Source organism: Hippopotamus amphibius, chromosome 3, assembly GCF_030028045.1.
Source record: "Hippopotamus amphibius kiboko isolate mHipAmp2 chromosome 3, mHipAmp2.hap2, whole genome shotgun sequence".
In the NCBI taxonomy this organism is placed as follows: Eukaryota; Metazoa; Chordata; class Mammalia; order Artiodactyla; family Hippopotamidae; genus Hippopotamus; species Hippopotamus amphibius.
Window position 1 is genome coordinate 145,133,789 of NC_080188.1, and position 143,690 is coordinate 145,277,478.

Here is a 143,690-nt window from a genome sequence, read left to right on the forward strand (position 1 = left end):
CAGGGAGCAGTAATTTGCACTGTAAGAATGTCTTCACTTTGCAAATAAAGTCAACAGAGGTGGCTTAAAAAGTAATCTTCTCTAGCACCTTTAAAAATGCAACACAATTTACAATTTAAAATATTTTTCAAATTTAGAAATGATTATTGTAAACCCAAATCTGTCAGGTCAACTGATGTTTGTGTGTGTTTGTGTGTGGCTAGTATGGAGATGTTCCTGAACAGGCTTTTGGTTCATCTGATGAAGCAAGCTTCTAGGGGTCACAGACTTGGCCACATACATCTGGAGCTCAGATCATCTCCCTCAGAGCTGAGTATAGCTGTAAAATAGCCATAATATAACTATGTGCAGAGTTGGGAAGATATGTGTGTAGTGGGCTAAATAATGGCCTCCAAAGATATTAGACCATAATCCCTGGAATCTGTACATTTTAAATTATTTGGAAAAAGGATCTTTGCAGATGTGATTAAGTAAAAATTTTGAGCTGGGGAGACTATTTTGAATTTCTTGAGTGAGCTCTAACTATATTCACATGTGTCCTTATTAGAGGGAGGCAGGGGGAGATTTGACCACACACAGAGGAGAAGGTGGTGTGAAGATGGAGGAAAGAAGAAAAAAAAAAAAGATGGAGGAAAAAGAATTCAAAGATGCTGACCTTGAAGACTGGAGCGATGTGGCCACAAACCAAGGAATGCTGACTTGTGGATTCTCTCCTAGAGTCTCTGGGAGGAGGGTGGCCCTGCTGACACCTTGATTTTGACCCAGGGATACTGATTTCAGATGCCTAGTCTCCAGAACCCCGAGAGAATACATCTCTGTTGTCTTAAGCCACCAAGTTAGTGTAGTTTGTTACAGTAGCCATAGGAAACTTTATACAATATATAAATAAAAAAACAGCACAGTGCTGACATGGAAAGTGTTTAGGAATCCCACAGATCTTGGTTTGAATTATCTCCCCATCCACTTGCTATATGACTTTGGATAAATTATTTAATCTCATTCTAAACCTTAGTTTCTTCACCTGTAAAATGGGAATAACAGCCACTGTTTCACAGGATTATTGTGAGGATTAAATCAGACACTGTAATGTACTTAGGACAGAGCAGAATTTCCCAGCCTTGGCACTATTGGGGGCTGGGTAATTCTGTGCTGTGGGGCAGTGCTGGGCATTGTTGGGTGTTTAGTAGCAGCCCTGGCCTTCACACACTCAATGCCACAGTACCCCTCACCACAGTGGTCATACTCAGAAATGCCTCCGGACCTTGCCAGATGTTCCCTGGGGGGCAAAGTTGCCCTAGTTGAGAACCACTGGTATGGAGCCCAGCTCACAGGACGTGCTCAACAGACAGTAACTGTTATTACTTGCTGAATGAGTGGGTTGTTTAGGTGGGGAAGTGAAGCATGGTGCTTAAGAGGGTGGGTTCTGGGGGCTTCAGGCTGCCCGGGTTCTGATCCCGAGTCTACCACTTACCAGCTCTCCAACCTCAGGCACGTAACTTAACACCTCTACGCCTCTGTTTCTCATGTGTAAAAGAGGGAAAATAATATCTGTTTCATAGGACTACTGTAAGGATTAGCTGAGATGACCCAGACACAATATTTAGAATTAGAGTCATCATATTCTAAGCCTCAATAATAATAATAATAATTGCTATTGTTATTTACTGCTTCTCTGGAGGAGACGCTGGGAATCAGAACGTGAACACTGCTTGGGTATAGTCTTGCGCCAACCACCCAAGAATGAGACAGCCCTAACTTCAACCCAAACCTAATCCTAACTTGAATCCTAACCTTACCCTTCATGCTAATCCTACCCCTACCTCAGACTCAACCTGAACTCCAACTCTAACCCCAGTCTCCCTCTAATCTTAACCCTAACTGTAACCCTGCCCTAACGTTAACCCCAATTTAACCAGAAACCCAGTCACAACTCCAACCTTGCGTTAGTCAGGTTCTCCAGAGAAACAGAACTAATTGGATGTGTATATATAAAGAAAGATGCATTTTCAGGAATCAGCTTACCTGAGTATGGAGGCTGGAAACTCCAACATCTGCAGGGTGGGCCTGCAGGCTGCAGACCCAGGAACAGCTGATGTCGCAGCTCAAGTCCAAAGGCTGTCTATTGGCAGAGTTCACTTTTGCTCAGGGGAGGTCAGTCTTGTTCTATTCAGACTGTCAACTGATTAGACGAGGCCCACCCACACCACAAAGGGCAATCCGTTTTACTCAAAGTCACAGACTTAAATGTTAATCTCATGTAAAAACATGATTATAGACACATTCAGAGTAATGTGGTTTTTTGTTTTGTTTTAAAATAAATTTATGTATTTATTTATTTATTTTTGGCTGTGTTGAGTCTTTGTTGCTATGCGCAAGCTTTCTCTTGTTGCAGCGAGCTGGGGCTACTCTTTTTCACAGTGCGAGGGCTTCTCATTGTGGTGGCGTCTCTTGTTGCAGAGCACGGGCTCTAGGTGCATGAGCTTTGGTAGTTGTAGCATGGGGGGCTCAGTAGTTGTGGCTCGAGGGCTCTAGAGCACAGGCTCGATAGTTGTGGCGCACGGGCTTAGTTGCTCTGTGGCATGTGGGATCTTCCCAGACCAGGACTCGAATCCATGTTCCCTGCATTGGCAGGTGGATTCTTAACCTCTGTGCCACCAGGGAAGCCCCAGAGTAATGTTTGACCATACATATGGGCACCACAGCCCAGCCAAGTTGACACATAAAATTAACCATCACAAACCTCAACCCAAATCCCAGTCCTAATCCTAATTTTCCCCACAAAGAGTCCATTCTCCCTACCGAGCTGACTACCTCCGCAGATAGGCTGGTTGACAGGATGCGACGGGCTCATTTGGTGGGTGGAGTGAATGTGGGCACCATGGGCCTCACAAAGTCAGCCTGCCTTGGCACAGGGGGTTAACAGCTGAGGAGGCGGGGGGTGGAGGGGGGCAGAACCACAGCAGAAATGTTGTCAGACCCAGGCCAACCAGGCAGCATGAACATTGGTGGTATTTGCTGTGTAAAGTGGTGTAACTTCAGAATGCTATTTTACCATTTGGCCTTCGTGTTGAGTTTAAGTACAATTGTAGCAAATTGTGCTGATTTCTATTTCACAGGTTTAGATTTAATGGCTTTTGAATTCATCTTCTCAATCTATGTAATTTATCTACTCTGGCCTCAAATCCAGCAATTTTTATAAGAGGACTGTGGTGTTTTTTGTTTTTGTTTTTGTTTTTTCCTTTAAGGACTATAATTTTTGTAAGAGGATTTTATACCAGCTTCTGTTAACACTGGCTCACTGGGCATGGACCCAACAGAAGATTCAAAGGAAGAATGAAAGAGCATTAGTGAAATGCATAGGAACAAAACACTTTTTAGAGAGCTGAAGAAAAGCAATAGATGGCCCTGATTCAGTAGAATTCAACAAATGTTTTTTGGATACATACAAAGAACTGGGATTGGCACTGCAGGAAGTCAAATGAAAGAGAAATGGTTACCAGGCATGGAGATGGAGAAACTGGAGAGGAGGTGGCAGGACCAACACACAAATCTCTTCCCACTCCCTCATTTTGTGCTTCAGTGTTACAGTATCAGAAAGGCCTTCCTGTGCACTCTATGAAAAAAGGCAACCCTCCTGTATGAGTCTGAGTCCCACGGGAAATAGCAGGTCCATCCCACAAGGATTTTGAAGAGCATTAATGAAGAGTTGAGAGCAGGGAAAGGAAACTAACTAGCGATAGTGAGGCACCCAGGGACCAACATCATTGAGAAGCTGATCAGGCCTGAAATCCCAGGCCTGCAAAGGTAGGAGGAGGGAATGGAGTATCAGCATCTCATTAGAACTGGAGTGGCCCAAGAGGCACTGTTGTCTGGAGCTGCAGTGCTGGAGGGATGCAGCCCCTGCCAGGACCGAGGACGGGAGAAAGCTGAGAAGACACTCCCAGACTTCCTTCTCCTCCCACCAATGGTGTGTTGAATCTGGTTTATACTGCTTCATGAGGGTCCACTGTATGCATCTTTTTCCAACTCCAACATCAAGATGGCTGTTTAAAATCTCTCGAGGTGGAGTAATTGCACCACAGAAATGGCCAATGCTACAAAATCAGGACGCTTTTCCTTGGAGAGCTAGCTGATAAACATTTACTAGCTCTCCACTGCCCCCCCCCCCCGCCCCCAACTCTCTCATCTCCCCTTTCTTCTTTCTTTTCTTTTCTTTCTTTCTTTTTCTCTTTCTTTTTCTTCCTTCCTTTCTTTCTTTCTTCCTTCCTTCCTTTCTTTCTTTCTTCCTTCCTTCCTTTCTTTCTTTCTTCCTTCCTTCCTTTCTTTCTTCCTTCCTTCCTTCCTTTCCTTCCTTCCTTCCTTCCTTCCTTCCTTCCTTCCTTCCTTCCTTCCTTCTTTCTTTCTTTCTTTCTTTCTTTCTTTCTTTCTTTCTTTCTTCTTTCTTTCTTTCTTCTTTTTCTTTTTAAATATTTATTTATTTAATTTTGGCTGTGTTTGGTCTATCGTTGCTGCATGCGGGCTTTCTCCAGTTGCAGTAGGGGTTACTTTTTCTTGCAGTTCACAGGCTTCTCGTTGCAGTGGCTTCTCTTGTTGTGGAGCACAGGCTCTACGCACTCGGGCTTCAGTAGTTGTGGTTCATGGGCTCTAGAATACAGGCTCAGTAGTTGTGGCCCACAGGCTTAGTTGCTTCACAGCATGTGGGATCTTCCCAGCCCAGGGATTGAACCCATGTCCCCTGCATTGGCAGGCAGATTCTTAACCACTGCACCACCAGGGAATTCCGCTAATCATTTTTAAGTGTACAGTTCAGTGCATTAAGAATATTCATATTTTTGTGCAATTATCACCGGTATCCATCTCCACAACTTTTTCATCATCCCAAACTGAAGTTAAATAAGCTGAGTTAAACAATACCGCTTTATTCCTCGCTTCCCCAGCCCTGGTAATCACTGTTTTACTTTCTTTCTCTATGAATTTCACTACTCTAGGTACTTCATATAAGTAGATTCATACAATATTTGTTCTTTGGTGACTGGTTTATTTTACTCAGCATAATGTCTTCCAGGTTCATTCCTGTTGTAGCCTGTGTCAGAATTTTCTTTCTATTAAAGGCTGAATAATATTGTATTGTATGTACATACCACGTTTTATTTATCCATTTATCCGTTGATGGACATTTGGGTTGTTTCCACCTTTTGGCTATTGTGAATAATGCTACTATGAACACTAGTGTACAAATCGCTGAGTCCCTGCTTTCTTTTGTGTATATACTCAGAAGTGGGATTACTGGATCAAATGTAATTCTATGTTTAACATTTTGAGGAATGCTATATGGTTTTCCACAGTGGGTGCACTATTTTACATTTTCACCAGCAGTACACAAGGGTCCCAATTTCTCCATAGCCACCATTTGTTTTTCTGTTTTTTTTTTTTTCTTTTTCTTTTTTAAAATAGCCATCCTAATGGGTATGACCTCCATCCTCATTTTGAGTGTGCAATTCTTTTGCTTTTCTTTATAGTTTTATTAAATATACGTACCTCTAAATAATACATTGTTCAAATTTGCGAGTATTAAAACTCTATTTCAAGAAATCACACGTTCACTGCACATTTGTTGAGTTGCGGCACTGCGCTGGGTGCTGCGGAAACCACAACGACGGACCCTGGAGGCCCTGCCCCTCGGTGCTGGCAGCCTAGTGGGCGGCGTAATGCTTTTCCAACAGGAAATCACAGCTGGGACATTCACCCCCAGAGGGGCTCATGGGAGAGGACTCTTAGGGAGTTCAGCCTAGTTCAAGGAGGTGGGGAGGACTTCTAAGGAAATAACTTAGGAAGTTTGGTGATGTGAAGGGTAAGGAGAATCAAGAGAAGGATTTTGATTTGGGAAAAGAAAATCTGCCCCAAAGAAGGAGCAAGGAGAGAGAGACAGATTGAAGACACCAGGCCCAGGCGACGCCAAGTTCCAGAATAGGAACGTGGGGTGAGATGTAAACCACTGAATAGAGGCCCAAGCGGCAGAGACTCCTGCCTTTCTGCAGGGCACTTGGAGGGGTGGCCTCTGGAGATGTGATGCACAACCTGCTCTCAGGATTCGCAGGTGGGAGCCTGAGGCTCTTGTGCTCATCTGCCCTGCAGACTCGCTCCCAGAGGCCTTTGCAGGAGCTCCTGGAACCAGAAAAGGAGGATTGTGAATGAAGAAGCTCAGCTGCAGTGGGCTGAGGGAATGGAGGGGAAGGGAAGTGCCGGTGCCTGCAACCAGGAGTCTCTCACCACCACCAAACAAGACAGAGGAGCCGCTCCACCCACCCGTGCCATCTGCCGCGTGGTCACCCTTCTGCCTCGTTCTATTGATAGGCTCAGGGAGCGTGTTCCACTTCAGCACAAGTTGAGTCCAATAAAAATCTTCTGCAAATAGCGGGGGGCTGTAGGGCAGAAGGGACTCAAGCCTCAGTGCTTGGGCCCCCTTCCTTTGACCTACCTCCTCCCCTCCACGGCCAATGTGCTGTATCACGGTCAGGGGAGGGGGTGGGGCCAAGGTTGTGCTCCAGAACCTGTGGGCTGGAGCTAAAAGGGAAGGTCAAAAGCATCCTGCTGCTGAGCAGCCAGGGACACCTGGGACAGCCCAGAGCTCAGAGGGAAAACTGCACATGCAGGATAGCTCAGTGGAGGGAGACAAGTTCAAATCCTGACCCTTCCACTTACCTGCTGTGTGACCTGTGGGATGTTACTTAACTTTTCTGAGCTTGACGATATTGATCACAATACTGTAAAGTGGAGATTGCTATACTTATTTGAGCATCAGTTTGAGGACTGAAAAAGATAATGTATGTGAGCTCACTAGTAGAGTTCCTGGCGTATAGGAAGCACTTAACAAAAAATAATTATGTTCGTATAATGGAATGCCACTCAGTAATAAAAAGGAATGAACTACTGATACAAACAGCAGTGTGGATGGATCTCAAAGCAATTGTGCTGAGTGAAAGAAGCCAAACCAAAAAAGAATACATGCTTTAAGATTCCATTTATATAAAACTCCAGAAAATGCAAACTAATCTCTGGTGACAGAAAGATGAGTGGTTGCCTGTGGATGGAGGGAAGGGAGAGGAGGGATTACGAGGGATACCAAGGCAACTCTGGGGTATGCTCACAATCTTGATTGTGTTGAATGTTTCATGGGTGTGTACGTGTGTCAGAACTTATCAGATTGAATACTTTATGTATTGTGTGTCAGTAGTCCCTCAATAAATCTGTTAAAAGCAACAAAAATGTAATTAGGGTGATGATGGTATTGAGTTGTTTCCCATCCCTCCCCTCCCCATTCCTAGATGATCACTTTTCTCAAAAACAGGAGAAATTCTGCAAAGAGGGGCTGATGGGATATTCCCTTACATGCACGTGTCAATAGCACTCCTCCAGGGTCCTTGCACAGAAGCCCTTTGGAGGGAGAGGACTCCAGAGAAGGTTCTAGAGGCTGCTGCGATGCCATGCGCCCTCTCTTGCTGAGAACTACGGGCAAGGGGAGCTGAGGGGAAGGACAACCATACCTCCTGGGAGATGCCCGGTTCAGGGACAGGCTGCTGGCACTGCGGGGCGCCACTCCACCCCTTTGATGTGTCAGACCACAGCTACGGAAATTCTCCGGACTCCTTTACAGCTGTGTTTCGCTTTCTTTGTTTATGCTTTGACATATCTGTTGTGACCACGGCCACCCCACATTCTTAGTGGCAGCCACTGCAGTCATGATTCTAAGACAGGAGGGCATCAGAGAAGGTGGGAGGCAGAAGGGACTGAACTCAATTCAAGCTCATTTTTGCTCAGGGGAGAAGAGGCCCAGGAAGCGGGGAGACTCTCATGGTCAATGGCCAGCTCCTTCTGCTCCCTCCTCCAAGCAGAGGCTGAGCCGCCCAGTGTGGTGCTTTGTGCGGGGGACCCTGGTCCTCTTCCTTGAGGACACCTGCGTGAGCCCTTCTCTCCCTGGCCAGCCACCTTTCTCCCTTTGCTGCTCTCCTTGCCAGGCTGGAAGGGCAGCTGGCCCCTTGTCAGGCTCAAGGGCTTAGCTGGGGATGCAATGTCCCTGGAGGGCCATGTTCCTAATCACCAGAGGTTGCAGGATCCCGGGCACAGAGCTTCTGCCTTGGGCTCTAGGGCCGAGCATGCAGGCCTGAGAGTGGCCCACAGGCTAATTTCGTCCGGTCCACACAGGCATTGGTTTTTGTTCTAATTGCATGAGTTGCCAAAAGGAAACAGGGAGAGATTTTAAACAAAAATCCAGATTGCCAGCTTCTTTGACACATTGGGTGCTCTGGCGTCACCACGTCCACCTTGCTGAAGGACAGTAGTTGTCTGGGGCTGAGTCATAGCTGCTCCTCGATGAACAGGAATGCTGCTACTGCTGCTAATTGCTGACACTTGGGGAGCTCTGATGATGCGCCAGGCATACTCTACATGCAATTCAGTTATCACACCCATCAGGATGGACTTCCTCTACTTAGGGTCTTGGCCTGATGCATGCAGGCTTCCTTTTGCAAGCCCTGCTCCAGAGGAGGAGGAAGAGCTTGTAGGGAGGAGCCTGGGGTCCTAGTGCATGTTTCAGGCTGATACCCTGGGCTAATGGAAGGGCACATCTCCTCACCTCTGCTCCAGCCACTTTTTGGATTCATTTTCATCTCACTTCTGCCACGTGGCAGCTGCCGTCACACTTCCTCCTCTACCTCTTCCCACTGCCCACTGTCACTTCCAAACACCACCAGCCTTTTTGGTCTGGTTTTCAAGAGGGCAGAGGAGCACCTTGATGAGGGCAGGGCCCACCTGCCAGATATAACAGCACTGGAAGACTCGGCGAGGGGTGGGGGAGCTTGCTGGGTTTATTACTTCAGGGAGCCTTGGGAGGTAAAGTCTTGATGAGGTTTTATGTTGGAATGTAGCCTTGGTTTCAGCAAAGCATTTGATGAAATGCCTCAAGGTCTTGCAGCCAAGCTGAAGAAATGTGGGCCAGGTGATGGTGGATTAAGAGGATTTTTAAAAATTTTTTTATTGGAGTCTAGTTGATTTACACCTGTTAGTTTCAGGTGTACAGCAAAGTGAATCAGTTATACATATACACACATATCCACTCTTTTTAGATTCTTTTCCCATATAGGTCATTACAGAGTATTGAGTAGAGTTCCCTGTGCTATCAGTAGGTCCTTATTAATTATCTATTTTATATATAGTAGTGTGTATATGTCAGTCTCAATCTCCAGCTTATTCCTTCCCCGCTGGTAACCATAAGTTTGTTTTCTGGATTAAATGGATTTTTACCCAATGGAAAACTGCACCCACATAATCGTGATTATTGGGTTCGTGTCAGTGTGGGTCATTGATGAAGCTAATACCCACTAGAAAGAAAACAGAAAATGTGTTTGCCGTGTGTGTAGAGGTTGAAGCTCAACACGAGACTGAGAGCCTTGGTCCTGGAAACAAGCAGACGCAGGTTACATACTGGCTCTGCCACTTCTTAGCTATGTGACCACAGGCAGATTACTTACATCTCCCAGAAGTTTGGTTCCCTCATTTATAAAGCAGGGATCATAGCAATACCGTCTTGTGCAGTTGCTGTGAGGATGAAAAGGTACCAGGAGACTGCTCAGTAACTGTCACTCTGATGGAGATCAAGTTCACCACGGTGCATTGCTGTGGGGAAACTAAACATGAAGACCTAATTTTCCCCAGTTAAAGGGGTGTGTGCCCACCTTGCTGGGCAAACGCTAGACTCCGTTGTCCACAAAGGGAGATGGCAGGTGGGGGGTCAAAGGGAGATGGCAGGTGGGGGGTCACGGAGGCTTGCCCCCCTCCCCCTGCTGGGACATGGCTGAAGCCAAGATAATCACTGGGCGAGAAGAAGAAAAGGAGAGCAATTGTAAGGAAGGAAAGCAAAGTGGAGGCAGAGGAGGAAGAGAAAGGGGAGGGGGAGGGAAGGAGGGGGACACAGAGGGTCTCTTGGTCTTGCCCTTTTAGGGGAGAGTCTTACAATGTGGCAAGTGGGGACCTCGAGGGGGCTGGCAGTGTTCCAGAAGTGAGTGCTGGGACTGCAGAGGAAAGAGTGGGTGACTGCGATAAGGGAAGCTGCCTGGGGCTGCCCCTCAGGCTCACTGCAAAATAGAACTTTTTTTTTTAAGATTTTTTTTGTGATGTGGACCATTTTAAAGTCTTTATTGAATTTGTTACAATATTGCTCCTGTTTTATGTTTTGTGGTTTTGGCCAAGAGGCCTATGTGGGATCTCAGCTCCCTGACCAGGGATCGAACCCACATCCCCTGCACTGGACGGCGAAGTCTTAACCACAGGGACGCCAGGGAAGTCCCGAAAGTAGAACTTTAACACCAAACAATTTCCAAACTCCCCAGCTCGGAGGTGGCCACTGCTTGTGCCCATCCTGTGCTCTGGAGGTGGCTGCAGCTCCAGCTGGGCGGGCTGGAAGCCCATGTCTCTTCCAAGAGCCCAGAACTGTGTGCATGTTTGGTCTCATATATTAAGGGGGACAAGTGGAATATTTTGCCTGACGTGAGAAGTGTGATTTTTCTCCGACACTTCAATCTCCAAGTTCCTGGCACACAGCAGATGCTCAATAAATGCTGAGAAAGGAAAAGAATGAAACCTGAGTGGGAGTGGGCGCTGGCAGCTCAGACAGGCTTGGAAGCCTGTTCTGATGGTGGCAAGGATGAGAGGGGTTCCCCGTGTAGCCAGCCTCACCGCCTGAACACATCACACAGCCCTCTTACAGTTACCAAAGTAATATGTGCACACGGTTAAAAAAGAATCAACCGGCGCACAAGGTTTACAATGAAAACAGTAGATCCCTGCCCCTTCCTGTCCCACTCCCCAGAGGCGACACTATTAGTAAAGTGACCTCCCCTCAGAGATATTTATTGCAGCACTAGAAGTATCTATCTTCGCAATAGAAAAGGGTCGGAAACGATCTAATCGTCCATCAAATGGACAATGAATGCTATACCGCAGCAGAAAAACAATGAGAAACCTTTTTATGTACCAATTTTAAAGGATCTCAGGATATATATGAAGTGCAAAAAGTGTGATGCAGATGAGTTTGCATAGCATGCTACCAGATATGCAAAAAAGGGGAAAAAAGATATGTGTGCATTATCATTGTCATAGAGTGCTCAGGAAAGTCTTAGCACATTTGAGCAGAGAGCTGAGGGAGTGAGGAATAATGTGTGTGTGTGTGCATGTATTATATACACAGAATCATTTGTTAAGTTAGGAGAGAAACTGGTTATATTTGTTGCTTCCCAGGGAAGAGAAATTGTTGGCTAGGAAGTGGGTGGGAGGAATTCATTAATACTCTTTTATGTATTTTGCATGACTGACTTATCCAAAAACATTTCAGGACCTCTTTGTGGTGGATAGAATTTAGGGTGATCCCAATGGTCCCAGGCTCCTGGCATTCACATCTCCTGCCTCCCAAGGCAAGGTGATGGGATGTTACTGCCATGATTATGCTGTGTTATATAAGACTCCTTCTGAGCAGTCTGGAGCCAGAGGCTCTCCCTGTCAATGGTCATGTTGGAGAAGCCCCCATGGCAAGGAACCATGGGTAGCTTCTAGGGATTTCAGATGGCCTATAGGCCTGAGGCTGGCTGCCAGCTAACAGCCAGTAAAAAGCTGGGGCTTTCAGTCCTACAGCCACAAGGAAATTAGTCCTGCCAGTGACCTGAATGAGTTTGGAAGATGCTTCTTTCTCAGTCGAGCTTTCAAATGAGAACACAGTCCTGGCTGATGTCTTGATTTCAGCCTAGTGAGACTCTGTAGAAGATCCATGCCCATACATTTCTCACAGGGAAACTGTGAGATAATAAACGTGTTGTTTTAAACTGTTAAGCTGGGACTTCCCTGGTGGTGCAGTGGTTAAGAATCTGCCTGCTGCTATTTACAATAGCAAGGACGTGGAAGCAACCTAAATGCTCATCAACAGGTGAACGGATAAAGAAGATGTGGCACATATATACAATGGAATATTACTCAGCCATAAAAAAGAATGAAATTGAGTTATTTGTAATGAGGTGGATAGACCTAGAGTTTGTCATACAGAGAGAAGTCAGAAAGAGAAAAACAAATACCATATGCTAACTCATATATATGGAATCTAAAAAAAAAAATGGTACTGTTGAACTCAGTGACAGGGCAAGAATAAAGATGCAGATGCAGAGAACAGACTTGAGGACACAGGGTTGGGGTGGGGGGGTAATGCAGCAGCTGGGATGAAGTGAGAGAGTAGCTTTGACATATATACACTACCAAATGTAAAATAGTTAGCTTGTGGGAAGTTCCTGTATAACATAGGGAGACAAACTCGATGATGGGTGATGACTTAGTGGGCCAGGATAGGGAGGGTGGGAGGGAGTCGTGGGAGAGTGGGGATATGTGTATAAATACAGCTGATTCATTTTGGTGTACCTCAAAAATTGGTACAGTAGTGTAAAGCAATTATATTCCAATAAAGAGCTTAAATGAAAAATAAAAAGAATCTGCTGCCGGTGCAGGGGACATGAGTTTGATCCCTGGGCCGGGAAGATACCACATACCACGGAGCAACTAAGTTCATGCACCACAACTACTGAGCCTGTGCTCTAGAGCCCTCGTGCCGCAACTACTGAAGCCCGTGTGCCTAAAGCCCGTGCTCTGCAACAAAAGAAGCCACCCCAATGAGAAGCCCATGCGCCGCAATGAGAAGTAGCCCCCACTCACTGCAGCTAGACAAAGCCTGCGCACATCAATGAAGACCCAATGCAGCCAAATAAATAAACCTTAAAAAAGTTATTTAAAAAAGCATAAAGATGCAGAATATAGTAAAAGACATTTAAATTAAAAAGGAAAATTAAAAAAATTTTTAAAAACTGTTAAGTTTATGGTGATTTTTTATGCAGCAGTAGAAAACAAACATACTCTTTGAGCTGTTTCTTCTGGTATTTATCTTCACATTTCTAAGTAATGTGCTTATATTTCTTTCCTTGATTTACCAAATTTATAATTTACCTATTGATGTCCTGATATGGCAGACAAGGATTTGCTCTCTTCCCATTCCCTTCCCTCCTCTTACCCTCTCAGGATAATGGCTTCATTACTTTTAGTTAATATCAGTAGTCAGTGTTTAATTATTATAACTGTGTGAATATTGTTTGTGGTAAAGCAAGTAATATGCAGTGATTATATTTCCTATCTTCCTTTGTTTATCCTGGGATTAATAATTACCTCATTTAAAAATTCACCTATTGCTTTTTTTCCCAATGGTGATTTGACAAAGCAAGGTTGTTAAAGAAATTTAAAAGTATATTTTTAAACAGAAAAAAGCAAAATGTGCAACCCTAACTCAGGAAAGCCCTGTCTCCTGCTGCACTTGGCTATAGTTAGCAACTGAATATAGCTGCATTCTGCCAGCCTAACTCTTGTCATGGGGATCAACTGAGATTTATCCTGGGATGCAAGGATGGTTTAACATACACAAATTAATCAATGTGATACACCACTTTAACAAATTGAGCAATAAAAATCATATGAACATCTCAGTAGAAGCATAAAACACTTTTGGCAAAATCAACATCTATTTGTGATAAAAATTCTCAACAAAATGCGTATAGAGGGAGCATACTTCAACATAATAAAGCCCCTATAAGACAAGTCCACAGCTATCATCATACTCAATGATAAACAGCTGAAAGCATTTTCTCTAAGACACAGATGCCTGCTGTCACCACTTTTACTGTATTCAACATAGTATTGGAAGTCCTAGCCACAACAATCAGACAAGAAAAAGAAATTAAAAGGAATCCAAATTGGAAGGGATGAAGTAGAACTGTCACTATTTGTAGGTGGCATGATACTATATACAGAAAATCCTAAAGACACTGTCAAAAAACTAGAACTCCTCAATGAAGTTGGTAAAGTTGCAGGATACAAAATTAATATATGGAAATCTGTTGCATTTCTATACACTAGCAATGAACTATCAGAAAGAGAAATTAAGAAAACAATCCCATTTTCAATCATAAAGTATCATACTTTTAAATTTACCTTTAAAAAAATATATTTTGCAATCAAGAAGTGTGATGCCTCCTGCTGTATTCTTCTTGCTGAATAGCTCATTTTCTATTCTGGGTCTTCTGTGGTCTCATATGAATTTTAGCATTCATTTTTAAATTTCTGTAAAAAATGCCAGTGGGATTTTGATGGATATAGTGTTGCTTAATCACTTTGCAGAGTATGGACATTTTAACAACATGAAGTTTTTCAATCTATGAACACAGAATATTTTTCCATTTATTTCTGTCTCCTTACATTGCAGGGGAGGTTGAAGCCGTAATTCTAGGGAAAAAATCTGGCCTTTGAGGTGACAAAAATCTTACTTAAATCCCAGCTCTACCAACTAGTTTTGTCAGAGCTTGGGCAATTACTTCTCCTCTTGGCCTCAATTCTCTATTTGTAAAATGAGGATAATAATAACTAATAAGGATTCTGAGGAGTAACTTGAGATAATGCATGCAAAATAGTATAGTGCTTGGCATACAGTAGGCATTAGATCAATGACAAATATTATTATCATAACTCAACAGATGTTTTCATTGCTGTTTATCTCTGTATAAATACTTGCTACTCAAAGTATGACCCACAGACCAGCAGCATCCCACCTGGGGACTTGTTTGTAATGCAGCATCTCAGGTCCCACTCCTGAACTACTGAATCAGAGGCTACATTTTATGCTAAGTGTTTCGTATGCATATTAAACTTTGATAAGCGCTAGTCTAAATCATCTTAGATTACCAATGCGGTTCATGTCTGTATGTTTATCTTTTACCTTTAAAAAAAATTTCCATTTACCTTACTTCTTCCTTCCATCATGGAAATGTAAATGCTTAGGACAATATCATTGGGTAAAAATGTTCATTTTGATGAAGAAGCATTCACCATGGCTGTGAAGAAACTTGAACCAGTAGAATGAAATTGGATGGAAAAGGTATAAATTGAGTGTAAATTAGCTGTCTGTCCCTATTAAAATATACCTGCTTTACTGCCAAAAAAAAAAAAGAAAAAGTCACCTAGTTTTCTATGTACCTTGCTCCTTTGGTTCTGGCAACTGCCTAACAGTGTAATTTCTGACTGGTGAGACCTATCATTTAATGTATTGATCCCATTTTCCCCCGGTGGTCTCCCTCCTGGAGCAGCTCTCCCTCCTTCTCCAAGCCATAAGCTTGCTCTCCAGGCCTGCTTCACGTCTGTCATCCAGAGACGTGCATTCACTGCTCTGTTCAGTTCTAGCTCTGCTGTTTCCTCAGGACCATATCTTCTTTCTTGATCTACAGCCTAGTTTTGGTGGAGCACCTCCTCCAGAAGTTTCTTAAGACAGGGTACATGGGAGGTCAATTTGGTTGAGTCTGTTTACATCTGAAAAATGTCTTTTTTCTACACTCACACTGACTGAGTGTGGCTGAATATGGAATCCTGGTTGAAAATAACCTTTTCCCCCTGAGGATGCTGAAGGCATTGTTGCCTCATCTCCTGGCTTCCAGTGATGCTGCTGAGCAATGGGTGCCATTTCAATTCCTGCTTCTCTTATTGTGCTCTGTTTCAGCTTCAGATCCAAGCTTTTTGGATCTTCTTTTTATCTTTGGTCTTCTGACATTTCAAAATTGGTGTAGGTATTTTTCTCGCTTGTAATGATAAACTCTCAATTGGCCCTTTCAATATGGAAATTCATGCCCTTCTATTCCAGGAATATTTATATAAATATTTTAAAATTATTTGCTCCCACCTGTTTTCTTTCTTTCCTTCCCTTTTCTTCCTTCCTTTCTTCCTGTCTTTCTCTTTCTTTCTTTCTTTCTTTCTTTCTTTCTTTCTTTCTTTTCTTTCTTTCTTTCTCTCTCTCTTTCTTTCTTCTTTCTTTTTCTCTTTCTCTTTCTTTCTTTCTTCTTTCTTTTTCTCTTTTTCTCTTTTCTTTCTTTCTTCTTTCTTTCTTCTTTCTTTTTCTCTTTCTTTCTTTCTTTCTTTCTTTCTTTCTTTCTTTCTTTCTTTCTTTCTTTCTTTTCTTTCTTCCTTCCTTCCTTCCTTCCTTTCTTCCCTCCCTCCTTCCTTCCTTCCCTCCTTCTTTCCTTTCTTTTTCTTTTTGTTGTAATCTAATTACAATAAAGAATTTTAAAAGTCCTTCACCCAAACAAATCAACTGTTTGTTTTTACCCATGGTCTTTTTCATCTTCCACCTCTTTTCTTTATTGCCTCTTTGATTCTTTAAATTTTTTAAAAATCATACCTGTCCAGTTTTCCCTCTTTGTCTTTTTACTTTTCTTTTCTGGCAGGTTTCCCTTTATAGTTTTAATTTCAACTGTGATGTATATTTTTAATCTCCAAGAGTCCTTTCTTGTTTTCTGATTATTTCCTTTCCCATAAAGGGCAATGTCTGCCCTTGCCTCTCAGAATTTTCACTAGAATTCATTTTGAAATTGTCCTCTGGTCCTTGTCTTGTCTCTGTGATACTCTGATGCCTACTGCACCCCTGCCTTTGTTTTGATCTCCCTTTCATGTTTGAGTCTTTCCTCAAATATCAGTTAATCCTTGACTATCTGCTCATATTTCCAAGAGGCTCTATAAAGCTGATTGAAAGTTCTGAATGCTTGGGTGGGGTGTGAGGACAGGTGGGGCTTTCTGTCTTGGAAACTGCCAAATGTCAGTATTTACAGATCTTTTTCTCTGGGGTAGTTCAGCTACTCAAGAGGAGACTCCTCTAAGCACTTGGGGGCAGGATGCCTGTAGCAGGACCAGAAAATGGGACTCAGAAACCTACTGTGCAGTGTTTAGACTGCAGTCCCGAGACTTACCCCCACCCTCGCTTTGCCTGGTATCCCCAGATTCAGAGCTTTCCCTCTGCTTCACCAGAGAACAAGCCTTGGGCATCTTGCCTGGGTGGGGGTGGAGGGTGGGAGGCATGCGCACTCCCAGGTGTGCAGGGAAAAGGAGGGAATCTGGGGGGGGGGTCACACTCAGTGTAGACACCCACACACACCTCCTCTTCCCAGCCCCACTCTTGCCCACACCTTTCTGTACCTGTTACCTCCGCATCCTGAGCACCCCAGGTTTTCTGCCCGGCAAATGGTTTCGCTTCTCATCTGCAACCTCCTTTGCAGGCATTTCAGCTTATATCTTCCTCTGCTAATTTTCCTCTTCCATCGGCTTTCCATCTTTTAAACCTTATCAAAATCTCTTATCTATAATTGTCTCCTCTCAAAGTCTCCTAGTTTTTGCGTTTATACTTTCAAAAAATGCATTTGCTTTCATTTCAGTGGGGTTTTCTGAGAAAGACAGGATAAACACCTGTAGTCATGTTTGGGAGGAAACACATTTCTTGTTCTTCAGCCTGGGTACCAGGGCTTCTCTCCTGTCTCCTGATGGTTCTGAGCAGTGACCGAGCTCTCGGGGTTTAGGAGAGCTCCTGGCTCAGAACCAGAGCCCTCCCTTGCCCTCTGGATGGTGTCCTGCCTTTGGAGTCTGGGAAAGTTAGAACCTGTAAGAAATAAAATGCCACCTCTGCTTCCACCTTGGGGACATTGTGACATTGGTTAGCAGAAGTCAGAAGCCTTTCTCTGTCAGGGTCACTTCTAGGCAGCCTTTGGTCCCACGGCAATGACAAGGTTGCTTGCGAGTGTCCCAGCCTGAGCTTAGGCTGGCGGACGGAGCCGGAGAGCAGAAGCTGGCCCCGGAGCAGGTGACGTGAGGGACCCGGCAGCAGGCAGCAGCGAGGCTGGGGAGGCAGGGAGCTGGCGGCCTTCAAACGCCCAGCTGTCACAGGGAGGCGGAGGTCCCAGACAGCAGGCACTTGGCACTAGAGTCAGGCACAAATGGCAGCAGGCTGAGCCAGCAGGCTGGGCGGACAGGCAGTTGTCCCCGGGGAGGTCCAGCCTCTGGAAGCTGGGTTTCGTTGAGATTAGAGTTTAGGGGAAGATGGGATTCCTGTTCCCAGGGGGGGCTCAAGGCTTGGGAACTGAGGCAGATCGTGGTGATACAGGGGACAGTTCTTGAGGCTGAAGTGTAGGAGGAGGAGGAACAAGGGGACAAGGCAAGGGTCCCGGAATGTGAGCTGAAGTAACAGCAAGTCAGACAATCAGGCCTCCTGTGCCAGCCTTGGGAAAGGTCATTCCTAAGCACAGGTAGCCATGACCCTGGGGGTGACGTCAAGTGGACACGAGGCCATGGAAGCCAATAATTACAGAGGAGCCTTATACACCAGCAGGACCTGGACTCAAGTGAATTTGCTCCTTGCAGAGGAGCTTCCCCCGGGTGGGATCTGACTTTGACCTCTCACTAGCTCTGCAGCAGAGCAAACAGGAGGGAGACATACTGTCCTCTGCTGAGATTTGATATATTTGCTGGCAACTCTCCCAATCTTGATGGTCTGGACTAAGGGGAGAGAATGAGCTTCTGTTGAACAGGCACTTTACAGGCATTATCTCATTTAATCTTCCCATCCATCCTTGGAGATGGTCTTGTCACTCTGTTATGCAGATGAGGAACCAAGGGTCAGAGAGGTTGAGCCAGTTGACTGGCATCACACAGCTAGTAAGGGGCAGACCCAGGATTCAACCAGGGTCTACCAGAAGCCAACGACAACCTCCTCCGACTCCCTTTGCTGCCGCCCAAGAGGTGACTTGTATTCCTTCAAGGCATGCGTGGAGCTATTTCAGGACCTCCTATAGAAAGACCCAAAGCGCTGTAGAAATTGATCAAGGCCTGGAATCAGCTGGTGGGGTTACTTCTCCAGTAACGCAGCAACCCTGAAACGCTGGTGTGCCCGGGGCAGCTAAGCAGGAGCCCCAAGTCTGCTTCTCCCCAGCACAGAAGGGGGTGTGTGTGTATGGAGCGGGCAGCACCCTTTGGGGCCAATAACAGGATTTAATTTTGCAAGCCTGTCCTGATCTCTCCTAAGTCTGCCAAGTTAATTGGGTCTGGGACATCTGTGGGCTGTGAGGAAGCATCTATGTAATCTAAAAGCGGCTGGTCCTGCCAGTCTCATTGATGTGTCCAAAGTCCCAAACCCAGACCTCCTCCAGCTGCCGCTGGAGCATCAGAGCTCAGGCTCTGCATGAGATTTAGAGAGAGGGAAACAATATGGAGGTAGAGAGGCTGGGATCTAGAGGTAGAAATAGAAATGGATGTAGTTATATAGATGTAGATAAGATAAATGGACGGATAAATATAGATACATAGATATCACCAAAGACAGCCCAGGCAAAGGCCCACATTTGGTATAAAACAGGTACCACTTCTTGCATTTATTTAATCCTCATAGCAACTTATAAGCAGGAATTTTTATCCCCATTTTACAGATGAGACACCTGGGCTCCCAGAGGTTGAGTGACCACCTGGGTCTCAATGATGGAGAACTGGACCACATCTTGTTCCTGGGGCCTGAGTCCCATCAAGGTGAGCAGCCCAGGCTGGGGGCTGCTGGATTTGGTCCTTCCTTGTTCCTGGCAGACTCCACACTCCGGGACTGGAGTCCTGCTGGCCCCTGGAAGCTCTCCCTGCCCCGGCCTCCATCCCCTGTACCTGCTCTGACTTGTCTTGGAACCTTCCTAACACCAATAGGTAAGGTCTGACTCAAGTCCTTTATTTTTTAATGTTGTCAAACCAGTTCTTCAGGCCAGACACTTTGGTGGGCCTTGGGGAGAAAGTGAGGAACAAAATGAGATGGTCTGGGCCGGGGCGGGGCGGGTAGCTCATAGACGGCAAGGCAGAAAGATATTCAACAAAACATTGTAATGGTGGTCGGCACTATGGAGATCCTAAGGGCTGTGGAGTGTTTCACAGGGGATGCGGAGCAGGTCTGGGGGGGTCAGGGAGTGACATGTGAAGGTTCTGAGGCAGGAAGATGCCTGGGGCAACCTATGAGCGACGAGCACTGTGAATGAGAGGGAGAAGGGGCACAGAGAGTCTGACAGTGCGGGCACGGGCTTTCTAAACTGGCGGCTGCCTGTCAGCCCCCTGGGCAGGCTCAGTCAGGCCTCGGCTGGGGTGGGCCTGAGCCCCGCCCCTCCACATTCACTGCCCTCCCCTGCCCCCCCACCCCAACCAGGGAGGTCCTGTCCAGGTCCTGCCACCTGCCAGCTGCCCCAGTTATGGGGCCATGGCCAGCCGAGTTCCCAGATCTCACACTTTGTCTCCCCCTCTTTATATACCCTTTGCTGTTGCCACACAAGTCCTGGCCACACCCAAGACAACAGGACCCCGAGCTATAATTTATAATCCCGTTCAGCGGGGTTTGCTGCCCTTAGAACCTCAGAGCAAGAGAAAAGTGAAAGGATAATCCCCTTCAGCGATATTTTGATGCTGTGATGGGGACTCTGGCTTTGAGCTTTCCTGAGCTCGGGGGTGGCCCTGAGAACCTGGCCCTGGCCCAGCCCATTGCGTCTCCTGCCTGTGGGGGGCGAGTCGGCTCTGAAGCCTCCTCATGGGCACAAGCTGGGGGAGGAAGCCTCAAAGGGAAAGTCGAAGAGGGACGTCGTCCCCAGGCCCTGCTGGGCGCTTCAGTACATCCTGCAATCTAGAACCAGACCGACTCGGTTATTTCTTTTGATTAAACTTCTGTTTTCCCTCAGCCCACTGGATCCATCTTTCCGTTATTTAATTCCAACTGTCATAAAAAAAATCTATGGAACTGCACACGAACACAATATGAAGCTGTGAAGCAAGCAGCAGGCCTGGGAGGGTGGAACTGAGCAGAGAGGAATCCACCGGGCTTTCTCATCTTCATGTGCTCTGGTACATAGAGTCTGGTCACGTTTTGACTCAGAATGCAGGAACGGGAGACACAGTCCGTACAAGCTGGGGGCTTGGGGCGGGGGTGGGAGGAGGCACCTGTGCTGTCCTTGCTGATAGCAAAGTGTTGTCGTTTTCCTCAGTCACAGCTCCCCTCCTTACAGCTTTTCATGCGTCCAGGTCCTGGGCCTCCCCCCAGCCAGTCTTAGAGCCTGCAGGCCACCTACCAGCACCATGTGAAACAGGTCTCAGTCCCCCTAGTAATAGTCACATCTCTAGACTGAAATCACAGGCTCTGACCCAACTCCCAAGCCTCTAACCAAATTGTTCTTGCTCTCCCAGCTTCTGTCTTTGAGGTTTGTTTCTCTCTCGGACCTTGCCCCACCCCACAGTTCCACACTCACAGCTGATTCTCCAGCTTTGACTTCCTGAGCATTTTGTCCCTTCTGGGCCACCGTAGACCTCTTCCCTGGACCATTCTTCCAGCCCTCTTGGTTCACCAGGGTCCCACAGTTGGTTCAGGCATGTTTTGGTGTTGCTCATTCTGGTTATGGGGGACTCTGAAGGAGAGATGGCTGCCCTGCCCGACTCTTTGCCTTGGGGATCACCCTTCTGTGTTGGCAGAGCCTGACCCCTGCCCCATCCCCCCGCCATGCAGCTTCCCTAGGGGGTTGGGTAAGGAGAACTGCTTCATCCCAGGGCCCCAGGAGATGCTGAAGATGCCCTTTCAGACCAGCAGTTCCCATGAGAGGGCAGAACCCAAAGGAGAATTTCAAAATGATGAAAAAGTGGTATGTGCGGGAATGGAACCAGATTGACCAAGCCCCAGCCCTCCCCTGGATCAGGGACCTGGAAGCCCCGTGCAGGGCCAGGCACTAACCCTTGAGTTTTGGGATCAGGGGAAGCTCCTGGGTCCCTGTAGAGGCTCCCAAGCCATCAGGGTGTTGGGGCCCAGGCAGAAGACTTCAGGACAGTGGCTATTTGCCAGCATGTGTGAATGCATTTCAACGTTTTACCAACAGGTACAGCTGTACCAGTGCACACCAGCTGGTTAGCAGTTCTGTTTGGTTCCACTGAATGACACTCAGGTAGAAAAATAGGCCTTAATCATAGGGCTCCTTTGTGGAGGCAGCTGCTTTGTCTGAAGGCTCCATTGGAGCCACATTCCCTCAAGGCTTCCCCAGGGGGTGGGTAGGTTGCTGACCTCAGCTTTCTGGTCCTGCCCTCATTTGCTTTTTCTGAGAGTGGGAAGGGGAGTGTAAGGGAGAAGTACATAGTCGAAAAAAACAGGCTCAGACTATCCTGGTTTGACAGCTATGTCAGAAGCTGTGTGACCTTGGGAAACTTGCTTAACCCCTCTGAGCCTTGGTTTTCTCATCTGAAACATGAGGCTAATAACACCCCTCTCCCTAGGATGCCATAAGGTATGTTAAAAGTCAGTAAAGTACCTGGCATAGAGTGAGCTTAATACATGGTAACTAGTATTATTGTAATTGATTTGACTGATGGATCAAGCTGACCATTTTCCCCTTGCCAACCTGACTGTCTATTCAGCCCCAGCAACTCCTGGGAGCTTGCAACATGTCATGCATTGTGCTAGACCCTGGGCCTCAGAAATGAACACCACAAACTACATACTAAGTGCTACGTGGAGCTTAAATAAATGAACGAGGTACTGGCCGTTCACCACCTCCCTCCTGTTATACCAACCCCTCCACTACCTTGCATGGAGACACCCCGACCTATAATGGTCTCTGGTCCTGCATTCCCACAGAGAGGCCGAGAGGGAAGAGGATCTGTGTCACACAGGGCCAGTGCCCACGCAGAGGCAAGGCACAGAGGGGCCTTTGACTTTCCTCGAAAGTGATCAGTCTTTGGGGAGGGTGCTCTTCATGGTTGAGGCAGGTGGTGGTACAGCAGGGTTCCTGAGCACAGGCCAAGCACAGGCCTCTAGTGTTCAGGGGATGGTGGGGCCAGCCTGAGGAGAGGGGCGCGCAGGCTGTCTCCACACTGAGGACAAGATGCTTGTGGTTCTTTTGGGGCACAGCCAGCCATTCACTGCCTGGAACAGGGTCTGTTTCAAATTGGCTCTTACATTAGAGCTGATGTGTTTCTTTAAGAGTTTTTCAAATGTGTGCACTTAAATAGACCATCTAGTCTGTCTTCCCATCTACCTACCGACCTAGGGTTCAACTAGGGATCACAGCTCAAGTCCGGTCTCCCCGCTGAAACTCACAGGGTAAAAGATGCCAGAGCCGGAGGAATAGAAACCGTATTTCTGGCAGCGTTGCCCTTGTGAACCTGATGTTGTCAATAATAGTAGGGAAGAGAAGAGTCCTCATACCTTCGAAATGGAGGTAACTGCTTGGTTTTATAATATTGGTGGTTTGTAAAACAATGTTTGTACGCATTGCCTGAGGCTGATGCCACCAGTCGACCGCATCCTTTTAGAGATGCCCTCGTCATGACCTGCACGTCCACCTGTGTCCTCGGTGCGACGAACCTGCAGGAAGGGATGTGAGATGGCCCAGATGTATGCGGGGCCCATGTGCTTTTCGCATGAGGAGTGTGAAGAGGTGAGGCTGCATTTCCTACTTGTCAAGCGCTAAAGCTTAATTGGGCCAGAAATACTCCCTGGTTCCTCCTTCTGGAAGACAGATCTCAGCTGTCACTAAGCATCTGGTACCCGGAAGGGACTAGTGGAGTTTTGTGGGCTGGAGGCTTTGAGAAGATTTTTTCCTCTGTGCCAATTACATGCATGGCGTTTGGTTTTCTTTGTCCAAACCATCACATCTCAGCCTCTGGCCCTGGGGCTGACATTCTGAGCACGACTTAGTCCCCAGCACTGCTTACCGCCGTGATCCACGGGGAAGCCTGCAACTGAAGCCTGGTCCTGCAGGCATTAGAGCAAAGGGGGGCTCAGAGCTGCGGAGGCTTCCAGAGGCAGGTGAGGGGAGGTTTGAAGAGGGGATGATCTTGGATTTTGGAGGGAGGTGGGGGATGGGGGACCATGGAGCTGTGTGCGGTAAGGCCCGGAGTTATTTGTTGAGGACTCACTGTGTGCAGCAGTGATCAGGGCGGACCCCGTTCCTGCCTTCGGGGAGAGGAGACAGGTGACGAACAAACTCATAGATTTGATGGCATCTGGTGGTAAAGTGGGCTTTGAAGAAAAACAAAACACGGCAAAGGGAGAGAGAGGGAGTAGGGGGCTGGTTTGGAGGGGGCAGAAAGAGCAGCAGGCAGGAAGGGGGCTGCCAGATCAGCAAGGCGTTTGGAGGACAGGGGAGGGGGGTGGCTGGGGGGTGCAGTGCTGGGGGCGTGATGTAGGGTGGAGAGTCTTGATGGGCCTGGCTGGCAGTGTGGGGTCCTCATTGACGTTACCCATAGGGCCAGGAAGGGGGACTGCCAGGTGTCAGGGCTGAGCCCCCTACTCTGTGAAGGAACTGTTACCTTACTCCACCTAAACCCTCCAAGCCAGCCCAGAGGTGTCCGTACGTGAGAGCAACCAATGAGCCCACCACCATTTAATGGAGGAGGGAACTAAGCCTGGAGAAGGGAAGTGACTCACCCAAGGCCACTTGCCCAGAGAGCTGCCTCTGACCAGGGGGTAAGAGGAAAGGCCGTGTAGCCCTGCTCGTCTTCTGAGGAAGGTGGAGAGTGAGGGCAACAGCTGCCCCAGGGCCTTGGGACAGTTCTAGGGATGTATGGCTTGGCGTTGCCGGGGTGAGCTTCCCCCATCTGACCAGAGGGCCTTCCCCGATTCCCTGCCCTTTGCCCTTTGCCGTCCTCAATTCTTGCCCTTTCCTCTTCTCTTTAAAGCTCCTTCCTGCATTTCCCACCTGGGGCTGTGGTGTGGTGGGTCCAAGATGGGACTGGATTCCCTTAGCACCTTGTGTGGAGACTCCCAGATTCAGTGGCTTCCCTGAAGGAGGGCCTGCCCGCAAACGCCAGCCCCACCCTGAGCCAAGGAGGAGCCCGTCCCCGGCGAGTCTGCAGACCCTGTGTGAGTGGTGCAGAGTTCCAGGGCTGTGTGTATTCCAGGAGGGTGCAGGATCTGATTTCTTCTGTTTATTAACTCCCACGGGGGCCGTCGAGCAAAGGACCGGCTCCGGTAGAGATTGCCTGTGTCTTGAAGGGCCCGTGAGTGCTGTCACAGGCCAAGGGCAGGCCGTCACTGGCATTTTTATCTGCCCACCGGAGTGATCCTGCAGTCCACACGAACGTCTCAGAGCCTCTCCTTCAAGGCATTCATTAGCCTCCAATTACCGGGAGACAGAAGCTCACCCTGGAGGGAGAGCCGCATTCGCTCCAGCTCTGGAGTCCGTCCCTCATTTGTCTGCAAGTGGCGCGGGAAATCATGATGAGGCTTCAGTCCTTTCTTATCAAAACAGCAGAACGACTAAATGAGAAAATTAAAGTGCCTTTGGAGGTTCATTGATCTCTTGGGCCTGTCATTGAAGAGCCCCCCAGTGCGGGCCCAGCCGCGCCTCCAGCTTTATTTCCCTTCATCCCCGTGCGCAGAGAACCCTCGTGTGCAGCAGCTTGGGTCTTTCATTAGCAGCTCTGGAACTAATTAAAGCATCTCCATGGAATGGAGATGCCAAGGTTTCTCTAAGAATTAACCTTAGCAGGTTGCATAGCGGTTTCTGAGCCAAGTGGTGCTGTCACGGTGACCCCTCTGTCCCCACGAAGAGGACCCTGCTGGCCAGGGCAGGCCGCTGGGGTGTGAGTGGGGGAGAGAAGCCAGGATGTGGTTGCTATGTGAGCTTTTGTTCACATCCGAGGCAGCTCCCAGGCATCCCCACTACTGCCTGAGCTCTTGGGGAACAAAGCAATGAATAAAGTCGCAGCTGAGGAGGGCAGTCATCCCTGCTCGCAGAGGACATAAGGGAATGCGGAGCCCGACGGCAGAGCCTCACACCACATCTGCTCTGGGAGGACAGCTTGAAGTTGGCCAGCTCACTCAGTCCTTCTTTATCTCATCCCCAGAAATGTGCTCCCAGGACACCAGTCTCCCAGCGTGCAGGGAAGAGGGAGCAGGAGCCCGAGAGGCTGTCTCCATCGTGTGCGCAGGTGCAACTGACATTCTCTTTCCCAGCCACCCTGCCCCAAGCAACCCAACCTAGAAGAGGCTTTGGGGCAGCAACGGGGGCAGGGTCTCCCAACATAGTCAAAGGCATAGCAATGTGGATGGGAAAAAAGAAAAAGGCAGGGGACGTTGAAAAGACAGGCTGTGTGTGAGACTGACATCCTTCCTCCCCTGACTCTCACCAGCATTCCACCACCCACACACGTGTGCATACATGTGTGTGCACACACGTGCACACATACTCAGATGCAGGAGGAGTGCAAACAGAGAGGGAGACTGGAGGAGGATGGAAGGCTGAATGATGGGATAAACGCTCATTCCTTAACCATCACTCTAAAGCTCTAATAACAGAGCAAATTGTGGCCCCTTTATCAATGCTTTTGAAATGTGACTGTAGTTAGCAAACATCCAGAGTATTCTAGGCTGGCTGTTCTGCTTAGCACTGGGCAAGAGAGAGCTGCCCAGAGGCCATTTGCAGTCTCTTTGGGGGAGAATTGTCCATGGAGAACGATGTATGACCCAGCCCACGGTCAGTGCTGCACAAGTGATGAGTTATCCAAATAAGAACATGACTTTTGCATTGTGAAATAGCTTGTCTATTTGTATTTTAATATTTTGGCATTGATTTTTGAAATAGAAGTTTATTTTCCAACTGAATTCTGAAGAAATGTTTAGGTTTAGGTAGTTTTCTTGGGAAATGATCCAACCTGGGTCTGGGTTCTGGAACGTGCCCCTGCTTTTCCCGAGCTCAGGGCCCTCCTGTAACATGAGTTAGTGATGAAATTTTTTTCTGACCTTGCTGCGTAGCAGTTCTAGTGAGGAAGCCTTTCTTCACTATTGCCAGCTGCTTGTTTTGTCCCTAACCACCTCTTCTGCCCATCTCCTCATGCCTGAGACCCTGTGGCCAGTGGAAGATGGGTTCCCTTCCTCAAGGATGTCTGAATGTTGCCTTACCTCCTGGAGCCAACCCCAAGCTTGAATTACCTACACCTATTTGCAGTGACATTATCTTCAGCTTCTTGGGATCTACCTGCTTGACTGGGCTCTTACCTGTGCTCAGTCAGGTAAGAGAAAGGAGCTGGGCCTCCTTTCTCTGCCTGTGCTTTGACCCCTGGGCCTAGCCTGGTCCTCCTGGCTGGCACCTAACCCATCTTTCACCAGTCCCTCCTTCCCAGAGAATTAGGTGCTACCTGCCTCATGCCCGAGTCCCCAACCAGGGTCTGGTGATGGTGGTGATGGTGATGATGACAGTGGCAGCTACCACTGGACATACATGGCCTCTTTTTTGCTTTTTCTTACGAAAAAATTTAAAAAGAGAGAATAGTAAGGAACCTCCATGTATCCCTCACCCAACTTCAACAGTTATCAACTCACGGACAGTCTTGTCTTCTGTATTCTACTGACTTTGTTTGCTTGTTCATTTGTTTACTGGCATATTTTAAAACTAATCCTAGATGTCATGACATTTCAGCCATAAATAATTTTGAACTGACTTTATATATACATATAAAAATATGTCCATCATGTTATTATCATACCTAGCAGAGTTAACTGCTTTTCTACAATTATCTTTAACCAGTTGGTTTGTCCGAATCACATGAGTCACACACGGTCTGCATATTCATTCTTTAGACTCCTCCACGCCTCTGTCTGTAACAGCCCCCTTCCCTCCCTTCCGTGCTTTTGATTTGCTAGAGAACCTAGGCGATTTGTCGAGTGGAAAGCTCCATATTCTGGATTGGGATGAATGCTTCTTTATGATGTCATTTTACTTGTTCTCCTATATTCTCTATTTTCTGTAAGCTGTTATTTATATCTAGAAATTTGATTAGATTTAGGCAATGGCATATCAAGGATGTAGAACCATTAGGAACAGACATCCTGGAGGAAAGGGGTATTTCATCACTGACATTGTTTAGAATTGCTGGTGTCTGGTGGTAACAAAAAGCAGACTGACTTTTAGTTGGTTTTATTATAGGTTTAAAATTCTCTACAAAGTAACCTATTGCACACAGGTAGACCCTAGCCTCTCCTAACCCCTTCTTTGACAGGCCACTGCATTCCATTTTTTAGGCAAGAATATTTCAGAGGCAGTGCTATACGCTTAAAACTGTATCACAGCGTGAGGCACGGGGTCTGGTTTGCCTCTTTCTGCCATCAAGTGGGTTCAAAGTCGTGCCAGCCTGACAGTTGTAGCAGCTCAGATTCATTATTTCATAGGGATTGTGAAGTAGTGATTTTTCAATTCTATCATTTCTTCTGATTTATTATCTAATTATTACTGTCTATAAAGAAGTATTTCTCTCCTTTCCGTCAGTTATCTAAGTAAGGAGTTGGTGCCCTAGAGGCCTCAAATATTGACCAATGAGCTTTATTGCTTTTAGTATCATTTGGGCACACAGATATTTGTATGTGTGATGTCTCTGATCTTTTGCAGTTTTTAGTCTTTTCTGTTGCTCAGTTGTCCTGTCTTAGGCCTGTGGGTACATCTTTCACTTGGCTTCTTGACATGACCTCGCTGTTTGCTTATTTTCTTATACTCTATGCTTCTCTTAGGCATTTCCTGCGCCAGACCCAGAACTGTCTGTTTCTCCAAGGAGCCCTATTTACTTGGGAGGAAACGGTACTTAGAGAACCTCATCTGGTTATTAGGGGTGCTTACTGCAGCTGGGTTGCCGTTACCTCCAGGACTTTACACTACTCAGAGCTCAGGTTTTGTTTTGTTTTGTTTTGTTTAAAATTAAACTTTTCATTGAGGCATAACACATATAACAGAAAGGTGAACAAACCATAAACATATATGGCTTGATGACTTTCATCAAGTGAGACCACTTGTTTAATCAGTATGTGGATCAAGAAATGGATTATTAGCACCTGCAAGGCCTCTGTATGGCCCCTCCCTGGCACCACCATTTCACAAAGAAAACCACTCTCCTGATTTCTAACATCCTAAGTTTTGCTTGGTTTTGGAATTTGCATAATTGTGCTGTTTGTACTTTCATTTTTTAAAAAATAAATTTATTTATTTATTTATTGGCTGTGTTGGGTCTTTGTTGCTACATGTGGGCTTTCTCTAGTTGCAATGAGCGGGGGCTACTCTTTGTTGTGCTGCATGGGCTCCTCATTGCTGTGGCTTCTCTTGTTGTGGAGCACCGGCTCTAGGCACGTGGGCTTCAGTAGTTGTGGCACATGGGTTCAACACTTGTGGCACACAGGCTTAGTTGCTCCATGGCGTGTGGAATCTTCCTGGAGCAGAGATCGAACTTGTGTCCCCTGCATTGGCAGGTGGGTTCTTAACCACTGCACCACCTAGGAAGTCCTGTACTTTCATATTTTTTAAAGAGGAACTATCATATTTTCATACTAATATTTCCAATTCAAATGTAAGATTACAGGGTTTTCACTTTTAACTTGGTTGAATTTACACTTTCATTTCCTTTCTCTTTGCTGAAAAGCTTGGTTTTTAATGACTTTAACACAATTGTTTATTTGCCTTGTTCCAATACAAGTATAATAGTTTCAAAATAGCTATGTGCATATCGCTGCTGATAATAAAATGACCGAATGTAGTATGAGAGTTCTTTGTGGTTTGTTTTTGTTTTTGGAATATTTTCTACTAGGACTGTACTGTATAATCAAAATTCTACATTTTAAAGTTACTTGAAGCCATCATTTTGTGTGTGTATTGCTATGCCACCATCTTGATATACAACAAGGTGCCTTTCTTTCCTATTGTTTTTAATTTTTGACTTGCTTTTTTGATTTTTTTTTAAAAAAACTATGGGTTCAAAGTCAAAACTATATAACAAAACATATTCAGAGAAATCTAGATTTCACCCCTATCTCCTCCATCCTGTTCTCTCTCTGCATAGGTAACTTTTATTAACATAGATGATGTTTATTAGCATTTGGTTTATTCACTCATCAATTTTAAAAAATATAAGCAAATACGTATATATTCATATTATGCCTTCCCATTTTGTGGTAGATTCGTGAGGTAACAAATTCTTTGTTACTCTCTCCTCTGAGAAATGAAGTTTCTTCCCCCTCCCCTTGAACTTGGGTTGGTCCTTAACCAATAGAATGCAGAGGAGGTGACCATCTGCCAATTCTAGGCCTATGAGCACTGGCAGCTTTCATTTCCTCCTTCGTACAATCACCCTTGGGATTTAGGATTCAGCTGCCAAATATAGAAGCCCAAGTGCGACTTCCCTTGTGGTCCAGCGGTAAAGAATCCACCTTGCAATGCAGGGGACATAGTCCCTGGTCAGGGAACTAAGATTGCACATGCCAAGGCGCAACGAAGCCTGCGCACCACAACTACTGAGCTCGTGTGCCTCAACTAGAGAGAAGCCTGCATACCACAATGAAAGATCCTGCATGCCCCAACAAAGATCCCGTGTGCTGCAACTAAGACCTGAAGCAGCACCTCTCCCCCCACAAAAAAAAGCCCAAGCTAGCCATGGGGAGATAGAGAGGTTCTAGCCTCTCATCCATCCCACCAACACACTGGACATATGAATGAGTCATCTTGGACCAACCAGCCTAGCAGTCATCTGACTGCGGCAGCATGAGAACAACCCCCCCCGCCCCCCCCGCCGCCAAAAAAAACCTACAGAAGAATCTGAACTCACAGACTCATGAGAGATAATTTAATGTTTGTTGATGGGTTAAGCCAATACATTTTGGGATGGTTTTTTATGCAGTGGTAGATAACCAAAACATATATATATATATATTTTTTGCATATGTGTATGTATATTTATACAGAAGGAAGCCTCCTAGCTATGCCACTCTGCACCTTGATTTAACCACTTAATGAATGCTGGCAATCACTCTGTATCACATACTTTGATTCTTATCTTTCTGATGACCCAGGTTGTATATGGAGATCTGAGATTCAGAAAGGTTGAGTGGCTTGCCCAAAGCTGCACAGCAATTGTATTAGTTTGCTAGGGCTGCCATAACAAAATATCACAAACTGGGTAAGCTAGACAACAGCAATTTATTTTCTCACAGTTCCAGAGGCTGGAAGTCCAAGACCGAGGTGCCAGCAAGTGGTCAGCAAGTGTGCTTTCTCCCACGGTCTTTCCTCTGTGTGAGTACATCCCTGGTGTCTCTGTGTGTGTCCAAATTTCCTCTTCTTTTAAGGACACCAGTCATATTGGATTAGGGCTCACCCTAATGACCTCATTGTAACTTAATCACCTCTTTAAAGACCTGTCTCCAAAACAGTTACCTTCTGGGGAACTGGAGGTTAGGACTTCAACGTGTGAATTTGGGGGGGGACACAAAAATTTGTCCAAGAATTTGTGACCATCTTCAATCTGCCACATTGGGTTTAGACTTGTACATATGCGTAAGATCTCTTTGTGAGGCTATTGGAGATATTCAGTAATAAAATCGTAATCTCTCAAAGTAATATGATTATGATGGATAAGAATTCAAATAATAAATAGAGAACTGATTTGGAAAATATGAGAAGAGGGAATGAGAGACTCTCCCCACCAACACATGATAATAGTTCAAGAGAATGATTTTCAGGGAAAACTTAGCTGGGAGGTTAAGGAGGACAGTTCTTTTACTAAGAATATCTCTATGTTGTGATAATTGCCGTTTTCTTTAACACCTATTTACCTCTATCTTCTTAAATTGGAAAAAAGTGGGACATAAGTGTTTCCTCAAATATTAATGTCAGTTGTCTCTGGGTAGTGGAACTATGGGTAAATTCTTTCTTTTTAAAACTTTCCTGTACTTTTCCATGCTTTGTCTGAGTATTTCTTTCTTTTATAATGGAGAAAATAAACATCACAGAAATGTTTTGAGACAGACGGGGCCATTATCTTTCCCATTCTTTTGTCCTGATGAAGTCTGGTTAGAGACCAACAAATAGTACCTGAAAGGAAACAGAGGCCCACAGGGTCTCATGAAAACTGAAGGTGGAAGAAAAAAAAACAAAACAAAGGCAAAAAAAAAAAAAAAAGAAAACCTCAAGGGTGAAGAACGGCTGGGTGATGGGGAAAATATCAGTCCGGCACTGGTCAGGAAACTGGGGCCATGACATATTTCCATGGAGGGAGCGAGTCCAGCTCGTTGAGCGCAAAGGCTGTGCGTCTGGCCGTGCCAGGGAGGGTGTACAAAGCCCATGGCTTTGCAGTAGCTTGGTGTAGCCCCCAGCCAGGGCATGGTGTGTTCACTGAGCTGCCAGACATTACCGGCTTCCATTCTCACAGCCAGCGTGCCCTCCCACCCTCAGAGCGGCCTCAGTTTCTTCACGCTACCCTGACGACTGAATCCACTTCCTGTTTTCATAAAAATTCAAGATGCGGGCTTTTATTTGCTTGAAAGTTTTCTCCCTCCTTCCCTCCCTTTTATCCTCCATCCCTCCCTTCCCTCCCCTGCCCCCGTCTTCCTTCCTTCCCTCCTCCATTCCTTCCTTCCCTCCCTCCTCTATTCCTATTTTCCTCTCCCCCTTTCTTCTTTCCTTCTAGTGGGGAGGGAGGGAAAGGGGGGAAGGGACTGGGCACGGGGACAAAGCACAAACCCTTTCTCTTCAGGGAACTGGCCACCTTATCTTATGATCCCTCTGACCCAGTGCTCAGAAACCCCTTACGTCTTGGGGAGAGAGATTCCCTGTATTTAATCCAGAGCAGAGACTGGCTTGGCCTGTCCAGCAGAAGGGGCCTTTGTGACTTTCCGTGCGGGAACCGGGAGGGGCCCCGCGTGGTGATGAGGTGGCCTGTCTGGCTCAGGCCTGTGCAGCCAGAACATGAAAGGAGCAAAGGCAGGGATGCTGTGCTGGGAGGCCCCAGGCGCAGGTGTTTTCTTGCTTTCGAACTTCCCAGCTGGACCTCGCCCTGCCCTGAGGGGCTCCTGGAGCCCACTTTCTCCCTGCGGGAGGGCTGGGTTGGGAGGATAAGCAGAGCATGCTGATGGAGGTGAGGCCCTGCCAGAGTGGGAAGCCGGCCACGAGACGCTCCTGCCAGGGACACAGTGATGCCTTGCTCCTGAGGGGCGCTGCCTGGCCACCGAGCGCTCTTTAATTGAGCTGCCTGCCCAGAAGAAAACCTAGAAAGTCCTGTTTGAATGATAACAGTAGTGCACTCACCAGGAGTCCACAACTCGTGATGCCTTTGATGTAAAATTACTTTTTTTCTAAGAAACTTGGGAGCCTCCCCTGTTGTGCACAAAGCACACGTCACACACCAGCTGGCTCTTGGGTTTCTCGGGAGCCACGTCCCAGGTCGTGGGGCGCTGTCAGGGTCACACAGGTGTGCTGGAGGCACCATTGTCAGTTGACTCTGAGGAATGACAGCATATAGGAAAGGTGCTGGAGGAGTGGAGCGGGGCAAACCCATCCAGATCTTTTTAAAGGAACAAGACAGAGCTTAACATCTACACTTGGGTGAATATGATGTCAGTCCACAAGAAAACGCTACGAAAAATTGTTGTTAGTTAATTGTTTAAGTACTTAGGGGAAGAAAGCAGTCCTGACTAGGTTCCATTGATTGTTTATTAAAAATGAGCTTTCAGGGACTTCCCTGGTGGCACAGTGATTAAGAATCTGCCTGCCAATGCAGGGGATACAGGTTCGAGCCCTGGTCTGAGAAGATCCCACATGCCTCAGAGCAACTAAGCCTGTGCGCCACAACTACTGAGCTTGCATTCTAGAGCCCATGAGCCACAACTACTGAGCCTGTGTGCCACAACTACTGAAGCCCGAGGGTCTAGAGCCTGTGCTCCACAACAAGAGAAACCACCATAGTGGGAAGCCCACGCACTGCAATGAAGAGTAGCCCCTGCTCACCACAACTAGAGGAAGCACACGCGCAGCAACAAAGACCCAAAGCAGCCAATTAATTAATTAATTAATTAATTTTAAAAAGAGCTTTCAAAGATATTAAAGATATTAAGTTGTGTAAAGATATTAAAGCCGATTATAGCGTCTTCCTCTCCTAATACTGATACCAAAACCAAAGATTTTATCAGAAAGGAAAATCATAGGTCCATTTCACTCATGAATATAGATGCAAAAACATTAAGCAAAATATTGGCAAATAAAATACCAACATGGCATTAAAAAATAATACACCACATTTACTTGGGTATAGCCCAGCTGTTTAGGATGCCCTAGGAACAGAAAACTGCAAATATAACTTACCGTATTAACAGATTAAAAGAGAAAAACCATTTAACCATCTCAAGAGCTGCAGCAGATTTAGCTTTAATAAATTTGAACAGTTTCATGCTAAAACCTGTTTCTAAACTAAAGATAATTTTTTTGAAAACAAGTATCCAATAAAAATTAAACAAATGAAATCCTAATAAGGGAAATATAAGAAGCATTTCCTTTAAAATCAAGAATGAGACCAGGATCTCCACTGTCATAACTTCTATGGTATTGAAGGACCTGGACAAGAAAAAGAGACTAGAGACGTGAAGATTGGAAAGTGGGTAATAAAACTCAGTATTTGCTGGTGACATGATTGCTACATAGGAAAGCCAAAAGAATTGATATGTGATTACTGACATGCATCATACAAGAGTTTAGCAGAATTGCTGGATATAAGATTCAGGTACATTTCTGTATACCGGCAGCAAACTGTTAGGAATGTAATTACTATTGAAGATGGTAGGGAATATCAAGTGTCTAATAAGAGCATCATAGAATATCAAGAATCTACCAAAATATGTGCAGGACCTCTAGGGAGAATATTATAAAATTTTGTTAGAGATGTAAAGACCCAAACAAGTGGATATACCAAACTCAAGGATAGGAAGGTTTAAGATCGTGAAGATGCCAATTCTCCCCAACTTGATCTATAGATTCAGTGCACTTTCTATCAAAATCTGAACAATGTTTTTCATGAAACTTGATAAAATCACTAAAAAATTCATATGGAAGAAGTAAAAGGCCAAGAATAGCAGAATACTTCTGAAGAGGAAGAGCAGGAAGGTGGGAATGCCCCCCACACGTCAGGACTTATGAACCTACAATAATTAAGGCAATGGGGTATTAGTGTAGGGACAGCAAATTGACAGCAGAACAGAGAACCTCCTAAAAGACCTTATACATGTGTTTTAGTCAGCTCGGGCTGCCCAACAAAATACCATCGGTTGCACGGCTTAAACAACAGACATTTATTTCTCGCAATCCTGAAGGCTGGGAAGCCCTAGGTCAAGGTGCAGAGTCACTTCCTGATTTGTAGACAGCTGCCTTCTTGCTGGGTCCTCACATAGCAGAGAGTGAGTGAGCTCTGGTCTCCCTGGCTGGGTGAGTTCGAGTTCTTTTCATTACATCATTCTGCCATCTGCAATCATTTGTCACGTTCCACTGAGTCCACTTCCATATAGATATATATTTATTTATTGAAGTATACTTGATTTACAATGTTGTGTTAATTTCTGCTGTTCAGCAAAGTCACTAAGTCTACTTCTTAAATATCTCTTAGGGCTGTCCTTCCCAGCTTCTCCCAATTGCCTCCTCCTACTCAGGGCCTCATCATCTTTTACCTGGATTGTTGCATGATCCCTTACTGGGCTTCCTGGCCTCTCATTTCTACCTTTACAATCTATTCCCTGCATTGCCATCTGAACTTTTTTTTTTTTTTTAATTTATTTATTTGACTGTGCTGGGTCTTAGTTGCAGCGTGCAGGATCTTCATTGCCGCATGCAGGATATTTAGTTGTGGCACGTGGGATCTAGTTTCCTGACCAGGGATTGAACTCGGGCCCCTTACATTGGGAGCGTGAAGTCTTAACTGCTGGACCACCAGGGAAGTCCCACCATCTGAACTTTCAAAAAACGTGCATCTGGTTAAGGACCAGCTGCATCTCCAGAGCGGGGATGTGTTGTCCTCAAAGGGGACAGGAAAACATACTGGGAAAACATTACAGTTCACAGCAGAAGGAAAGAGTCCTAAGGGTATGGGAGAGGCCCCATACACATAAGTGTATGAAACATATAAGTTCAAGATATAAGTGTATTCAGGTAGCTGTTACTGGGATCACAATTTAAGGAGTATATGCATTAATAATTTTTTTAAAAACCTACCATTTATTGATCATGTGCTTTGTACCTGGTGTTTTGCCTAAACTATTTCATTGCATTCTCCCAATAATTCTTTGAGGCAGGCAATTCTGGTTCCATTTTATGGTTGAGCACACCAAGGCTCAAAGAAGTTATGGAGGGGCCTGAAGTCACACAGCTAGTGAATGGTAGAGTTAGGATTCCCTACTCCCTTCTCCACAGTTGACGCAAAGCCTCCTACTCACAAATAAGAGCATCCAGAAGAATGTGTTCATAGCATATAAGCCCACATCAGAGGAAGCAGGTCTTCTGGACCGGGAAAAGAGAGGCATTCCACTATAGAGAATAGTATGGAGGTTCCTGCCCTTAAAAAACTAAAAATAGACATCATACAATCCTGCAATCCCACTCCTGGGCATATATCCAGATAAAACACTAATTCCAAAAGATATATGCACTTCAGTATTCATAGCAGCACTATTTACAGTAGCCAAGACGTGGAAACAACCCAAGTGCCCGTCAACAAATGATTGATTTACGAAGATGTGTCTCTCACACAAACATACACGCGCGCGCACACACACACACACGGAATATTACTCAACCATAAGAAGGAATGGAATAACACTATTTGCAGCAACATGGATGGACCTAGAGACTATAATATTAAGTAATGTAAGTCAGACAGAGAAAGAAAAATATCACGATATCACTTGTATGTGGAATCTAAAAAAATGATACAAATGAACTTATATACAAAACAGAGATAGACTCACAGACATAGAAAACAAACTAATGGTTACCAAAGGGGAAAGGTGGGGGGGAGGGATAAATTAGGAATTTGGAGTTAGCACACACACTGCTATGTATAAAGCACATAAACAACCACAATAGTATAGCACATGGAACTATACTCAATATCTTGTAATAACTTATGATGAAAAAAAAAAAAAAAAGACAGAGACCATCAATAGTGACCTCCTGGACACTGGGAAACCTGTGTGGAGGTGGGAAGGCCAAGGAGCAGGCTCCTACGTTGCCTGAGAAGTTTGGAGAATGTCCTATGATTTTATAGCCCTTTCTTTCGCACTTTCCTCTTTGCTGTTTGTTTCTGAACCAGTCAATGCTAGGTAGCCTTTCTGCTGAGTGGAGGGAAGGTAAGAAAAGGGTGAAAGGACAAATAGGATCAAGATGGCAGAGTAGGAGGACGTGCGCTCACTCCCTCTTGCAAGAGCACCAGAATTACAACTAACGGCTGAACAAATCATTGACAGAAAGACACTGGAACTCACCAAAAAAGACACCCCACATCCAGAGACAAAGGAGAAGCTGCAATGAGACGGCAGGAGGGGTGCAATCGCGATAAAGTCAAATCCCATAAATGCTGGGTGGGTGACTCAAACTGGAGAACAGTTATACTGCAGAAGTCCACCCACTGAAGTGAGGGTTCTGAGCCCCACGTCAGGCTTCCCAACCTGGGAGTCCAGCAATGGGAGGAGGAATCCCCAGAGAATCAGACTTTGAAGGCCAGCGGGATTTGATTGCAGGACCTCCACAGGACTGGGGAAAACAGAGACTCCACTCTTGGAAGGCACACAAAAAAGTGTGCTCCCCAGGACCCAGGGGGAAGGAGCAGTGACCCCATAGGAGACTGAACCAGACCTACCTGCTGGTGTTGGGGGGTTGCCTGCTGAGGTGGGGGGCAGCTGTAGCTCACTGAGGAGACAGGGGCACTGGCAGCAGGGGTTCTGGGAAGTGCCCATCGGCGTGAGCCCTCCCAGAGTCCACCATTAGCCCCACCAAAGAGCCTGTGGGCTCCAGTGCTAGGCAGCCTCAGGCCAAACAACCAACAGGGTGGGAACACAGCCCCACCCATTAGCAGACAAGCAGATTAAAGTCTTACTGAGCTCCGCCCACCCAGCCCTACCCACCATCAGTCCCTCCCATCAGGAATCACGAGCCTCCTAGATAGCTTCCTCCACAAGAGGGCAGACAGCAGTATCGAGCAGTATCAGCAGTATTTCGTCTTGTGGATGTGAAAACCACAGCCACAGAAAGATAGAGAAAATGAAAAAGTGGAGGACTTTGTACCAGATGAAGGGACAAGATAAAACACCAGAAAAACAACTGAATGAAGAGGAGATTGGCGCCCTTATAGAAAAAGAACTCAGAATAATGATGGTGAAGATGATCCAGGACTTTGAAAAAAGACTGGATGCAAAGATTGAAAAGTTTACCAAAGACCTAGAAGAATTAAAGAGCAAACAAACAGAGATATGCAACACCAAAACTGAAATGAAAAATACACTAGAAGGAACCAATAGCAGATTAACTGAGGCAGAAGGGTGAATAAGTGACCTGGAAGACAAAATGGTGATCATCACTGATGCAGAAAAGAATAAAGAAAAAAGAATGAAAAGAACTGAAGACAGCCTAAGAGACCTCTGGGACAATGTTAAATGCACCAACATTCACATTATAGGGGTCCCAGAAGGAGAAGAGAGAGAGAAAGGATCCGAGAAAATATTGGAAGAGATTCTAGTTGAAAACTTCCCTAACATGGGAAAGGAAATAGCTACCCAAGTCCAGGAAGCACAGAGAGTCCCAGGCAGGATAAACCCAAGGAGAAACACACCAAGACATATAGTAGTCAAACTGACAAAAGCTAAAGACAGAGAAATGTTATTAAAAGCAACAAGGGAAAAACAACAAATAACATACAAGGGAACTCCCATAAGGTTAACAGCTGATTTCTCAGCAGAAACTCTGCAAGCCAGAAGGGAGTGGCATGATATATTTAAAGAGATGAAAGGGAAGAACCTACAACCAAGAATACTCTACCCAGCAAGGATCTCATTCAGATTCGACAGAGAAATCAAAAGCTTTACAGACAAGCAACAGCTAAGAGAATTCAGCACCACCAAACCAGCCCTACAACAAATGCTAAAGGAACTTCTCTAAGCGGGAAACATACGAGAAGAAAAGGACCTACAAAAACAAAAATAAAACAATTAAGAAAATGGTAATAGGAACATACATATCGATAATTACCTTGAATGTAAATGGACTAAATGCACGAACCAAAAGACACAGACTGGCTGAATGGATACAAAAACAAGACCCATATATATGCTGTCTCCAAGAGACCCACTTCAGACCTAGGGACACATACAGATGGAAAGTGAGGGGATGGAAAAAGATATTCCATGCAAATGAAAATCAAAAGAAAGCTGGAGTAGCAATACTCATATCAGATAAAATAGACTTTAAAATATACATGTTACAAGAGACAAGAAAGGACATTGCATAAAGATCAAGGGATCAATCCAAGAAGAGGAGATAACAATTATAAATATATGTGCACCCAATATAGGAGCACCTCAATACATAAGGCAAATGCTAACAACTATGAAGAGGAAATCAACAGTAACACAATAATAGTGGGGGACTTTAACACCCCACTTACACCAGTGGAGAGATCATCCACAAAGAAAATTAATAAGGAAACACAAGCTTTAAGTGACACAATAAATCAGCTTGATTTAATAGATATCTATAGCACATTACATCCAAAACCAGCAGATTACACGTTCTTCTCAAGTACACATGGAACATTCTCTAGGATAGATCACATTTTGGGTCATAAATCAAGCATTGGTAAAGTCAAGAAAATTGAAATCATATCAAGCATCTTTTCCGACCACAACGCTATGAGATTAGAAATCAATTACAGGGAAAAAAACTGTAAAAACCACAAACACACGGAGGCTAAACAATATGCTACTAAATAACGAAGAGTTCACTGAAGAAATCAAAGAGGAAATCAAAAAATACCTCAAGATAAATGACAGTGAAAACACAATGATCCAATACGTATGAGATGCAACAAAGGCAGTTCTAAGAAGGAAGTTTATAGCAATACAACCCTACCTCAAGAAACAAGAAAAATCCTAAATAAACTATCTAACCTTACGCCTAAAGAAACTAGAGAAAGAAGAGAAAACAAAACCCAAAGTCAGTAGACAAACTGGGACATTTGCAGAGACATGGATGGACCTAGAGACTGTCATACAGAGTGAAATGAGTCAGAAAGAGAAAAACAAATATCGTATATTAACACATATATGTGGACTATAGAAAAATGGTACAAATCAACCTGTTTGCAAGGCAGAAATAGAGACACAGATGTAGAGAACAAACATGTGGACACCAAGTGGGGAAAGCGGGGAGGGTTGGGGGGGGAATGAATTGGGAGATTGGGATACCAAATTGTACACTCTAAATATATGCTGTTTATTGTCTGTTAACTGCATCTCAATAAAAGTTCTTAAAAGAAAAAAGAAAGAAAGAAGAAAAAGAAAAAGGTGAAAGAAAAAAAGAATTAACTTAAGACAGGTTAACTAGGATAGCTGTCGTTAGAGGGGCAGAGTTACTGAAGTGGCCGTTGCTGGGCGTGGAGAGCTGGAGGGTTCCAGTCCCTGCTTTACAGGGACTCTGCGGTCTTAGCAGGGCATTCATCCACTCCCATGTCACCTGTGGGATGCAGGGTCCAGGTCAGATACTTGGCACTTCCCTGCATCGTCCGTGAGTCTGTAAGAAATGAGCATTAAGAACATTGCTATGAGAGTGTTTTTATACGAAATGAACAGTCTTTTCCTGTAAGAATGTTCTCGAAGCTTTATTTTCAAAAGCAAAGCATGTGGAAAAAGAGAATTTGACTCATATTTTTTAGTAAAAATATAAAATGCCTGGGGCTGGACTAGGAACAGAGAGTGACTGCAATTGCACACAGGGATCTTTTCGGTTGACGAAAATGTTCTAAAATTCAATTGTGGTGATGGCTGCACAATGGTAAATTTACTCAAAACCATTGAACGCTATGTAAATGATACTTCAATAAAGCAGTTAAAAATGATTACAAAATTCTGGAAAAATCGACACCAAATAACCCGGTTTCCTTATAGATACATCCCTCTGTGGCAGGTGTTCTGGGCCCGCAGTGAGAGCAGGCTGAGCTCGGGCGTTTGACAGAGCTGGTAAGTTACCCCGGGGAGGAGAGGTACATAAATACAAATCGCTCGAGCACATGAAAGTATGTGGTTAAATGGTACCAAAGAGGCAAAAATCAGCAGGAGGGCCTTTAGGAGGTTTTGACGGGATCCAAGTCAGATGAGAATCCCAGGCAGACTCTGTGAAGGGCAGGAGGCAGAAAAAGGAAGACACTGCAGGCCACACACAGGCCACAGAGAATCAGGAAAGGCACGGGAAGAGGACACATGCGTGGGTAAGATCGTTCCTCTTCCTAGGCACCTAGTGACCCACCTGGACCAGACAGGCCCAGAGTAGCCACGGGGAGGGCCACACAGTCATTTGGCCATAAGGAATGCCTGCAAGGCTGGGCTTCAAAACTGGGGAGGATGAGGTCACCAGCTAGTAAATGGCAAAACCAGGATTTGGACTTGAGAAGTGTGATTCTGGCCCTTGGCCCTCAACCACAACCCCATGCTGTCTGTCTTCCTAGACAGGAAACCAAAGCTCAGAGAGGCTGACTGAGCTGCCCAAGGTCACACAGCAGAACATGGTAGGGCTGGGATTCAAATTCAGGTCTTCTGGTGCCAAGGTTGAGGCCTATCCCACAAGCCTTATCTTTCCAGTGCAAAGGAAGGCATGAGGACTCAGCTTGTCCTGCGTTTTCCCTTGTAGGACTCTGACTGGCAGAGGGGGTCGTGGCACTGGGGGGCCCAGCGGGGAGGGTGGGGCGGGGTCGCACCCTTCCAGCTACAGTCAGGAGTCTGGGGAGCAGACCAGTAAACCCTTATTAACGTGGCTCTCTGTAAAAAGGAGCCTTGAATCTCCTGTAGATACACCTTTTGGGGTGCTTGTCATTCACCCCAGCAGGAAATGGCTTGAAAGGTGCCTGCTCAGCATCTAAAAAGGCTGCCAGCCCTGCATGACCAAGGAGAGAGTGCTAGGCTATTTTAACTGGGAAAAGCCTTCAGCTTACCTCCTTCAGGCTGTCCTTTCCTCTCTTTTGTGCTTGAAGAGTTCTCATTCCTTTGTTTAATGTGATAACACGCGTTGAATACATTCTAGAACCAACGTTCAGTCGTGGTTCAAGGTCCGTACTTAGCCCGGAGCTGGCGAGGGTTCTGAGCCAGGTGTAGCCACACAGCATGCTGCGCGCCACTCTCCTGAGGGATCTGGGGAAGTAACGGGGCCGTGTGGGAGGAAGGAAGGGCACACTACGTGCCCAGCCTCGGACACCCCCACAGGGATCCTGAGAGCAGTGTTATCACCCCCGCTGCATATGAGGGAACCTGGGCAGAGGGAGGGATCCAATGCCCTGAGCGGTTGGGATGCAGCGTGCCATCTTCTCCATCCCACTCCGGCCAGAATCCCTGCCATCCCCGGAGACGGCTGTGTCTGAGGACACGACCTGTCCTACAACAGGAGGGAATGCCTGTACCTCTGCAGGCACTTCTCCACTCCTGGGTGTCACCCACTGACAGGGCTCACTCTGGACCTCGCCTTTATTCCCACGGCTGCTCCTCTGCCTTAATCTTTACTTCCAACCAACGCTTCACTCTCTGACCACAGCCTCTACAGCAGGCCTTCTTAGCTAAGCCCTGCTGCAGCAAATCACATCGCCTGTACATTGGCCTGTGATCCAACCATCCATCGCCACTTGACCTGGTCCCCTGATCCCTCTTAATGACTGTGCAAATCTTCAGCGCTTTCTTCCGGTTCTCCCTCCTCCCATTGCCCCTCTATCACCAACTTTATTGAGCAAATGGCTCTGGGCTGGGTGCCCAGTGCACATGCCCCCTGGGGTTGTAATGATTTATGTGTGTAATTGTTTCCCCAACACAACTGTGCCCTTCCTTGGGTCAGGATTTGGCCCTTACTCATCTTCATGTCCCCGGTACCTGACACAGCACCTGGAACATCTGTGAGTAAAGCAGAGTGGCCAGTGGCAGAGGTGGGCTCAGGGAGATGCCCCCACACTGTACAGACCCCAGAGCAGCACAATGGCTGCTTCCTGGGCTCTGTATGCTGCTCAGCTGGCATTGAAATAAGAGGAAACCCACCCCTGCTCTCTGCTCTCTGCATTCTAAAATCCTGTGTCGGGAGAAGGAATTCAAAATCCAGGCCATTCAGTCCTTTGCAGTGAGGTTTCCATGGTGACTGTGGTCCATGCCTGGTGGGGGGCATTCTGTCTCACTGGAGCAGGCCTGAGTCCTACCTGTGTGTATAACAAGCCCGCCCCTTGTTCTCTCTCCACCAGGCAGGTGTTCGTGTATTCCCAATTCTCTTGGCTCCTACTTCACACAATGAATAGCAGTGAAGACCGTGAACTTGCCTGCAGAGCTGAGAGCCTGGGGAAGGGTGACGCTAACCCTGAAGGATGGGTCTGCACCCACACACCCTAGACTCCTGGGCCCTCCCCCAAGCGCATCCTTCCAAAGTCGCCTGACCTGGGTGGAGCCAGGGACCTCTCAGCCTTTTCTTCTGTGATGGGGTCTCTGGGAGATGTGTCCACGTAATTGTCACGTGTTTCTCACCTCTGTCTTTCCCCTCTGGGATACAAGTGAGATTTGTGGACAAGAATTGGCCCTTTGGGGTCTCAATGGTCTCACCTGAACAATGAAGGTGTCAGATGCCATGGCAGTAAGTTCCAATTATACTGCATTTCCATGTCTGCCAGCTCCCTCTCTTCCTCCCTTCCCATGCCACCCTCCTCCTCACTCCTCTTCACTCTCCCTCCTGCTCCCTCCCCAACATCCCTTCCCATCCCCCTTCCTTGTCCCACTGGCTCCTGGTGGCCTGGACCTTCCAGCTCTGCCCACTGACCTCCTGGTCTCTTGGGAAGGAGGTCCTGGGAGTCTCTTCATCTTTCTCTTGGGTGTTTGGATCCCAGTCCATCCTCAAATGGAGAGGGTAGGGGAGGAAAGTGAACAGATCGGGCTGTTACCTGGCCACGTTGCCCACCGAATTATAAAGAAGTCCCTCAAGGTGCCCGCCTCCCAACCGCAACTCAACCATGCCTCTTCCTCTTGCCTGTCTCCGTTATTTCCTGTCACAACCTGCCCTGCACGCTGGCTCGCATGCTGGTCGTTAACTCTGCAGGAGCCAGCTCAGCCGTCCTCTCTCAGGAATGTTTGTCTTGTGAGTCTGGTTGTTTTCAGTTCCTGCCTCATATGGGCTGAGAAGATTGAATGAGGTGATGTGTATTGGCTGCCAGCTCAGGGCTAAGGAATTGAGCCTGGCACTCAGCAGATGGGAGCTCTGACTATTTTGCATCCTCTGTACAGGTGGGTTTAAAGCTTTGGTGGAAGAGCAGGTCTCAGGCCAACCTGCCCACCGCAAGGGCCAGGGATCCCACCTCGTGAAGGCTGTTTTGGAGATGGAGGCCCATGGAGAAGTAATGGGCCACAGGGGCGGGGGGGGGGGGGGGGGGGGGGCAAGGGCAGGCACGGCCAGCACCACCGTGAGATGCGCTTGCCCTCCTCCTTCTCACCGTCTCTCTGTGTGACCTCTGACCACTGCATGTTCTTCCCCTGTAAAACAGTGGATGATACCTACTTCACCTTGTTGCCTGGACAGAGATTTAACAGGATGACGACAAGAAAGCACCTGGCATAACACCTACGTCCTACGTCCAGCTTTTAAGCTTCTTTTCTGGGAGGGAAGATTTCAGAGAAGACGTGAGCAAGAGAACACCCTCAGGTGCTCAGCCTCAGGGTACCCCCGGCCTGTGTGGAGACCCCGCAGAGGAGAGCGTCGCAAAGCAAAGGCCAGCGGCCCTGAGTGAGGACCAGGACAGCCACCAGCTTGGAAATTCACGGCCTCACTCTCACGTCATGACAGCTCAGCTGTCATCTTGTTCGGGTCTTGTCCACTCTGTGATGCTCGGCTGCTCCAGCCTCTCCCACGATTATAACCCATTTTACAGCTGAGGAAACTGAGGCACAGAGAAATTAGGTAACTTGCCCAAGGTTATGCAGCTAGTAATTGGCGTAGCTGGGATTCGACAAAGGCTGTCTGATTCCAGAATCGATGATCTTAACCACTACCATATTTTGCCTCTGCTAAAAAAAAAAAAAAATTCTAAACAGAAGCTCCCCTGTCCCTGCTTCATCCTCAAGTCAACTTTCCTTCTCTGTCTTTCTCTCCCCCTGAGCCTCTCGGCAGAGGCTGGCTGACCTTCCCCTCCTCTGCAGTTTGGGGACAACACGTGACTTTCCCGAATCAACTCCCTTGAAGGATATTCAGTCTGCAAACTGCCAAACTCGATGGCTTTGCTTAGTTCTCATCCTTCCCACAGAGGTGGCATCTTCTTTATGTCCCCCGGCATTGTGTAAAATAGCTTGTTGGACTCTGAGAAAATGCCCACATGCTTTCTGGAATATTCTTGCTGTTATTGTTGCCGAGAAAAACCTGGCCTCTGTTCACCGATGCTGAATAGAAATAGAGACAGAGCTTTGGAGGAGTAGAAAGGAATAGCTTTATTACTTTGCCAGGCAAAGGGGGAACACAGTGGCTAGTGACTCAAGAACTGTGCCCCCTCCCTGGGGAACAGGGAGAGGTCTTATATTCGGGGCTGGTGGTCAGGGTAGGCGATAAGAATCAAGGCAGTCAGTCTTGCATCCTTCTGATGGGCTGGTGGTGAGGTAAGAAGGAATCAGCATCATCAACCTTCAGGTCCAACTGGTCTGGGGTCTGCGTGATTGTGGGCAGCATCCCGTCGTTAATCATTAACTTCTCGCACCTGGAGGGGGTTTCAACTTCTGCAAAATAGCTCAAAGGTATTGTTGCTGGGGAAACAGGACCTGCCCCAAGGCTGCTCTTGCCTGTTTCTCCCAGGTCTCATGCATCCCCTCTCTTCATTAATTAACAACTGCTTGAATCTGCCCCCTGGACCTCAGGGAAGGTCATGGAGGCTGAATGAAGTCTGTTTTCCTATAAACAAAGAAATAGGGGACACAGAAAGGCTTTGTGCCCAGGAGCCCCAAAGGGCCTGCTCAGTATCACTATCCCATCCCAAGTGCACCCCACTCTCTTTGGCAGGACATTCTCTCTGGAGGACCATATCCTGGGAAGCCCTGCCTGCTCTGGCCCACAGAGACCAGCCAGGCGCAGAACAAATTTTGGTTCCCAGTACCCGTGTGGAAAGCTGCTGCTTTTCCTGTTTCCATGACATCAGAGTCATTACAGGCTAAACTCCTTCTCCTCTTCCTCCTCCTCCTCCTCTTTCTTCTTCTTTAGGATCTTGGGATATATTTACTCAGAACAGAGTGGTTTCTTTCTATCCTTGTCTCTTGCTTGAGTTTTTCCTTTTGTTTGTCAGTTTTGAAGTAATGAATTAGTTTATTAGCATCCTCAACTGAATACCAATTTGTTTCTCTTTTTTAAAAATTATTGTTACAGACTCACAGACAAATATATTTGACTTGTTTTAATCTCTTGAAGTTACTATCCTCACTGATCCACACTGTTGTATCTCTGGCCAGGGAGAGCCTCTTCAGCCTGACTCCTGCGTCCTTCGGCCCTGGCCCTCATTATCTGTGATCACTTTCTCGCTGTCTGTTGTGACAAGTTGCTCTAGGCTGCATCATTTTCAGGGGACTCTTCTGTCAGTGATGGTGGGAGACGCCTAACTGAGTTTTCAAAAGAGTTCCTTACAACATCGTTTTCCCCACTGCAGGGAGACAGGATAGGAAGGTGGGAGGTAAATCTCTTTTGTGTTTGAGGCTTACTCAGGAGATTCGAGCTGAATTCCTTTGGATTGGAGGAGGGGCCAGGGCTGGTGCTTGGAGGGGCCAATCCAGAGGAAGTGAGGAAGTTTCCCCAAGAAAGGTAAGGGGTTGTGTTTGGGGGTTTCTGAGGGTGGCAGGGAGCAAGCCCTGTTCCCCTTGGAGCCTGGGAGCTGCCAGACCTCTGCAGGGGTGGCCCGTGGATATAGGAAGCTGCTTACAGTGAGCTGTGGACTTGAGCTTCTCCACGGGAATCCCTGTTCCCAGACTTAGCTGGACAGAAACGAAAGTGCCCATGGACCATGCCAGCCTGGCAATGGGCATCTCAGATACCATCCTGCAGTGAAAGGCTGGAGTCCTTTCCTGGTTTTCTGTATGTGCTGCTCTCGAATCTTGCACAGCTCTTGGGAGGGGGAGGCTGATTGACACCACCTGGGTGAGGGGCTCAGAGCCACACTTAATTTAGCTTAGGAGAAGTCATGAGGGTAGTCATCTGTGGCCAGGTCTCCAATTTTGAGACACACTCTTTGACTCAGGACATTTTGTTTCCTAGTCCAAATTCTCTGGGGGAACAGGTGATGGTCCTTTCTCCAGATGTGGAAAAGAGGAAGGGGAGAACCACATTTTAAAAACCCTTCATCAATGCCAGCAATTTTGATTTCCTTCTGCGCCCCATCATCCCAAGAACTCCAGTCTCACCCTGCCTCCCTTTCCAGGCCCTCCTATCACCCCTCCCCCATCACACACGTTAGTGAATTCCAGCCACTTGGAACAACTTGCAGAGTGTGGAATATGCCATGTGCTCTCTTACCTCTGGACCTTGGCAATGCAGTTGTATCTGTTAGGACTAGGTACGCTGCAACAACAACAAAACCAATAAGTAGTTTGAATATGGTGTTTATTTCTCTTGCATGTGAAAGAAGCTAGGTGGGAGCTCTCCAGGGCTGGCCAAGCTGCTTCATAGTTATCAGGGACCCAGGCTCCTTTCAAATTTCTGCTCTACCATTCTTAGCAATTGGTTTTCATCCTCAAGTTTGCTTCATGGCACAAAAAGGCTATGGGAATTCCAGCCATCAGGTCCATGTTCTAGGCAGGTCCTAGGTGAGACAGAATTCCTTCCAAGAATCTATATAAACTTCCATTTATATCTCATTATTCATTACTAGCAACAAGGGAGTGTTTTAGCTGGGCACACCACAGGCGAGAATAAGACAATATTCTAATAGTAAGGAAGTGTTGGATGGATATTGGGCAGGAACTAGTAATCTCTGCCATTCAATGTCCTTTCTCTTTGTTGAGCTGCTCTATTGACCCTTTGTTCTCAGCTTAGAGACAGCTTCTTTAGGAGTCAGCCTTCTTCTAGGTGCTTCCATGACCCCAAACTCACCCATTATCACAACATATTGTGCTTGCTGGTTCACCTGGCAGTCCTTCCCCTTGAATGTTGAGCTCCGGGAAGACAGGGACTGAAGGTGCTCAAATAATGCTTATGGAGTGAATGCATGGAGGCTGGGGCAGTGTTCATTCTAGAATGTTTCACACTAATTCTCCCTATTCAGGATGCTGTTATAATCCTCAATTGATCTTGCTGTTTTTTCCACTTCTAAGTCATCACCACGACATGTACCCAAATTGCCTTTTTTTTTTTTTTGAAAGAAAAGTCATCTCTTCCCAAACCACTGGGGATAGCACATGATTTGCGCCTTCACAGCTTTGGAAAGCAACTGGCGTATCTAAAACAGCATTCAAGCCTGTCTAGATGGCGGTTTGGAGGGCAATAAAATGAAAAGTAATTTATAAGTGGCAAAGAATTTGAACCGAGCATAATTCCATTTTGTGCAGAAAGCCAAGCTGTTCTGCATAATTTGTCATCCAGCCAGGGCTCTCCGACTTGCTCAAGCCAAAGGCTCCTACCTCCTCCCCATCTCTGACTGGCTCCTTCTAATTTAATTCCAAGTGGCCAGGCTCCCAATATCCCCAGTGAAGATGTTTGTTATCTCACAGCTGAGCCAGCTGATCTATGCTCTTTGTAAATGTCTGCCCTGGGATGAAAAATCTTGGTTATACTATCCCAGAAACCTGCTCCCAGAAAAAGCCTATCGGTGGTTTTTGGTTATCTATCACGGCTTAACAACTACTCCAAAATATAGTGGCTTAAAATAACCATTTATTATTTCTCACGATTCTGTGGATTGGCTGAGCTCAGCCGGGCAGTGCTGCTCCACGTGTGTCGTTTAGGTTACTCACGTGGTGGCACTCAGCTGGGCGCCTACCTGTGTCTGGAAACATCCAAAACAGCATCCCATCCTCCAGAGCTTCTCTCCACAAGGTCCTGCATCATTTGATAACCTAACTCGTGCTTCCTTCAGCATGGTAGCTGGCTTCTAAGAGGAAGCTTTGTAAGAGGGCAAGCCACAATTTACAAGTGCTAATCAAGCCTCACGTGGCTAATATCTTAATCGGCCAAAGCAAGTCATGTGGCCAATCTGAGAGTCAATGAGACAAGAGGATATACAGGCCACAGATACTGGGAGGCATGGTTCCTTGGGCCACCCAGTCTACACAGGGGCCTCTGAGGAGAGTGGCGTAGGGGAGGAGCAGACTGGCCTGGGGTGAGCTGTGTTCCTCTTAGCAAATAACTTATTCTTTGAGGGGTCAGTGGGGGAGTGTCACAGGGAGACAGATTAGAGTTTTAATAGGAGCAGCCCAACAGGGAGACACCTGCTTTGTGAGATAGTGAGTTCCCCATCACAGGAGGTGTCCAAAGAGAGCCTGGTGAGGATGTATAGGGAATACCTGCCTGAGTTGGGAGCTGGATTAAGTAACCATAAGTTTCCTTTCAACTCTGAGTCTATTTAAAGCTCACATTGGCAGGCCAGGAAGAATGTTTGTCTCACAGGTAGCAAGTTGACATGTCAGGCCACTTAGGAGGCAGGTGTGGCACAGGGATTGTGATCTTCCAGGTGGAAAATATCTTGGTGGCTGTATATTTAGGGACTCAGTTTGGATTGGGAACATTCTCTGTGCTTTCATTGATTGACAGCTGTGTTGGGGATAAGAGGGTGGAACTTCCTGTCCCTGAGGAAGACAAACAGGAAGTCCCAACTGGGCCCTGGGCAGGAGGATCCAAACAAACTTCCACGAAGCACTGCAGCTGAAGTTGGCGAGGGGGCAGGCAGGGCTCTGCTGTGTAGAGGCCACTCACCTCCCTCCACTCAATCAGAGCTGCACTTTTGTGTCCTAGCCGACTGAGTTTTCTTGTATGATTTTTGTGTGAAGAAAGTGTTCTAAGAAAATAAAAGTTAAGAAATCACTCAGAGAGGTTTTATGCATAAGAAACATGACGTCAGCTTAAAGGCTGTGCTGTATGTGGGGACATGGAATGGGGGGTGTCACACACAGGGTCAGGGATGGGAAGCAGGCCCCACAGGACTTTGCCATGGGGGAGGGAGGGAGGCAGCTGAGGTGAGCAGGGTCCAGCACCGGCTCCAGGACCAAGGCTGAGGGTACAGTCTCGGAGTGCTTGGCCTAGTTACCCAGGGGTGGCCCTGTGTCTAACTAAAGGAGGTGTGAGGTCTCAGGTGACAGAGCCAGAGCCAGGGATGCTAGGATGACCACTCCCTGGGAGCACTGAAAGGGAGGCAGGGCACTGGTTTTGGACCACATCTGTCTGGACAATCTGTAGCTTCCCCTGAGCTCCCAGAAGCCCCTGCTACAGAGCACTTGGCCTTCCCTCAGGGTGGGGGTCTTGGCGGTGGGACTCAGGGGTGCCACTCTTCTCATAGCAGCTTGAGGCAAGGGGTTCTTAGGGGAGCAGGCCCCACAGACATGGCCTCTTTCCACCTCAAGTCAAAAACAGAGTGGGGCCAGCAAGGTGATCAAGGTTGAATATTTTGGCCTGAGCAGGTGCTTCCTGGAGTGAGGAGCAGCCTCACAGGTTACACTTGGAGGCTGTCTTCAGCTCCAGGACATTTCCCTCCATAATATTAGTTTTGTGATGCCGTCACAGATCACACAAGTTTAGCCACATGAAGCAACACACATTATTCTATCACAGTGTGCGTGGGTCAGGAGTCTGGGCGTGGCTTAGCCGGGTCCTTTGCTCCGGGGCTCCCTGGGCTGCAATCCAGGTGTCAGCTGGCCTCATCCTCCTGTGGAGGCTCGACAGGGGAAGAACTCACTTCCAAGTTCACTCAAGTTGTTGGCAAGGTTTATTTCTTTGTACTGATATGACTGAGGCTTCTGGCTTTTTGCTGACTTTGGACTGGAAAGTGCCTTCACGTCCTAGGCTGACAGCTCCTGCCATGTGGGCCTCCTCGATGTGGCCGCTGACCTCCCCCAGGCTGCAAGGAGAGCCTCTCACCTCAGGGAGGACCCAATCCCATTATGAGGGGTTTCACCTTAAGTCAGACCCACCCAGGACAATCTCCTTTTAAATTAACTCAAAATCAACTGATTTGAGACCTTAGTTCCATCTACAAAATCCCTTCACTTTTGCCTTATGCCATTGGCTAGAATAAGTCACAGTTCCCACCCAGGCTCAAAGGGTGTGAAGAGCAGTGGTGGGAGTTATGGAGGCCACCCTGGAGTGTGTCCCCCTCCTCCTCTTTTGGAAACCCCAGGCTCCAGTGCCCTAATCCCTCTCCTTTCTTGCTGGGACCCATCCTCTTCCCACCTCCGCTCCCCCCACATCCAACTCCAGACCTGCTCTTCTCAGCTGGTAATCAAAGACTCAACCTTCCATCTTACCCCAATGCAATTTTTCTCCCTGCTGTCCAAGGCATAAATGATCAGATCAAAGAAGTAAGTCCCTCAAAGAGGATTCAATGCATTTTCCTTGTCTGGGGCCTCTGCCATATCCCAAAGAAGTGACCAGGGGTGGACATTTTAAGGATCCATGACTAGTGAGTGGTAAAGATGGCTTATTGAGATGTGGGGATGGTCACTCTTAATTACTCTGCTTAGATGACCACCTAGTTTGCTACTTTATAGGATCATCTCTTATAGGGTTCTAGGGTCATGCCTCCCTCCTCCCACCAGCCCAGAGGACAACTGGCCTGATAAGTCACCTGGACTCTGTGTGCTTGTATTTTGCAAATAGGGTGACTAGAGCTACCTGGAACCAAGGGAACTGTCCCAGTCTCCTCTAGAAATTGTCAATAATGGCATACGTACCATTTATTGAGCACTTACTATGTGCCAGGCATTGTGCTAAGCTCTCTCTCTGCAGCCCTCAGGGTGACTTTATGAGGTGGGTACTGTTATTGGCCCCACTTTACAAGTGTGGAAACAGTCTCTGAGAGTCTGTTTCTTGCCCCAGGTTACCCAGTTGGTGGGTGACAGACATAGGATTGTCCCCACCTTGAATGTCCAACTCCAGAGCCCATACAACAGTACCTCTCATGGGCCCGAGCCTATGCACACTTCCCAGGACACAGCCCCCCGGGGCTCTCCGAGGCTCCCCCAGGACCCTGGGAGAGTGGGGGTGGGGATGGGGCACAGGCCTGCGGGGCCTCTTTGGGGGCCTTTACAGCACGGCAGCTCCGGCAGCCCCCCTAAAACGTCGGTCGTACCGATATAAGCGCTGGTGGTTATGGGTGAAATAAACCAACCTACGCCCAGGAACTAAGTGCCGAGAGAGACCAGTGTGTGGTGCCTGCCAGAACAACAGAGCTCCTTGTCCCCATGTGTCATCACAGGAAGCGTGAGACCAGGCAACTGTGCAAAAGTAGCCTGGGCCTGGGGAGGGGCCCCACGAAGGGGGAAAGAGGGGCCGGGGAGTGGGAGCCGGCCAGCCCAGCTGCTGGAGAGGGGCCGCCGGCCTAGGCCTCCCAGTTTAGGGCCAGGGGGAGTTCAGTTGACAGGCTTGGAACCAGGTCAGTAAGAGGACATTGGGTCTCTGCTGTGCCCTTGCTTCGGTGATTTGAGGGTGTCCAGGGCTGACAGCGCCTGCCCGCTAGGTTGGCTGGGCTTCGTGCTTGCGTTCCTCTGTTTTGTTTTCTAGTCTGTTACTCTCTTAGTTAAATGCCAGCACTGCGAGCGTAATGGCACACGATCCACCGTTGTGCCCCGGTTCAGATTACCTTTAAGGTGAAAGGCAAGCTCTCTCTGTCTCACCTTTCCTCTCCCAAACCCTCCTCTCTCTTCTTCCTTATTTTTCTTTTGATTCCTCCTGGCTTCTCTCATCCTCCAGCGAGTCATCCGTTCTAGGACTCCCACTGCTTCCGAAAAGACATCCGTGAATTGGGAGATGTCTGGGACAGCAGAATAATAAAAACTGCATGTGGAGATATATGAATTGATTGGTGCCTGAATGAGGAGGCGATTCAATTCACATTGATCGAACACCCAGGGTGTGCCAGCCTCTGTGCTTAGCCCGGGTGTGGGAGGGTATTGCAGGGAAGAGGAGCTGTGGTGGTGGCTGGGGGTGGGCCGGGGGGCGGGGAGGGCATTGGGCGTGGTAAAGGCTATAGAAGCCCAAGTGCAGGAGGGTGGGAAGGTCAGCATTCCTGCTGGACCAAGTGCTCTGGCTCTACCGCCCCCCCTCCCCCCACCCCTGGGCCCCTGGAGAGGAATAAGAGGCAGATTGATTTCTAGTTTCCAAGGCATCGTCACCATCTGTCCTTCTTAGCTCCCCTCCCCCATCTTTAGTCCCCACAATTTTCAGGGCATCTTCACCACCTGTCCTTCTTTGCACCCCTCTCCATTTTCGGTCCCCACTGTCATGCCCACTGCTGCCTGCCATCCCTTCTATTTGTGTCAGAAGCAGCCAAAGTCAAGCGCAGAATTTCCAGACTAGTTAGGGGACTGACACGTCTCAGAAAGTCCTGCTGCCTTCTACGTCTGTACCCAAGTAGAGGGAGAGAAACCCCAGGAAACCAGAGGAGGGAGAAATGGCCCAAGACCCAGAGGAGGAGGGGTGTATGTGAGAGGGAGGATGAGAGCTCTGGGAGATTCTCCCCTCTCTTGGAGACCCCCTTTTTCTGTGACCTTCAGGATCTTGACCTCCAGCCCGAGGTCAGAGGTCTGGTCTGGCCCCCACACCCTCAACCTTGGGGACAGGTGGGGGGGGCACAGCAGCAAGCCATGGGCTGGCCAGACAGACCACAGGACAGAAGATGTAAGGTGTTTTGAGGTCACCCCATTTTTTTCTGTCAGTCAACTTGATGCATTGCTCAGGTCTTCAGTTGTAATTACAGGGAAACACAAATCTAATCCCCACCAGGTTTTCTCAGGAGAGCTGATGTATAGATTGATTACAACTTAATAGGTTTATTAGAAGCTGAGTGGAAGCAGTGAGTAATCAGCTGAGTGAGGCCAGCCTGTTAAATTGGGAGAAAGAAAAGAAGAACAAAAGCCAAAAAGCAGAGGGAGGGAGGGAGGGAGAGGGTTGGGATGTGAGGAGAGAGACAGGCAGTGGAGAGAATCCAAGGAGATAGAGAGACAGGTCTGGGCTGGGGAGAGAGGAATTTAGTGAAAGTGGGAGACAGCTCTCAGGACCAAACTAGTCCAGCTCATTCTTGAACTTTTCTGAGTCACTATGTCTTCATCTGACAAATAGGGACAATTAATACCTCCCTCACAAGGCAGCTGTGATGGGAAAATGAGATTGTGTATGTGAATTGGGGAGCACGGGGCCTGCTGTGGAGAAGGGAGTGCAGTGGGAAGATTGCTCCATGCCCCAACATCCATGCTCCCCTTCTCCCATAGGAATAAACCTTTAATTTTTGACCAGAATACAGTTTCTCAGCTTCCCTTGTAGTTAGGTGAGGCCATGAGACAAAATGGGGCCAATGGATTAAGTGGAAGTGATTGACGCCTTTAAAAGGAGCAGGGATTCTTCCTTCTTCCCCTTTCCCCTGGCTGAGTCACTATCCTTTACCATATGGACCAGGAAACTTCTGCACAGTGGCAGAACATCAAGATGGAAGGAGCCTGGGTCCCTGACTCTGTGGACACCACAGGAGCATAACCAGTCTTGATGACTTTGGGGAACTGAGCTACTTAACTGATATGGAATTTTATAAAAGAGGGAAATAAACTAATATCTTGGTTAAGCCACTTGGCATTGCATCTTTTTAACATGCAGCTCAATCTTACTCTCAGTGCTGTCCAGTCAGATTTTCTGGGATGAGGAAAATGTTCTCTAGCTGCATTGTCCAGTATACTGGCCACAAGCCACAGGTGGCCACTGAGCACTTGAAATGTGACTAGTGCAGCTGAGAAACTGAAGTTCAAGTTTTGCTGAATTTTAATTTACTTCAAGTAGCCACAGCTAGCTACGGCTCCCGTATTGAGCAGCATGATAGCTGCTACATGTCCCAGGCAAGCTGTAGGCTGCTCAGTCCTCTCTGGAGACAACCCTTTTACCCTTGCAACTACATCTCCATATAGAGAAGAGGTCCCCGGGGTAGGGTCTTCTCTGCTGCTGGTGGTTCTGAATTTCACCCACACTTCAGCGTGCAGGAGTCTAAGAGTGCTTGGTTCTCAAGAGAGTGCAAATCTGCCTGCTTTTAGACCAGAAAGGCCTTTGCTAGCTCTCCTGGTCTCTCTCTTAACAGCATTCCATATTTTTCTTGGTAATCTGGCCTGCAGCTGCAGCCTAACCAACTTTAGAAAACTGTAAAATTGTTTGCACAAGAAGTAGGACTTGCCAAGGTAAAGTTCTGGCTACAAGCATCTGCTGAGGACTCTTAAAGAGACAGCAGTCTCCTGCCTAGGCCTTGCTCGAGCTCATCTTGTTTTTCTCGGATCATCAAGACTCTAAATTCTGTGTGATAATCATTCTTCCCTTGATCCTTAAAGACCGTGTAGGGCAAGGAGCAAGACTGTTTAACAGTAACTCTGAGTCCCAGGTCCTTCTTCCCCCATGTGGAGATGCTCTGCCCAAGCTCACCTTCCCACTTAGGGGATAGGTAACTTCTGCTCTGCTTCACCCTTCCCTGTTAGGCATCACCCTTCCCTGTGAGGCATGAGATGTTTCCAAATTCTGTAAACAGTTAGTGTCCAAATCTAGACAGCCTGGTCTGACTATGGCCAAGGTTTCTACCATGCTTATCCTGTCAAATAAAAAAAGAATACCCATAAAGGGGAGCACCCCTCCACTAGAACAGGGACCCACACAGAGACCAGCAGAGCACCCTGGCCCCAGCATGGGAAGATGGGAGAGTAGGGGATCCACACCTTCACTTCTCTGTTTGACCTTGGCCTTATACACATCCCTTTTCTTTCATTATGTTCCTCTGCAAACATTACACCATTATGGCTTCAGGGGGAGGAGGGAGGGCAAACGTCACTTTAGGAAGGGGGATGAGAAGTTCCATCCACAGAGGAAGCAGGGAGGTGATCCACCTGGTCCCAAGACCTGAAATAATACGACTGTTCTAATTTATGATCTAAGTCCACACACCTGCTCTTTCAGTGTGAGAAGGGTGGGCATGAAAATTCCTATTTAACAAATGGCTAAGTGGAGGCACAGAGAGATGACTTGCTCTGACTGAGATCACACAGTTGGTAGAAGTGCAGGTGTAACAGAAGACAGGCTGGGCTCTGTCATTAAGACCACTCTTCACACTGAGTGTGTTGTGTCTGGGAAAGGCAACCAGAAGATGTGTCCATGGAAGTCAGCATGTAGATGGAAGTCCAAACACATGACTCATGTGGATCAAGATCAATGACTTAGAAGGCTCATCAACAAGAAGCCCACTAACCGTCTTTGTAGTAGATTGTGGCCGCTACAGCTATGTTTGTCTAGCATACCTCCCCAGATACCTGTTCTGGTTATAGTAGCACCTCTTCTTTGGGGGGTGCTTCTACCTACTCCTTGAGGTTTGATGGGGGCTGTCAATCACAGAATCCCACTCATCACAAGCCTGGTCCAACTTAACAGTATCCTGGCAACAGTGATTGATCTAAGAGGTGGGCCAATCAGAACCCCGTCTCTCTGGGAAAGAAGGAAGTCTTTTCCTGCTTGGGTTGATTGGGAAGATGTGAATCCAGTGTTCAGAGGCCACCCTCCTCACCACATGGGGAGAACCAGCATACAGAATGAACCGAATGAAGCCAGCACACACAGAGGAAAGCAGAGCTGAGAGATGAGGGGGATGGGCGGAGAGAGAGAAATGGATTAGATGACTCATTGTCATACTTTGAGCCCTCCTCTGGATTTCCCAGCCATGTGAGCCCATTGTATCAGTTGGGGTTCCATCAGAGAAGTAGAACCAGCAGGATCATAGATGATCAATGGATAGATACGGATACAGATGTGGATTTATTACAAGGAATTGGCTTGCACAGCTGTGGGGGCTGGTAAGCAAATCTGAAGTCCAGGTAGACAGGGAGAGACGATCACAAGCAAGCTGGAACCCCCTGGGAAGAGCTGAAACGTGATGCTCACAGGTTGCAGTCACAAAGGAAGATCTAGAAGGAAGGGAGAACAATTGTTGACCTAACAGTCACTTGGGGTTAGTTGCTCCCTCAGAGAAGGCCTAAGCCTGCTTTTAAGAGCACTTCTGATTAAGTCAGGCCCGCCCAGAACACTCATAGATTAACTTAAGGTTGACTGAGTAGGGACTTCAATCACATGTGCAGAATTCCTTCACCACAACACCTAGATGAGTATTTATTAAATACCTCAGAGAAGGTGCACCTATGGTATAAAGTGGCCACTGCCTCCATCTGTCCTTCAGCTCTTGAGAGCTGTAGCCCACTCGAAAAGGAAACAAATTAGAAAGGGAATTCTGGGAGCTGTAGTTCAGCTTTGCCAAGTTCACACATCAAAAGCCATCATATCCACAAATTCCTTTTTTTTTCCCTCTAAGCCTAGTTTGAGGTGGGCTTGCCTATCACTTGGGATGAAAAGGTTTTGGAGACTGAGGCTCAGAGAAGTTAAGAAATTGTTCAAATGCAGGGTGCTCCAGATGAAGTCTGTCTTTCTCCTGCCAAGGCTACAATGTAATCTTTGCCAAAAGGAGCCATCCTAGTTGATACATGAATTCCTTGTATAGTTTGGAAGCTGAGTTAAGCAAAAAAAATTTTTTCAGCTATAAAGAGGTCCAAAGCTGAGGTACTTTATTCAGCTGATGACAGAACAAGGCCAAACAACAGATTTTTTTTCTTCTTCTTCTTTTTTTTTTTTTGGTGGGATCTTCCTGGGGCAGGGGTCGAACCTGTGTCCCCTGCATTAGCAGGCAGATTCTTAACCACTGAGCCACCAAGGAAGTCCCCAGATTTTATCTTTATGACCCAATGCACGGCCTAGGTGTATTTGGCTAATGTAATCAACTGTTTGATCTGTTTCTTCTGCTGTATTTGTGTCTGATTTGGGGGGTAGATTATTTTTTAAGGTTTTAACTTTTTTTGGAGACCTGAAATAACTTAGATCTTAAACTCTCCTTCAAATATCAGTCATGGGTACAATGTGAAATAAACCCCTTGCAAGAGGGATTAAGAAAAAAGAGAAAGCACAAATGAGCAATATCAGGACTGAAAGAGGAGACATCATTACAGATTTCACAGACATTAACAAGATAATACATGGATATTATGAATAACTTTATGCTGGCAAATTCAACAATTTAGATGAAATGGACAAATTCCTTGAAAACAAACATAGTGGGTAGGACTTTTTAAGCTGGGATTCCAGTGAGCCGAACCTCCTAACTGCCAAATCCAACAGGCACTTTTGGGGTCTTACTCCATCCTTCTGTGGCATTTGACACTGCTGACCACTCCTTCTTAGAAATCTTTCTCTTTGGCTTCCACAAAACACTCTTAGTGTTTCTCCACTAAAACCTCCTTCTCCTTCCTCCCTCCTTTCTACTTAGTTTCAGTAGTCTCTGGTGAGTCTCCTGGAACATCTAGTCTTCTTAATCCACATTTGCTTTACTCAACAGAGTTGTAACTATTATTTGTATGCTGATGGATCCCAGATCTGCAGCCCAAATTGCTTTACTGAGCCTCACATTGACTAACAGTCAACACAGCTGGTTATTTAATCAACAAGTGCCTGCCACCCCCTTTTCCTCTGTCTGCTAATAACATCCAATTTCATTTGGGAACTATACCTCCCCTATTCCCCATCCACGTAGGTCAGGAAGAGTCCCTGCTCTCATGAGACCTAATTTTACATTGTCAGCTGAAAAACAAACTAACAAACAAACAAACATGTGCAACCTAAAAGTTGAGAGTTATGTTTTATTAGGGGAACTAGCTGATGACTATAGCCTGGGAAATAGCCTCTCGGATAGCTCTGAAGGACTCTTCCAAAGAGGTAAGGGAGGAGCTGGGATATAGAGGAAGTTTTGCTGAAAAACAAACAAACAAACATGTAGTTGAACATCAAAAGATAACTGCTAATCACAGAAAACAGACATCTCAAGTTAATAATGTTAATGCTTTCCTATGTCTGGGAAAATGCAAGAATCTAGGCTCATTGAAATTATTCCTTTGATATGCATCTTAACTATCTTGGGCCAGTATCCCATTTTCCTCTGTCCTGAATTCCCCTCAGGTTACACTGTCAGGGTGGCTACAGTAGCTGGTGGCTTGATGGAGGGCTACATTCGTTGTTTACTGAAATGACAGGCAAAAAAAATTTTTTTTTTTTTGGTCCACAACCCCCATATCCATCCTCCACACTCTTGACTGAGTGGTCCTTCCCCCAAACTGTATCTCATTAGAGTGGTTTTAAAACTAGGGTTCAGATTCTTTGATGTTACTCCATTGAGAGGTGGGGTGTCCTCTATTTGAATCTAAGCAGGTTTGTGACTGCTTCGACCAGTAGAACCCACAGAACTGACACTGTATGACTTCTATGGTTAGGGCAGAAGGTCCACACAGCTTCTACTGGTCCTGTGATGCCCCCTCTGGGGAAGCTTCCTCTCAGAGCCCAGCCACCACATTGTGAAAAGTCCAAGTCAAGTGGAAAGACCATGTGTAGGTGCTCTACAGAACATTTCCAGCTGAACCAAGCTGTCAAGTTATCCCAGTCAAGGTATCAGAGTTGAGAATCCTTTTGGAAGTGGATCCTCTAGCTACGGCTGTTTCAGCTGCCATTGTTTGAGTCCTCTCAAACAAGAAAAGAAGACCTGTCTCAGCTGTGCTCTATCCAATTTCCTTAACAAAATAGCTGTGTCATAGTTTGTTACATAGTAATAGTGACTGGAATATTCAAGCCACATGCCTGCTTAAAATGTTGCAGTGATTCCATAGAATCCAAATTCCTTTGCCAGTCATTACTTGGTTCCTGCCCGCCCCACCAGTGCCATCTTTAGCCCCTGCCCATACCAGCCCTAGTCCTGCCATACTTGAATTCCTGGAATGTTCCTACTCTTCTAGGTTTTCATGCCTTTGTACATGCTTTTGCTTCTGCCTAGATGTCTTTCTGACATCCAGATATTAATCAAATCACCTAGAAAGTTGGAGGATGTAAATCCATTTCCTTCCCTGAATTGCTTTTAGTGGCCCTAAAACCGTTTAGGTGCTCTGCGAAAGAAATTTCAAAGAACGTTTACTTAACCTCTCTGTGGTCCAACTTCCTCATTGGTAAAATGGGGTGATAAATAATACTTACTTCATAAAGTGTGGTAAGGATTAAATGAGTTAAAACGCTTAGTGCCTGGCAGAGTGCTTGGATAAATACATGTTTGTTTAAAATAAAATAAATTTCCTGCAAGTAGTTAACTGTAGTCATTGCTCAAGTCTCACCCACTATCACCTTCTTTGGGAGACCTCGTGAGACCTAGGTATTTTCACAGATGGGTCCATGTTTTCTCAGCACCTTCAGCTTACTGCAGCTACAGCATTTGTCACCGTCTATAATTCTGTCCTTGTAGTTGTTGGTATCTATCAGTTCACCTATTAGACCCTTGAAGTCAAGGGCTGGGGTTTACTCCTTTCTCTCTCCCCGGAAGCCAAGTCATATTATGCCTTTGATAAACATGTATTAAACTGAATATTGCTTTGATTTTACAATCACAGTATCTCAAGCCCATAAGAGGCTAAATGAGTTCTTTTAAGTCATACAGGTAATTAGTGGCCGAATAGAGACAAACATATCAGTCCTGTTCACTTTTTTAAAAAACTTACTTATTCATTTATTCATTGGCTGCCTTGGGTCTTCGTTGCTGCTCGCAGGCTTTCTCTAGCTGTGGCAATCGATTGGGGGCTACTCCTCCTTACTGTGCACAGGCTTCTCATTGCGGTGACTTCTCTTGTTGCAGAGCACAGGATCTAGGTATGTGGGCTTCAGTAGCTGCAGCACATGAGCTCAATAGTTGTGGCTCATAGGCTCTAGAGTGCAGGCTCAGTAGCTGTGGCACAAGGGCTTAGTTGCTCTGGAGCATGTGGGATCTTCCCGGACCAGAGCTTGAACCTGTGTCCCCTGCATTGGCAGGTGGATTCTTAACCACTGTGCCACCAGGGAAGCCCCCATTCACTCCTGACTGCCAGGCCTAACTAGTTACATGGGTGCGCTCACCAGTATCACCACTACCCCCTGCTAACCATCTGCTTTTAAAATTATTTTATACAGATACCCATAAAACAATACACGGTTTTTCAGCATCCTTCCTCAGAGTCCCTGGGCTGTTTGGGGATTATTCAATCACCATTTTTCCTGGAGAAAGAGGGTTACTGGGAAGAAAGTGGATTTGCATCCTTCCAATTATGCAGAGATTTGCTGAATATCTGGATAATTCTGATGCCTTGAATATCTCTCCTTAATGTAAGATGCGGGTGCTTTCATCCGTTCACTTTTTCCAGGTGTGGAGATGAAGGCCGGCGTTATTCAGAAAATCTAATTAAATATGGGGCCTCCTGCTGCGGGCTTGGACACAGCCTGGCCAAATCCTTCTGCTTCTGTGATACCAACTGCTGCATTATCAACACCAGACGGCGCTGTGTCTTCGCTGGCTTTTTAAACACCAGGTCCAGCTCACGAAAGCCCAAGGTTTCCCCCAGAGCTGTTCAGGGGATGGTTCCCAGCATCCCACCCCCCTCCCCCCCACCCCTCGCTTGCGAGCAACAGGCTCATTTCTTTCAGCTTTTCACATCTGCGTGTGTGTGTGTAAGGAACGGTCCCATTTTAACTAGTCCCATAGAGACCTGTTTGAAAAGCTGGGTGTCCTGCTTTCAGCTCTATTATAGATCCTAAAATCGCTTTTTCTCTGACTTAAATCCATTGAAATCAGAATGAATTTAAGGCATACTAGGCACCGGGCGCTGCGCGTTTCTTGCCTCCATCTCCCTAGCGTTAAATGCATCCTCCAGATTAAAGGACTCAACCACGAAGCCTTTCCCCACCGTGCCAGCCGAGCGCACACGTCCAGTTCGCGGTGTCCTTGGCTGAGGTTCCCGCCCCGTTCACCTGCCTGGGGAATGAGAGGTGTGTCCATCCCTCCCAATATCTGGACAACCAGCTCCCTCTGCGTGCCTCTTCTACTTTCTTCCCTCCGCCCTGACTTGTAAGTGGTATTTTGGGGGGTGGGGGGAAACGAGGAGAGGGCGGGGAAGGGGCCCTGCGGGGAGGGGCGTCGGAGCGCTGTCACCGAGTGTCACGCCGCCCTCCCCGCCCCTCCGCCCGGGGTGTGGAGCGCAGCGGAGCGCGCGGCAGAGGGCCGGGCGCGTGGGGACGCGGGAGTGCGGGGTTCTGGGCGAGCCGCGCGGCACACGGAGCACGCTGGCCGCCTGAGCTCGGCGCGCAGCCCGGAGCCCGGAGCCGGGAGCCGGCCGCCACCCGCCTCCTGTGCCCTGGGCGGCAGCCCCGGCCGCGGCAGCCCGGCTCTCGGGGAGCGCGCCCCGCCATGGAGCCTTCGCACAAAGACGCCGAGACGGCGGCGGCGGCGGCGGCGGTGGCGGCGGCAGACCGGGGGGCGTCCTCGTCCAGCGGGGTGGTGGTGCAGGTCCGCGAAAAGAAGGGCCCCCTGCGCGCCGCCATCCCCTACATGCCCTTCCCCGTGGCCGTCATCTGTCTCTTCCTCAACACTTTCGTGCCGGGATTGGGTAAGACGCGGCGGCCGCGACCCCTGCGCCCCGGGCCCCGGCGCGGGAGGGCGGCAGGGGAGGCGCCGGGGAGGGACCCTCGGGCGGCGCCCACGGGCGGCAAGAGCGGCTGCGCCGGCGCTCCCAGCGCCCTCTGGCAGGTGGCAGAAGCGCGTGGAGTGGGCGCCCGGAGGGAGGCGCGGTGCAGGGCTCCCTGACACGCCTTTCGCCTTCTCGGATCTGGGAGCCAGTAAATCTGGCCCCAAAGAGCCAGAAACTTTGCCGGGAATGCTGGAGCCCGTGGGCGGCGGCCCAGACGGCTCTCTCGGCCCCGGCTGGGCTCCCCTCCAGGCGCCCCCAAATCCTGCCTCTTCTCTCCGCCACGCGCGCCCTCCCACGAGCCCCTTTCTCCGAGGGGCGCAGGGCCCCAGCAGGAAGAGCCTTGGGGCCACGGGTGGGGGAGACCAAGCTCCCGGGCATTCGAGAAGTCGGCCGAGCTGGGGAAAAGGGGGGCGAGCCGGGATGGAAGACTCCCCGCAGCCCCGCCTGCATTCGCGCGGCGGGGCGCGGGTGGGGGCGAGAGCGCTTTAGCCAGAGTCTCCTCCACCACCTTCCGGAGTGCCGGCGATTCCGCTAGCACCCCCGCAGGACGCCAAGGGGAAGAGGGATGATTTTATTAGTTTAGGTGCCTGGGGTTTGAACCGCACTTGGCCAGAGGTGACCCCATGACTCCCTCCCATCACTTCCGTTCCTGAGAAAGTGGAGAGCGCGCGGATGCAATTCTGTGTCGGACTTTGGCTGCCCGGAAGGTCCCTGATGGCACCCGTGTCCGAAATTTTAAAAGAGGCCCATCACAGAGACAGGAGTGCCGAAGAGGTCATGAAGGGAGGAAATGGGAAGTTTACTTGATCCTCGCTCTCCTAACCCAACCCCCAAATCTGTGTGCACGCCCTCCCCCCACTCCCAGCTTGCCAGCTTGGCACCGGCTGTTCTTCCGTGCTAAGAGCACCCCACCCCCCAATTCCGCGCGGGACTGGAGAGGCAGGCACCTCTGTGCCCAGGAGAAAGCTTGCCAATGTAAGGCTCCAAGTTCCCAAGAACAGAGGTCCGCTAGCAATGGTTTTCTGTTTTGCTTTGGCCTTTCTCACGCCCCGCGTTTAGCCGGCTTTGCAGGGTCCTCTGCGGCGCTGATAGCGAACATCACACCCACCCACGCAGGTCATGTTCAAGTTCGCCTTCGTGCTTATCTTTCTGCCCTCTGGGGGGGGGGGGGAGGGGGGTAGGCTGTGGCCAGAGCAGTGCATCGGTCTGAGCAGGAAGTCAGGTGGTCTTTAGCTGGGTGTCCCCCCGGTTGGTGGCTTCAGCAGCCTGGTTGGTGTCATTAGGCGGCTCTCTGTACACGGAGACACTGTGAGGAGGCAAGCAGACGTTAATTCAAGTTGTGTCAGAAACTCCCACCAGCTGGAGTGAAAACACACTGCCTGTCCATCTCTCCCGGGATGTGAAGATCGTGAGCAGGGATGTGTCTTGATTCCACTTTTCTGAAAGTGGTGAAGTAAATGCCATCTGATGGTTTTTGAGGAAAGAGGCACATTGCTGCCAGGTGCGAGGAGCTACATCAGGTGTCTGCGGGGTGAGGCGACAGCCCCTGTGCACCTGCATAGCCCTCCTGGGTGTGCCTCACTAGGCCCCTTTCCCACGCCTAGCTCTGCGGCCACACCCCCTGCCCTCCCGCGCCCCGGCCCTGGGCATCCAGCTTTTCCTTCATTACACTTCCCTTTGTTAGATCACAATCCCGTGGGATTTTTGTAAGAAAGCTTTCTAAGAAGACAGAAGAAAATAAAGAGGAAAAAAAAGCAAACTACAAAAGTAATAAGACAGGCTGAGGTGAGCCATGGGTATACAGACTTCTGAACTTTCAGTAACTGAATCCAGGCATTTTATCGTTTTATTTTGGCTGTCATCGTACAGCTGACTGGGTGCACAGGCCCTTGCCCCTCTCCACATTGAAGGGGCTTCCAGATCTTTGTTGGTGTTTCTTGTCTGTGAGTCAGGGATGCCTGTCTCTCCAGGTTGCTAGGAGGATGAAATGAGATTACGTAAAGCCCGGGGTCTGGCCATTAGAGAGCGTTCCAGAGACCGTAGGTCCCTCTTGCTCTTTGCCCTTCTGCAGAGCTGAGCACTGGTCCCATCTCTGGTGTGTGGGGGTGCCCTCTGGAACCTTTCTTCTGAGTACTTGTTGACCTCTCTGCTCCCCTCAACCTGCAGTAGAGTTCTGGATGACAAAGCAGCATAAGCAAAACTTGCAGGCATTTTGTTTGTTTTTTGCACTGCCCTCTCCCCAGTGGTTTGAATGGTCCCAGCTCTCAGAAATTTTTCCCTCAGCCCAGATCCACTTCTCCAGGTCCTCCTGGCTTATCTGATGCTCCTGTGAAAACTGAATATTCATGTCTGGCCCTGCCCTTTGAGGAAATAAAGCCGCTTTTAATCCGACAAACACAGAGCACCCACCGCATGCCCAGCACGGAGGATGTGATGGTGAACAGAACAGTGGAGATGGCACAGATTGTTGGGGAAAACTGATGCGAACTTTGTTTAAATTTGTAAGTGCTGTGATGGCAGCAGGAACAGTATCTGAGCAGTAACTGATTCTTCCAGGGGTGGGGTCGGGGTTCAGAGAAAGCTTCCCAGAGGGAGTAGTATTAGGTTAGACTTTGCTGAGAGTATCCATCATGTGCTTCCCAGCACTTGCCATCCTCACTTCCCTCCTACTGTCTGGAAACTGGTCACAACACTGGCCCAAAGAGCTCTTCTTTTTTCTGGAAACTTGTTTACCTGCAAGTCCTCTCCTCATTTGCAAATTGGATGAGAGTGCCAGTGTTGGGCTGAATGAAGGCATAGTTTTCTCTGATACAGTGTCTCAGGTCCATCCAGTCTGTAGGACCTGCCATGGAGAAGCCCAGTCCTTATAATTCCCTGGTACCTTCTTGATCCAGGCAACAGTGCTGTCAGGATAACATACCATAAGAGGGATGTTTCCTCTCCTGAGGAGTGGATGGGAAGGAGAAGTGATTTATGATCACTCCAACTCCCCATTGGAACAATACAAAATAAATTTGAAAAACAGACAATGGTAGTTTCTTATTCAGTGAAACTCTATTAATAAAGACCATGGACTTTCATAGTCCAACAGGTAGAGCATTTATAAGTATACACAATTACTCATACGTGTAATAGAAGTTTACTGTTATGCCCCAAAATGGCCAGAGGGTTTATCTGTTGGTAGGAGAAAAACTATACTTTTGTATTTGAAAATTGTATCTATCTTGATTGACTTGGTGAAATGAAAATGTTGATAACTCAGATAGTGGCTGGGAAAGTGGGACAGAGGAGAACTTCCATTGACTGTTAACCATTCCGCCAGATTAATGTTGGCTATTAATCTACTGTTGAATATTCATAAATATTTAATCTATCCCTAATATGTTGCCTACTCTTTGACATTCAGCTAAGGTCTTGCTTCCCTGGTCACAGCGCCACAGGCTGGCTCAGCTTCTCTCTCTCTTTCCTTTCAGCCTGAGCTTTTAATTGATGATTCATCGTGCCCTACCTTGTGGCATCTTTTGTGTTGTTGCCTTTTTATTACTGTTTCAAGAATTTATTCTCTGTCTATCTAACTAGACTAACATTTTAAATTTCTCCTTGACATAGTATGCTATTTATGAATGCACATTGACCAGAATTATACTCCTGGAATAGGCATTAGAGCTCAGCTGGTCCAATGCCTTTATTTTATATATGTGAGGCAGGCCCGAGGGTGAAAGGACCAAGGAAGTTTGCATCCTATTCAACCATTTTAAGGAAGTTATTTGAGGATGTATTTCAGCAAAACAAGAGAGTAAACTGAGAAAGAAGATATGAGATCCAGGGAATGATGAATCCAATTCAGGGCAGCCATGAAAAGCAATTCAGGATAAGATTGTCCAGCAAGCCTGGAGGGCAGTCAGTCTTCATTAGAGTGGGAGGGTGGACGGCTCCAGGAAAAAGGTTTCTGAGGATGATGTGAGGAGGGGACATTCCATAGAGTAGAGAGTATTACTGGTGTACTGCAAGAGATTAAAGTTGTGATACAAAAAAGAGAGCAAGCAAGAAAAACAGAAGGCGATTAGTAACTGTAGTAAAGACAAAAAGCTATGCAAAAGCATTAAGATCCCCAAATGAAGCAACCTACCCAATTATATCAGGAGATCAGTAGGTTTCAAAAAGAATAGAAGATTTCAAACAATAAATGAGAAAGAATTTGAGGATATTAGGGATATGATGTAGAAGGCATGTGTTTCTTCTGTGAACAATAAAAAAGAGAGGTAGTAACAAATTCAGGAAAAAAAAAAACTTTTTATTAAAGGGATATCTCAAATAGGAAGCAAATCAAAATGTGGCCTGATTTTAAGCGAGTGATGGAATGTAAGAAAGTCTCTTTTAAGTGCATAGAGTCTGTCCTTGGAACAGTGGTGCACAATATGGGCTCTTAGCTTCTTTCTGATTCTGCAGTGAAGAATACTTGCTTAGTCATAATGATATACGTGTTCCTTAGTGGTTTTTAACTTCTGAAACCAACCACAGGCAAAGCACTGAAGACTACTTAATAATAGCTATAAAGGAGGAGGTAAGATTTTTTCACCTTGGCAATAGAAAATTAAAAAAAAAAAAAAACCCGCTTGTAGAAGCTGGCAGGTAGATTGTGATAGATTAAGTCATTGTTCCTACTTATCCTCTGAAAGATGATGGCACATCCCCACTTAATGCCATATGGCCTGCCACGATTCCTGTGAGAGGGGACTACTTCCTTCCCTGCCCATTGATATCAGGCTTGGCCACGTGACTTGCGTTGGCCAACTGACTGAGTGGAAGTGACATATGCCATGCCTGAGCAGACATTTTCAGAGGTATTGTGAGGTTCTGCCATTGTTCTCTTCCTTCTCTCATGAGAATGGCAGGTCTCAGATTGGGGCTGCTCCTCAACCTGCTTCCCAGAATAAAGAGGTCATCAGAAGCAGAGCATGGCATGTCACATAAGTGAGAAATAAGCCTGAGTGACTGAGATTTTTCTGTTGTTTCTGTTGTTATTGTCCCAATGCAGCCTACCAAAGTTGACTAACGTGTGTGGGGAGGGTAGAGTAGAGGTGTGAATACCCTCCTCGTGTGAGGTGGGTGATCAAGACGTGCTGTCTGTCGTTGATAGACCAAGAAATAAAGGCAACCAAGAAAATCAGCAGCAGCACTGACATACAGTAGTGATGTATTGGGACAATGGCATAATGTGGGAACAAGAGTAGAAGGGAGAAGAGGAATGGTGTAAGTAAGCTGACTCATGTATCGTAGCAGAAAGTCAGTAAATGATGTCTAAAGTTGATAAAAGAGAAAAAGCAATATAAACATACTCTGGAGATAAGGAAAACACTAGAAGAATTCCCACTCTTTCTGACATCATCAATTTTCTTTTGTCTAGTGGCTCATTCTTAGCACATATACATACTAAAATTGTCTCCCATCTTTTTGAAATAGGCTCTCTTGATCCCACACCCACCTCTGCCCACTGCCCATCTCCCTGTTCCCCTTTATGGTGCAATTCCCTGAAAGAGTTGTCTAGATCTGTTGTCATCAATCCCTCTTCTCTCATTCTCTCTCTAAGCATGTTTTTGCCTCCATCACTCACCTCAACTGTACTTGTCAGAATCACCAGTCTCCTCCAGATTTGCTGAACCCAGTGGTCAATTCTGTCTTTATCTTCCCAGACCTCTCAGTCACATTGGACACAATTGCTCACTCCTTCCTCAAAACACTGTCTTCACTTGGCTTCTGAAACGCCTCCCTCTCCTAGTTTTCTTTATACCTTGTGAATCTGTCTCTGTTTCCTTTGCTCATATCATCGACTTCTAAGCTTGGGAGTTCCCCAGGGCACTTGATCTTCTTGAGTTTGATCTTCCCTTTGATCTTGATCTTCTCTTTGATCTCAATCTCTTTTCCACCTACACTCACCCCTCTGATGTTCATGCTCAGTTTCCTGGCTTTAAATTATGTCCTTGTGATGAAGACTCCCAGATCCAGATCTCCAGCTCAGACCTCTCCCCTGACCTCCGGAATCTTATATCCAGCTGGCTTCTCAGCATCTCCCCTTGGAAACCAAAAGGCATCATAGACTTAACTTATCCAAAACCAAACTTCTGAATTTCTTCCCTAAACTTACTTCTCCCTCGTCTTTCCCCATCTCAGCAAATGGCATCCTTCCAGTAGCTCAGGCCAAAAGCAGGGATTCATCCTTGACTCTTCTTTTTCTCACACCCCACGCCCAGTCTGTCAGGAGACACTTGGCTCTGCTTTCAAAATGTAGTCAGTATCTGACCACTCCTGACCACCTTGTGTCTACTTTGCTGGTCCAGGCCTCCATCTTCTCCAGAGCACAATGGCCTCTTAATGGGCTGCTTGCCTTTACTGACCTTTCTTATAGTCTGTCCTCACCATGGCAATAAGAGTGGTCCTTTTAAAACACAAGCGAGTCAGATCATGTTACTTTTGAGCTGGAAACCCTTCAGTGGCTCTCACGTCACTCAAGTACAAGCTCAAGTCCTCAGGATGACCCACCAGGCTCTAGGCCAGAACTTTTCAAAAGAAATATAACAGGAGCCACAGGTGTGATCTAAAAATCTCTAGTACCTATATCATAAAAAAAGTAAAAAGGAACAGGTGAAATTCACTTTATTAGTCTATTGTACTTAACCCAGGATATCCAAAATTTTATCATTCAATGCATTTCAGTATAAAAATTATAAACGAGATATTTTCTATTCCTTTTTTGTGTGTATTAGGTTTTCAAAATCTGTTGTGAGTTTTACATTTACATTGCCTCTCGGTCTGGACTAGCCCCACTCAAGCGCCCAGCAGCCACAGCTGGGCTGTATCGGACAGCACGGCCCCAGAGCATCCCCCACACTGTCATTCTGATTTCATCTTCTGCTCTCCCTCCTGCTTACTCTGCTCCAGCCCCACTGGCTTCTTCACTATGTCTTGACTATGTCAGAGGCACCTCCTCAGCTCAAGCCCTTTGCATTTGCTGTTCCTCCTGCCAGAGTACTTGTTCTGCATACATCTACGTGGCTCCCTTGTTCACATCCTCTGTCTTTGCTCAGATGTCACCAATTCACCGAGGCCTTCTGTATTAGTGTGTTAGGGCTACCAGAACACCTACTATGGGCTGGGCGGCTTAAAGAAGAGAAATTGATTTTCTCACAGTTCTGGAGGCTGGAAGTCCAAGATCAAGGTGTTAGTGGGGTTGGTTTCTCCTGAGTTCTCTCTCCTTGGCTTGTAGACAACCACTTTTTCCCTGTGTCTTCATGTGGTCTTCTCTCTGTGTGTCCCTGTGTCCAGATCTCCTCTTCTTATAAGGACACCAGCCATATTGGGTTAGGGCCCAACCTGAAGACCTCATTTGAAGTAATTTACCTCTTTAAAGACCTTTTCTCCAAACACAGTCACATTCTGAGGCACTGGGAGTTAGGACTTCAACCTAGGAGTTTTGAGGGGATGCAATTCAGCCCATAACCCCTTCTAGATGATCTTACTTGAAACTGTGGCTCTCTGCCTCCTCCCCAGACTCCCTGTCTTTCCCTAGTTCATTTCCCTTAAGAGCACTCTCACTATGGAAATGCGGTGTAGGGCAGGGGCCCCGTCTCCTCTGACCTTGCATCTCAGCGGGAGCACAGCCCTGGCCCGGAGCAGGAGCACAGTGCGCGTGTGCAGCAGGGGGAGTCAGCACTCCTCTGCTCAGCGGCCTCCTGGGTCTACACTTAAACACACACCTCCTCAGTATCGCCTGCTGAGTGACCAGGTTGCTCCCCACGGCAGTCCGTTTCTTGCCACATCTTGGAAGAAATGTGGATGCCGTTTACATTATTGAACCTGACCCAGTCACGCCTCAAAGTGTCGCTGCCCAGGCTGTGAGCCAGCTCACTAGGGGCTACGTCCCATGGGAGACTCACTGAGCAGGTGTCGCTTGGCGTAGTGACGTTTATACGTTGGCTTGTAAGGGATGCTGCCATGTGCAGGTAGGTGGGGAGGGTAGATACAGCAGGGTGACGTGGAGGGCGCTGGGCTAAGCCACATCTCCAGTGGTGCAGCAGCTTCGTGAAGCCACAAGACACCGCGGAAAGGGGGTGGATTAGAAGTCAGGAGGCCCCAGAGCTAGTTCTGGTTCTTCAGACACATGTGGCCCTGAGCCCCTTCCTCTCTCTGAGCCCGTTTCCCCATCTGTGAAACGGAAATAATCCCCACTCCGCCGCTTCGCAAGGTCATTATGTTCTGCGATCAGAAAGAGGGTTATCACTGCCCGTTCACATGAACAGAAGTTCCTCTGTTCCCAAGATGGTTCCTGGGGTTGTCCTCACAGTGACAGCAGGGCGGGCGGGAGAACCATGAGCAGGGCAGCTTGTTCAGCATTTGATCCCACTTGGCTCAGAGCTGAAACCCGGGACCTCCTGTGGGGCACTGCAGAGGGCGGGGGTGGGGCTGGGGAGAGCTCACACACCCAACATGCTCGGGGGGAACGGCGCACGTTCTCCCGGGCCTGGTTTACCATTTACAAGAAGACTCTGCCATTATAACCCCCAGACCCTGGGCTTCTGCGAGAGATGTGTCTCTGAGGCCACGCTCCCGTTTGGTAAGAGGCTGTGGGAGCATCAAGCGGGTGAATGAATGTTTGTGCGTGTGTCTGGACGCACAGGCACCCACACAAATGCCCCACAAGCTTTACCTATTGTTATCTTACTGTAAAAGTTAGATCCTAGGTCTGTGTTTGAACTTCCCAGCTCATGAGTCCAGGGAAACCATTCATTCATCCTGGAGGCCATATTGCTGGTTGGTAGCCTTGAAGCCCTGTCACCTGGGCAAGGGGCAGGGGTCAGCCTTGGGAAGATGTGTTTTTATTGAACTGTAGTAGATGTACAACATTACATTAGTTTCAGGTGTACAACATACTGATTCAATGTTTCTATAGATTATACTTCATTTAAACTTATTGCAAAGTATCGGCTATCTTCCCTGTGCTGTATAATATACCCTTGTTGCTTACTGATTTTATACATAGTAGTTTGTATCTCTTAAGCCCCTACCCCTATCTTGCCCCTCCTCCTTTCCCTCTGCCCACTGGTCACCACTAGTTTGTTCTCTCTGTGTTTCTGCTTTGCTATATTCATTCGTTTTATTTTTTTAGACTCCACATGGAAGTGATATCATACAGTATTTGTCTTTGTCTGACTTATTTCACTAAGCATAATATCCTCCAAGTCCACCCACACTGTTGCAAATAACAGAATTTCATTTTCTTAAAATTAATTTGATTGAAGTGTAGTTGATTTACAATGTTGTGTTAATTTCTGCTGTACAGCAAAATGATTCAGTTATACACACACACACACACACACACACACACACACACTCACACACCCCTATATATATTCTTTTTTATATTCTTTTCCATTATGGTTTATTATAGGATATTGAATGTAGTTCCCTGTGCTGTACAGTAGGATCTTTTTGTTCATCCATCCTATATATAACAGTTTGCCTCTGCTAGTCCCAAACTCCCAATCCTTCCCTCCCCCCCACCTCTTGGCAACCACAAGTCTGTTCTCTATGTCTGTGAGTCCGTTTTTATTTTGTAGATAGGTTCATTTGTGTCATATTTTATATTCCACATAGAGGGGATATCATATGATCTTTGTCTTTCTCTTTCTGGCTTACTTAACCTAGTATGATAATCTATAGGTCCATCCATGTTGCTGCAAATGGCATTATTTCATTCTTTTTTATGGCTGAGTAATATTCCGTTTTGTGTGTGTGTGTGTGTGTGTGTGTGTGTGTGTGTGTGTGTGTGTGTGTATACCACATCTTCATCCATTTGTCTGTTGATGGATACTTATTTGCATTTATTTTATGAAAGGTCTTAAACTCATTGAAGAAGTCATTTTTCTTGAAAAGAATAAAATTACATGAGACCAGGGCTGTCCTGGAGCCTGGAATGTGTAGGGGCCATGGGCAGGTCTTCTGTAGGCTTTGGTCTTCACTGACTGAGGAGTTTGACCCTGAAGCCAAGAATAATTTGGTGTCTGTGGAGAAGGGCCTGTCACCTGTCCTAAAACCTCAACAAAGAAAATGGTTACTTTTCCCAGGGCCAGGCAGCTTTAGGGCCATCCAATCCCTTTATTTTACAGAGAAGAGGCCTCCTCCCAGACCCAAGACCCTTACCCACAATCTCACATCACTTATCCCAGCCTGAGGCCTTCCTGCCTACCCCAGTGCCTGGCTTGTACTGGAGGGTTAATTGCTATCTGTCGAATCCAGTGAGTGCGCGGGTATTGTAAAGACCTGGTGAGAGCTGCAGGGGACAACACATGACTTGTCAGTGACCACTTGTGATCCCACCACTCGGACTTTCTTCTCCTCACTGCCCCAGCCTTTTTTCCCCTTCATAACAGCTTTATTGAGATATAGCTACATACCATACATGTCACTCTTTCAACATACCATACATGTCACTCTTTCAAATGTACAGCTCAGTGGCTTTTAGCAAATTCACAGCCTTTTGCTCCTTTCCCTGCCCTGCCTTCCAGTCTCACCATCTGGCCACCCTCCTTTCAGAACCTCGGAAGCTTAACATGACCAGGACACCTTCAGGCAGGTGGTTTTGAGGAAGAGTGGTTGTTTGGGCACCTTTTGGTTGTGACTGTCTCAGAGTTCTGCTAGTCAGCCATCCACGTCTCAGAAGGCAAGGCCCAGATGGGCGAGATGTGAGCCGCCTGAAGGCTTCCGGAACAAACATTGTTTGGGAGGTTGTCATATTTTATTTTCTGTTTTGTTTTTAAAAGAAGCATCTCACCAAGAAGAAAAGCTTTCTCAATGAAAATGTAAAAGCATGGCACCAGTGGCGCAAGTTGAAATGTGGGCCATTTCCAAGGTGGAGTGAGCCCCTCCCTCTGGGGACAGATGGGCTCTGGCCCTGGTTGTGGGTGTTGCATTGGCCTGAGAAGTCACCCTTAGGCCAGGCGGCAGAAGGGAGCGCCCACAGCACCTCAGATGGATGTGGGTCTTCCTGGGCCACAGCTCAGTGCACCTGTGATTTTAACAGAATTTCTATTTTAGCAGATCAGGCCCATCTCTGCCCATGTCTTAGCTCTGCCCTTTTCATTCTTCTGCTCTGAAACCTTCAATAGCTCCCTGTCGTCCACGGACTAAGTTCACCTTCCACAATGGAGCCACCAGGATTCAATGAACTTTACCTATTCTTTCCCTCCCTTTACTGAGTCAGACTGGGTGACTTGCTTTTATGGTTCTGCCTGTGCATTTTTGCTTCTCTGTAGCCCTGCCTGGAACACCCTCCCCCACCTTCATGTCCAAATCCTGCCCACCTTCCAGGCCCACCTCCAACGCCCCTGCCGGTCCAAGCCTTTCTTGACCGTTCCCCTGGGGGGTGCTCCTCCTTCCTGAGGCTACAAGGCCACGTAGGTCGTAGGACATTAAATTCTATTCTTCTGTTTGTGTCTTAATCTTCTTACATAAATCATCTCCTTGAGGGGAGGGGCCGTGCTTTATCACCTTCGACCTCCCACAGCACCTAGCACGGTCCAGTAGGCATTTGTCAAGGAAAGATGTGTGTGCAAACTGACTTCTGGTTGTGAAGGTGGAGTCAAGAGCACGTCCTTGCTCCGTTAACCTAGTGAGCGTGTCTCTTACACAAGGGACACAGGCTCTCATGTCACTTCTCAGCCTTCCTGGCTCAGAGGGAAGGAAGGGGTCCAGCTCTCAGGGCTGAGGCAGGACTGGAGGAGGGCTGTGCCACAGCACGTGTGTCTCTCGGGGGTCCTTGGTGTTCCAGCCACTCAAGGGAGGGACATGGGGCAGGAGAGGGATGTTGGCCGCCCCGTGGCTGGGACAGAGGGCTTGTTCTGTGGGGAATTCATTGAGGACAGTCACCATGTGACTGGGAAGAGCCGGGCCAGCATCCATCCTTTCACGTTGTTCAGCCAACAGCTGATAAGTGTGGGGGGTGGACAGGGAGGGGGAAGCAGTCGAGGCAATCAATCTTAGTAAACCACTTTAATAAAGATTGGTTTGGGCAATAGCCATCAAATTAAATCTAGGGGGACATTTTGATGAGAAGCAGGATACCTGCATGATCTTAAAGTGTCTCTCCACAGAATGCTTACTACTTGCAAGGGGAAACGTCATACGGCAGAGAAACCAGCCAGCATCTTGAATGGATGAACAAAATAACATTACCTAGACGTTGAAAATATCATGCTAGGTGAAAGGAGCCAGTCCCAAAGGACCACATATTGTGTGATTCCATTTATATGAAACGTCCAGAAAGGGGCCAATCCGGAGAGACAGAAAATAGTTGTGCGGGGAGGAGTGGCCTGGTGGGGAGGATGTGGGGAATGATTGCTAATGAGTATGGGGTTTCTTTTTGGGGTGATAAAAGTGTTCTGAGATGGATTGTGGTGATGGTGCCCACAACCTGAATATACAAAAAGCCACTGAATGATTAAATGGGTGAATGCTATGGTGTATGAATTATATCTCAATAAAGCTGTTTAAAAAGTTAGCATCACCAAGGAGGAGCAGCGAGACATTGCATGCCTCCGGATGTGACCTCCTGAGAGGGACACAACGTCACTTTTGTGGTATTCTAGCCAGGATGCATAATCTGAATCTATTCCTGAGGAAATATCAGAAAAGCCCCAAATTGAGGGGCATTCCACAAAATACCTGGCCTGTATTCTTCAAAAATATCATCGTTATGAAAGATTAAAGGAGACAAAAAACCATGACAACTACATGCAAAGCATAATCTTGAGGGTATTGGATTCTGTATGGAGAGATGAAGAATACCAATGAGGATATTATTAGACAATTGACAGAATTAGAATATGGACGCTATATTGGAAAAAAATATTGTGTCCATATTACGCTTCCTAAGATCAGTAACTGTGCTGTGGATACGTAACAGAATATCTTGTCTTTGGACATACACTGAAGTATTAAGGAATAAAAAGCCATGATGTATGTGGCTTGTTTACAGATGGTTCAGAAAAAAGATAATGTGTAAAGCGAAAGCGAGAGAAATACAAAACAAATGTAGTCGAGTGTTAAAAATTGGTCAATCTGGGCAAAGGGTAGACAGGATTTTTCTGTATTATTCTTGAAATTTTCTGTAAGTTTGAAAGTCTTTTAAAATGAGAAGTTAAAAATTATATGGTTAAAAGCCAAACGTCTGAACTTATATAGTTCAGATATAGCAATTGCACCTAAATCGAAACTACTATACCCTATGTAAGTGTTTTCCTATCACTTAAGGTCTACCAGCTCTAACTCACTCAGGGGCTGCCTGGGGCCACAGGAAGAAAGTCATGGTACAAGCTGGCATTGGCTTGCAGGGACCCCCAAAAGAGATTTTCTCAGGGACACCAACCATTAAACCCCAAGGAGGCACAAGAGCTTATTACAGCCAGTTGGGAATGTGAGCTGTTCCCCTGCTCCATCAGCACAACAGGCTTAATTATGACTAAAGTGAGTTTCCGGGGAGGCTGGGGCCCTTGGGCAGTGCACACAGCTGGCCCACCTTGCAGTGGCTGGTTGGGACTGACCATGCTGCATTCCCAGCCTTCCTTTGGGACCGGTCAGGCATCTGAATGCTTCAGCTGGAGCTGGAGCAGGTCCTGATGCTGCAGAGCTATTTTGGGGAAGTCTTTCTTGTCTCGGTAATTCCTCTTTTTGACATCTCAGTGTGGATTCCAAGAATCCTTTGTGGACCACAAAGAAACCAACCTCAAGCCAACAACCAATGACTACACCATGCTGGGAGGGGATGGGAGAGCCTACCCTTAGCCTCGGTCACTCTGAGGGGACATGTGGATTGACCATCCAAGTGGAATGTTTCCAGGGATCACCCTGTGGCCTGACTCAGGAAGGAAAAAATAAACATAACCATCTTAGGCCCTAACACTGGGGTTCTGAGGCTCAAGGCAGAAGCCGGGAGGGGCAGTGGCTGATGCACCAAAGCTCTCAGGTTGGCTGTGGCCAGGCTTCCGAGGTCTGGGGCTTCAGTGCCTGTGCTGGACTCTGAGGAGAGGGGCCTTACCCTGGGGCTTGGGAATTGATTTGGGCAAAAGGAAAGCAGAGAAAAGCCATGGCCTGGGCAAGACCTCAATTGCTTGGGCCTACACTTGGGTGGAACAAGCTGTGTTTTTGTTTGTTTGTTTGTTTGTTTTTGTACACTTTTTTTTTGCGGTGGGGGGCGGGGATCTTCGTTTGCTGCCCATGGATCAAACCTGAGCCCCCTGCATTGGAAGCGTAGAGTCTTAACCACTGGACCACTGGGGAAGTCCCATGGCTGTGTGTTTTATTTTTCCTTCCCAGCTTCTCTTCTGAGCCCAGTGCAGAACCTGCCACAGGGCGCTGTTGATGTTCCAGGGTGGGTTCCCCTGAGGACTGAGAGCTGGTCTATCCTGTGTTAGGATGTATAATAGGTACTTGGAGATGGACCCATGCACCCCTTAAAGGTAGACCCAGGAAGGAAGGAGTAAGCAATATGTCACCCTAGTGCTGTTTTCATGCCATCATTTCGTATTCTGCATGGGGTTCTCCACCCCCCACCCCTCAGGCATCAGGGGATCAGCACTACCACCAACCATGGGGGAGATGCACGTGGTTCTTAGCATAAGTCTGAAGACAGTGAACACTGACGGGTGGTAGGGAATAGGGTGATGGGTAGAATATGCATTAAAATCGAACATTTATTTACTCTTTTGGATTATCTGGCCTACCTGCTGCTCAAACTTTGGGTTTTCTAATCTATCATGTCTCTTCAACTACACCTCTTTTGTGTTCCCCTAGAGTGTGGTCCAGCACAGAGCACCAAGCAGCAGCCCAGCCACACGTGCTGACTGGTAATGAGCTGGGAAGAAGTGTGGCCCCTGCTGGGCTGAGATCCTAGCTTCTCAGGCCTGACCGTGCTCACCTCCCTGATGGGCCCCACTTTGTACTCATCCAAAGCAAGAGTGGCTGTTATTCTTGCCTCCTTGTTTGTGCTGAGATAGTCAACGAAGTGAGATCAAGGTCATATGCACCATGTCCCCTTAAGTCAGGAAGTGAATGGGGGTCTGCTCCAGCAGCTTGTGCAACTCATCCCACCCATGCAGTCTGGCTGATCTCCTGATTTTATGCTCTGAGGGCATGAGGCTTGCCCTTGCAGAGGTGGGCAGGAGCGGAGGCTTCCACATCCTTCCTTGTGCCCGCCCCCCCATCCATTTTCAGCTCATCCCTGGCCAGGGGGCTGACCTCTGTGTGACCTGATGTGCTCCAGGCATGTTGGCCAAGGGGAGGCACCGGCAGGGGATGGAGGAAAGGAAGAGAGAGGTTGGATGTTGGCCCCTCCGGCTCCCTCCGGCTTGTGTATGACTATGGCTTCTGTCCTGCACCGGCTTCCTCCACCCAGCCATCTCCAGACTCAGACGACACCCCCCTTCCTGCTCCTGCTGTTACTAAACATCAGCATTTCGCTGGTTGGTTCTCCTGGTCCTGCCCAGACCTCTGCCAATAGTCACTGCATTAAGACCCTGGCTCCCACTCGCAGAGAGACCTGTGTTTCCAGCGCCCCCAACTGGGCTGTGCGATCCTGAACCACTACCGCCGAGCCCCCAACCCCCCAGACCGCACGCCCCCACCCCAGCCGCCGTTTTCATAAAGAAGTTGGTTTCTAACAGTCTTCCTCCTGGAAGCTCTGGAACAGCCAGTACACGGAGCCAGAAAAGCGTGGGCGTCCAGCTTCCAAATGGCTCTCATGCTCGTGAGATGCCACATTCCCAAGGGTGCCTGGGGGAGGGGGCGGCGCGGGGAGGGGGGGCTTGACACGGTGCTGAACGGCGCCCCCGGGTCCCAGGAATCTTCTTTCTGGGTTTTCCTTTCTGGGTTTTCATGTTCTTGTATAACGGCAGGCACCAGCCCCAGCTCCTCCCTGGGCACTTCTGGCTCCTGGCGCCTGGCTCAGAGATCTCTGCACTGCCCCTCGTTTCCCCAGCGGCAGAAGCCAGGTTCTGCCCCCCACCTCGTCCCCTCTGCAGATTCAGGTTGCTGGAAGCATCGCTGCCCCAGGAGCCACTGTTCCTTTACCCTGGAGTCCTCCTCTTTACTGGCCTGTTGGCTGCTCAACCCTCTCCCTACCCCTTCTCCCCTTCCGCAAGAATCCGAACACCGTCCACCTTTCAAGAACTAGCTCACCATTCACAAGAGACTTTTTTTTTTTTTTTGGCTATTTCTCCATCTCTATGATCATTTTGGAAGATGCAGCGTGAGCCCAGGCTGTTGCACTTGTAACAGCTATTCCTCCTCAGGCTTCCTGCTGTACATGGAAGACACTGAAAGCAAATCACGGCCTCAATTCCGTGTGTGTTCTGCTCTGGAGGACCCATCATTTTGCTTTTTGCCCCCCCATTTCCTTTGGCTGCACCCGCCCCCACTCGCCTCCCTTTGGAGAGTGAGACCAGTTAGAGAACAAAGTCGTCAGGTGCATGGTTTAATTTTTCTTCCTCAACTCTCAAAAAGAACCTCCACAGTTTGAGTTGTTAAAACCCTCAAAGATTCCTTGTTATGAGAAGAGTCATCAAAATACGCCTATTATGTTTTAAGTCTTTACAAAAGACACCAAAAATTAGCGCATCATCTACTTAAAAGGATCCCCTTTGATAGCCATACCAATTACATTTTTAAAAAGCAAAAAAGGTTCTGGTTGGGTACTTCTGAATCTGTTTTTTTCCTCCTCCTGTGTGATTTGTGTGCAGACTTCTGAGAAGCAGGTTTTATAATAGATATTCAGCCAGGCTAAATCACAGCAGCAGAAGCTTATGCAACTGTTAAAAACCTATGAGTTAAAAATGGAATAGTCTTGCAGAGTGGGGAAGGTAATAATATCAGTGATGTGAAAATAGAAAGTAAGAAATTAGTATTTCAGCAATTCAGGTCTCTTACCCGCATTTTTCTGTGCTAGGAGATCTTGGTGTAATTTTCCAGAATATATCCAAGGTGCAACCTCTTATTAGAAAAATGAAACTTTGCTTTCACAAATTCAACCCTCTGTCTCCAGAACCAGGAGCCCTTTTTACTGACTTTCGGCCATCATGTCACAAAACACATTTTGTATTTGTTAGAATCTGTATGTTCAGTAATGCCCATAAAGGAACAGATTTTAGATTTTTATAAGTGGGTTTTGTTAATTTGCTATTTTAAAAATACTTGTGAGACCTTTACAGTTGCCATGGCGATATAATTTCCATAAACATGATTTTTGTGGAGATTTTTGCACATTGAAGGCTGAGGTTGATATGATTGGGGGAAAGTAGGTGGTGAATTTGGCAGCCACCCGTTGCTGCTCCCTCAGATGCTACAAATCTGATTCCAAGCATCCATGCTGTGGCAGAGACCTGGATCTCTGAACAACGCAGTTGACAGGAGAGGCTTTTGGGAAGTGGACCTGGTCAGGGGAGAAGGAGGCCAGCCTGCTCACTGGATGAAGCCAGTGGGGTGGTGGACCGTGAGCATGGTCTCAGCTAATCAATGGTCCTGTCTAGGTCGCAGTGACCTGCGATCTCTCTAAACCTGGGTTTCAGAAAGCCTTTGAGGACCAGACACCCTGGACCTGCCAAAGATGTGGTGAAGAGGCTGAGGACTCTTTTATTCCTTTTAACCAGATTTGTCAAAAAAGACATTTAATGCACAATACTGCAAAAATGCTGAAATATGTAATGGAAAAGAATAGGAAATCAAAACATGACAATGTTGACTGTTAAAACGAGAAGACATTGAATCAGAGATAGTTTTCTAGTCATCTTGAATGCCAGCAGTTAAAGAAAAGCAGATTTAGTTAGAAGAGGTAGACAATCCCAGTGGCACTAAAGTTTTTATCAGTGATGCTAGATATTTGGCTCACAAACAGAGGGGCTTCACAGTGAAACTTCATTTCCCAGAAAATGAAATATACAAAGCCAGCGAGGGAGAAGCAGAACGCATAAGAGAGAGGATTTTCTAGTAACTAAAAATGTTTTGGGAAAGAAATGATCAGTAAAAGGAGTTAAAAGTGGAAGTGTGTCAGCATGAGATAGAGTTCACCAAGGGCTCTCTAGTGAGCAGGCCGAGCTCTCGGTGCCAGGAGCTGCTAATTGAGCACCTGGGCCCAGCCGAGGGGTTTGAATCATACAGAATTATGAATCATAAGGATTTATGAATTACTAGAAAGCCATTGTGTTGACTGTTATTATTTATGTAGTGCCAGAAATTCGAACAGGGCCACCCCGAGGACGTGCCAGACTCCCTGTCTGGCGGAGGGCTGATCTCCACTTCTTGAAAGCCAAACTGCCATGGCCCAGACAAGGGCATGTTCAGAGTTTGCACAAGTTAGAAAGGTGCAGAGCCCCAGATCCACTACCCACAGCTTCCCTCTCACACAGTGGACTGTCTGGTCTACAGACTCTGGAGACAGCAACCGCTGCTGACTTATTTATTGTGTTTATTGAAAAAAAAGAGTGTGGAGACGAGTAAGGTGCCCTTTTGTGCTTCTAGAGTAGGTGAGGCTTGGGGCAAGGCTCATCGTGGGGGTGACCTGGGCTGGGTCCCACTCTGGATGCTGGGTGGAGAGCTGGCACCTTTGCTGCTGGGGCTTCCCTGCCTGGGGCATGGCATGTGCTTGGCCGTCAACCCTTCCAGGGCTGCTCAGAGGGCTTCCCAGGCATTTCTATTTGCCCTGAAATAGCACAGAGGAATTTGGCATGGAGAGCTGCTGCAAAGTGGCTCACTGCCCCACCCAGAGTGGGAATCAGAACCAGAACTCTGCCCGGAGCACTGTTCCAGCCTCTTCCCTTAACACATATGTAATTTAGAGGCTTTTTTTTTTTTTTTTTCTTCTAATACTGCATCAGTAGCAGGCAACGTGGCTGGGGCTGGTGGGAGGCTGGGAGAGGAAAGGAGCGGGTTGAGCCAAGAACGCAGTAGCCCCGGGACTGGAGCCTATCTGCCTGTTGCGCCCTCTGGAGGCCGCTGCCCTGCTGTGGGGTGGAGGCCCAGGCGTGAACCGCAGTGGGGAGCTTTGCTCTGGGGCGTTGCCTTCTGAGATGCTCCTCAATGCTCATGGCGCAGGAAGGCCAGGCTGACCCTTGCTACTTCCTGCCAGGAATGGGGAGATTTCATTCTCAGGGTGAGAAAAATAAGTAGAAGCAGAACCACCTGCTACACTGCCCAGAGATGGGGGCGTGGGAGAGAGAGGCCCCCTGTGGGCTCAGGAGCAAAAGGGCATTTGATGATGGGAAGTCTGGGATCCCCAGTTTTCTGTGTGTGCTTCAATGGATCCTGGTGATCCTTTTCTGGGTATAACTTCTTTATTTTGCTGAGGGCCTAGATTTCTCTCTACCGTGTGATATCTGTGTGACCTTGGGCAAGTAACTGAACTTCTTGTGTCTCAGTTTCTTCATCTGCAAAATGGGGATAATAATAGTATCCACTTCATAGGACTCTTTTGAAGATGAAATGAGCTATAATACATAAAGTGCTTAGAATAGTGCTTGGAACACAGTGAGGATTACATTTTTTCCCAAGCTCTAAAGGAGTTTATTTTTTTACTTCTTTTCCCTTACTCCCCAGCTTTTGGTAACCACCATTCTACTCTCTGTTACTAGGAATTTGGCTTTTTTTTTTTTTTTTTTTTGAGAGTCTACTAGCACGTGAGACATGCAATATTTGCCTTTCTGTATCTGGCTTATTTCACTTAGCATAATGTCTTCAAGTTCCATCCATGTTGTTACAAATGGCAGGATTTCCTTCTTTTTTAAAGGCTGAACAACATTCATATATAAGTGTATGTGTGTGTGTGTATTTTTTCATCTATTCATCCACCGACAGACATTTAAGCTATTTCCATATCTTGACTATAATGCTGCAGTGAATATGAAAGTGCAGATATCTCATCGAGATGATTTTATTTCCTTCAGATAAATACCCAGAAGTGGAATTGCTGGATCGTATGGGAGTTCTATTTTTAATTTTTTGAAGAACCTCCATACTGTTTTCTACACTGGCTGCACCAATTTACATTCCCACCGAGAGCGCTCGAGGGTTTCCTTTCCTCCACACCCTCTCCAACACTTGTTATCGCTTGTCTTTTGATAATAGCCATTCTGATAGGAGTGAGGCGATATCTCCTTGATTTGCATTTCCCTGATGATTAGGGATGTTGAGCATTTTTTCCTGTACCTGTTGGCCATTTGTTTGTCTTCTTTGGGGAAATGTCTATTCAGGATTTTTGCCTATTTTTAAATTGCTTTTTTTAAAAAACTAAATATCATTATTATTATCGTTCTTAGAATTTGTATTGGGGTGAAGCCAGCCCTCCCATTCCGGTGCTGAGAGGACCGATGCTGTGTAAACCAGCAGGGCCTCTAGACTATGGGCCTGTTGGATGCAGGACTGGTCCTCACTCAGCTCTGCCTCTCTGAGGCTGGTACAGTGCCTGGCTCGTAGCAGGTCCTCAGTAATTTGGGAACAGAATAGCCCATCAGGGACTTGGCTGATGTGTGGTCCTATACTCAACCTCACGGTGCATCAGAATCCCCTGGGAAGTTTGTTAAATGTCTGATCCCAGCTCTCATCTTCAGAGAGTTTGGTTTAGTATCAGTAGGAGTGGGAGGTTGGCTGGGGACCTTGCATTTTTAAAACAGAACCCCATTTGAAAAACTCCTGGGGGAGCCTCAGTCTGTGGCACTCTGTGGTGTCCCTGGAGCCAGGCCTGGGGGAGAAGGGACACAGGAGCACTGCTACCAGCAGGGCCCACCCACGTGGCTTCTCTGCTTTCAGGGCTGGGAGGGGAAGGTGGCATCCCTTGCTGGAGGCCTTGCTCTGCACTGTCTGCTGGTCACACAGGGAAGACTGGAGCCTTCCAGGGAGAGAAGTTGTGGCTGAATTTGGTCTAAAGCATGTTTAACTTGGAGCCACTCTACAGAGAATAGTGAGGTCAGTGGTTCCTAGAAATCCTAAAAGGAGCCCCCAGGATGGGGTGGGGGGTCTTTTCTCAAGGCGAATCTGTACATCAGGGCCTTGCTCATTCCCTCAGCCTGTGCTGGTCCCTCCTAGGAAACCCTCCTTCACCAGCCCCCTTCTCAGAGCCTGCAGGCAGCTTTGGCCAGGGTGGTGCCCTCCTTTCTGCCCAAGGCCACCACCCCAAGCTCTGGAAGTGACTCCCTTGTTTGGGTCATTGGAGCAGTTCATTGGATTTTCCTTGAGGCTCAAAATGAGGCCTTTGGAAAACAGCTGTTAGTTTAACCGAGGTAGCCTGAGAAAAGACACATTGGAGTTGAGTGAGGAGGAATGTGCTTTTATGGAGCTGTGTGTTTAAAGATACCTCTGGGATTTGTTTCTTAGCAACAGGGCTCATCCAGAGCATGCTGGCAGTGTCAGAACATCCAGTGATATCTGCAGGCACCATAGCAAATACAATAAAAATCTGTAGAGTACGAGCGAAAAGTCTGAGCATAGTGCCTCCAACAGGTAGAAAAACTCAGAACCCTGAACAGATGCAGCTGTTGGTTTAGACTAGAGAGCTCCTCTGGAGGAAAGTTCCTACCGGGGACGCCAAGCCCACCTCCCTCCCCTGGGCTTCCTTCTGGCCAGTGGAACCAGCATCACTTGGAGGGCTTTCTCTCCTCACACTTCCCTCCTCCCCCGGACACTTGTAGACCCGGCGTCCAGTCAAATGACCTTCTATAGCTTGTAATTGAAGAGTGGCATGTTTGAGCTGTGGAGAAGATATTGGACCCAAATCCATGGGATCTGAAACTTATTTTGGTGCCATCGGACCCTTTAGCAGTCTAGTAAGGCCTTGGATCCCCTCTCAAAATATTTTTTAATGCATTTAATACACAGACTTGTAAGAAAACTAATGATATTAAAAAACAGTTATCAAAATATTAAAAAACAAATTTGCATATAGAAACACCATGCTTCTATATTAGTATACTAAATAAGAAGATCCAGCAGTGAGTCTAATAAGCGCTGTAACTTTGAAAGAGTAATAAGTGTCAATGATATTTTGAGAAATCTCAGCTTCACAGTGGTATGGAAATATCTTATTGGTGATGAAGACCAGGTTCTGCTAATATTATTGTGGTTGTTGCCTACATCTATAATGAAAGGAAATGCTGAAATTGAGTTAAAGGTTAGTGAAAATAAAGAAGTAATTTTTTCCAGTCCTAGTTCATGGGTCCCCAGGGGGTTTGCGGTCCCCGGTTTACCGCTCAGAACCTCTTCCCTTCCTAATCCTCCTCCTTTGCACTTCTATGTGCCTGAAGCCTGCTAACCAAAGTTGCTTAAAAACACACATTGTCAGAGCTGCCCCGCGTGCGGGCATGGACAGACAGAGAGGCAGCAAGACAATGTGGAACAAACATAGTAAGTGTTGACGGGCGTGGCGGTGTTAGGGATGCCATGAGAGCCCGTGACCTGTGTCACAAAGGAGGCCTGTGCCCTCACCTTCCTCCACAGAGGGGCATTTGCAACACAAGTGTCCCGGGCCAAGGTCCTTGAGGTGTAATTTGACCTTAGAAAGACGAGAGCTTTTGACTATGAGATTCTCGAGGGATAGGTATGGGGCTTTTTTTCAGTTGGTTTCTCTGTTATTTACTACATCCATCGAACAACTTTCAACAAGTGTGTATGAAGCGCCTAAAATTTAGTCCAGGGTCTGCCTGCAGTGCTGTTCTCATGAAGGTGGGCTTCAGTGGAAACCAGGAAAACCAAGATGTGGAGGTTGACAGCCCTATGTGGCCAGGTGCCCCTGGGAGACAGAAAGTGGAGCTGGTCAGGTGGTGCTGGGAGCAGACCCTGCTTCACTGCAGAGCACCCGAGACCTCTGGGTCAGAGGAGGTGGCGCTCTGCATGCGCCGTCCCCAGTGGGCAGGCCCGCAGGCAGGTGAGGTGGGCAGGGAAACCTCCCCGTGCTCCCAGAGTCCCTGAGTCAGCCACTGGGCAGGGTTCCTGGGCCCCAGGTGCTCTCTGCCTGCCGAGTGTGAGCCCACGTGTAGGGGGCCCCAGCAGCCTCTGAGCACATGCTCAACTCCTCCCCCACCCAGTGGTTCTGCTCCATCACTGAGCAGGAAAGTTGTGGGTCTTATGGTGTTGGTTCTGCCGGAATGGCTTTCTTCTGTTTCACAGGACCAGGGCCACAAAAAGGGCGACCTGGAAGGGTTCTTGGGGAACATGCCATCCAAGCATCTCAATTTACAGACTTGGACACCAAGGCTCAGAGGTGAGAGGGACTCTCCCAGGTTGTGGGGCAGTGGCAAGAGGCAGGGTGAGCGCCCTGGTCCCCTGACCACGAGCCCTGAGCAATGGGATGTGACCACGCCTTCCTTCTCTCCCCCCACAGGGAGGCAGGACGGAGATCATGCCTGAGTCCTGGGCCTGTTGCGGGTTATGGTTCGGCCTGTTGTTTTAGTTCAAGTATCTGAGAGCCAGTTCAGCACCTACAGCAGTGCTACCTGGGCAATTCTGATGAGGTGATCTGGGTTCCCACCTTGGCTAGTTAGTTCATACGAAGGTTTTCCAAAGTGGTGCATCAGCCCTGCCATCCCTGGCTGTACTTCTTCTAAACTTAGGTAGGTCAGAGGTCCGTTAAGCTCTTTATGCCTCAATTCAAACAACCTGATGTTACGAGTACTTACCTCACAGGCTTGTTGTTGTACGTGAGTTAATACACACAGAGCTCTTGGTTCCTGTCTTTAGGTTAGAAGTGTCAGGAAACCAATTCAACTGGCTTCAACAGAAGAGGGAATGTATTGCCTCCGAGAACTGTGGAATCTAGTGGCACGGTGGATTTCAGGCCTTGCTGGATACAGGTGCTCAGAGATGTCCTAAGGACTCAGCTTCTCTTCCCAGCTCTTGGCCCTAATTCCATTCCTCTAGGTTTGATTTTTAGGTGAGCTCTTTCTGCACAGTAGCTCCCAGGTGCTCCATGTTGACAATGGCTTTCAAACTCACAATTTCAGAGAATTTTTCTCCCAATTGATCAAGTGAACTCCTGGAACTGAGTCTCATGGGCCAGGCTTGAGTCATGTGCCCATTTCTGAGCCAATCACTGTGGCCCAGAGAGTGGTATGTCTGGATCATCCAGGTCTGTATCATGCATCCTCTTTGGGAATAGGGGGCCAAGGTCAGTCCCACCCACACTTCATGGCCAGAGCGTGGGAGAGAGGAAGGCCCCTAAGGAAGCTATGGGCACTGTTTCCAGAAGAAGGGGAACTCATATGAAGTAGGTAAAAATTACAGGTGAGCAGGCAGGTGAGGATGTGGTGACCTCACAGAAACAAGTGCATCTTGGGCGGCCAAGGGTGGGGACGTGACCACTGCCAAGTCTCAGAATGGAGAGAGCTGAGTGGAGGAAGGGGCCATGGTGGCTGCAGCTGGTTTGCAGGCCAGGCAAATGGACAACGTATTAGAGAAATTGTCCCTAACATCACCCCGAGGCAGGACTGAGGGTTTCCTTGGGGAGTTACTCATGTCGATTAGTAGATTTACGTCCATAAGTCTGGCTCCTGTCTACCCGTCTTTGCCCTGTATGAACAGGAAGCACCTTTCTGAAGGAGGTGCGGGGTGGGCTTCTGATATCTGTTATGGAGTCCGGAGCCTAAACATCCCCAGGGCTGCCCCTGAGCTGGGGCTGCGAGAGGACTCCTGAAGCCCAGAAGGGGGTGGGAGTCAGGCCCTGGCAGCGAATGAGCCATAGAAATGGAAGGGGCACCAGGCTGGGTGTCAGGGCATCCCAGGGCTGCAGCACTCAACCCTCCAGGCAAAGGCCTGCCCAGCGCTCACAGGGGACCGGCAAGCAGAGCAGGTGTGGATGTCACCCCGTCCCATGCTATGAGCAGGGTGGAGGGTGTCCGCAGAGCCAGGGGGAAGAGCACCGGTCTGGGTCACACACCTGGACTCTCACCGTAGGTGTGACCATGTGCCTGGCCGTGTCACAGGAGCTCTGTGTGTACTCGCTCACGTCTTCATCACATCAGGCCTGTGGCCGTGCACTGAACTGTGTCTCCCCCTCCACTCACCGCATTCATATGTTGAAGCCCTAACCCTCGGTGTGCCTGGAGACAGGGCTTTTAGGAGGCAACTAAGGTTCAATGAGGTCCTAAGGGCAGCGCCTTCTCGATGGGCTTAGTGTCCTTGTAAGAGGAGACACCGGAGGCTCCCTCTCCCTCCCTCTCCCTCCCTCTGCCTCCCTCTCCCTCCCTCTCCCTCCCTCTCCCTCCCTCTGCCTCCCTCTCCCTCCCTCTGCCTCCCTCTCCCTCCCTCTCCCTCCCTCTCCCTCCCTCTCCCTCCCTCTGCCTCCCTCTCCCTCCCTCTGCCTCCCTCTCCCTCCCTCTCCCTCCCTCTCCCTCCCTCTCGCTCCCTCTCCCTCCCTCTCCCTCCCTCTCCCTCCCTCTCCCTCCCTCTGCCCCGTGAGAGCACAGTGAGACGGCAGCGCTCTGAAACCGCTCTCACCAGAGACTGAAGTCAGTCAGCACCTTGATCTGAGACTTCCCAGCCTCCACAACTGTGAGAAGGAAATTTCTGTTAAGCCACCCAGTCTGTGGCACTGTGGCACGGTGGCCCGAGCTGCCTAAAACACCTGCGAAGCGGGTCCTGTTAGCATCGGCCCTGTAGTTAACAGAAGGAGGCCGGAGGCACAAAGAGCCTAGCTGACCTGCCCAGGGTTGGGAGGGGGCAGAGCCAGGTTGGTGTGGGCACCCTGGCACCAGGAGCGGCCCACGACCACTGTCCCGCCCCTCCCTTGCAAGGAGCGCCCGCCTCAGGAGTTTTGTGGGGACGGAAGGAGACTTTGCAGGTGGAGCCTTGAACAGGCCTGGCACACAGCGAGCCCCACGTCAAGGTGAACACTGTCACCCTGCCCCGTCGCACACCTAGGATGGGGAGGTGCAGGAAAGAGAGCAGAAAGTTAGGAAGCACTGCAGCTGGGAGCTGAAGGTTCCCAGAGAGGTAGATTGGCCTGGCCTAGTTCTCTGGCAGGCCACTCTCTGGCCCCCACCCCAGCAGAGCACCCAGGGTGGGCAGTGTGGGGAGAGAGACAGGATGGAGGCGAGATGGGTCCCTGAACTTGGCAGCCAGGCCCGGCTGGCCCCTGGGTCGGGGGGAGCAGAGTGGGGGATGGCTACGTGGCAACGGGGAAGTTTGGAGCAGGGGCAGCGGGGCAGCGGGCCAGCCTCCGCCTACGCTGTCCCTGCTGGGGAGATCGGGGCGGGGATTTCTGGGAGTCCATCAGAGGACAAGATTTTCCAAAGTGCCATTTTGGAGAGAAAAAAAAACCAACCAACTGTTTCAACAGAACTGCATGCCTTACTCACTCACCCATGTTCCAGCCCCCTTTCAGGGGATTGGGACCTATAGCGGCGAGTTTGAACTTCCAAAATATTGAAGGGAACTACACTCTGACCACAAATCCAGCCTTTCACATCTGCAGAGCCTTCTTGCCCTAATAGGCAATGTCTGGTGGTAAGCTTCTCCCCAGAGCCTGCCTGGGTGTCCGGCTTGGGGCCAAGTCCCACCTCCCAGCTCCTGGGCTGCCACCTCGGTCATTTCCCTGCTTGTTTAGACCGCTGGAAAGAGAATGTCCTGCCAAGGTTGCAGAGCCCCAGATAAGTTTCCCTGCACCTAATGAGTTCTGCTCCAAGAAATCCATCAGCCGTGGAAGCGGCTCTGTCTGACTCTGTGCTTCTCTCCTTAGCTCAGTAGTCAGACAGGGATCACCAGAAAGGAACACACCTCCTCTCCCAGCCGCTCCCTGGCAGGTGGATTGATGGTCTGTCCTTCCTCCAGGTCTCAGAAGCACCACATTAAAGGGAGTGACGCACAGTCTCCCGGGGCTGCCGGCCAGGGTGGCTGCAGGAGCAGAATTAGAGGGACTGAGCTGTGCTGGGGGCAGGGGATGGGGTGGGGCAGGCTGTGTCTTCTGGGATCCCCGGCTGTAAGTGCCCCAGAGTGGGTGTCAGTGGCCCTGATTTTAGCATTCACACACTGCCTCCCTATGGGTTGGGCCTGTTTAATCAGCATGGCATTCAAGTCAGAGAAGAAAAAGGGATTCTTCCTGTACGCTAAAAGCCGTGATGACATGAAATTGAGTCATGGAGAGATTAGCAGGATCAAGGCTCCTGAGTGGCTGCCGTGCGGGATGTGTACGTCCCCGGGAAAGGCTCACCTCTCACTAAGGCTGCCAACTAGCGAGTTAGTAGACATCCAACAGTCACTTTTGTTATTGCGGTAAAATATACATAACATAGAATTTACCATAAAAACTATTTTTTAAGTGTACAACTCTATGGCATTAAGTATATTCACAATGTTGTGCAACCATCACCACTCTCCAGAACTTTATCCTCTGAAACTGAAACTCTGTATCCATTAAACAGTAGCTCCCCGTTTCCCATCCCTTAGCCCCTGGTAACCTCTATTCTACTTTCTTTCTCTGTGTGGAATCATACCATATTTGTCCTTTTGTGACTGGCTTATTGAACTTATCATAATGCCTTCAAGGTTTATCCATGTCCTATCACGTGTCAGAATATCCTTCCTTTTTAAGACAGAATAATATTCCATTGTATATATTCCACCTCTTGTGTATCCATTCCTCAGTGATGGACACTCGGGCAGGGCATCTTTGAAATGCAGTGATTGTTCTGAGGGACTCCCTAGATGTCTAGCTGTGACATCTCACCATAGTGGTCTCTGGGATTGATTTGGAACATGCGGTTGCCTGGGAAGAGGTGTGCCCAGAGGTGAAGAGGAGAGAGGCCCACTGCTCCCAGGTAAAGGCTGTGTGTGGTGGGCAGGGAGGTTGACTCCCAGCATCCTTTCCACCAAGATGACTAGTCCAAGCCAGTCTTGTAATTCCAGCCCTCTTATGGGTGACTTATTCGGAAATTGACAGGGGACTCAATGATCATTAATCAGGGCAATATTTCCTCATGCCTGAAAGTGGGCCACAGGAAGAGGTTCTTTATTCTTGCAGACATTGTCATGTCTGTATTGAGATTTCTGAAACTGTCAGAGCTACCCGTGTACAGCCTGAGGTTGAAGCTGAATCGCAGAGTGGCCGTGCAGATGTGGGAAGAGCCTGGGCCCTTGGGTACACGATTGAGTTGCTTTGGACTTCCTATCGTTTGAGAGGATACATACTTCGTATCACTCAAGCTTGTTTGAGTTGGCTTTGTGTCACATTCAGCCCAAAGCATCCCAAATGATATCATCTCTGAGTAGCTATGTTCCTCGACTGGACCCTCCAAGTGCTTTGGAAAGAAAGCATAACAACTGGGCAATTTCCCAGCCTCAAAAGTGACATGAGCCCACCATTAACCATAAATATAGACATAATGTAACAAATAACCACTTGTGGTTGGTATATCAGCCAGTTGCACTATCCATACACCCTGATGTCTGCCGGACCCTGGTGGTGTGCCTGCCGTTCCACCAGCGTGTCTGCATAAGTGCTGATGCTTCTCTCCATGTGCACCTGCTTCTTCCAGCCCTGCGGAGGTGGCCTGGGCCACTGCAGCAGGTGATGTCCTGGGTCTAGGAGTGCAGGGTAGGCCTGACTCTGCGCTGATCTCAGCTTTAGAGATGAGGATGGTGATGCTGAAGGTGGCGACTGCCCGCCAGCATCCAAACCTCCCAGCACCTGGACCCCCCGGGGGAAGCACAGGAAAAGGACGCAAGGGAACAGCACTTTGTTTTTAACCAACACCTGTGTGCTCTGCCTTCGGACACCATCGCCTTTGAGGGCGTGGCTGGGACATGAAGTAAGTTCTCATCCATGAGATTCACATCGACGGGTGATCCTCTTGTCCTGCATGTCATCAGTCTCAGCAGGGCTACTGCTGTCAGAACAAGCTCACCCTCCAGGGATCTACTCTCAAGGTCAGCAGCACATTTTTTGGAAAATTCTAAATCATTCCCAGAAAACACACCCAAGGAGAGTGAAATTCATTTCTGTAAAGAGCCAATGTGCAGCCAAATGAGGTGAATAAAATGGGTGACTGAGCTGAGTGTTCTGACTTCTGTCAGGGTGAACTGTGACCAAAACACATGAATCTGAATCCTGATGTGGGTTCTGGGGGTTGCTGCAGGTTCACGTCCTGACAGTGTGGATGCAAAACAGTCACAGCATTTCAGAGAATGAAGGATGTATTTTGGGGCTACTATCTGTGTGGAATAATTGTTCACATATCTGGAAGTGTTCCTGCCATTTCATTGGGGGGAGGGGACCGTGGTCCCCAAAAGCTTTTAAGGACATTTTCCCTGATGTGTGCTTGGGTCTGTCTGTGTCTATTTTGGGGGCATGGGACACTCTGGGACATAAAGTCCTTCTGCTGCTCAGGCAGCTCCTTCTTGACAGAGCTCTGGTGTCTTGTTGTCAGGCTGTTCCCCGTGGGCTTCTGTTCCTTTCCTGTCCCCTTCTCAGACCCTGCCAGCTTGCAGGAAGAGTGGGAAGTTACTTCCTGGACGGCACAGCCCCCAAGAAGCTGGGTCATTTCCGTTTCAGAAGGCAAAGCGGTGCCCAGATCAAACATCCTGGGGACTGAATCCTGCTGGGTGCCAATAATAATAGCATCAATAATAATAACCATCCTGGGAGTGGGGGGATGCTCAGAGAGGGGAAGTGACAGCCGAGGTCCTCCAGTGAGTGGTACATGCCCAGGTAGGACTGGAGACCAGGATATGACTCTGTTCTCCTTTACCATGTGGCCTAAGCAGCCCAGGAGACTGGAGCACACACAGGCAGCCGATTTCTCTTCCCAGGACCTCAGCCCATCTCTCATCCGTAGGGAGCAGGAAGAGCAGATCCGTCCCCTCAGCTTGCGTAACCTTCAGCTTCTCAGCTAATACGGTCCTGAGAGGGCACTGCTTTAATGTGAGCTGTGTGGGGACCACAGAAGTGGGTCGGGGTTTGGGATGGGGGCCCAGTGGAGATGTACTTACCTGTAAGCTAACCACCCAGGCTTGCCCTCAAGCAGCACACAGTCCAGTCAAGGTCAACCATGTGACTCCTGAGAAAAGACAGGAGGGCAGCAGAAACAGCAGAAACCCGCAAACACACCTTGCCCAGTTCTGTAGACACACAGATCTTTGGGCCTTAGCTGATGCCTCTGTGGAGATCTATTCATTTAATAAACCCTTACTAAAAACCTGCCACGTGCCAGGCATTGCACAGGTGCCTGGAAGATTTTCAAGGGGAGTAAAATGCAAATCCTTTTTCTAGTGTTTTAATAGTTAAAGCACACACTTCCATAGCACTTACTGGTGCCCTGTACTGTTGTAAGCACCAAACACCTCCTATAATGTTGATGACAACACAGAGAGGTAGAGATTATTGCTCTCATTTGCAGATGAGGAAACTGAGGCCCAGAGAGGTTAAGTGACTTGTCCAAGGTCACACAGGTGGTAAGGGGCAGAGCCAGGGCTCAGACCCAAGTAGGCTGGGTTCAGAGTCAGCCTTCTTACCTTTTGGCGGCACCCCTCTGAGTGCTCATAGCTTGTGTGAAGGACAGAGTGTAACCTCTTGGGACCAGTCTCCATCCAGGAGTGTCCTCATTGCGCTCCATTCAGCTTCATTAGATACTTGATAGCTTCTACATGCCAATGATGCTTCTAGGCAATGTAGGGGCCTCAAAGACAGACCAGACAAGGCCAGGGCCCTTGAAGGCCTTGCACTGTGGTGAGAGATTTACCTGCAAACAGTACAAAGCGGTGATCAGAGGCTTGTGGAGGCCGGGGTGGAGCATGGGCTGCTTGTGGCACCACCTCGGCTCCGAACTGGAGCACTTGGGTGGGTCGTACCATGGGAGGGAGTGTGAGCAGAGAAGATGGTGGGGGAGGATGGACAGTCAGCGGGTGGGCGGGGAGAAGAATAGGAAACTAGCAAAATCGGCTGAGAAGAGGTGGCTGGTGGGTAGGAAGCCGGACACTCGGGGAGGAGCTGGTGCTGGGGACTCGCCACCTGTTAGTGAGTTCCCTCCTGAGCCCAGCCTGGCCCCCTCGGGTCACCCAGAAGCGGCAGTGGGTGGGGCAGAGCCATTCTCTGGACTGACTGTGGCTGGTCTCGCTGGATAGTAAGGTAGATGTCCCCTCCGCAGCTGTGGAGGTTTCTCTGGGATTCCACTGAAATCTTCCTTTTTTCCGTTTCCAGCTGCAGCCCACCTGGCTCCTGCCCTCCCCTCCTTCCCCAGTCAGGGTCTGCCTCATTGGGCATCACAGCTTCTGCGTCCCCTCTCCTGTGGGTCCTTCGGCTGAGTCACCCTGCAGCCACGGTGGAAGTTCCCAACCTCCTCTTGGGAGCTCTGGTCCCAGGGGTGCTGCCCAAGCTCCACCAATACCGAGGCTGGAGCTGGGACAGCTGTACAGCCCCTGCCCTGTAGAGGTCAGGTCCAAGCCTCCTGGACCTGCGGGAAAGCCTCCATCAGGACAGCTGGTTTTAATTCTTGGTCCTTTCCTGAAATAAGTATCAAATCCATTCTGCTCTTTGCCCCTTTAGGAAATCAGCAGGTAGGTGCTGCCCTAGAAGTGGTCCCTCTAGAGGACAGTCCATGGGGAACCAGACCAATTTTGTTAGGCTCCTGTTTTCTGAAAAGGCGTTCTCGGGCCCCAGGATAGGCTCTGTAGCCAAAGCCCGAGTCCACCCCTCCCTCCTGCTCTCTTGATGGAGCCGAGGGCCTCCGGTCCTCTGGCCTCTTGTTCCCCTTTCCTGGCGGCCACTGGGTTTCTGAGAACAGGCACTGTTGGTGTTTAGTTAGCCTTTGCTGCATAACAAACCTCCCCAAGACTTAGTGGCTTAAAACAGCAGCCGTTTACTTAGTCTGTGGGTTGCGATGTGGGCCGGGCTTGGTTGTTCTCAGCCAGGATGGATGGATGACTGGAGCCTCCTCCGTGTGGCCTCATCCCCCAGCAGATGGGCTGGGCTTGTTCACATGGCAGCTGGACAGAGCTCCACCAGAGCAAGTGAAGGCATGCATGGCCCTGTGGCCTTAGATTAGAATCGGCACAATGCCACTTCTAGCACGTGCACTGGCCCATGAAAGTCACAAGGCCAGCCTGGATTCAAAGGATGGGGAAACAGATTCTTTTCATGGTAGGAGTTGCAAAGTCACGTTGCGAAGGACATGGGTACAGGGAGTGGAGAATCGGGGCTACTTCTGCAATTGACCACAGTTGGTAAATGCACCTTTTATTCTAGGTCTTGTCTGTTAAATGAGGATGAAGACGTGGGTTGTTGTGGGAATCGGGTAAGGTATTATAGTAAAATGTTAATCTCTAACGAATGCTCAATATATCATAGGTCAGAATCATAATAATAGTTACACCTGTGACCATTGGAAGGTTGGGAAGGGACACTTCTATAGACATCAAGCTCACGTGTCTGGTGGAAAGGACAGTAGAAACAGTTCTGTCTTCTCCCTACTTAGTGACTTGTTAGTCTGTCCCTGTCCACGTGGAGTGGTCCTCAAGGAGCCTCTCCTCACTGGCCCCTTCCTCCCTCTTTCCCCATAGCCTCATGGTCCACCGTAGTGCTCCTCTCTGCCTGTCATCCCTCGATGGAGTGGGGAGTTGGAGAAAGAGGCAAGAGGCATCAATTCACTGTCCAGGAGGCACAGAAGTCAAAGTGGCCCAGCTACAGGGCAAATGAGCCTCTCTTGTCCCCAGCTGCGGCCTCCAGTGTGTGGGTCAAAGGTCATATCACACGTGGCCGGCAGCCCTATGTGTTGATAGTATTGAGTACTTCTAGTAACATTGCTCCAGTGTGGTATCGTCCTAACTGAATCCCTGACTCTTGTCAGTTGTCCTAGCTCGGTGTGGAGGACGGGAGTAGGCACCCAGTGCCCAGGAGCCAGGCAGAACTGGCCCTCTAGGATTGGAGTCGGGTGGTAAACGAGTGCCATAAGAACCAAACGGCCTGGCCCACCTCCTGCTACCCTTCCTTCCCCGCCCCTGACATGTTGCACCCCCTGTGCCAGTGATCTATTGCTGTCCAGCAAATCTTCCCAAAATTTAGTGACGTGAAAAAAACATTATGGTAGGCTTATCGGTTCTGTGGGTCAGAATTTGGACAGAACACACTGGGGATATTTTATCTTTGCTCCGTGATGTCTGGGGCCTCAACTGGAAAGACTCAAAGACTAGGGTGACTTGATGGCTGGGGCCTGGAAGCACCTGCAGTCATTTCCACTCACGTGTCTGGCGGCTGATACTGGCCATCCGCTGAGACCTCACCTAGGCTCCCGGCTGGAGCACCTACACCAGCTCTCTCCCTGTGGTCTCTTGAGGAGGCTGGTGTGGGCTTCCTTACGGCGCGGCCGCTGGGTTTAAGAATAAGCAAGCAGAGATTCAGGAAGTGAAAGCACCAGTCTGATACGGCCTGACCTAGGAATGCCGCACAGTGCTACTTCTCTCGTATCCGGTTGGCTAGCCGCAGAGCACAGTTTAAGTGGAAGAAATATATACCCCATCTCTTGATGGAAGAGTGTCAAAGAAATTGGGGCCATCTTTTAAAATCACCGCACCTCCATGTAGAAAATGATGGTCCAATTTGTCCATTCTCTGCTGGATTTTGTACCACATTTCTCCTCTGTTAGTGAATGTCATGGATCACTTACCAGCCTCATTTTACCCTCTTTTCACTCCCACTGCCCCCCCACCCCCCACCCCCCGGCCACCAAACTAAGATTTTTCACTCAGGAGTGTACACCTCCTTCACGCAATATGAGCACAGTAGGGAAAGCTGACCCACGTCTAGCTCCAGGGGTGTGCTCAGTTGCTTAAGTCAGTAAGTACCTTCCATTTTCTTTGCCAGATCATTGGTTCAGAGGTGGCATGTGATCTATTCAGTCCACTCTGGGTAAATCTCAGGACTCCAGCTTGCAATACTGGCACAGAAATCTTCTGTCTTCTCTGAACAAGTCGTATGTGGATGTGAAAACTGAAACGTCTGCAATCATTTTGTCGCTATGAGGGAAGCTGGTCTGGCAATAAAGTTGATACCATGGGAGACAGAGTAGAGAGCGAGAAGATGTTGGTCCGTGTTGAATCATTGAGTCATGGAATCAAACCAGTCCTGAATTCTTATTAATAATAAGGCGGTGAACAGTGGTTAAGGATGGTATGTTCTAGGCACTTTAAATGCACAATCTCTATTAAGCCTTACAAAGAGCCCTGGATAAGAGTATTATTATAACTCCTACCTTATAGATGAGGAAATAGGTCGACAACTTTTTGATGAGGAGACAGGCCTGAATTTGCCCATGTTCCCACAGCCAGTAAATGGTAACCAGGGGTCACACTCAGCAGTCTGGCCCTCCAGCCCATGCTCCTAACCACTGCCCCACACTGTCTTTCTGAACTTTTCCAATTGCGTGAACCCATAAATCCCTTTGTCATTGGAGCCTGTTTGAGTCGTTACTTCCAAAATAAATACCACAACCGACAACCCCTCCCTGCAAGCGTGGCATGAGCTGTAACTTCAGCCCTGCTTGCAGAGAGCCAACCTAAGCCCAGTCCCAGGAGGCCTGGAAGGAAGTTGTCCCTGGCACGGGAGCACACACAGGCCACCCTGCAGGGCATGGCTCCAGGGAGGAGCAGGTGTGTCTGCTGAGCCTGCGGGGAGTCCCCAGCCAGACAGGGAGCACCTGAGCACGGGCTCCCCACAGGCTTCCTGCCGCCCTCCCTCCTTCCTCCCCAGTCCTCCGGGAGGCTGGGGCTTTTCAACTGTTGTTGTCACGTGGCCACCTAAATGAATCCATCATGGCTCTCCAGGTCTCTTGAGACTGGAGTCCTTTCCCAGCTTCCAAAGAGGAACCCTCAGCATCTTCCCTCTCTTCTCACCTCCAGCAGGTGAGCGCAAGCCTCCCATTGAGCTTGATACCCCATCTTTGCCTGCTTAATCGGGAAAGACACCCTAGGATTGGGGGCTGCATTCCAGAGGTGTTCCTGGAAGCTCAGGGGCTTTTGTCACAGCCCTTGCATGGTCACACGGCATCATTTTTCTGTGTCAGGTGTCTGCATGCCATCTGTCCCCTAGTTTGCTTGACTGCCACATGGTTTTCTCTGTCACCAGTAAGATGCTGTTTGGTGGACAGCAGAGTTGGATCTTGACAGGTGCCTGAAACATTTTTTAACTGAAAAGAGAATTTGTTTTTGAAACAAGAGGAAAACCTACCTCTAATTCTGCCATGGCAAAACAATTCTCATTTTGCTTAATGCACTCCAATCCTTGTCCACAGATGTAAATATTTTTAAATAGTCCACTGCACAGCATACATACTATTTTTGTAATTTCACTTAAAGCCCTTGCCTGACTTGCTGTGTAGTCTGCATAGTTATAGTTTTTACTGGCTGCGTGGTACCGTGGCATGTAGGTGCGTACTGAGCCTTCGGCTCCGTGAGGCTGACATAGTGAACTTGGCAATTAGAATAAACTTTGTCTTAAGGTGAGTAGTACCGTTGGCTACAAGCCGCCAGGAGAGCAGGATTCGTTGAGATCTTCAGTCTCACTCATGTTCACTGAGGATAACTCCTTATTCATCGGGGTTCTGCTCCAGCATTGCCTCCTGGGGAAGACGCTCTGGGTCTCTTTGGGTGGGGTGAGGGCCCTCCCCTTGCACCCATGAGGGTGTTCCGAGTACTTTACGTGCACGAATTCAGTCCTCACATCCCTATGAGGCAGGCTCCTGTCATTACCTTAACTTCACAGTTGGGGAAACTGAGGTCTAGAGGGGTAGGTCCCTTGCCAGGGTCTCACAGCTTCCGGGAGGTGCCGTGGGACTTCTGACCGCAGACCCCCCCTTTGTAACATGGTGTCGCCCTGCCTCTGCCCCACCCCCCAGGACTGACCGCACGGGTTGTATTCCGTGGCGTCCGTCTCTCTCACCACCCTGTGAGATTCTCAAGGGCTGAGATACTCCTGTTCGGTTGGTGCACGTGGATTTTAGCACCGTTCTTGGCACCCAGCAGGTGCTTCACAAATGCTGCCTGAGTATGTGGAGAAAGTGAGTGGGTGAAATGAATCCGTATGATTTTAAGGAAGAGGCAGCTTTGCACCCAGGGATGTGAGCCTCCAGGCCTGGGCGGCCGGGTGGGGGGTGGTCTGCCACCACCTGTGATGCACAGGTCAGAGGTCCCCAGGCCTCCGCTGCCGAGGGCTCCGGGCAGGATGCTGGGCCGTGCTGTCCTCCCTCCTGCCCAGTGTGTGGGGCCTCTGCTTGGGGCCCCTGGGTCAACTGCCCCGGCATCCCAGTGATAAGCGCCCCCGGGGGCTGGCACGCCTGGCCTCCCGCTCACTTGGCTGCTGCGGGCCCAGGGCAGCCTTGTCCCCTCGCTTGACTCAACAAGGAGAGAGTGACTCCAACGCAACGAGTCACCGCGCGCAGATGGCGGCCGCTCCATAAATGTTATCTGTTATTTGGGTGATTGAATGAGGGCCCGCCACGAGGCCAGGGGTCCTGCCCACGCGGATGAAGACATCCACGGAGGCCAGGGGTAGACACTGGACTTGGGTTCCCGCTCTTGCTGCGGCAGTGTCCCCGGAGCACTGCCTCTGGATTTCACCGTGTTGCAGGTTCTCTCTGCGGTGATCTCAGGAAGGCTCCCCGGCAGCTGTGACCTTGGGCAGGGCCCCTCTCTGTTTTTAATCTCGGTGTCTACCCATCCGTGGAAATTTCATCCTGTCAGGTTGCAGACTCTAAGGAGAGGGATGCTGTGTTGCCTCCTCCAGCAAATGTCACCACTGCTGCCCTTGCCCATTTTCCCACCTGACTGACCACCCTTCACGCCAGGCCTGCTGGAAGGCAGGGAGGACGAAGCTCAGTCCTCTGGGGCCTCCGTGCCTGCCCGGGCTCACTGTCCTGATCATTATACAGCCACCCTCCTGGTCCCATCACCACTTTCTCAGTTTACCCTCTGCCATTTAAGCCAGAATCTGTCATGACAAGGCTCAGCACTGGGGAACTGAGAAATTCCACCTGGTGACATTTCTGCTCAGACTTAAGATCTTGGGGCAGGGAGAGCAGATCCTGGGGCCTCCCTGGGGCCCTCGAGAGACCTAAGGTGTCCAGTTCTGACGTGCAGCTTGGGGAGCATCTTGGAGCGCTTCAAGGATGTGGCAGGGGAGGCTGAGGGCAGAGGAGATTTGCTAACAAGCAAGGGGAGGCTGACGCGACGACCATCGCCGTTACAATTAATTATCAGCTCCAGTCAACCTGCCCCCACCGCAGGCTCATCGCCTGCGGTCACGGTGGAGGCAGTAAGAGGGATGGAGGAGGGAGCGGGTCTCGTTTTCTCTGTCCTCAAAGGAAGAATGACAGATTTATTAGTGGCAGCCAGGGAGACGCCCTGTCCTCCGTCTCTTAAGCCACGGAGCTTGTCCATTGGAAAATCCAAGGCCCCACTGTGGCTGTAGTCTCAACCCAGGGCTGTTACCTGCCGGGGTCTCCCTTGCGAGCCCCCTTGTCCATCTGAAGGCTTCTTCCTGGCTGCCTTTCCCTGAGCTCCTCAGTCCTCGGGTCCCCAAGCAACTCCTCAGCATTTGCCTGAGGAACAGGGAGGAATACAGAACGCGTACCCTGAGCTGGTACTTTCTGACTAGGGAGAGGGGAGAGGAGAGGGGGCACCGGGTGTGGGGTAGCATCTGGGGCTAAGGGTGAAGTGGTTCTGGGTGCCTTACACCTTGTCTTTACTGGGGCACAGAAGGCCTGCCTGTCCACCCTGCATTATTTTCCTTCCATGAAATTGATGCTTGGAACAGTTTAAGTTGTAATAAATTCACTTTCCTGTCTCCAATTGCTCAGAGGTGGATAGAACGGCCCCTAGGAGCACCTGACAGCAGGAGAGAACCCCGGTTGATGAGCTTCCAACCAAACACTTCTAAGCCACCTTCTGATGGGCTGCAGCAACCACATTAGGGGTCTTTGTGCTGTTTGAATGGTGAGAACAGTTCATAAACCCTTTTGCCACGGGTCCAGGATTTAAGGGGCAAAGACACTGGCAGATTTGTTTTTTTATATATTTTTATTCTAGTTTTATTGAGATATAATTGACATACAGTAAGTACTGTGTAAGTTTAAGGTGTACGGCATAATGGTTTGACTTACACACATCATGAAATGATCACCTCGATGAGTTTGGTGATCACCCATCATCTCATATAGATACGGAATTAAAGAAATAGAGAAAAATGTTTCCCTTGTGATGAGAACTCAGGATTTCCTCTCTTAACTTGCGTATATAACACAGAGCTGCATTAATTATATTTATTATGTTATACACTACATGCCTAGTACTTATTTATCTTAAAACTAACTGGAAATTGGTTCCTTTGGACCACCTTCATCCAGTTCCCCCTCCCCCTCCCCCAGTCCCTGGTAACCACAAATCTGATCTCTTTTCTGCGAGTGTGTTTGTTTATTTGTTTTTGGAGTATAATTGACCTATAACACTACGTTAGTTCCTGTTACACCACACAGTGATTCGATATTTCTATACATTTCAAAATGATCATCCGGTTACCATCTGTCGCCATACAAAGATATTACATAATTATTGACTATATTACCCACCCTGTACATTTCATACCCATGACTCATTTATTTTGTAACTGGAAGTTTGTAACTCTTAATCTCCCTCACCTATTCCTCTCCTTTCCCACCCCCTTCACCTCTGGCAACCACCAGTTAGTTCCCTGTGTTTATGACTCTGTTTCTTTTTTGTTATGTTTGTTCATTTCACTAAGCATATTACCCTCTAGGTATATCCATGTTGTTGCAAATGGCAAAACTTCATTCTTTTTTTTATTGCTGAGTAGTATTCCATTGTGTGTATACACACACACACACACACACACACACACACACACCCCATCTTCTTTATCCATTTATCTATCAATGGTCACTTAGGTTGCTCCTCTACCTTGGCTATTGTAAATAATGCTGCAGTGAACATAGCTTTTATCTTTTCAAATTAGTGTTTTGTTTTCTTCAGACAGATATCCAGAAGTGGAATTGCTGGATCGTATGGTCGTTCTTTTTTTAATTTTTTGAGGAACCTCCACAGTGTTCTCCACAGTGGCTGTACCAATTTACATTCCCACCAGTAGTGCATGAGGGTTTCCTTTTCTCCGCATCCTCACCAATGCTTGTTATTTGTTGTCTTTTTGATGATAGCCATTCTGACAGGTGTGAGGTCAGATGTCATTGTGCTTTTGATTTGCATTTCCCTGATGACTACTGATGTGGAGATCTTTTCACGTGCCTATTGGACATCTGTATGTCTTCTTTGGAAAAATGCCTATTCAGTTCCTCTGTGCAATTTTAAATCGAGCTGTTTGTGTTTTATGTTTCTGTTTTTGATATAGAATTATATGAGTTCTTTGTATATTTTGGATGTTAACCCTTTGTTGGATATATGATTTGCAAATATCTACTCCCGTTCAGTATGTGGCCTTTTTGTTTTGTTCTTGAGGAATGCAGTTAGCTTTGTTTTGAAGAAACAAGGCAGATTTGTTTTGAAGAACGTTGAGGGTGGTCAGGATGACGAAAATACTAGAACTGTCCATGTTTTGCCTTGCACTGTTCTCTCTTGGTTTTATAAAAGTTTGTCTCCTCGTTGCAAGTTCCTTGCTGGCCAGGACATGAGCAACATGGTATTGGGTCTACAAAACACTTTCTGGATGAGGACACAGTTGTCCTCACAGACCTACACAGCCATGGACCTTGGGCTGACTGTCCTTTGGCTCACAGAGATACCCTTCATTCTCTGAGACACACGCAGTCCTGCTCATAGTGGTCTGTCATGCCTTCCTTGCCCGCCTAGCACAGCCTCCTCAGACTCTGTTCCAGTTATCAAGATGAGAAAACAGGCAGTGCCTTCCCACAGCACACGTGAACACGCAATGTCCAAAATCCTCTCCCCTCTCTGCCCCGTCTGTTAAGAAATCAGAACCACAGGAGCCAGAATGATAGAAGGAGAGCACAGAGCCCCGTCCAGGACCGAGACCTTTTTTGCAGAGCGATCCTGGCTTCCTCAGGCCATGCGCACTTTTATTTTTTTAATTAATTTTTATTGGAGTATAGTTGCTTTGCAATGTTGTGTTAGTTTCTACTGTACAGCAAAGTGAATCAGCTATATGTATATATACACATTTCCCCTCTTTTTTGGATTTTCTTCCCATTCAGGTCACCACAGAGCATTAAGTAGAGTTCCCTGTGCTATACAGTAGGTTCTCATTAGTTATCTATTTTATACATAGTATCAGTAGTGTATATATGCCAGTCCCAATTTTCCAATTCATCCCACTTCCCCCTCCTTCCCGAACCCTTGGTGTTCTTACGTTTATTCTCTACATCTGTGTCTCTATTTCTGCTTTGCAAATAAGATCATCTATACCATTTTTCTAGATTCCACATATATGCATTAATATACAATATTTGTTTTTCTCTTTCTGACTTACTTCACTCTGTGTGACAATCTCTAGGTCTATCCACGTCTGTACAAATGACCCAATTTTGTTCCTTTTTAAGGCTAATATTGCATTGTATATATGTACCACATCTTCTTTATCCATTCCTCTGTTGATGGACATTTAGGTTGCTTCCATGTCCTGGCTATTGCAAATAGTGTTACAATAAACATTGGGGTGCATGTGTCTTTTTGAATTATGGTTTTCTCAGGGTATATGCCCAGTTGTGGAATGGCTGGGTCATATGTTCTATTTTTTAGTTTTTAAAGGAGCCTCCATATTGTTCTCCATAGTGGCTGTCACAAGCACTTTTAAACTAACCTGATTCTGTCTTCCTAGGGCTTTTGTCCAGAATCATTTCTGAACTTGTAGTCATTTCTTTTTCCTTTCCTTTTCCATTTCCAGTTGAAATGATTGCACAATGATGAAAAGATGATGACCAGACTCACTGAATTAGAATCTCAGGCTGGTGTAGCCCAGGAACGGTGTGTTTTTAGCACAATCTCCATTGCTTCTTATACCCCCATCTTCAGGTTTGAGAATTGAAATCTCATAGAGCTGAGTTAGACCCTGAACTTGATCTCCCACTTATATCATTCTGGCTCAGAACTGGACACACACGGTCAGCAGTGGGACGTGTTTTGTAGGATGTGGCTTGTCCTTCCAGATCAGTTGCAAAGTCCAGCCCAAGCGTTCCCTTACATTTCCTTCCTGTCCCCCGAAGCTCACATTCAAGGTTGCGCTGGTGAGAGAGCTGCGCTCAACCAGCCCTCCCTGGAGGAGTGACGGAGGGCATCCAGGTGTAAGTCTCAGCCACTGCTGAGCAGCACATCTTGATGACCACAGAACCAGCTGCAGGCGATGGCTAGGATCCGCCTGGACTCACTGGCCTCTGTCCCGGGGGAGCACATTTTCTGGGGAGCAGCTGCTTCAGAGGACAGGTCTACCCTTCTCCCCCTGAGTTCAAGAGGCCTTGAGACCCCCGTCAAGCCCAGAACCTTCCACCTCTCCCACATAAGTCATGCGAAAAGCTGAACCTGATGGGACTCTCGAAGGACGATTTCAGCCCCCAGGCTCCATCCTGAGGGAGCAAAGCCGCCTCCTCTCCTGAGGGGAGACTGCCTTTGCGCTGCTTCTCTTCTGGCGCCTGACAGCAGCAGGGGGCAGGGGCAGGAAACAGGAGCCCTTCCCCAGGACCCTCTGGGGCATCCAGGACAGACGTGGAGGGATGCTTTCCCCTCTCCACTGCCTGAGCCTGAGCTCCTTTGGGAAGCCAGTGACCTCAGCAGAGCCACGGTGGCCAGAGGGGGCTGTGGCTGCAAAGCCCTGGGGCGTCTTTGCTGTAATCTCTGTGGGGTGGGGGTGGGGTCCTCTTCAGGCTTATCCCACCCACCTCTCTCCCTCAGGATCCTGTAGGACACGCAAAGCACATGTCTGCGCCTAAGTGCCAGGTGTCTTACAGCACACTGATTTTGGTGGTTGACAGTTCAGTTCATTACCATCATTTTCCTTTGTGCCATTTAGTGCTGGCCGGGCCTTGGCACCCCCAGAAACATGACGGCCAGGCCCCTGCCTCTGCTGCAGAGGATAACCTCCCTGACTCAGCACTGAGTCACATGGGGGATGCTGTGGGACAGAGTGAAAGGCCAGAATCGTGGGCTAATTTCCTACAAAGTTGTGTGGTTTTCTGGTTCTGTACCTGGGAGGCCAGTCTCTCCACCCTTCAGAAAAGGATTCTCAAGGCTGATTGTGTGTTAGAATCAGCTGGGGGAATGTTTCTTTCATCTTTGCAAAGAGGCAATGCCTGGACCCATCCCTGGGTGCGTCCCTGTGCCGTTGGTGGTCTGGAGGTGGGGCCCTGCCGCCTGCATTTGCACCAGCCTCGGCTGGAGAATTCTAATGTGCAAACTGGTTTGGGAAACCTGCCGTAGATCCCCCCACCCCTCACCTTCTCACCTTGTCAAGAACCTTGCCACCCACTTAACCCCTGTCTGGCTATGTCCTCATCCTCTCCCCTCCCCGGTGGCTTCTCCTCAGCAGACAGACAAGCTTGAGTTTCTCCCAAGTACTTTGGAGAGAGTGGTCTTCACCCGTGTTCTGGAATCCTCACCTCATTCTCTCCTTTTTTTTTTTTCAATTTTTAAAATAATTTTAATTAATTGGCTGCACTGGGTCTTCGTTCCTGTGCGTGGGCTTTCTCTATTGCGGTGAGCGGGGGCTGCTCTTCACTGTGGTGTGCGGGCTTCTCGCGGTGGCTTCTCTTGTTGTGGAGCACAGGCTCTAGGTGCATGGGCTTCAGTAGTTGTGGCTCACAGGCTTTAGAGCACAGGCTCAGTAGTTGTGGCACACGGGCTTAGTTGCTCTGAGGCATGTGGGATCTTCCCCGATCAGGGATCGAACCCGTGTCCCCGGCATTGGCAGGTGGATTCTTAACCACTGTGCCACCAGGGAAGTCCCTCACTCTCTCCTTGAACCTCTGACATCCTGCTCTCTCCTCTCAGACCCCTGCCGAGGCCTCTTGTGACCTAATCAGACCTGGGACCCACCTGTGCCCTCTACATCTCTGCAGCAGGTGACCCTGTTCACCAGCGTCTCTTCCCTGAGACTCCCCTATTTCTGGAACCGTCCCTCACCTCTCTCCCTTTTGTGGTCTTGAGGTCCCCTCAGGTCTTTCCTTGAACTTTCCTTGAATTCCATGCCCTCCCAGGTGACCTCATTCACTTTGGTGACTTCGCTGCCCACAGCCCGCCCTCCCGAGCCCCTGTTTCCAGCTCAGCTCTGCTCAGCCCAGAGGCACGACCCTCTCTGGATTCCCCACCTGGTTTGTGGCTCCACCTTCGCCACATAGTGTGGGAAACCAGACACCCAGACCCCACTGTGCCCGCTTCTCCCTTCCCCAACATTCGGCAGGTCCCCCAGTCTCCGGGACACCACCCCCTCCCAGGGGTCCTTCTCCCCCTCCCCTCCCCACTGCCACGCCTCCCTGCTCACCTCCTCTCATCTCATCTCCCACCCCTTTTGCCCCGTCCTCCCCTTGGGGGTCGCAACCATGATCTGTGATTCCCAGCTGAAACCCTTCCCAGGGGCTGTGCATTGCCTGGAAGAGGAATCTGCTGCAGCAAGGCCCTCGGGGCCCTCTGCAGTCTGACCCCTGCCCACCTTCAGCCCTGTTTTTCATCCCTGCCCCACATGCCACACTCTGTGCTCAGCTCCTTCTGCCCTCAGAGTCCCCTGCCACCCTCGGAGCTTCCGGAAGGACATGCTGGCTCCTCTCTGGGATGCTCTCCCCCTCCTCCTCCACTTAATTATTTCCGGTCAGCTTTCCAGACCTCTCCTCCCATCATGTTCTCTTCTGCGACGCCTTTCTTAATAAACCAAACAAGATTCACCACTATTCCTTTTGGGACCCAGTGTCCACATGGAGTGTGAGCTCCCCACATGGGACCAGGCCGAGCCCCCACTGCCTGCAGCACTCTCTGTTCCCAGGGCCCAGCGCTGGCTCGCGCTTGGTGCTCACGGAATAAATTAGAACTAACGGTTGTTGTCAGGGAGGGCTCGTTCTTTATCGAGTAAGACTCATTGAAAATAATTAACACCCCTTCATGTGAAACTGTGCTAAAATCATTTTTTAAATTTCCTGTTCAATAGCTTAAAACAATGTTTGGGGCTTCCTAGGTGGCACAGTGGTTAAGAATCTGCCTTCCAATACAGGGGACCCGGGTTCGATCCCTGCTCCAGGAAGATCCCACATGCCGCGGAGCAACGAAGCCCGTGTGCCACAACTATTGAGCCCATGTGCCGCAACTACTCAAGCCCACTCGCTAGAGCCTGTGCTCTGCACCAAGAGAAGCCATGGCAATGAGGAGCCCGCGCATCACAACAAAGAGTAGCCCCCGCTGGCCGCAACTAGAGAAAGCTCGCGTGCAGCAATGAAGACCCAACACAGCCAATAAATAAATAAATAAATAAATAAATAAATGTATTTTCAAAAAAAACAAAAAAAATCAATGTTTGTATGTTATAAATCCATTCACTTAATCCTTAGCTTCTATGGCATATGTTACCTTATATGGCAAAAGGAACCTATCATCATTGTTTCCTAATAAGTAAAATTATCCAAATTAATGACTAATTAATAATTTATCCAAATTAATGCAACTGCAAGTAATATATGTACATATTGTACAAGTCAGTACATGAACAATGTGGTTATATTTTTATACACGTCTTAGAGTTATCTGTACAAATATGTCAACGTGGGTAAAAGAACAGTGACTGAAAGTCCCTCCCACACCACCCCGGAGCTAAGGTTGTCTTTTAAATAAAATGTGGATCAGCCCAGCTTTCCCCAGCAGATAAGCCCTTTTCTCTGCTGATGCTGCCTGTCCACAGGGCAGCAGGCCGGCTAGGCCTCCCTGTCTCCATGGCACGCAGACAGAGGCATGAAGAGGCCCACTGGCCTCTAATCAGTTTGGCAGTTCTGGTGAGATTCCTTTTTTTGGCAGGAGATGGACTAGCTGACCTTTTACCTTTAAGAATCTCTGAGTTCAGGGGTTTCCTTAAGCTCAAAATTTTCATACACATATTAGGCTGAGTCGTAGGAAATTGTTGTTACTCAGCTATTCTTGACCTACAAAAATGGTGATTCCCCATGGCTCCCCATGGTTCAGCCTAGTAAAAACATGTTCCTGTTTCCTAGGCAGGAAGACGGAGGGGAGGCCGCAGCTACAAAGAGACAGAGGGTCACAGGATCTCAGCCAGATCCCCCCGAGTCAGGACACCTCCAGCCACAGTTGGGGCACCATCTGCTTCAGGGCTTCTGTGAAGGACACTGGCCAGGGCAGGGGGAAGTTTGAGAGGTTCAAGAATATTTTGAAAATCATGAAGGATGAAGTTGCTTTCCTTTTTTCCCCAATTCTTTTTATTGTGGTAAAATACACATAACGTGAAATTTACCATCTTAACTATTCTTAAGTGTATAGTTCAGTGGCATTAAGCACATTCACATTGTTGTACAACCGTCACCACCATCCATCTCCAAAACTCTTTCATCTTGTAAAACTAAAACTGTACACATTAAACAATAACTCCTCGTTCCTTCCTCCCCCAGCCCCTGGCCACCACCATTCTATTTTCTGTTCCTATGATTTTGACTACGCTGGGTACCACATACGAGTGAAATCAGACAACATTTGTCTTTTTGTGACTAGCTTTTTTCACTTAGCATAATGTCTTCAAAGTTCATCTGTGTTGTAGCCTGTGTCAGAACTCCCCTCCTTTTGAAAGATGAATAGTACTCCATTGTATGTATATATCACATTTTGCTTGTCCATTCATCCATCTGTAGACACTCGGGTTGCCTCCATGTTTCAGCTATTGTGAATAATGCTGGATTAAGTATGGGTGTACAAATATCTCTTTGAGACTCTGCTTTCAATTCTTTTGGGTATATACCCAGCAGTGGAATTACGGGGTTATATGGTAACTCTATTTTTAATTTTTTGAAGCAGGGCCATACTGTTTTCCATAACTTTCCTTACTTTTTATTTTTTATTTTATTTTTCCTTCGTTGCTGTACATGGGCTTTCTCTACTTGCAGCGAGCAGGGCCTACTCCTCATTGTGGTGGCTTCTCTTGTTGTGGAGCACAGGCTCTAGGCTCGCAGGCTTCAGTAGTTAAGGCACATGGACTCAATGGTTGTGGCACATGGGCTTAGTTGCTCCGAGGCATGTGGGATCTTCCCAGAGCAGGGATCGAACCCGTGTCCCCTGAAATGGCAGGTAGATTCTTAACCACTGCGCCACCTAGGAAGTCCCTCCCTAATTTTTAATGTAAGGATACAACATCGTAGGCTGAAAAGAGCTCAGCCTTCTACACTAGACAGGTCTGGGTTTAAATCTGGGCTCTGCTCCGTGGGCAAGTCATTTAGCCTCTCTGAACTTTGGTTTCCCCATCTGTAAAGCGGAGAGTTAGAGGTAGTATGGTCAGGAGCGGGTTGCAAGCTGCCGCACACTGTGGGTGTGCAATAAATGGTATATGTGTTAATTTTACTTCATAGTTTCCCCACACGCTCTTGTTCATCTTCTACCATCTTTCTACTTCAGTGGTGCTGTCTTTTTTAATTGTGTCAGCTCCCATTCATCTCATATTCCACAACATGATACACAAGCAGAGGCAAAGGATGGTGACACACACTTTCTAGTCGTTCCTATGTCCTGTTTCCTCCTGTGTCCACCACCAAGCCCTGAGTCCATGTCCTCATCATTTCTCAGCTCTGCCTTCTTCAAGTTTGTCAGATACTTTCAGTGCACTCAGCACCCTGCTGACAAAACGGACTGTCCATTTGGGGAGAGTGGGAGAACAGCCTTTGCCTCTCCAAATTTCCTGGAAGGCCACCCCTGGCTCTGTGCCAGGAATGCGGAGGGGCTGTTTAGTCTTGAATCTTGATCTTGAATCTGTGTGGTTGATCCTGAATCTGTGGTTCTCACACTTTATTGGACATTGTCGTTATTTGAGTGGAAGGAGAAACTTGCTTAGAAATGCAGATTCCTGGGCCACCCCCTAGACATCCAGCTCTCAGATGGAGACCCAGGCATCTGCATTTTAAACAGATGCTGAAGGCAATGATGCAGGCGGTCTGAGGATGAACTTCACACTGGTTCCATTTCTTTGGATCCCCGTAGCCCACCTGCTGTGCCCCAGACACTGTGCTGGGCTGGGGCAGAAAGGTGGATGGGATGCCACCTGGGACCACAGAGGCACTTTCAGCCACGCAGAAGGCAGACACACACACGAGTGGTGGCAGTTGTTTGGATGAGGAGCAGGATGGGGCAAGGTTGGGATCAGAGATCAGCCCGTGGACTCAGGGGTGGGCCTTGGATCTGAGGCACAGGGGTCTGGGCCACGGGAAAGGCCACATCAGGAAGCCAGTGGGAGCCACTGGGCAAAGAAGGGCCAGAAGCCAGGGTGCAGAGAGAGAGGGAAATCAATCCCCCTCACCTGCCACCCCCTCCCCCACCGCCACCGGGCGCTTCCTCAAGGAGCAGGAAGTATGAGAAGTAGGAACATGAGGGTCGTGGGCGGATTTTCCAAGTGGCCTTCGTTCTTGTCTGGACCTGCTTTGCCAGGTCACTCTACCTGTGACGTCGGGATGATGGAGCACGGCCATCCACATCAGACAGCGGTGGGGTCAATGTGCACCTGTGAGTGTGACCGTGGACAAGGTACTTAATTCTTGACTCTGTGTGTGCGCACATACTTTAAAATGTAGGCTTTATTTTTAGGTAGGTATGGTGAGGCCAACAGATGAGGAAATGATGACCACAGAAAAGATAGTTTTTTTCTCTTTAACATTCCTCTTTTAAAAAAATTTATTGAAGTATAGTTGATTTACAATGTTGTATTAATTTCTGGTGTACCATGAAGTGACTCAGTTATACATATATATATATTTTTCATATTCTTTTCCATTGTAGTTTAATCACAGGATACCGAATATAGTTCTCTGTGCTATACAGTGGACCCTGCTGTTTATCCATTCTGTATATAATAGTTTGCAGAAAAGATAGTTTGTTACTCACATATGCTATGAGGACGGGGCACACGACCCTTTGGGAGTGACTCATGGGAAGGGACAGTTAGGAGGCAAAGAGAGTGCGGGGAAAACGTGGGCAGGAGCCTTTACTGTGGTTTCCATGTGAAGGAACAGCAAGACAGGGTGAGCAGGTGTAAGACTGGCTAGTTTGAATCATTTCAGTGGTCCCTGGGGTGTTGGGGCTGCCCTAGTTGTCTGGTACCTGGCTTTGGGTGATTAGAGTAGGGGAGAGTGACCCAAAGTGTGAGAGTCCATAAAGAAGGAGGTTGGGTGTGGGCTCTGGATTGGTTGGCTTGCATAAGAAAGTCATTTACTCTCTCTAGGAATTGGCTAGCCCTGGGAGGGGCCATCTCTCCAGGATCAGCAAAGCCCCAGACATCAAAGCATGAGAAGCACTTGGTTAACACAGTATGTAAGATAGTGTGGTGAGCCGCCACAAAGATGTCCATACCCTGATCCCCAGAACCTGCAAATATGCTGCTTTACATGGTAGAAGGGACATTGCAGACGTGACTAAGTTAAGGATCTTAAAATGTGGGAATTCCCCTGGGTTATCCAGTGGGCCCAGTGTGATCACAAGGGTCCTCATAAGAGGGAGACAGGAGGATCAGAGTCAGAGAGAGAAGATGTGAGGATGGAAGCCGAGGTCAGAGAGGAGAGAGGAGCGCTGCTTCTGGCTTTGATGATGGAGGAAGGGGCCACGAGCCAAGGCAGGCAGGCAGCCTCGAGAAACTGGAGAAGGCAAGGAAAGCAATTGTCCGCCAGGGCCTCCAGAAAGGACCGAGCCCTGAGGACCATTTCAGACTTCTGATCTCCAGAACTGTGTTGTTTTCAGCCACTAAGGGTGTGGAAACATGTTACAGTAGCCATAGGAAACGCATGCAGATGGGAGGAAGGTCAAATGCCTCGCAGGCTCGCTGTGGGGCTCAGAGCCATGCAGAAAAGAGCCTGGCTTGAGAGAAATGTCAGTAAATGTAGTGATATTACCGGCAGGGCTCCGGGAAGTTTGGGACAGGCTAAGGACCACAGACGCACCACCGCGTTGCTCTGTGCCTTGTGGCTTAGTAAATCTCAGACTCTCTGTCCCCTCCCCTTGTAGGTCTGGGGTGTTTGGGGGAGCCCCTCAGGGAAGGGTTCTGGGAGATGCGCCCCGGCCTGTGCTCTCGCCCCTCTGCTGGTGCCCGCAGTCAACGTGTGTGCTGGGGTCGTTTCGTGGATTTACCCTGTGGGTGGCTTCCGTGTCACCTCAGTGACACCAGCTCCTACCTCTGAACTCTTAGGCCCTGAGGATCTTTGCCACACGAGGTTGGTGCCCTTTCCACCCACTGTCTGTTGTCCTTGCAAGTGTCTGCGCTGTTGCTCCTTGATGGCAGGGACTGATGGTCACATGACATCTGCGTTCCCCCAGAGGCCTCAGGGCGGTGCGGGGGTCCCTGGCAGCCCCAGGCCATGCCTCCTCCAGGCTGGCGCATTGCCCTCTCTAGCATGGGCACAAGAGGTGGCCTGAGCGGGAAGGTGCCAGACACGTGCTGCTGCTCTCAGAGCTCCCGGGGGGCGAGCCGCTGGGCCCCAGGCCAGTGGTGAGCACACGAGCCACTGTGCCTCCCTGCGCCCTCAAAAGCCCGTCCCCTCCGGCCTCCCACAGGGACGTTCGTCTCGGCCTTCACCGTGCTGTGCGGCGCCCGCACGGACCTCCCGGACAGGCACGTGTGCTGCGTCTTCTGGCTGAACATTGCGGCGGCCCTCATCCAGATCCTCACGGCCATCGTCATGGTGGGCTGGATCATGAGCATCTTCTGGGGCATGGACATGGTCATCCTCGCCAGTGAGTAGCCGCCGGCGCCACACCTCCCTGTGGGGCTGGGGCTGGGCCGGGATGCCGGGAGCAGGGCTGGAGGAGGAGCAGGGGACAGTGTGGTCTGGGTGTTTGTGATCCTGTGGGGCCCGGGGGCTTCATGGGGAGATCTGCATGGCTGGGCCTGCTCTTCCCCCGAGGGCTTGCCTGTGTCCTCCTGGCACGCGGGACCCTCCCCGCATGCTCAGCCCTGAGGCCTGCAGGGAATCATTAGAGCACCAGGCAGAGACCTGAGCCGGAGGGGGTGAATAAGGGAGAGAGGGAGCCCCTGTTCAGCTCAGACACACCAGGCATCATGTTTGTCAAGGAAACAGCCCGGCTGACAACCCCGGGTAGCAAGGGTGTGGCCCGCATGAGCTCAGGTCCCCCGTGCCTCCATCGTGCCGTTTCCAGAAAGAAGGAAAGGGCCACTGGGTGTATTTGCCCTCAGGAAACCCTGTGACTATCTTTTACAGCTAGAACAGCATAATTTCAACTTCTTTTAAACCAAGCTCTGTTCCTTGATGCTAAAGCCTCACTCTTTCTAATTTGTATTCAGTGGACCTTCACCAGTCACTTAACACAAACTTGATCCTGACACAAAACTACCAAAGAAGACTTGATTAACATTTTAAAAATAACCTAGCGAGACCTTAAAACAGACACCTATTTTAAGCAGCCATGCTCGTCCCCCATGCCCCCGTGCATGTCCCCGTATTGCCACGCGTTCTGTCTGCCTCGTTAGGCCACAGTTCCTCACTGACGAGCACCATGTCTCTTCAGGCACTTTGTTCTCTGCCCCACACCCCACGCTCCTACACCTGACAAAACCATGCACAGGCGGGATGTCAATGCCAGAGGTGAGCTGTGCCAGGTAAGGACAGCAGATGCAGTCAGGGGGCTCTAGAATGATCTAGAATGATTCCTGGTTGCCTGCGTCTGAGTTCAGGATCCTGTGATGATCCAAGACCCAGGGCACACACAGATGCTGGGGCCTAGCAAGGCTCAGGTCCATGACCAATCAAGCCATCAGGTCAGAGAAAATGCAGGAGCCCAAGCCTGAGTGAGCTCAGCAGAGACAGTCAGTTGGTCAGACAGGCTGCCAGGAAGCAGCTCCTCCCCTGCCTGGGATGTGGGACTGCCAGGGTGTCCCAAAGTTGGAGCTGGGAGACAGGGGCAAACAGAGAAGGGGAAGGGAGACACCGGGTAAGGAGAAGCTGAGGGGCAGTCAGGAGGCAGCTGGCCCTGCTGGGAGAGCTGCTCTCAGGGCAGGGGCTGCCATCAGGGAGGGCATCGGGGAGCGGCCAGAGCAGGCAGAGACTGAGGCAGGCCCATCCACTTCCCTCACGGGGGCCTCGCCCCGTGGGCACGTCCACGGACCACTTCCATTCGTGGGGAGGAGTGCAGAACATCGCTCATTGGACAGAAGTGCTGCCAGTCATCTGTGAGTCCTCAGAAGCCAAGTCTGACAACTTCCCAGGGGGAGTTTGGCGCTTCCCAGGGGGCCTGTGGGATGGCCTGTAAGCTCCTGACCCTGTTCCCAGATGGAACCTGGAAGAGGCCTCTGCTCTCAGAGGCCTCCTCAGCGGCAGATGGAAAGCCTGTGATGGCTGCTCCATCTCCACCCAATATGAGTCCCGACCCCTCCTACTGCATCATCTGCTTATCACACAACCGTCTGGCCAGGCGCTGGGACATGTTCGTAAGGCAACTTTCCGTTACAGCGGCACAAGCCTGTGTTGCAGGGTGGGTCTCAATAAATGTGTTCATGCCCTCATCTGATCCCTAGAGCTTTCTGGTATTCTTCTTTTGCCCATGCTTGATACCAGGACTCACAGGGTCTGGCTCTTAGAGATAGCTTCAAGAACTCCCCTTATCACCTTCTGGAGGAGGAAACAGAGACCCGAGAAGGGCAGATGGGGACCTGTCACTTCCTCACCTTCCACCACCCTAGCTGTTGACTCGGCAGAAACCCCTCTTCTGTGGCTGGTGTGGGGGCCGTAGCTGGGCTGCCGGCTAATCAAGTGCTGGAACCCACATTCCCCACCCTTCCTGCCCCTTCCCCTTGACCCAGGCCTCACTATGGGTCACCTCCTTGGTTCCAGGGATGCTGACTTTGTGTCAGACTTTTTAGAACACTGTTTGGGGGATGGACTTGAGGGCTGCACCAGAAAACCCACCACACCTCACTGCTACCCACTTACCCCTCCTGGCCACCAGACCTGCTCACCCATCTCAGCAAAGGGTGCCTTTGTCTTTTTCCAAAAACCCTCAAAGACTGAGTGATCGCCACTGTTGAGATGGTGCTGTGGGCTGGGATTGCCCCTAGCAGCAGTGGAGTGTGTGCATATCCCAGGATGACTATGTATAAAAGGAGAGCTACAACTGGCTTATTTGTCCTGGTAGATAGTTGGATAAGGGCTGTTCTTTCTGGTGTCACTCCAGCCCCATCCTATGAAAATGAAGGAAACTTTCCAATTATAACAATACAGGGTGGTTTTTATTTTTACCTGGCATTGCCTGGGGTGTCATCAATAAAGGTACCATCAAGAAAAACCTCCTAAGAGGGGAATCAGAGAAATATAGATCAAAATAGTTAAAATCAGGAACATACAAAGCGGCTGCTCTATTTATAGTAATAGTAACAAATAACAGTCAACAACAGCCTGTATTGGTTGTGGGTCAATAAATGCTTGGTAGTTGCACAGGAGTCTCTTTCTACTGCCATCCCCGTGACAGACATTGCTAATCAATCATGACACTTGCTGCTGAATAGTCTTACTTGTTCTCAACACAGGGCTTCAGGCAGTCGCTACCAATGGATCCAAGATGTCTGCAAAATAAAGTCTGTTTGCCATCCCCCACCTGGGTCTTTCCCAAAGCAATAGGTTTTATATATGTGGCTCCTGTCCACATAAAAGGCAAACCCCATGGCTCAGACACAGCTGGGCTGGGGCCAGGACGGGTCACTTCACCATCTTTAGGTTGTCACAGTGAAACCTGTCCTGTAACCATCCCTCCTGAGGTCCATCCAGAATTCCTCTCGAGGCAAACATGGGTTGAGGGTGGAAGAAGAGTGAGGGGCAGGAGGCGAGCAGAAGAACGGCCTTGGCTGAGATATGGAGGGAAGGGGAGAGAGCTTCTTGGCAGTGTCGCACCGAGTGTCACCCCCAGGGAGGGGCGCACGCTCGCTGTGGGCTCCTGCAGCCAAGCCCACTCGCCCACTGGGGCTGGCCGCTGGCTGCAGGGGCTGGTCACTATGAACACTGACTACAGCCCCTTCCATCTCTCAGGCCCCGCCGTGCATCCTCCCACTTTTTATATTTCAGGCAGTCCCTCTGGCCTCTGTTTTCAGACTGTTTTCTCTTTCTCTTTTTCTCTGCTTCCCCACGCTGCTTCCTATCTCTGTGTTGCTCCAAAGTTTCCCAAGGTGAGTGTGTTGGGGGATGCACAGGCCTCATGCCTGGGCTGCCTGGGACCCCCCCTTCACTGCCCTGGCCCCTCACCCCCACTGCACACAAACACCCCCTCTCCCAATTGGTCAACGAGCCTCTATTTTTAGCTTTTTATTTTGGAAAATGTTTAAACACAGATACAAGGAGAAGACCTAGTAGAATGAGTCCCTACGTGCCCATATTGGCTTTAACCGTTATCCACTCATAGCCACTCTAGTTACATCTGTTATTCCCTACATCTTCTTCCACCCCCAGCACCTAAATGTGATGAACATCTGGTAAATAAAGAGAAAAAAACAGGTAAGTCCACTGATGCTCCTCTGTGGGCCGTCATCACCTACTAGGGGTAACCACTCAGCAAACTCCAGACTTATAATTTCACCCTTAAATATTTTAGTAGATGTCTTGTATTAAAAACCAAAACCAAAAACACCGCAATACCCTTTCATGCTCAGATAAACTAGCATCAGTCCCTCAATATCAACAGTTGTCATTTTGTCCCCATGTCCTCATAATCATCACCAAGGCTTAACAGGCTCGAAGCCATCGAAGCTGTGTCACAGATGTCCAGCTGATGGAGCACACGCTTGGCTCCTCCCTCTGTACCTGTCTTCCTTTTTCTTCTTTCCTCCTCTCAGTCCACGAGTACCAGGTGCCCATCACTTGGGGAAGCCTGCCTGGTACCTTCTCCCAAGGCTCCACATTGGGAAATCACAGCAAGCCAGTCTGCTGGGGCCATTTTTGTGCAGTGGCTTCAGGGATATGGGTTCAGGAGCACATTGATAACCTTCCAATCTCTACCAGATCTGCAGCAGAAACCCTCCTCTCATATATCCCCCACTAAACCCAAAGATCCACTGTTCTGCATTTATCCCTTTGTTTCCCATTAAGAAGCCAATGCCGTTGGGAAGAGCTGGACCGTGCGTGACTGCAGCAGTCATTTACACCTCTGCATGAAGGAGTTCTAACATGTTCTAATCTGGGGGCACCTCCTGGAGAAATGTTGAAGGAAGCAGGTGTCTGACCATCTCTCTTCTGCTTCCTCACAGGCTACAAGGAGCAGGGCATCCCACAGCAGCTGTGAGCCCGGGCGAGCCGCTGAGAAGCCCAGTATCCAGGAGGGCCACATCAGGCAGCCGCGGGCACAGGGTCTTCACATGTTCTCTTCTGCCACTTCCCGGGTTTGGAGTGGAAAGAAGGGACTTAAAAATATTATTTATTTTGAAAACACATCTGCTTTTCTCAGTGGGCTCTGAGGGCTGCCAGCTCCTCCCGCTGCTCCAGAGAGCCCTAAGCGCAGACACCCAGAGCATCTGGGTTGGGTGGGGAGTGGGGTGGAGACGGGCATGCCTAGAGAGAGGCTGGCGCACCCGGCTTGGCCCGCCTCACACCGCCCACTGCCCACTGTGAGAGCGCGAGGGGAGGCCGGGCCAGGCAGCAGCGGCCCCACCCCGGCGAGCAGGGCTCGTCAAGGGGCAGGACTGCGGCGGACACCTCCTCCGGGTTCCCAGCCCCTGCCAGAGTGGTCTCCTGGGGGCAGCATCGGGGTGGAAGTGCAGATGGACGGACTCCAGCCCCGTGTGGAAAGGCCGGTTGTGCCGTCAGCTGGTGGGGGGAAGGATCTCCGCAGGGGTCTGCTGACCCACCTCCTCGCCACTGGACTCTCCGGGCCTGGGTGTGTTTGACCCTTGTCTCCCTGGCAAGGAGGGCAATGGCTCCAGTCCTGGGGCAGAAGTGCTGGAATCGCCAGATGTTCATACACAAACGTACCAACCCAGGTCTGCGGGGCCAGCCTTTTCCATCATACTTAACACCATTTCGGGTCCACACTCCTTTTCCTGAAACCCTTAGGGACAGATGAGTCTCCAACTTCAAAAATTTTGGATCTGAGGACGAGAATAAGAGCCATTTGCCCTACATTTCCTAGCCGCCCAGCAGAGTGGGAACAGCTCACCACCATCAAACACATGACCGTTTTTGCAGCGAAATGTGAATAGTCAGACAAATTAGGATCAATAAAACTGTAAATAGCCTCACCTCACTTCAGGTCAGATTTTGCCACTAAATTAGTTATGGGAGAAAACTTCCATTTGAGAGCTTTGCGGATTTTAGAATTGCAAAGCAAACAAACAAACAAACAAATTGTATGGGGTGGTGGACCTCTCTTTGAAAATCCTTTTTGCAAACAGATGCATTCGGGTGACACTGTTGGTGACACGGGGGTTTCTCTTGTTGCCGATGGATGATCAGGTCCTTTAAGACACGTCTGTAAGTGATTGTCACAGAGCAGGAGCCAGCAGAAGCTGTTTGATTTAAGACCAATCAGAAATTAAGAGAATGGAGATCTAAATGACAGTGACAAGATAGACATATACATGTCTGTTTTCCTTTCATTTTCATTCTAACCTAGGCATTGCTAAAATATGGGACTGGCTCAAAGCCAGGTTTCTGGCCTTTCTGGACTTTGTGCCACTGGGTGTGTTTCTCTCCAAGGGGCTTTTCCTGTCCATCAGGGGCTCAGTCAGACTTTGGCCAGGGCTGGAGGAGTGGCCTGTCTGGCCTTTTTCCCCGTGCTGGATGGGAAGGCTGGGGGAGCCAGCAGCTGGACAGGCCCCTCGCTCCACCGTGAGCCCCTTTGGGGGCCACTGCCTGCATAGGTTCAGTTCCTACAACCCTCTACCTGGGGCAGTGGCCCACCCACTCCATCCACTGGGCTTTCTAATTACAGTTCTGCTGGGGAGTGGGCCTCAGGGTCCCTGTGGCCTGGAGAGCAAAGAGGCATCCTGGGACAGACGGAATTCCCTCCAGCCAATTGCCCCCCCACCCATCCCCCAACCCTGGCCCAGATTCAGGGTTGGGTTCTCTCCTCTTGGCCTGATGCTACCCTGCTGCCCACCCCTTAGGTCTGATGAGCTGCCTGGGGCTGGATTACACTTTCTGGACACCTGGCAGTGTCTATCTCTTCCCCCTCCTTTCTTCCTGGCCCCAGCCCAGGACTTTGCTGCTTCTTTCATGTTTGGAAACCTCTGTGTTTTCAAGGCGTGGGCTCAGATTTGGTCTTATCCAGAAAGTCAGAACCTTCCGCCGTGTGAAGACAGCATCCTTCGGGCCAAGAGGAGAGCAGGCTGGTGGCTGGCTGCTCTCGAGGAAGCGGCGTCGGAGCACGGAGCCTCCCCTAGGATCAGATAAAAACAGCTCCAGCCGAGGGAAGTCACCCCACACAGCTCCCCCGAGTTTGCCTGACTCCCCGGAGAGATGACAGGTGTCAGGTGGGGGCTGCCCCCACAGGGAGAGGGTGGATCCTATTTTCCTGGCGTGGCCGGGGGTGGCTGCTGAGGGGGTAGACAAGAGATAGCAATTTATGTCTCGTGTTTAGTGACACCATTCAGACACAGGTGGAGTTTTCTTGAGTGACAAGTGTCACCGTGAGTCCCAGTGTGGGATGGCTTCATGCGGGGCTCGTGTGCTTGGAAGGACATCTCCCCTCCTCCTCCCCTTCCCCGGATCCTCCCCTCACCTGCAGCGGCTTCTCCAAATTTGAGAAGACACCAGCCTCAGGAGGCAGCCCCTTTCCAGCTAACTGACATGTGGAAGAAACCAAGAGGACCCCCGCCCGTCCTCTGAACAATGAGTCTGTGAGGATGCCCAGGCGGGTAGATCAGCTCAAAATAGCTTCTCTACGTGAGACCATGGTCTCGGCACCATCGTCATCATTAGATAAGGTACGGTGGCCGGTGTACTCTGAGTTCCCTGAGCTGGCCACTCAGGCTGTTAGATGGCCAAGGTTAATTTATGAAATACCAGCCAGCTGAAAAGCAGGATTCTCGGGCCAGCAAGAGCTTGGTTGACACACAGCCCTTTGGTGACAGATCTGGGCTTGTCTCAGTGTCGCCGCACAAGGGTGATGGTCCAGAAACACCAGGGTGCACTTCGGATCCAGCCATTTATCCGTCAGAATTCCGTAGGACATCCCTAGGCCCTGGGTGTTGGGGGCAAGGATCACAGGCACACAGAGAACGTCACAGTGAGTGAGACATTCCCGGGACCCAGTGATGACATTTGGATCAGAGGGGCAATTCCCTTGGGGCAGAGCAGGCTCCTAGAGCAAGAACGAGCCCCTCGGCCGCCTGGGGAGTGTCCTGCGGACACTGGAGACGGCTGGCCTGGATCTCAAATCTGAGTCTGAGCCAAGACTTCGGGCTGGGAAGGCCGGGGTCCCCGTGGGGAGCAACAGGGGCAGGTGGCTCCTGGCTCCTGTCCGGCACCCCTCCTGCCGGCCGTGGTGCTGCGGCTGCGAGCGGGAGCCGCCCCGCTGTGGCCCCCGCAGCCTCGGCCTGATGAGCCGCAGGCCTGGCCTTGGAGCCAGCCTCCGGCTGCCCCTGCGGGAAGGCAAGGAAGGGGCACGATGCCCTCCCTCTGCTGCCCTGGCCCCGCACGTCAGCCCCAACGACAAGAGCGCTTGCCAGGCACTGGGTGGTGCATTTTACCTCCTGGGACCCTTGCCCATAGCCTGGCAGGGGGTCGGGGGTGCGGATATCAGTGCGTGGGGTTTGCAGATGTGAGAACGGAGGCGCCGAGAGAGGACGCCACCGGTCCCCAAGCAGCTGCTCACGGGGCGGAGCTGACCCCAAAGGGAGGGGGATGGCAGAGGCCAAGAGGGGGCCCTGGGGGGGGGGGTGGTCCTGGCCCACTCAGAAGTAATAGGGTGCCACCCTGCAGTCACCATCCTGGGTGGCCCTCAAACCTTTGCTCCCTCGTTGAAGGCTGACCTGAAGGGGACACCATATGGCGATGTAGGAGAATGGGGCCTGGCGCAGGAGCTGGTGTTGGGGGCTGCCTGGCCCTCACGCACAGGACCCCACCCAGGGGCTCCAGTCCCTGACCCACCGTGTCTCACAGGCACCACCGCGACGTCAGTCTCGTCCAGACGCCCCCAGGGCTGAGGAGCCTTAGAGAGGATGCCAACAGGAGGTACAGAAGGAAAGAAAACCACATGGCAACACGTCCCCCTGGAGGAACGGGACCCAGATCTCAGAAAGAAACACCAAACACAGACCCCAAACACCAAGCCCTGAGGCCAGCGCAAGGAGGGGTCGAGTCCACGGGACCAGGAGGACGGCTCCCGAGGGCCAGGGGCTCCCCCGGAGGAACGTGAGGGGCTGGCTGACACTGGCCCTTCTGGGCCATCTTGGCTCTTTAGAATAAAAAAAAAAACCCAAAACCTAAAATGTTTTCTCTAACGAGACCATATCCCTGCCTAGATAGGCGAGTTTGTGAGGGTCACTTCAGATTTGCCTGAATCCAGCTCCTCTGGGCCCCTGGGCCTGAGCCAGGATGGATCCCACCCTGGGAGAAAAGCTGGGCCGTGGGCTCCAGGCCCACCTCAGGACTTAATGACGCTGGCTGTTTTCATCACATTAGTGATGTTGGCAGAGAAAGCCCCCTGCGCTGTGTAAACTACTTGGGGATGTGTAATTTAGAGGTGAATTCTGCCGTGGGTTCCTGCAGGAGACTTCACTGTATTATTACTCCCTCTGGCTGGCTTGTCTAGAGGGCTTTCAGCAGGGGACTTGGAGGTGGATGAGCACTTTCTAAGCGCCAGCCCTCCCCCTCCAGCTGCACTGACCCTGCCCAGAGACCATGACGTGTCTGTGGGATGCGCACTTTGAAGCAGCCGCTGACCCTCCGCTGACACACACTCCCCATGGAACCTGGCCTTTGTCTCCACGGGCTCCCTGTGCTGGCCTCCAGCCGTCCTACCAGTGGGGGCTCCCCGTTTTGCTTTTATGCATTCAGCAAGCACTCAGTGGGCACCAAGTGGGCCAAGCAGGTCCTGGGCATGGCCTTGGAGAAACAGATCAAAGATACCTACCTGTGGAGGTGGGGCTGGATGGTATCCCCGCCATCCCCACCTCCCCAGGTGGAATAGCAAGGTGGGCAGAGGTTGGAAAGGGGAGATGCTCTTCAAGGCCGGGGGCTGGAGCCTCTTCCCACAGAGAGCTCTGTGTGTGTTGGAGGAGACAGGAGGCCAGGCTGTCAGAGGAAGGGAGGCTGAGGTCAGCCTCAGCAGGTGGCGATGCTCGGGGTCCTGTGCTTTTCATCACTTTTCTTCCTGTTAGATTCTTAGAGCTTCAGAACGTTCTTGGGCTCAACATAGGCGTGGAGGCTGATTCTCAGGTTCTCACACATCCACCCCAAATCCCACGTGGAGACGGTCAGGGGAGATCCCAACCAGAGTGATCCCGAATGTCCCCTAAGGGGGTGAGTTCCAGCCTTAGTGCTATTCGTCTCTCCCAGTGCCTCAGTTTAACCATCTGTAGTTTGGGTACAAGGAGGGGCTTGGGCAACTGTCATTCTTCCCAATTCTCTCAGAGCAAAGGGCTTAGAAGATGAACCTTGTCAGGCGAAGGACAGGGACAGGGACAGGGAGTAACAGGCCCCATGGACTTAGAGGCCAGGACTCTTCCTGGTAAAACAGAAACACTGGCCCCCCAATTCTACTCTCCCTTCCTGATCCTGTCCCAGAGAGGGGAGGTTGACCACAGGGTCCCCCTTGTGTGTCCTAATTTCTGGTACAGGTTGTCTGTCGCTTTCAATCTAGCTGTGGAACCTCTGTTCCCAACCCCTCTTCTTCCCTGTCTGGATTTGTCAAAATGCCAACCACCCAGGCTGGTCTAGACTCCACCGTCACCCCCAACCCCGCACTTTCACCCTGGAGTGAGCAGAAGCACAGACACACACTCACACGTACACACAGCGCACACGTGCACACTTGCACCCCCTTCAATGCCGGGAGAAGGCAGGCCAGGGTCTGTCTGGAGACGCAGGGTTGGGACGTAGCGTCTCCGCAGGGGACCTGTGCCCCATCCAGGAGCCACCTCCCTTCAGCAGGGTCGCTGGCTGGTGGCACCTTTCCACTGCCCCCCCATCCCGGGCCCAGATGCCCATGCTGTCTCCTCTCTCTCCAGGGCCCCTGACCTTGGACTCTTCCTCCCAGGGGCCACGGGCTCAGCTCCCCCGCCCCCCAAACCTGGCAGTGCTCACCCGCACACCCCGGCTTGGCCTTGTGTGGGAGGGGCAAGGAGGGCCCTGCCCAGAGAAGAAGGGACGATGGTCTCTTTCTGGGCTCTCATAGGACTGCAGACAACGCTGTCCTCTGAGGTCCTTTCCTGTTGCTACAACCCTCCCACCAGCCCCATGTAGGAACCAGTGAGGAGAGAAGGGGGACGGAGGTCACGTCCACCCCACTTTCTGGGTTAGCGCTTGGCCCGTGTTCCAAGCAGGGAGAGGGCGGTGGCGGCTCTAAGTGGCCTGGGCGCCCGTGGGAGCACTCAGCTGGCCCCCCCACAGGCTGAGTTCCATGCCGTTGTACATGAGGCCATTAAAAAAAAAAAAAAAACAACATATGTAGAAACAAGACTGGTTCTGTGCATATCAGTTGCATTTATTCATGGACGAGTGCTGTGATTGACAGTTTTTGATTCCGTGATTGACTTTGTTTGGGTCTCTCTTCATGTAAAATTAATCGCCGTACATTTCTATTGCTGACAAGAATCACTCTCTGATTTGCAGGGCTTTCTTGTCTCACGTCTGCTCTGACATTGGGAGCCCACCCCACCCCCACGGGCTTCCCCTGAGGGCCAATCCAGCCCCTTGCAAGGGACTTTTGCAGCCCATTGCAATCACTGGAGCCTTCCTTGGTTCCAAGAGAGGAAGAAACTTCTAATGTCACAGACTAGGGAAGCTTCCAGACTTGCCCTGGCCCAAAGCTTGCAGCCTGGGGCCCAGGCCTGCCTGCAGCTTAGCTCCCCCAGACCCTCGAAGCCTAGCCCCCATCCCCCCCAACCCCGGACCTGCCCGTTTCCGCTGGGTCTCTACGGTGCCCTCGAGGCGTTGAGCAGGGTTCCAATTTCTCCAGCCTTCCGCCAGCTTTAAAATGTGTAATTCAAGCACCATTACTGTACATGTAATGAAAAATACTCTGTACGACAATAAAAACGTGTGTACATATCTCCATGTACATATTTATATATTCCTATTATAAATATAGAAAGCATGGCATCTCTTTGACTTTCCAAGTTTGTGTTTTTTTAAATCCTGGAACTATGGCTTTGGAAACCTTTTCTTCCTTTCCCTCTTTTCTATGTAATAAACATTCATGTGACCTTTCTGGTGGCTTCTCAAATCCCTGTGTCCTCTCATTTTCATGGCTGGACAGATGTCTGACTGGTCCTCGAGTGCCTCCTTCCTTCTCCCTCAGCAGCATTTGCTGCTGATGTCCTTCCTGTTATGAGAGGCGCCCTTCTCCCAGGCGGGGCTTGCCCTCCTTCACAATCCTTCCTCGAATCCCCCTTCTCCTGGGAGACTTGCACGCGTCACTCCTCAAAGGCCCACATGTGTGGTAATCTGATCCCTTCACAGCTGGGAGTTTGTGTGCTAAATTGAGGGTTGGGTACAGACTGGGTTCTCCAAGAAGAAGTGTACAGATGAAGTTCATTTCCTTCTCTTGATTGCCAGACGGGTTGGTGAGGGATGTGTGTACAGTGTACTTATTTGTCCAAGTCTCCTGTGTAAATGAGAAGCTGTGAAAGGGTGGTTAAGAGAACTTATAACTAGCTGTTCATCTGTAGCAAGGAACTGGTTGAACTGATGTTACCTTGGAGGGAATTTCAGGGCATGGCCTGTGGCCCAACCAACATTCTCTTTAATAACTGGATGAAGACCTAGAGAGGTTATCAAATTTGTGGGTGAAGGGAACTAAATATATGAGGCAAATCAGAATTCAATAAAGCTCTTGAGAGGCAGAGGGCATATAAGAAGATAAAATCTAATAGCGTTAAGTGAAGAAGTCATGCTTGGAATTAGGAAAGCTCCAGGCTCTCCCTCGAGCCCAGGGAGGCCTCCAACAAGTGGCTCAGCATTCAGCAGCACTGCCGTATGAGTGACGGAACAGACTGTCTGATTTCAGGTGCCTGAGGAGCAGCAGTCTGGGGTCCAGAACGAGGCCACACCTGCGGTCCTGCATTTAGCACCAGGGACTATGCGAGGTGAGTCCCCAGGTGTCACCCCAATAGTCACACCCCAAAGGAAAGGTCTCGCCTCTCCCTGTTTCCTCACATGAGCCCGGGACCCTGGGGGGCTGCCATCCTGGTCCACGCGCCGGGGGCGTTCTGGTGCGTCTGCTGAGAGATGCTGCCGTCTGGGGCCCTTGATGCTGCTGTTGCCCCAAAGAGTGAATTCGCTGCAAAGTACACCTTCCAGGGAGAGTTCAGGCTCAACCTCGGGGACCCCTTCGAGGCCCCAGAAATGGCATCTGTGCCCAAGGGTTGACTTTAGTCACTGCTAAAACCAGGATGCAAAGCCCGAGGCAGCATAATGATCCAAGACACAGCACGTCACCCGGACACCCCAGGGAGCATTTCTTGACCACGTACATCTTCCAAGTTCTTACTGTGCTCAGATTATGCCAGTAACGCTCTTGGCCTGAGACTTCTTCCTGAAGAAGGTTCCGACTCCAGAGGAGCTGGTGGGACGTCACAGTGGGGGATGAAGTTAGCAGCACCGTCCAGCCCTGCCACGTGACAGCAAAGAACCCTGGGGAGCACGGAGATCTCCACTCCCTTCCCCACCCCAATCTCCTCACACTCAGGAGCACGTGGCTGAACCTTCCAGTGCTTCTCCTGGAGGGTGAGGAGCAGTGTCCCCCACAGAGAGTCCTCATCAGACCCAGGGGAAAGGGGCTGTGACAAACACAGAGCCATCTGCTCCCTAGAAATCCCCGCCCTCCCAGACGCCAGGCTCTGAGAGAGGTCTGTGGCTGCGGGTGCCCAGTCGCAGCGGAGGATGCAGAAGGAGGCACTGGGGGCAGGAGGTGGGTGGGGTGGGAGGGCCGTGGGTGGGTTCACGGACTGGGTTGTGGATCTGTTCTGAAGAAGCATGGTCTTCAGGGCAGGATGAGAGCACAAACCTGAGGCAGAGAGGGTCCTGGGAGCAAGGACTCAGCGAGGCTTTGTTGTTACTAGTGAGATGGACTCAACTTGAATCTGTGTATGGAAAGGAAGGGTGGCGTGGGGGGGGGAGGGGCAGCTGTGCTGAGGAAGCAGGGGGCCTGGGAGGCCCCTTGAGCAGGAAGGGTGCATCCTGTATGCAGGCTCCTCTCCCCCCGCTCCGTGACCTGTCCTCCAGCCCCCAGCTGGCCAGCGGCCCGAGGTGCTGGGGGACGGCCGCCAGCTGGGTCACTGAGACCTTCTCGCACAGCAACATAAACTGGGAGTTACTGAGATGGTCATTTGGCTGGCAGCAGGAGAAGGGGACCCCGCCCCAAATAGAGAGAAGACAGCAATGTTCGGCCACGTGAGTGGGGTGCACAGTCACACCTCTGGGCCAGCCCCACATCCTGGGCCCAGGTGCCTTGGGCACTTCTGGTGCTCACCCACTTCCTGGCTTCTGCGGGGCACCGTCGTGCCGTCAGTCCTGTGGCCTGTGGCCCTGAGTGTCCTTGTGGAAAACCTGGAGACCTGAATGGGCCCTGGGTTAGTGCCCCTCCCCCCCACCTGCAACACTGAGTCCAGGCCCCACGACAGGCTCTGGCTCTGCGGAGGGTGATCGGAGGAGGGGGCGCCTGTGCTCGGAGCCGAAGCCTGCAGCTGTCTCTCCAGTCAGGGCGGTGGATATTTATATTTTCGTCAAAAATAGCTACGTTAAAAAAAAAAAGAAAGACTCTAGAAAGCAGAGAAACTTTTAAAACTAGGAATGTCATCAGTGGAGGAAATAAGCACTTTCCAAATACTTAGAAGCTGTCCCCACCTCCTGAGGTTCCAGGCCAGGAGGTGAACCCAGCAGTCAGGGGACCGAGGATTTGCCTCCCATGTTGGTTTCAAGTTTCTAGGGAAACTGAAACATGTCCAGAAGCGTTTGAAGAAGCGGAGGTGGGGACGTATCGATGTTATTGCAGAGAGATCAGTGCTGTGGCTTTGAGCATCGCGTCCCCCAGCACGGCGGTGCCCGCCCAGTCTGCAGCCTGCTCCGACTCCCTGAGCGGAGGGCAGCCCTTCTCCTCTCTCCATTCAAATCCTCGCTGGCTCCCAGGCCCAGCTCAGGAACCGCATCCACCAGGGTGAGACACGTCTGGGATCTTGTTTGCTCTGCTCTCCACCCACTTTCCCCAGGGGTCAGCTCCTCGCCCCCTCAGCCCATGGGATTCTAGGCAAGGCGGCCACTCACAGAACCCGTCCCACCCCAGCCAGGCCAGTGAGCACATCCTGTTCGCCGGGCTCACCTGCAAAGATCCGGGTGTTTCCTGAGATCTTTCTAACTGGAGTATGGGAAAGATATTTTTCCTCCTTGGTCCTGAGGCAATGGTCTGTCAGCCCAAAGTTACCAATGGTCAAGGTTTCCCCCTCATGGAGACACGAGGATGGAGCAAGACGTTAGCACGCAGAGAAGAGATGTGAGAGGGAGGGAGGATGTCATTTCCGTCACCCCCAAGCAGCACCAGCCCTGCCCATCCCACGGCTGAGATGCAAGCACCATCTGTGCTCCTCTCCCCTCTCTCCCTCCCCGACTCCGTGCCTTTCTTTTCTTTCTTCCTTTTCATAAACTGGTTCAAGTTGAGATTATCTCACTAACAAGAAAAAACCCTAAGTAAATATTTGTTCCCAAAGCCTCCTCTGACTCACCCTATCTTCACCATTCTTCCCATCATGAATGTCAGCCACCACCTACTGAGCTTCTACAGTGTGTCCTTACGTGCGTCACACATACATACACACTCGCGTACACACTCACACACACCTGTGCATGTGGCAGGCCTGGGTACACGTGTGACTGTTTTCCACCTGTAACAAGTGATGGATCTGGCTCTTACGTGCTACAAGTTTTCATCTCTTCCAGACCCAGCTTCCCACTCCCCCCGACCCCTCCTGTCTCACACGGCAGTAGTGGAGAACAGTATTTAGAAGAGAAAAATGTAGGTATATATATGCACAGTGATTTCAAGGAAAGCTTTTTTAATATTAAAAAGTTCCAGGGAATTCCCTGGCGGTCCAGTGGTTAGGGCTTGGTGCTTTTGCTGCTGGGGCCTGGGTTCAATCCCTGGTCGGGGAACTACGATCCCACGACCCTCACCACGCAGGCCAAATAAATAAATAATAAATAAAAATAAAAAATAAGAACTCCCAGAAAATGTTAACATACACGCAAAACACCTTTCTTTTCCCACCAAGAAAAGATTATAAGTGTGGCCCTTCCAGGGGCGTGCAGGGCCTTCGTGCACGAGGCAAGGCACCAAAAGCATGCTGGCAGTTGTTACCTGGTTAATGCGGGACCAGTTAAAGAATGAGAAACTGAGGCTGAAGGTCGCAGGACCTAGGTCTAAATTTCTCCTGTTGAGCCCTTGTGAAAATTGCACTAGAGGTGAGCATTCCAAAGTCCCTGGGAATTCTCTGTGATTCTAGACCCTCAGCCAGCATCCTGCCGTCCAGCCCCACTAAATTCTCCACAAAGCAAGGCCAATAGCCCAAGTCACTTCACAGAGGGGACTAGGTTTCTCAGACATGAAACTCTCCCCCAAACAGCACCAGCTCCGATCATATTTTATTCCCCTCATGCCATCTCTGGCCCTGTTCCAGGGAGATTTCCTGGCACAGGGAAGGTGGAATCAGAAGCAGCGAGCTGCTGATTGGTATGAAGCACACCTGCATATGGGCCCTCTCTTCGCACCTCCCACCTTCCACCTAAAACGGGAAACATTCTGTGCAAAGGATCTTCTCAGAACCTAGAATAGAAGCAAGGCTTGTGTCCATTGGCGTCCTGCTGATCTAAAGTGCTGGTTACTAGTCATGAAAATAAGCACAAGTCAACAGCCCTAGGGACTCAAAGAATTTCACTTGGACCAGAAAGAAGCTAGACAGAAAGAGAACAAACATATGGAAGAAGATGAACAGCCAAGCCTCACGAAGCGGTGGCGACACCTGGGTGGCCTGACAAGGATTTCCAAAATGTCTCGCAGTTTCAGCGAAAGCATTAACTCAGGCTCTGCTCTTTCTTCTCTGTGAGACCCAAGAGACATTTTTGCTGTGGCCATATGGCAGCCCAGAGTCCTGAGGCCTTGGGTCATTTGGGCGTGAGTCTGGAAACTTCTGGGGGAGCCACACTTTGCAGAAGTGGGGAACACTGCATGTGCCAAGGACCACGGTGTAAGGAAAGAAGTTACTGCAGGTCGCTGGCCTCAACTCCTGCCTTGGCCTCGAGGTCCCAGCCTGGGAATTGGTTTGGCCGTCTCCGTGGAGGTGGCCTGCTCTGAGCCTCAGTTGCAGAGATCAAATTCTCAGTAGTTTGGTTTGAGTGGTGAAGGTCAAGACCATCCCGTTCAAAACTCTCCTCCCCAGATTGCTTTCCAGATTCATTTCCTGTCAATCACGCAACTACTCCATCCTCCTCAGGACCCAGGCAGCTCATCTGGTTTCGCAGATTGGATGTAAAAACTTGAGCCTTTAAATGTATCTTTTTCATTATAATAGCAATATATGTTCATTAAAATATTTTGGAAAATATAAAAAGGCAGTTAAAATAAAAGGCTATTTGTTGATTGAAAATTTTCTGAATGTCAAGTGGCTCTTCATAAAACCTCAGAGTTGGGAGGGAGCTCAGAGGTCAAGGTTCCCGACCGTCGACCTTTTCTATGAATCCCCCTCCCATCTGCTAGATGAGTGGTCAAGAAGCTTCTGTGTGAATTGCTCCAATGACCAGGACTCGCTTCCTTATTCCTCTGTGGGGTGGAAAGAATTGTGAGAGACTGTTGTTTGGGTCATAACCTACTTTCCTGTAACTTCTCCCCATCAGTCCCAGTGGTTCTTTCCAGAACTAAAGAATGAGGACAAGATGGGCGTGCAGGAGGTCCTCTGCCTCTTCTAGGAGATAGCCAGCCACTCGATCATCTGGGGGTGTCTCTCTTGTCTCCTCCTCCCCTCTCTTCCACAGAGTAAATACCTTTAGTCCTTTCAACCATCACCCATGTGACCTGGATTCCAGACATGCCCATGTGTCACAAATCCTAGCCCGTGTGTTCTACTTATTGATGAGCATATGTGTGTGGGGGTGTAGAGGGTGAGTGTCTCACCAGCTAGATTGCAAGTCCCTGTGCCCTGTCACCCTGTGCCTTGAGATTAGAAAAGAGCCAGGGTCACCACAGCTCTGTCCTTGCAATGATCACCTCACCGCCCAACACAGATTTAGACACGCCCATGAAATACATCAGTCCTTGGCACCCAGCTCGGCCTCCCTTCCTGAGTGATCGGAACCCCAGGCTTAAGGCTCTGCACACTCCTCACACCCCCAGCCCTGAGAGGGCCTGAGCCAACTCTCACCCTCCCCCGCAGATGCTAGAATTTTCATCCCTGCCACTGCCAGCACCTCCACTTTGTTCTCTCCTGAACAAATGGGCCAAGAGAAGGAGCCTCTTCAACAGCCACTGTTGCCTGTCAGAGACCGGTGAGAAATGAGCAACGGTGGAGGAGAGCGGACACTGGCTGGGAGGACTCCAGCTCCAATCCGGAAGGCCCTGCTTCAGGAAAGCCTGCAGCTGTTTCACCAGGGAAGGGGCTCTTGTCAACCTAGTGCACGGGAAGCCGGAAACTGAGTAGGGAGGAAGGGGAGAGGGAGGAAGAAGCTTAAAATAAAGAAGGGGCCCCAAAGAGAGAATTCACTGACTGGGATTTTGCAGAGGAAATAGGGTAGGAGGTGGGGAGGGAAAAGTCAGGATGCCATTCCTTTCTTTCTTTTTTTAAAAAAAATTTATTTATTTATTTATTTATTGAATTTATTTTGGGCTGTGTTGGGTCTTTGTTGCTGTGCGAGGGCTTCCTCTAGTTGTGGGATAGCGGGAGCTACTCTTCGTTGGGGTGCTCGGGCCTCTCATTGTGGTGGCTTCTCTTGTTGCAGAGCAAGGGGCTCTAGATGCACGGCCTTCAGTAGTTGTGGCACAAGGCCTTCAGTAGCTTTGGCTCGTGGGCTCTGGAGCACAGGCTCAGTAGTTGTGGCGTACAGGCTTAGTTGCTTCTCGGCATGTGGAATCTTCCCGGCCCAGGGCTTGAACCCGTGTCCCCTGCATTGGCAGGCAGATTCTTAACCACTGTGCCACCAGAGAAGTTCTGCCATTCCTCTCTTTTTAAACTGAGAGGCAAATGAAAGCGTTCCTTCCTTCTGTCCCTGAGGGTCTCCGCTCTGAGTGGGGTAACACAGTGGGAAAGAACGACCCCCACTGAGCTCCTAACCAGCTGGGTGAGCAGAGTGAGCTTATACCTGTTCGTGACTTTACTGAGTTTTGGTGCACCTTGCAGGTGTACCAACCAGAGAAGTAGAACCAGTGGGAGACATAGATAGCAAGGAATTGGTTTAGGCAATTGTGGCAAATCTGAAACCTGGGGCAGGCCACCAGGCAGGACAGGCTGGAACACTCGGATGTGAGCACAAGCTGCCACGCATGGGTGAAGCTGCTTCTCCTAGGAAGCCTCCTATGGTCTTTCAGCTGATTGAATTTGGCCCACCCAGGTTATTTAGGATCATCTTCCTTACTGAAAGTCAACTGATTATGGACTTTAAACACATCTGTAAAATACCTTCACAGCAACACCAGGTTGACACACAGAGCTGACTATCACACTAGGTTTCTGTAAGTAATACCTGTGTTTAAGGATAAATGAAATAACACATGCACAACTCCTAGAACAGAGCTGATATAGAGCAGGCAAAGGGTAAATGGTGATGATGCATGAGAGAGAAATGTAGGAGGAATTAGTCCAAGACGCTAACAGTGATGGTGGGTGATGTTTTTCTTTCTGGTTCAGGCTTTTTTACTCATAATGACCAATTCGTTCTTCAGTCAGGCCTTTTGAGAAGTGATTTACTTAAGTAAACTTCACCCTTTATAGTGAATAGTTCTATATACAGTCCCATGTACCATTTGTCAGACGCACAGAGCTGTATAACCATGACCACCATGAAGATATAGAAGAGTTCCTTCACACCACAGAGTCTCCTGCGTCCCTCTGGGTTCAAGCCCTGTCCCCACCCTCAGCTTTTGGCAGCCACTGCTCTGTTTTCTGTCACGGTGGTTTTTACATTGCCAGGATGTCATATCATTAGAATCGTATATAATTATAACCAGAATCACGGTCTCTCTCACTTCACTTAATGCATTTCTGTTTCATCTGTGTTGTTGTCTGTGCCGGCAGTTTGTTCCGATTCATTGCTGAGTAGTGTTTCACTGTAAGGATGACCACAGTTTTTATTGATATTTATTCACAAGCTGAAGGAGCTGTGCAGAGTTTTCAGTTTTTCATGATTATGAATAAAGCCGTTATACACATTTGGAAATGTTTTTGTGTGAGCCTAAAACACTCATTTCTCTTGGGTAAATACAAGAGATTGTGGGATTGTTGGATTGTACAGTAAGTGTATGTTTAATTTCCTATGAAGCTGCAGAACTATTTTCTAAAGTGACTGTACTGTTCCCTTCAGCATCCCCTTCAGCAGTGAGTCAGAGTTCCACTTGCTCTGGGACTATCTCAGCAGGACTTGCAATCACAGTTTGTTTTTTAAAGCTGTTCTAATAGGTAAGTAGTAGCAGCTCATTATGGTTTTAATTTGCATTTTCCTTATGACTAATGATGTTGAGTACCTTTTTATGTGCTTATTTGGTGAGATGTCTGTGCAGATGTTTTGCCCATTCGGTGGAAAGTTGTTTGTTTTCTTATTGATGAATTTCAAGAATTTCCAGTACCTATCAATAGATGAATGGACAAAGAAAACATGGAATAGACATACCACGGAATAGTACTCAGCCTGAAAAAGAAGGAAATCCTGTCATGTGCTATAACATGGATGAAACTTGAGTACATTATACTGAGTAAAATAAGTCATCCACAGAATGACAAATACTGCATGATTCCACTTACACAAGGTATCTAAAGTGGTCGAACTCACAAAAGCAGAGAGTAGAATGGTGGTTGCGAGGGGCTGGATAGAGAAGGAAACGGGAAGTTGCTGTTTAATGAGCATAAAGTTTCAATCATGCAGGCTGAAAAAGTTCTAGAATTTGTTGCACAACAATGTGCGTAGGGTTAATAGTGTAATGTACATTTAAAAATTTGTAAGAGGGTAGGTTTCACGTTCTGTGTTTTTCACCACAAAAAATTTTTTAAATATATTTTGGATACAGTAGGTGCATCCTTTGTCAGATACATGTTTTGCAAAATTTTTTCTCAGTCTGTGGCTTGTTTTTTCATTTTCTTAACAATATTGTTAAAAGAGAAGGAGTTTTAAATTTTAGTGAAGTCCAGTTTATCATTTTTTTTCTTTTATGGTGACATATCTAAGAAAATCTCTGCCTAATCCCAAATCACAAAGATGTTATCCCATATTTTCTTCTGGGAGTTTTATAGTTTTAGGTTTTACATGAGTTCAGTTTATATGAGTTAATTTTTGTATGTGATGCAAAGTTCGAGTCAAGTTTCAGTTTATTTCGTATATGGATGTCCAATTGTTCCAGCACCATTTGTTGAAAGAACTATCCCTTCTTCATTGAGTTACTTTTGCATTTTTGTTGCAAATGAATTCATAATGTATGTATAGATCTGTTTCTGAACTCTCTCATGGGCTATTGATTTATGTATCTATTCTTATTTATTTATTTATTTTTCCTTTTATTTTTTATTGTTATTTTCTCATCTTTATTGGAGTATAATTGCTTTACAGTATTGTGTTAGTTTCTGCTGTACAACAAAGTGAATCAGCTATATGTATACATATATCCCCATATCCCCTCCCTCTTGACCCTCCCTCCCACCCTCCCTATCCCACCACTTTAGATCTTCACAAAGCATCTAGCAGATCTCCCTGTGCCCTGCAGCATCTTCCCACTAGCTATCTATTTTACATTTGGTAATGTATATATGTCCGTGCTACTCTCTCACTACGTCCCAGCTTCCCCTTCCCCACCATGTCCTCAAGTCCATTCTCTAACGTCTACATCTCTATTCTTACCCTGCCACTAGATTCATCATTACCATTTTTCTAGATTCCGTATATATGCATTAGCATATGGTATTTGTTTTCCTCTTTCTGATTTACTTCGTTCTGTATAACAAACTCTAGGTCCATCCACCTCACTACAAATAACTCAATTTCATTCCTGTTTATGGCTGAGTGATAGCCCGTTGTATATATGTGCCACATCTTCTTGATCCATTCATCTGTTGATGGGCATTCAAGTTGCTTCCATGTCCTGACTGTTGTAAATAGCACTGCAATGAACATTGTGGTACATGTATCATTTTGAATTATGGTTTTCTCTGGGTATATGCCCAGTAGTGGGATTGCTGGGTCATATGGTAGTTCTATTTTTAGTTTTTTAAGGAACCTCCATATTGTTCTCCATAGTGGCTGTATCAATTTACATTCCCACCAACAATGCAGGGTTCCCTTTTCTCCACACCCTCTCCAGCATTTATTGTTTCTAGATTTTGTGATGATGGCCAGTCTGACTGGTGTGAGGTTTTGTTCTATCTATCTATCTATCTATCTATCTATCTATCTATCTATCATCTATCATCTATCTATTTATTTTATTGGCTGTGTTGGGTCTTTTTTGCTGTGCGTGGGCTTTCTTTTTAGTTGCTGTGAGTGGGGGCTACTCTTCGTTGTGGTGTGTAGGCTCCTCATTGCCGTGGCTTCTCTTGTTGCGGAGCACGGGCTCTAGGCACATGGGCTTCAGTAGTTACAGCACATGGGCTTAATAGTTGTGGCGCATGGGCTTAGTTGCTCCGTGGCATGTGGGATCTTCCTGGACCAGGGCTCGAACCCGTGTCCCCTGCATTGGCAGGCAGATTCTTAACCACTGCGCCACCTAGGAAGCCCTGAGTTTTCTTAAATACTTTCTTGGCATATATTAATATGATTATATATCTTCTCTTATTTAGTCCATTGATATGATTAATTGCATTGATTAACTTTCAGATCTGGAGCTAGTCTCACATCCCCAGGATAATCCCCATGTGGTCATGATGTATTATCCTCTTTACATATTGCTGGATATGATTTGCTATTTTGTTGAAAATGTTTGTGTCTATGTTCATGAAAGATATTGGTTGGCCAATATCTATTCTTTTTTTTTTTAACGTCCTCTAATAGTTCTTTTTTTTTTTTTAAGATTTATTTATTATTATTTATTTATTTATTTATTTTTGGCTGTGTTGGGTCTTCATTGCTGTGCATGGGGTGTTCTTCCTTGCGGTGCAAGGGCTTTTCAGTGCAGTGGCTTCTCTTGTGTTGCAAAGCACGGGCTCTAGGCACTCGGGCTTCAGTAGTTGTGGCACATGGGCTTAGCGGTTGTGGCTCACAGGCTCTAGAGTGCAGGCTTCAGTAGTTGTGGTGCACAGGCTGATTTGCTCCACAGCATTTGGAATCTTCCTGGAGCAGGGCTTGAAGTCATGTCCCCTGCATTGCCAGGTGGATTCTTAACCACTGTGCCACCAGGGGAGTCCCAATATCTATTCTTGTAATCTGTTTGTTGGGTTTTGGTAATAGGGTAGTGCTGACCTCACAAAATAAGTTGGAAAGTGTTCCCTTCTCTTCTACATTATAGAAAAGTTAGTGTAGAATTTGTATTTTTCTTCTTTCAAGAATTAGTAGATTTTGCTAATGAAGCCAACTTGGCCCCAAATTTTCTCTGTGGAAAGATTTTTAACTACAAATTAATTTTCTTTAAGAGACATAGGACTATTAATTTATTGATTTCATCCTGGGTGAGCTTCAGTGGCTTGTCCATTTTACATGAGTTGTTAAATTTATGAGTATATTATCCTTTTTAAGGATGCATCACTGTCAGTATTAAGGATAATCATCATAATATATTTTATAACATATTAATCACTCCAAAAAAACCCTCAATAATAGTTAGCAGTCACTCCCCCTTTCAACCCAACCCCCCTAACTCTAGGCAACCACTAATTTACTTTCTGTCTCTATAAATTTGCCTATTCTGGACATTTCATAAAAATGGAAGCATATGATATGTAGTCTTTTCTGTCTGGCTTCTTTCACTTAGCATAATGTATTCAAGGTTTGTCCATGTTGTGGAGTGTATCGGTACTTCATTCCTTTTTATTCCCAAATAATATTCTATTGTAAGGATATACCAATTTTATTTATCCATTGATTAGTTGATGGAGATTTGAATTGTTTCCACTTATGACAATTATGAATAATACCATTAAGAGCATTTGTGTACAAGCTTTTGTATGAACATATGTCTTTAGTTCACCTAGAGTGGAATTGCTTGGGTCATATGGTAATTCTATATTTAACCTGTTGAGGAACTGTAAGACTGTTTTCCAAACTGACTGCACCATTTTACATTCCCACCAGCAGTGTATGGGGTTTCAATTTCTCCATAGCTGATCAACACATTGAATTGTCTTGGTACTTTCATCAAAAATCAATTCACCCTAAACTGAGAGGGTTTATTTCTAGATTGTCAATTGTAGTTCATTGTCTATATGTACATCTTTGTGCTAGTACCACCCTGTCTTGATTACTGCAGCTTTATGGAAAGTTGTTTCCCCCTTTGGGCAGAACAGTTTTGAGTCTCCTTTTGTTGTTTTTTTTAAAAATTGAAGTTTAATTGATTTACAATATAATATTATATTAGTTTTAGGTGCACAACATAATGATTCAATATTTTTATACACTGCAAAGTGATCGCCATGATAAGTCTAGTTACCATTTGCCACCACACAAAGTTTTACAATATTACTGACTATATTCCCCATGTGGTACTTACATCATTGTGGCTCATTTATTTTGCAACTGGAAGTTTGTACCTCTTAATCCCTCTCACCTATTTTATTCATTCCCGCACTACCTTCCCTCTGGCAACCATCAGTTTGTTCTCTGTGTCTATGACTCTGTTTCTGTTTTGTTATGCTTGTTCACTTTGTTGCTGTTGTTGTTTTGTTTTGTTTTGTTTTAGATTCCAGACATAAATGAAGTCATACAGTATTTGCCTTGCGCTGTCTGATTTATTTTACTCAGCATAATAACCTCTAGATCCATCCGTGTTGTCATAAATGTCAAGATTTCATTTTTTTATGGTTGAGTAACATTCTGTTATGTATATACCACATCTTTTTTATGCATTCATCTATCGATGAACACCTAGGTTTCTTCCCTATCTTGGTTGTTGTATATAATGCTGCAATGAACATAACATATATCTTTTCAAATTAGTGTTTTAGTTTTCTTTGGATAAATACCCAGGAGTGGAATTGCTGAATCATATGGTAATTCCCATTTTTAATTTCTTGAGGAATCTCCATACTGTTTTCCATAGTGGCTGCACCAGTTTACATTCCTACAAACAGTACATGAAGGTCCCCTTTTCTCCACATCCTTGCCAACACTTGTTACCTGTTGTCTTTTTGATAATAGCCATTCTGACAGGTGTGAGGTGATATTTCACTGAAGTTTTGATTTGCATTTCCCTGATTGTTAGTAATGTTGAGCATCTTTTCATGTGCCTGTTGGCCATCTGTATGTCTTTGGAAAAATGTCTATTCATGTCCTCTCCCCTTTTTAAAAATTTTTTTAAAAAATTTTACAATTTAAAGATTACTTTCTGTTTACAATTATTACAAAATATTGGCTATATTCCCCATGTTGTACAATACATCCTTGAGCCTGTCTTACACCCAATAGTTTGTGCCTCCCCTTCCCTTTTTTAAAATCAGTTTTTTTATGTTGAATTGTATGAGTTCTTTGTACATTTTGTATATTAACCTTTATCAGATATACTGTTTGTGAATATCTTCCTATTCAGTGGTCTGCCTTTTCATTTTGTTGATAGTTTCCTTTGCTGTGCAAAACCTTTTTAGTTTGATGGAGTCCCACTTGTTTATTTTTGATTTTGTTTGTCTTGACTGAGGAGACACATCCAAAAAAATATTACTGAGATGTTAAAGAGCATACTGTCCAAGTTTTCTACTAGGAATTTTATGGTTTCAGGTGTTACATTTAAGTCTTTAGCTTGTTTTGAGTCTTTTTTGTGTATAGTGTGAGAAAGTAGTCCAGTTTGATTCTTTCGCAAGTAGCGGTTCAGTTTTCCCAACACCATTCATTGAAGGGGCTGTCTTTCCTCCACTGACTCCTTTGTCATAGATTAATTGACCATATAGGTGTGGGTTTATTTATGGGCTCTCTATTCTATTACATTGATCCGTGTGTCTATTTTTGTTCCAGTACCATACTGTTTGTTTTTTTTTTAATAAATAAATTTATTTATTTATTGGCTGCATTGGGTCTTCGTTGCTGTGCACAGGCTTTCTCTAGTTGCAGAGAGTGGGGGCTACTCTTCATTGCGGTGCACGGACTTCTTATTGCAGTGGTTTCTCTTGTTGCAGAGTGCGGGCTTCAGTAGTTGTGGCACGTGGGCTCAATAGTTGTGGCTTGTGGGCTCTAGAGTGCAGGCTCAGTAGTTATGGCACACAGGCTTAGTTGTTCCATGACAGGTGGGATCTTCCAGGACCAGGGCTCAAATCCGTGTCCCCTACAATGGCAGGCAGACTCCCAACAACTGCGCCATCAGGGAAGCCCCTTTTCTTGTTATTTATTTATTTATTGGCTGCGTTGGGTCTTCGTTGCTGCATGTGGGCTTTCTCTAGTTGCGGCGAGCAGGGGCTACTCTTTGTTGTGGTGCCTGGGCTTCTCATTGTGGTGGCTTCTCTTGTTGTGGAGCATGTGCTCTAGGAGCATGGGCTTCAGTAGTTGTGGCATGTGGACTCAACAGTTGTGGCTAATGGGCTCTAGAGTGCAGGGTCAGTAGTTGTGGCACATGGGGTTAGTTGCTCTGCAGCACATGGGATCTTCTCGGACCAGGGCTCAAACCTGTGTCCCCTGCATTGGCAGGTGGATTCTCAACCACTGAGCCACCAGGGAAGTCCACCATACTGTTTTAACTACTGTACCTTTGTAGTATAGTTTGAAATCAAGGAGTGTGATACCTACAATTTTGTTCTTTTTTCTCAAGATTGTTTTGGTTACTCAGAGTTTTTTGTGTTTCCATACAAATTTTAGAATTGCTTGTTCTAGTTCTGTGAAAAATGTCATGGATATTTTGATAGGGATGGCATAGAATCCATACATTGCCTTGGGGAGTATGGTTATTTTAACAATATTAATTCTTCCAACCCATGAGCATGGTATATCTTTCCATTTATTTCTGTCATCTTTGATTTCTTTCATCAATGTCTTATAATTTTTCAAGTATAGGTCTTTTACCTCCTTGGTTAGGTTTATTCCTAAGTATTTATTCTTTTGATGAAATTGTAAATGGAATTGTTTTCTTAATCTGTCTCTCACACTTCATTGTTAGTGTATAGAAATGCAACAGATTTCTGTATATTAATTTTGTCTTGTACACTTACTGGATTCATTTCTTAGTTCTAATAGTTTTCTGGTGGTGTCTTTAGGATTTTTTATATTCAGTACCATATCACTTGCAAACAGTGACAGTTTTACTTCTTGCTTTCCAGTTTGGATTTCTTTTATTTCTTTTTCTTGCCTGATTTCTATGGATAGGACTTTCAATACTATATTGAACAAAAGTGGTGAAAGTGGACATCCTTTTCCTGTTCCTGATTGCAGAGGAAATGTTTTCAGCTTTTTACTGCTGAGTATTATGTTGGCTGTGGGTTTGTCACATATGGCCTTTATTATGTTGAGGTATGTTCTCTACCCACTTATTAAGAATTTCTATCATAAATGGATGTTGAATTTTGTCAAAAGCTTTTTCTGCATCTATTGAGATGATTTTTGTTCTTCAGTTTATTAATGTTGAGTATCACATTCCTTGATTTTTGGATACTGAACCATCCTTGCCTCCCTAGGATAAATCCCACTTGATCAAGGTGTATAATATCCTTAATGTATGGTCAAATTTGGTTTGCTAAAATTTTGTTGAGAATTTTTGCATCTATGCTCATCAGTGATACTGGCCTATAATTTTCTTTTTTTTTGTAGTGTTTTCATCTGGTTTTAGTACCAGGGTGATGCTAGTCTCATACAATTTTCTTTTTCAATTTTTAAGACTAGTTTGAGATGGATAGGTGTTAGCTCTTCTTTAAATATTTGGTAGAATTCACCTGTGAAGCTGTCTTGTCCTGGACTTCTGCCTGTTGGGAGTTTTTTAAATTACTGATTCAATTTCACTACTGATTGTGTTGAATTTGCAGAACAATTCAGGATGTGTGATATCTTAACAATATTAAATCTTCCAATCTATGAACATGGGATGTCTTTCCATTTATTTACATCTTCTTTAATTTCTTCCAGTAATGTTGTGTAGTTTTCAGAGGATAAGTTTTTCACTTCTTTTGTTAAATATATTCCTATTTAACTCTTTCTGATGCTGTTGTAAATGGGTCTTAAGTTTATTTTCTGATTATTTATTGCGAGTATATAGAAATACAATTGAGTTTTAGATATTGATCTTGTATTCTTTAACCCTGCAGAACTTGTATATTAGTTCATATAGTTTGTTTAGTGGATTACTTAGGGATTACTATATGCAAGATCATGCCATCTGTGAAAAGAGACAGTTCTGCTACTTCCTTTCCAACATGGAAGGTATTTTTTTGTGACATAGTCTGCTAGCAACATATTTTCTCTTTTTTAAACTGAAGATGTCTTTATTTCACCTTCATTTTTCAAGGATAGTTTTGCTGTATGCAAGAGTCTGGGTTTTTTTTTTTCTTTCTTTCTTTCATCACTTTGAAAATGTCACAGCAGTGTCTTCTTGCCTTCATTGTTTCTGATGAGAAATTAGCTATAATCTTATTGGGGTTCCCTTATATGTGACCAGTCATTTTTCTCTTGCTTCTTTCAATATTTTTTCTTTCTCTTTGTTTTCCAGAATTTATACTATGAAGTGCCTATGTGTGAGTGTCTTTGTGTTTATACTAAGAGTTTGTTGCACTTCTTGGATGTGTAGATTAGGGGTTTTCATCAAATGTTGAAATTCTTTCTTAAGTATCTTCAAATGATTGTTTTTCTGCTTCTTTCTCTCTCCTCTCCTTCTGGTACTCTATGTATGTTGGTGCATTTTATGGTGCCTGAAATTTTCCAGTCTGACCCAGCCCTGAGCCCCTGGTCCCCTATAGAAGTATAGGTCTTGGAAACTAAAGCCTGAACATACCCCAAATCACAAATCTCTAATACTTTCCTCCAAGAATCTTGGGTGTTTGGGGGCACAAGGTCCATGTGAATTACAAAGCTCACCTCCAGCATACAGGGCAGCCAGAGACCCCTGGGCCTCAGCAGAGTGGGAGGAGAGCCTGGAGGAAAACTTTAGGCAGCTTCTTGGAGGAGAATTTTGAAGGCCAACCATATCTCCTCCTGTTTTATGGGATCCAACAAAATTCCCACTTGTGAATCTAGCCCTTCACTTTTAAAGGGCAGCCTGTCTGGCCCTCACACAGCACCTAGCAAAACCACATCCCCAGCACCTTGCCCTGAACCCCTCACCTCACCCTCTTGTGCTCCTTTGCTTCTTGACTCCAAACTGTTTAAAGTCCTACTCACTCTTTGGTCAGTTCCCTGAATACTGACCTCCCACTCCCCTGGGGACCTACATCACACTTGTTCCCTCTGATCACATCCTAGGCCACTGCCTGGCTTGCCTCCAGCACGCACACTCAGGAGTGGTTCCTGGAGTTCTCCAGTCAGAATGAAGCCCAGAGGCCCAGGTTGTGGGCTCCAGGGAGCAACATTCACAGGAAATCCAAGGGAATGATGCGTTGGGGCTGGATCCAGAGCTTCTATCCTGCTTAGAGGGTCTAGGGGGTTTCCTCCTTCATGATCCTTTGAGCCTGAGGTTATGCCCATGTCACAGGGAAGGAAACTGAAGCTCAAGCCCACACAGCTCCGAGTGGCAGCTCCCACCTCTGGAGCCTGCACGGCTCATCTCACACGGGTCAGCAAATGAGAGGGCCAACAACCTCAGGCAAGTGAGGGTCAGGGGCTTCCCCATGGCTCCTCCAGCCTGCCCCACCTTCCCAGTAGCCAGCTATCATCCTTAGGGGCCACTTGCAACCCCACCTGCTCCACTCAGACCCCCTTCAGGCCCTCTGGTAGCTCCTCCAGTGACCCCCTTCATGGGATTGGCAGTGAGAAAAGGGCAGAAACGTCGGATACTATACATTAAACCTCATTTTTTAAAAAACAGCAGAACAGTTCCTTCACCTAAACTTTTTTCAAGAGAAACTGTTAAGATACACAGAGAGTTTAGCTGCTTCCTGAAAACAAGAGAGGTTAGCGCTTCTGAGCAGAACTTTGAAAAAAAGGAAAACAAAATACAGTGAACACACTGTGGTTTAAAATACATATTTGATATGGCCTGGTATTGATTGTGCCTCACTAAATATTTATTTCTTATTTTATTAATTTTTGCATATGGGGGGTGCCTTAGTATGGTACAAAACTCAACGTAACAAAAAGACACTGTGGTGAGAAGAACACCCCCTCCCACCCAGTCCCACCCACAGCTCTCCTCCCTGGAAGCAAGTGTTGTTGCCAGAGAGTCCATACAATAACAAACATACACTGCTATCAACCTAGCTTTTTCCCAATTAACAGTGTATTCTGGAGCGGGTTGCCTCCTGTATTGAGAGAGCCATTTCATTCTTTGTAACAGCTGCATTAGAAGGATGCATTTAGCCAGTCCCCATGGACATGCAGGCGTTTGCAATCTTTTGCTGTCCTGGAATGAATATTCCTGTGCCAATGTCATCAGACGTAGGAACTACGGTGTCTGTAAATAAATACCTGGATAGTTTTGCTCAGTCAGCAGCTATGTGCTTTAAAAAGTTGGGACTATTTACCACCAAATCTTTCTCTATAAAACTAGCACTGCTTTTTATGAACTCATTTATGAGTTGATATATTATCGTTACTGATCCTTATTTCATATGAGCATTTCATTAGCATTTACAAATAGATTTTTCTTTTAAACAGATTTTGCCAAGGATCGAGAGCTCCATATACAGCAAGTTCCTGCCCTCTGCCCAAGCCTGTGAACCCTGAGAAGGGCACTGTCAGGGCTCCTGGGGGTCCCGGGTCTTGCCTCCCCCTCGGGGTACATGCTTTGCGGTAGGCCTTCTAAGTTTTATTTTTCCAATGTTTATCATTCCGCCTCTATGTGCCAGGTCCTGGGCTGGAGCTAAGGACACTGGGACGACCAGGACTTAGACCCTCCTGTGGTTAAGCAAATACAACAGTGTATGATAAGTACCCAAAGAGAAGGGCTTGGGGACTCAGAAGGGGGCACCCACCTCTGCCAAGAGGGTTCTGGATGATTTGACTCCAGAGGGAGAGACTAAAACAAAATACGTACACATATACATATTTCTGATTATGAAAACAAATTATGCTTGCTGGGAAATTTTTGATTAAACAGAAAACGGTAAGGAAGGACATAT

At 48.3% G+C, this 143,690-nt stretch overlaps 1 protein-coding gene across 2 annotated transcripts; it reads left to right on the forward strand.

The window, feature by feature from the left end:
- The first annotated feature begins 62,211 nt into the window (after nucleotides 1-62,211).
- STUM (stum, mechanosensory transduction mediator homolog) lies at nucleotides 62,212-117,597 on the forward strand. Of its 2 annotated transcripts, XM_057729413.1 has the most exons (4): nucleotides 62,212-62,671; nucleotides 112,520-112,699; nucleotides 116,130-116,138; nucleotides 117,213-117,597. In XM_057729413.1, exons 1-4 carry the CDS (start codon nucleotides 62,473-62,475, stop codon nucleotides 117,245-117,247), a joined length of 423 nt encoding a protein of 140 aa, XP_057585396.1. In that variant the 5' UTR covers nucleotides 62,212-62,472; the 3' UTR covers nucleotides 117,248-117,597. The 2 variants fall into 2 exon arrangements, with proteins under 2 accessions (XP_057585396.1, XP_057585399.1); XM_057729416.1 differs by lacking the exon at nucleotides 116,130-116,138 and having other exon boundaries at nucleotides 62,473-62,671; nucleotides 117,213-117,327.
- Nucleotides 117,598-143,690: the final 26,093 nt, after the last annotated feature.

Bases quoted from the DNA above. Each gene is read 5' to 3' on its own strand.
- STUM (XM_057729413.1), top strand. From the start codon at position 62,473: ATGGAGCCTTCGCACAAAGACGCCGAGACGGCGGCGGCGGCGGCGGCG. The intron at 62,672-112,519 runs GTAAGACGCGGC...GGCCTCCCACAG, and splicing joins CACTTTCGTGCCGGGATTGG to GGACGTTCGTCTCGGCCTTC.